Below are 140,487 nucleotides of genomic sequence, written 5' to 3'. Positions count from 1 at the left end.
GGGATAACTGGTGAGTCATTCTAGCTCTCCCTTTTGATGTGTCTCAAAGTGTGTGTGGGGCGGTCAGCCTTGAACCTAACGCCCTGATGGAACGATTCCTTTCCCACCCATCTTGCATAAACTCTCATCCCAAACGCAACGGACCAACAAAAAAAAAAAAAAGGAAAAAGGAAAAAAGGAAAAGAAAAGTCTCAGTGGAAGCCATAATAGGGAAAATAACAGCAAAATGGCCAACGTGCTATTTAAAGGTCTGGAGTTAGGAAAACGTAACGATGAAAGGAAATCCATATTCATGAAACAACAGGGAAGCAATGACGATCTATGAATCAGTATAATCACAACTCTTTTGCCCAGTGTTTGATGAAAGCAAACTAGCTTACAATCTGTGTCCCACATGCCCAGTTCTGTTTGAGTCCTTACCACATGTCAAATGCACTACTGTCCTGCCCGGGTAACGTTATAACTACCAACAAAAAAAAACCCACAAACAACAACAACAATATCTCAACCAGTAAAAAACCGGATATCTTACATCTTGGAAGGTGAGTGGTCTGTGCTCCCAGACCCTTTTCTGTTTCTCTTGCTTTCCGCCATAGTCCAAATGAGTGGTCCAAAAGCCCTGTGTTAACTTGGCATCACTTCCAAAACAACACCAGACCCCTTCTGGATCCCCCTCTTCCAGCCCCGCCCAGAGAGCAACACCCCTTGCACACACACACACAAACAAGAAAAAAGTATGAGCGCGTCCCTGGCGCTTGGCATGGACGAGGAGAATCTTCTGCAGTCGGGAATCCCAGGCAGCTTGTTCCTCCCTGCGTCGCCTATCTCATGTCGGGGAGCGAGAGTCATGCGAGAGGCTCCGTGTCTCCACGGAGGATGGGGAGGCGCGGGTAGGGGGGGGGCAAGGGAAATAGACCTACATCTGGCAGCCAGATGGCTTAAGCTCAGCTCCTTTTTCACAGGGACAGGCCATGCACAAAGACGACACAATTGGCTCTTGTACTGTATAGGAAGCAGCGCGATCTAGCGCCGCGAGCCAAACCCCAACAACCAAAGGTGTCGTCTCCTTCGTGCTGCAGAAATGAAGTTATTTGGGAAACCTCGTCTGGGTGACGGAGCAGCACTGATGGACCAGGGTAAAACTGCTAGCCATCAGGAGATGTTCATTAGGGTAAGGGTTCGGTAGTGTCTCTCCCCTGGGCAATTAATTTGCCTTCAGTCACTCGGATGAGAAATGAAAGGTGTGATGGATGGAAGAGGTCTCCTCCGGAGGATGATTCCATCAGCAGGAGCTCTCTACTTTGGGAGTGGACGACACTTTTGATCATCTCAAAGTCTAAAGCGTTGAGTCGAAAGGGAAAGATTTGTATTCACCATGGAAATCTTATCAGCAGGTTTCCTGCATCCATACCGGCCATATCATGATATAATAGGCCTTCTCTTTGTGGCTCGTTCAAAGGGCAATAAAACCGTGGATTCTTAAATCATCCCAGTCAGTGCACTAAAACAATCTGCATCATGCTTTATCTGCAAAACATCTGCATCTAATGTATTAAACATTTTCTGGGATTGGCATTCGTTTATACCTTTCTGTAAGAAGTTCATATTTATTGTAAATGCTTTTGCAGCTCTTGACCATTAAACGAATTGTTGGGGTGCCTATAAACCCTTTTGATGTCTCCGCGTGCGCTCTCCCCGCCTCCGTTGCAAGACCGAGGTGTATAAACACACTTGAGCAAATCTCTGCCAAACAGTCAGCCAGGCCAGCCGCGCTCCCTGGCTGATTTCAGCACGGGCAGGCGTGGTACGGTGGCGGGTGGGCAGTTGGGGCGGAGGCCTGAAGTAGAAATAGCCCTCAGTCATAAACATCCTCCTGGAAAGCCAATCAAGGCAACTCATCAGACTGCCTGTTTATTCCCCGTGTCAACCAGGGAGCTACTTGCACCACTCAAGTGGCCAATAAAAAACCACGACAGACTGGGATTTCCTCTCGCGACGTGGAGCAAAAATCAGCAAAGTGTGAGCTGTGACAACAACGCAAGAAAAATAACACGCAAAAACTTTCTCGCGGCTTTCCTCTAAGTCATCATCACAATATATATGTCATGAATGTTATACCAGGACATACTCAGAACACCAACCTAGGTGAGAACTGTCCACTAATTACATTTGGCTGAGCCCAGGCGAAGACGTTCTGCTATTTAAAACATTGGCACAGCGAGCATGGACAGCAAAATACACTAGTGGCAACAGTAAGAAGAAGCCCATGGAAACAGGAGCCTCTCACCCACCCATCAGCTTTGCCCCATTCAGGGCCGGCCAATTTAAATTCAGCTGGTGTCCCGACTTTGCTGTAGCAACTTCTTCAGACAAAAGGGTCTAAATGCAGACAGGAAGGAGTGTGCAGCTGCAGGATGCATCTGTTGGTGGCCCGTCTTATAAGAGGAAGGATGCCGATCGCTCTTCATTCATTCACAGGAGATGTGGGGTTTCATGAGAGATGGGTGTCACTTTGTAACGCGAGGATTTCTTGTGACACAATTTCCCATATTGGGACGGAGAAGAGTGTAAGTGTGGCAACAAAAGCCGCAAAAAAATTGCAAAATTAGAACATCTTACTTGGCCACATGGCTTTTTTCTTCTTCTTTTTTTTTCCAGGACCGTGGGTACTGCTGGGTTTGACCTAGGCCATTCATTCAGTTTGACAGTGCCAAGCCTGCGGCAGCCACGCCAAACCAATTCCTTTCTCCGTTGGGCATGGTTAACTGCTGCATTTGTAAAGTTATCCCCATTTCTCACATAGCACCGCATCCATCATTAGTCTATTTCTAAATTTCACTGCTTTGAAGTGGACCATCTCTGGGTAAAGCCCCAACATTATGGGCATCTATCCGTCTGGCACAAAGGAGCAACTGTGGATGCAACTTAACAAATAACCGCCATCTTACACTAAACTGTTTTGCTGCTGTTGATCATTTGTCATAACTCCATGTGGGTCGGGATTACAGATTTTTCCAATATTTTTCTCTTTTTATCATTGCATGGAATAATTAAGACTTAGTTATGTTCATTACGACAATACAATAGCCTACCTTACTGTGCCACAGGATTCTTGGCCACCAAAGCCAGTGAACATACCAGTCACACACCTCCAAGGAGAGGAAGTGCAAGCACACCTTGACAGGAAATACTTAGCAGTACTCTTTGATACTTCCTCCTTGCAGCTGTACACATCTTTCACTAAAGAGGTCAAAGTTTGCAGAGGAGGCCGAGTCCACAGGACATTGCTAGTTCCTGAACCGAATATCTCCCATGTTTCACGGATATGAGCTCAGCACTTCCTCCAGCCAACACATTCTGTTTCTCTCGACAGCTCCAAAGGCCGCATTGTGCGTTTGTGTCAGCTTATATTTTTAATGTTTATTTTTGCAAAAGAAGCCTGCCCGGAGAGACACCGTGGCAACAGGAAGCCATGCTATGCACAGTTCAAGGATGCAATTTCCAAATCTGATCGAAATCAACTCACCCTAAATAGCTTTTTCACTGTAAGAGAGTGTTGTGACATTGGAGAGTCCAAAACAAAGTAGTGAAATGGCCTATGCAATCCTCCTCAGATGCATTTTTCAACTGACTGAAAAGACCTTTACTTAAAAAAAAAAGCTAAGTTAAACATATTTACTCAGCGGTAACAATCAGAAGAGCGGAAAAAAATGCATGTAATGTCCTTCCGGACATTTTAAGCACCTTTTTTTTCTTCCAACTTTCCAACGAAAAGAAGTGGATATCCTTTCGTATTACGCTGGGTTGAATATGACATTCACCACATGAGTAACCCCGAGCCTACTGCATTCTTTCGTTCATCAAGGTCCACATTCAGCTGCTAAAAAAAAAAAAGTGTGCGCAAATCTATTTTTACGCCGAAGCTATTCCTATAATTTATTCCATTTCAAGATGGCAATTTATTCCCCTATGATTTCGAGGCTGAAGTAATGCGGCTTTTATTTTTCTCAAACCCATAATGTGTCTGACCACAATGTGCCGTCAGCACCATGACAGCTTCTTACTTGTCGCAGCCTTCAAAAGAGACAAGATTTCACATGGTTTCTCAACACATAGAACTTAATTTAGTGTCAAAGGGCTAAAAACGGCACACTCATGTAAGCATGTGATGCATTTGATAATTTGGCATGAAATGTCATGAAATGTCTGCCACGGAAGAGATCGTTTCCCGAGCACAAGTCCTCTGGAAGAAGAGCTGTCATGAGAGCAAGATGAGAGCCCGGTTAAGACAAGCCATATAGAATAAGAGCTTTTCAGCTTAGACTGTTTTATGTAACTTATAGCAAAAATATATGCTGAGCGGTGGTGCGTGACCACATTATGGTTGAACAATAACCTTGTATTTCACAAAAAATTGCAATTTGAAGACAATGGTTGGATTTGTATGTATTGACACCTTGACCGTCACCGTACCTGGACTTGAAATCAAACATCATTTAAACAACAAGATAAAATATGATGCATATGCCTAAATAGAAAGACATTGGACAGATATTGGTGACACGTCTAGGTGCCAGGTGCACAGTTATGATTGATTACATGCGGGGGGGGGGGGACAAACAAAAAGAGAGAAAATATCACAGCAGCATTACCTGACACTTGGCTGTTCTGTAAACCATCCAAGACGTGCGTGAGTCTTTCTGGCACACTACAAAAAAACAGTGGTGGGTTAAAAATAAGGAGTACCAAAACAACAGCGCTCCAACAGCAGCCCTGCTCTCAGTCAGACGTCGCTCCAGCCCGCTCCAATCCGTGAGGAAATCTCTACATGCCCGCTGGTTCCATTACTGCAGGCGGCAGTCCTGTATCATTAGCGTGTCCTTATAAAGAGTGGGATGACTCAATGAAAGTGCCCTTCAGTGAGAGCAGAGCGCAGACAGGCAGATAACTCAGTGGGAGAGAGAGAGAGAGAGAGAGAGAGAGAGAGAGAGAGAGAGAGAGAGAGAGAGAGAGAGAGAGAGAGAGAGAGAGAGAGAGAGAGGGAGTTGCAACAAGCCAAGCACAGCTCCCCATCTCGGGAACTGATCAGTGACGGCATGTTCCTCTGTGTGTATGTATGTGTGCATGTGTGTGTGTGTGCGTGTATGTGTGTATATGTGTGTCTCTCTCTCTGTTGTGCCTGTGCGTTTTTTTGTTTTGTTTTACATGCATGAGGTGTGTGGCTGCTTTGGTGTGTCCATCTTTGTGTGGTTAACAGTGCATAAGAGTGTTTGTCAAGAGGATGTGGAGGAGCACCAAGGGAGGCTTACTCATCAACCTCTTCGCCAACCGATCACTAACAGTGGCCCCTGGCAACAGAATGCCTCCCACACATGGCTAACCCTTTTTTACAACTGTCTCCAACACATGGGCTAAACCTAATTTGACGTTATTGCAACAGGACAAGGATAGTAACACACAGCGACACTATATGACGCAGGTGTAAAAGTGTCAGAGCCCTAAGAACGTGGGTAATCATTGTGGCCTGCAAAAAGGAAACAGCGGCATGCAGGTGACACTACGTAAGCCTAATTCCCCACAACGCTCTAATTACTTCATTCATTAGCAGTTAACACGCGCCACGTTAGTGGGTAAATAGACTTACAGCTGGGCAAATACTTTGAATCAATCTTGGGAAATAGCTGCAGAAGGCTGTGTGCTTTGCCTCGAGAGGACGCAGCAGTCATAATGCCGGCATAGAGGCATCTGAAGTCATCCCGTACTGGCTTGAACAGAGCACACAAGCGGGCTGCAGATTTGGAGACACGAACCGACAAAACCCATTTGATTGTCAAGACAACCACACGCAGCGTCTTCCACATAGTCCACCAAACCACCCACATACAAACACATTCACAGCCTTCAATATCGCAGCACAACTAACACTCCGAGTAAGAAAACAACGCATGCCAGAAAAAACCCATAACATCATAAACAGATCTCACCAGTGGCTGCCTTGCACGGGAATCTTTTTAGAGCCTGTTTAATCAGCAACGTCACGAGATAATGGCCTGTGAAACGCATTTTCAGAAGTGGTGACTGTTGATGTGCACATTACATCTATTGCTGCCACACCTGTTCCTTCCTTCCTGCACCAGCGCATGCTAAGACTTTGATGAAGTCAATGCGACGGTGTGGATGTGAAACCACGTCACCCTGGAACGCGCAAGCCTCAGAGCATGAATGGGACACTCCAGCTCCAGCAAGGGAAAGTTTATAAGTTCAAACCAGCTTTGTCTGGACGTGTCGCCTCCTATGGGATCTGAGCACGCAGCTAAGAAATCCAGTTGGATCTAAGATGTTATACGAAGGGCTGCACGTTTGGATTTTGAATTTGTGTCACCGATTTATTACACTACAATAAAAGCTTCAAGTGCCCCCCACCCCCACCCCCACCCTGCCCGAGAGGATCAACTTTCTGCGATAGACGGCTAAAAAAGAGCAGGGGCACAATACAAGATGAGTGTGAGAAGGTGAAGGGGGAATGTTTCTGTGCCAGATTGAAAGCGATAATCTCTGTTATGAGTCACAGAAGTGAAGCTAATTCACGGAATAAGGACAATATCATCTGCCCCGTCGAAATTCCTTCCTGGGCCGCGGACACCGTTTCGGACAAATGCAGCAACAATTTTTACTCCAAGTGAACAATGAGGCCGAATTCATTTTCACCGTCTTCGGTTTGTCTCGCAGCGGGGAGGCCACCGAGGCTGAACGAATGAAGGGGTCGCACTGTATTTTGACACATGTCGCCAATTCTGAGGAGCTGGGGTTGATGTGCACGACGGAGGCTTTAAAGCAGTGGTTCTCAAGCTTTTTGGGGTCCTGGACCCCCTGCGTATTTTTGATCTACCCTGAGGACCCCTCCACCTGATCTTGGGGGAGGGGGTTGCAATTTGATAGAAACAGTAGAAACTGCATTTTAAATTGCATTATAGCATTTATTCACTCTTTGGGGCAAAAATAAGAGCTTTCAGTTGTAACTTAGATATAGTTAACAAAACAGAATTCTTATGCAGTAACTTTCAGATATATGTAACAAAACAGAATATGTATTCAGTAACTTTCCGATATATGTAACAACAGAATTTTTATGGAGTAACTTTTAACAATGCAAACGGGAGCGAGATCTCTTATTAAAATACAATAAATTACACTTGTGAAACAGATGTAATTAGAGAAAAAAGTCCTGTTACCCTTTATAGTTTAGGTAGATGAAGGTCTCAGTCACATTTGAGTTAAATAATTCTATTTCTATAAATGTCATAGGATCTTTTTTTAAAGATATTTTATTTTCACGGACCCCTTGCAATTACACCACGGACCACTAGGGGTCCGCGGACCCCCGATTGAGAAACACTGCTTTAAAGGACCAAAGTCTAGTACAGGATTCGCATGCATAAAAGATGAAAATACTGTCGTGATGTCATATGACACCTTGTGGCAACAATTATACACTGCACTGTAAAGTTTACACAGTGCTGTATCAACAAAAGAGGTAAACAGGTTTCCTCAGGAAACCCAGTTTAAGATCCGTGTTTTAAACGAGTCCATGGATGTGCAGGCAACATTTTAAAGCCAGTATGGCGCATGGAGCTTCTGCAACAACAGGACATTAACATCTTTGCTCTGAACGTTGGACAGGCGAGGTTAGCGTCCTCGGTGAAATCTGAAAAGATTTATCCGGAATAAAACACTCAAGGCTTCGTGTTTGCATGCCATCAAGGTAGATGCTGAACAAACAGCTTTTCACAAGTTTAATCACACGTAAAGGTCCGGCGGTAATTCGTTCAAGTGGTCTCTTCATGCACTGTCTCTTTGATTAAGTGTGATGTTTGTGGTTTGATCACTGCGCTGCACGGACGAAAAGCTGGTTTCTGTCTTCGCCGGGATGTGAAGAGAAGCGATTTGCGTGGAGAGAAGCTCAGAAATAAGTTGGTCAGCCAAAGACGAAAGTGGAGCTGCTACATCAGAGAGCACAGCTCGTCATTACTGCCTTGAAGCGCGGAGTTGTGAATCGTGCACAAATGTTCCCAACTCTTTCATGTGCGAAAGGGTGTTAATGTATTCTGCTTAAGCGTTCAACATGTTAATGGGCGTTTAATCAGGCTAAAGAGCTTTAATTCCCTTCTGTGTTACAACAAAAGAAGAAGAAGAAAATCAACAGGTGTCTTTGCGTAACTACGGCGTTATAACGTATCATTTACTTGTAACTACAACGCACAACCCCCCCCCCGCCGCCACCCCCTGTCGGTATCGACTGGAACTGGGTCCATAACAAAGACTGCTAGTAAATCAGTGGCCCCCAGTGACATCTTTGAACACTTCCACCAGGGAAACCTCGGCGAGGCATGGGGGTGCCAAGCACATGCATGCCCGAGTCGACCACATCAACAACACGCACTAAGAAAACACCTTTTTTTCCACACCACCCCCCCCCCGATCAAGTCTCGTGTTGTTCTGCATATATCGACTAAGTAAACGCCGCTTCCAACCGCACCAAACCTCATTATACGCTCCCGGATCCCACGCGGACGTCCTTTAATCCTACCGTGTGTCGACTTGTGCGCGGACACGAGAGACAAGAGCTACGAAGTTAATACTCACCATTTCAGCGCTCGATATTTAAAAAAAAAAAAAAACAATAATTGAAAAAAAAGTTGGTTAGTCGGTGAAGTTTCTGGTCCGGTGTATCGCGATTTGAGACCGGCCGCTTTCTGTTTACACTGGCGCGAAGAGAGGAATAGCCATTGAATTTTTTTTTCGGGTCCTTTCTTAGAAAAATTACAAGGAGAGGATTCCACTATCTGACCGAGGGTACAGACGGCGCATGCGCAGTGCAACACAGCCCTCCTCAGACGCCTTGTGTCCCCGCGAGCGGCGTAGCCCGTTCCGCTGAATAACCAGATAACCAGATAACCGAAATACCGCTGAATATCTAAACGCCACCCAGACGTCATGACAATAAATATGAAATATCAAGCTTTCTTCCGTTTTTCCTCTTTTTATCGTGACCCCCGTTCTTCCAATCTGTGTGTGTGTGTTTTTTTCAACTTCGTGTAAATATAAATATAAAGTTCGATCGATTCGTTTATTGGTGCTATTTCTTAATCTTACGACACAGGCGAGGGCATGTCTGCAGGCAAACGCACAGCCCTGCTCTCCAATAAATGGCAGTGTGCAAAAATAGCCAAAGCGGGCTGTTATAAGAGCTATGAAGTTTTAACGTTGCTTCAACACTTCGTATTGTTGCTACGTGCTCATTTTACAACAACCAGGGCAGTGCCAAATAAAGGATGGCGACACAGCCATCTAATCTAACGAACGTGGTACACAAAAGTTGCCTTGATTACAAAACAGGCTCGTCGGGCACCTCATTACCAAGTAAATGGAAGATGACCTGTCATGTCACAGGTCTTGAGGACGCATGTCAGTTTCTTTTAATGTTCTCGTCTACTTGTTAAAGACCGAAGAGGTGGGGTGAGGGTATATAAGACACCCTCGTCTCTCGGGGGTGGATTTTTTTTCTCATTAACGTGGCCCGAAACATGCCTTCACTGGGAGTGCTGGGTACAACGCTGCACGCGTCTCTGCTGATACTTCTCGTCCAGGGAATACATAAGACCAGGGATGGCATTTACATCAGGCCGTCCGGTCATTTCACCACGATGGATCGTCCAGCTGGATATCACCTGCCCACCTACATGGTGCACCTCTACAGGAATTTCAAATCTAATTTATCTCTGCCCATGGACGCTACGGAGCAAGCCTTCGCCAAGCAAGCAGACACCGTCAAGAGTGTCATGGCAAAAAGTAAGATAAGATATTTTTTTATATATTGAGTAATTTGAGTTTCACCACTGTTATTGCGTTTTACTCTTGAACTGGAACATGCACATATGTTTTAGCTGGGTATAAATCTATTAAATGGGCCTGTGTGTCTACATGCACAGTGCACCGTGTGTGTAAATTTAAAAAAAAAAGTCTGATGAAATCTTTGCAAGATGATTTTTGAGTATTTGTCACACGGAGATGGATCAATCCGCTTACCATTTTAAGGCCCACTGAGATGTCTGGTGTAATTGCGGTGCTGTCAAAGCTGCGTGCCAGACGACCTCAGAGGGTTTCAATCCACATCCCTGTGGGGTTGAATAACCACACGGGGATCAGCGTGTGAAAGGACTGGTTTTCTGTCTAATTCTCAAAGCAAACCTTTTTTTCTTAAATAGTAGGCGATGTTGATTAGATAGCTTGCCAGACATTCCCTATACAAATCTGTTGTTAACCCAAATCAACAACTTCCCTTAGTTCTTTTCACACTTAGCTTGATTAGATTAGATGCACAAGCAAACCAAGGGGGTCCTCCCTGCTGAATCCCGGTTCACATCATTGCTAGGTGTTAGAGTTCTTACTTATTTGTTTGAATGAGGATATGCAGAAGCCAAGAGAGCCAAAGATGTGTCAGATGATTGATTTCGACTTGGTGGTCCGATTGAGTGGATTAATAGTGTCTCTTTCACCTCCACGCAAGAGATAGAAATGCACTTTCCTCCTTAAGAGAGTCTGCACCGTTAATCAAAAACCTAAGCCAAAAGATCATTAAGTTGGACAAAGCAGTAGTGAAACGTCTTTTTGATTGATTTTTTACACCGTGCCCACCTTTGAATCAATCTGCAGATCTTGTCCCACAACTCAATCACCCCATGGTTGAATCCGTGGCCTGGGCCAACACACGACTTTGTTTGGCTCAAATTCTTCATTTACTGCGGCATCCTCATATTAAAAGTAACATCTCATGATGAGATCATAATGATCTTTATGTCTGTGTCTCACTCCCTGCATCAGATTTGACACATGATCAGAGGCGCTGGATTGCAACCTTTGACCTCCACACCATGTTGGCCGACCAGCAGATCCAAGCAGCCGAGCTCAGGATCAGGATCCCACAAACGGTAAACGTTTCCAGCATCGTAGTGGAGATCTACCACCAGCATGACCGCCCGTGCCACACACAGAGGACATGCCAAGAACATCAGCTGGTGGGACTGCTCACTGCATCTTCGGTGATCACATCCTTGCAACACTGGAGAGTGTTTAACATCACAAGCCCTCTCTTGAGATGGCTCGAAGAGAAACACACATTAAAAAGTCGACGCGAAAGAGTATCAAGACCACGGAAGGGGAAAAAGGTGAAGAGAGGTCCGTTGCTTGCTGACCCTCCTGGCCTTCTGGCCGGTCCGAGAAGAACACCGGTTGTGAGTGATAGGGCCTTGTTGGTCATTTTCTCACACACAGGTTCTGATGAAAACTCAAAGGCTAAAGCAAGCCTTCTCCATACAGCTGAACAATCGAAGTTCTTGTTCCCTACTGAAATGAAGAAGGTCCACCGGCCTAAGAGGCACAGGAGCAAACGGGGCCAGAGAGCACAAACAGCGAGGGTCCAACTTTTGTCTAAGAGAGGCGGTGAAAAATCCCACTGTCGCAGAGTCGACTTACACATAGACTTTAATAAAATTGGCTGGGGCTCATGGATCATCTACCCCAAGAAATACAATGCCTACCGCTGTGAAGGAGCTTGTCCCAGTCCTCTTGGGGAAGACCTGCATCCAACAAATCATGCTTATATGCAGGTGAGTGCTGCAAAGACTGTTCCTTGGCAGCCAAAAGGTATAGCTGCCTGTTAGACTGCCTGTTTTTAAAACATAACAACCACAAATTTGTAGACTCACTAGCTCTTGGCTAACGGGTTGGACCCTTTAGTCGACTGGTTAGCGCAGTCACCTGTGGTGCAGGGAACCCAGGTTCGATCCCACCACTTCCCCGTTACACCGTTACACTACCCCCCCTCCTTCGGGAAGCGCGTCCCCACACTTCAGCATACCAGCTCTCTCACTCCTCTGAGCGCATATGCATCCCACCGCTGCCACCAATGTAGCGAGAATTCAGGGGGCAGCCAGGACTCGAACCTGGGTTCCCCGCACCATGGGCGGCTGCGCTAACCAGTCAACTAAAGGGTCCGGCCTGTTAGCCAAGGGTTAGCGAGTCTACACATCTGTGGTCATTACACTGTTACACTAGTTAAAAAAGCTGGGGGGATCAAACTGTTGGATGCCTTCAAAAAGTCGAGATGAACCACAGGTTTCAGGAGCAGACAGTGTCACAGAATACTCATGATATTCGCATTATTACCCATTGTTTTAATTCGAGGGCCATTTTTGAGTAAAGCCACCACGTTTGTCGTGGCCTCTGCCATATAGATGCATAAAGTAATCTAATACCTAAGTAAAGGAATCCCTACCACAAGCTAGATTGAAACATCTGACGCCGACATATTTTCAAGAGTGAACAAGAGAGCCATCCTGTTGCTGAAATAGTGACTACGGTGTCCCCAAATGAGAAGTGTGGCATGAAAACCCACTTCATCAACAACACTGGAGTTATGTGATTTAGTCATTAGTCTATTTGATGATCTCGAAAAAGTCCTTTGTCTTATATTGTTGATGTATTTTGGGTTTTGGGATGCATTTGAAATAACTCTCTGTTTGTGTCTTTGGCTTGCAGAGCCTACTAAAATACTACCACCCTGACAGAATTATATCACCCTGCTGTGCCCCGACCAAAATGAGCCCATTAAGCATGCTCTACTATGAGAACGGGGAGACGCTCCTTCATCACCATGAAGACATGATAGTGGATGAGTGTGGCTGCCAGTGAGCGCTACACCCACGACCAAGAGGACCAATGAGTGGGTTGTGTTACCAAGTAACATACAGTGTAAAGACTGTACATCAGCAACCGAGTTTTGAACAGGGGAAAAAAAAGAGAACACTTGGCTGTGGCCTAAGGTTTAGCCAGAAAGATAAAGCTCTTTAAGAATTGTCAGTGTGCACTACAGAAAGTTTTTTTTTGTTTTTTGCAAGAGCTATGTGCAGGGCTATCTGAACGATGGTTTGTGAAGTGTCAAAAGAGAAATTTAGAAGTAGTGCCAAACCCATTTTTATATTTCACCTTCGAGGGTAAAAGTTTTTTTCCACCCTGAATAGCTTAATCTGTCATTTATATGAACTATCTAACATGAAATAGATATAATGCGTATTTTACAGCACTGTATTTAATGCTCAGTATACCTCCATTAATGTAACTGTAAATTTATTGTATTTATTGTAAATATTAAATAAGTGTTTGTATTTATGTACATTTCATATGTGGTTTTCACTGGCCGGAGTGGTTTCGCTTAAGCTCTGTTGTCTGCAATGTGCGTTGTGTATTATGGTGCATTTCTTTATTTTCACGAGTAATATGAGTTTACAGGAGTTGCATAGTTATATAATACAAGCATTTTATGCAAATTAATTTGTTCAAGCTTCATAGTCACACGGGTGTTTACTTTACACAAATAACTGGTGCATTTACCCAGAACAACCATTGTGTTTGTCAAAAGGACCAACAAAAGAACAAACGCAGTCACAAAAGAGGTGGACCATTCTGGTCTCAGAATAACGCTCTTTCCCCTTGTCCAGTTGGCAACGGTTGTAGAAAACTCCACCGATGTCCAAGTCCTATTCAAAATAGCATTGTAGAGAAAAGTAATATCTAGTAATTGCTCTGCAATGAGCGTTATTTTCATCCATCAACCATGGCAGACCTGCACCTACAAAGGGAAAGGTCAGAGGTAAACGATGATCACCTGCAGCCAGAGTGCTCATTGTATTCAAGTCCTTTGAAAATACATAAAAGGTTGTATCAGGATGTTTCCAGACTCATGACTATGTCAACGGTCAAGACAGGAGTAGGTTATTATGCCTGACCAGGACTCAGAGGTAAGACTACATTTTTATTGATTCCTCTGCAAAGAGATTGCTAAAGAAAGCTATCACCACGCTGCCATATGCTGCAGGCTTAATAGCGCGATAACAGTTGTTAGAATGATGACGTTAATACTCCTATCATGATATACGATATTCGAGCAGGCTTGTGGATCCACAGCTTTAAAAACAGACATTTATTTGTCTACACATACGCATAACGTCTAAATACACAACTAACGTGGTTACATACACATTAGTGCACATTGCATCGTTTAATAGTGGTCTACTCAAACGTTTTACTTATTTGTAAGTTGCGCAACGGCGTCTGCAACTTTCCAGCGCATCGTTGAGTCTGATGAATAGCTCTCTCGGGTCGGCCGGTATTTCCTGGTTCTATTAAAGTCGCCGGTGCTGAAGCTAACATGGCTAGCTGCCCAACGTTAACCTGAGTATTTCACAAATCCAGTGTGATTATAATGGCTAACCAGTCAAATCGAATACATAACAGAAGATCACGCTATTGTGTCTCTGCAATATTTAAAAAATATAATTTTCCAGGCTAAAAATATACAGTTTCTAAATTCGCCGCTGGCCCAACTCGCTGGAATGGATTTGATTGGGCGCTGAGCTCCAGACGGCATAGCTCCCGCTCCAGTTGCAGCTGTCAGTGTAACGTTACTACCCAGTTTAGATCAAATCTAGGTAAGCGTCTTTTTCCACGTGGTTCTAATGCAACTTGTATAAAATAGTAGCCATCTATTTCTCCTGCAGCACTGAGGCAGTGAGCTTGTTTGTAATAACGGCATGTTGGATGTTCGGGTTGTTATCAAGTTAACTTTTGCTGTTGTGTTGACAATAACGTGGTTCGTTCTAAACTTCTAATAAAGGCGTGCCATTGAAGGTGACTCGTTACTACAGTATTATTTAAAAACAACAGATTTAGGCCAAAAAGACACGACAGTTCGGAGTCTGACAATGTGAACATAGTACGCACAAAGCCAAAGAATAACACATTGAAATACACCACTTTTACCAACGCGACACAGCTCTCTCTCTCTCTCTCTCTCTCTCTCTCTCTCTCTCTCTCTCTCTCTCTCTCTCTCTCTCTCTCTCTCTCTCTCTCTCTCTCTCTCTCTCTCTCTCTCTCTCTCAAAAACAGCCCCCAAATGTCACATCATGGGCACCTCTTAAAAATAATAGAAAAGCTCAGCAGGGCCAGTCTGTCGGGGCCCCAAAGGACAGGGTTATTTCAAAAACACATGTACGTTGCGACAACCTGCATTTGTCCAGTGAAATAAATGGGGCCTTTAGTCGGACTATACATATTATAAACACAGTGCCGCGTGACAAGGTGACAAGGTAAGGTTGAAACAACAATGACACGTACATCTCCTTAAATTGGGAGTATGTTAAAATTTATTTGAGGCTCGCAAATGTAACGAATTAGTGAGGACTGCAATTGCTGATATTTCTTCTGTTTGACTGACAGATGTTGGTTTTTGTTGTTAGATTTACAAAAGTATCTGTGTGTAACATTTCATCACATCCCACAGGAACATTTTCAGAAAAATGGCTGAGGCAGTGGCAAATGTGGCCCGAAGGATCAATGCAACAGTGGAAGAGGGGAGAGATAATTTAGGTAAGACTCCAACACAGCATAACCTTAGCCCCCCTCTATCAATCTGTATGTATGTATCTATTAATTTATCTGTATCTCTAGCAATACCATCCTAACTATGTTCTCCTGGCATTGTCAATGAATGAGAAACCTGTGGTGTTGATGCCATTTTACATTTCACCAATAGAGGGTGACAAAGGCCCAAATTAGTTCCCATTACACATTTCTCTAACTGTTCTCTCAGACAGTATTTTTGTTATTTTTGATCATCTTTAAAATCAAATGTTTCCTCCCCGTTTTAACGCATGATAAAGCTAACATCATTGTTATTTTTCTCTAGACCTATCAAACTGCAAGCTGATTAGCTTCCCCGATGGTGTATTCAAGGTCCTGAGAAGTGTTACAGAAGACATCCAAGTTATCACATTGGCTGACAATGAGATGAAGGTTGTGTCCAGCAAATTCTTTGAGACTTTCACGCAGCTGAGAGGTAGTGTATGTTGTATCTATGGATTTACAAACTGCAGCTATTTGACTCAGTGACTTGAGCCATAAGGAGGTTTTGCATTCCTCGTGTTGTGCTTATTATTCATCTCGCATGCTGATCATCTCGCAAACATTGCCAGAACGTCAGAAATGATGAAGGACTGACAAGCAACCCCTTGATTTACTTGTGTCTCGAAATGCATTGCAGAATTGGACATGCAAGGCAATGTACTCACCAAACTGCCTGACGCTGTGGGAGAAATGAGGCATCTGACCAGCATCAATTTGGCTAATAACAAGTTCTCCATCTTCCCCGAGAAGCTTACTGAAATACCCACACTTGAGAAGATTAACCTGGAGGGAAATAGCATAACTGGTAATTACGGGTGTTAATAACTGGTGATATTGTTTGCATGTGAAAGAACATGTTTATGTGTTCTAATGTGATTTCTGGAAGGAAATTGCAAGAAAACACTAACAATCTGCTTCACTGTATTTATGTTTTCCCTTGCAGAAATTCCCATGATGAAGTTGCAAGCCATGCCAGCGCTAAAGTGGATAAATTTGAAGTCAAATCCATTGGACAGAGACATTCAGACTGCTGCACAATCCCAGCATAAATTTGAGATTTTGTCTACAACTACTGCACAATAAAATCCTGCACTTGACATTTTCCAACTTAAGAGACTTGATAGCATGCTGTGTGCTGTTCACACCATTTCAGAGGGGTAAAGCCTTGTGCCCTCAGATGGAAATATGTATTCGCACTGCTGTACAAGAACAAAGAAACCATAGGTGCTAAAAAACAAAACAAAAGGGCAACCTCTTTGATGGAGTCCTCAAGCAAGCATGACATAGCTAGTGTTTGCTTTATCATGTCCTCTCTGGTAAGAGAGAAAGCTGAATCTAAGTCACTATGCCCTGTTGGACGGTTATGATAATATTTAGTTTCATAATTACTGCAGACTATTATCTGCATGTTGGTCAATTTATCACACTTTTCTATTTCAGTTAAGGTCATTAAGATCACATTTTTGGATTAAGTGATGCTGCTAACATTTCTAAGCCCACTGATATAATGTGGTACTGGCCTCCCCATCCCAGTGCATCTAAGTTTACACAAAAATACCTTATGTCTGTGACGGTATAAGGGACTCTGCTGGTTTGGGGCTCACCGAGGGTAGAAATCCTACCCCCACCCTTACCCCTAACCCCCACCCGTCACCCCACACTCAACCATACTAACCAAAGCCCCCTTTTTGTATTTATGACTTTTGATAGTATTAAAGCAAACTTCTTCATATAAAGATTTTGCACTTGCAAATGCACAGATTTTTGTCCTTTTTCCCTCTTGGTTCTTATTAAGACAGAGGCTGTGATGGTTGAATTTTCCCTGCATCCACCAGAGTGCTTTTTTTCTTACACCAGCACTGCAAATTGTAATGTTTTGTAACATTAAAGATGAAGTCCATCAGCTCGTGTAAATGTTCCTCTTACTTTATGATGAATTTGTTAAAGGCTGTATGCATCCATGCGTATGCCACTAGATGAAACTGAGGCTCACAGGATGCAATAGTCTAACATTTGTTTTTCACAAATCTAATTTGCCTTTGTGTTGGTTCCTGTTTTATTATGTATTCAGCAAGAACCAAGGGTAAATTAAGGAGTCACTGAACCGTTCTCCAGAGTTTTGAAAGTCAGACGTGATGAGTGTATTGACACATACCATAAAGTATCCACTGGCTGGTAAAAGCAGGAGTCTATCAATGATTTTTGACAACATTTTGCGACACTTGGTGTGTCTCGCTAGCAGAGGCCTCATAATTCTGACTTAATCTGCTTCAATTTTTACAGTGAGTTAAAGTAATATTTATGCAATGGATTGCATTTATATAGCGCTTTATCTAGACACCCAAAGCGCTTCGTAGTGATGGGGGAAACTCACCTCAACCACCACCAATGTGTGGCACCCGCCTGGGTGATGCACGGCAGCCATTTTGCACCACCACGCTCACCACACATCAGTTTGAGATGGAGAGGGAGGAATTATTGAGTGAATTACATGGGGTGGGGTGGGGGGGGTGATTAGGTGGCCAGATGGAGAGCCAAATTGTAGTTTTGCTAGGACACTGGGGACCCCCTGCTCTTTGCAATAAGTGCCATGGGATCTTTCATGACCACAGTGAGTCAGGACCTCGGTTTAACGTCTCATCCGAAGGACGGCATCTCCCACAGCAGTGTCCCCATCACTGCTCTGGGATTTTGGAAGACTGCCCCCTACTGGCTTGCCGACACCACTTCCAGCAGCAACTCAAATTTTCCCGGGAGGTCTCCCATCCAAGTACTAGCCAAGCCCACACCTGCTTAGCTTCCATCATTCAGCAGAGCCAGTGTACATGTTGGTATGGCTGACGGCCATATGTGAATATTGCACAGCCTCCACCGTGGAACGGTGTGCCATGTCCTCCAGACATCTTTCTTGTATCTCTAACTGAAAAATATGTTTGGTAAAACCCTCAAAATCTGAAGCTAGCTGTATATTTTTTAAGAATCCCTCAAATGCCACCTTGAGTGTGAGCCAGGCCAGCTGTATGAGCTTTGTGGGAAATTAGCATCGGAAAAAGAAAGGAGAATGTTGGCTTGCCGATTAAAAGAACAAGCCTTTGCATATCATTAACTGATGGTGAAACTCAAATTATTTATGGTCTTTTTTCACATATAATAAAGAAAAACACACAAAACCCTTTTCTAAAAAGCCGAACCTATCCATTTGCAATATTTGCATTAAAGGATATTTACAATAATTAGTATTACAAGGTTAACAAGTATGGAAATTCGATTTATGAATATCATACTCTCTCTGTAAATATGATAAGTTGTTCACAAGCAACAACCTATAATTTACCATTATAAACACTGTTACTGTTTACATATATACTTTGCTGTAGGAATTCTCAACCTTTGAATTAATCATCATTTTAATGCAAATGATGATATCACATCGTGAGCATCCATTGCACATCACTATCTTTACTGCAATATGTTGCTGGGTAAGTATCAATTTAACTAAATTGAGTAATTTGATTTATAAGTCAATAAATGAGATGTAGAGATACAGCAATGACTGGTACACCTGGCCCATTTATAACAGTAAAGCTGTTATAAATACTTTTTCCCCCTCAGAATTCAGACTCCATCACGTTAATAATAACCGATTACAAAGCAAAATGAGCTGGGTAATATATTTTTGCACACGGCGTTGCTAAAAACAGGGTGATAAGAACATTATCAAATGGTTACAGTGAAACTCAATGAGGCAAAAAGTCACGACATGAGCATGCCATCTAATCCTGTGCTTTAATTGGTTTAAGCCTAACACCAGCCTGCTCCATCTGTTTTGTCTGCAGTTCTGACTGAAAGAGCTCTTGATTCAGACATCTTAACGTGAGGGAAATAGAAAACAAAACGCTTCTCATGCCAAGGTAGACGACTCACGTCCAAATGGTTTGTTAGAGCGGCCGTCCTGCAGAGGAGGTAATAAGGAGGGATTAGACGAGGCTCCCGGTCACAACTCTGAGCAATCTCAGCTCTCTTAAAACTTTAATTACTCTGAATCATAGGAGCTGCTGGCTATATTCCATACTTGCTTGTATTTGGTGTGATTATCATTCGGTAGGCATACTTTTAAGGGAAGGAAACACAAGGAAGTTTAAGGCAGCGCTGACCTTTGACCTTTGTTCCCCCTGTTTGCCACCGATTTTGTCACACATAGGTCAGCATCAATGGTTGTAAGCCTGCCCGGGGGTTTAATGGATGCGCATGCGTACTTCTCGCTCTCAGTCGGCCTTAGTGGTGCCCGTCAGGAGGAGCTCACACCCCTCCTCATTCAAGTCACACACTCCAGCGGGGAGGTTGGACATCTTCAACGGACATGAGCTTCACCATCGAGGAGAGGGGGAAGCCAAATACCCACGATTACAGAGTGTTTTTCAGTAAGGCTATCTTCAGATGAACATGGATCTCAGTTCACAAGACATATTCCTTGGCTAAGCTGTGCTCACTGTGACCGTTCTGGTGTCGGAGCAATGCCAATATTGACAACCTGGCTTATGGTAGTGCCATAAATCAAGTTGTCAATATCGCACAGCTCTTAAAAGTTGCCTATTGTGCACAATTATGTAGAGTATAAATTAGATGCAGTTGCTTTCATTCTTAAATCTTTGTTTGCCTGCACTGGACTTTGAAAGTATTTTTCCTTTCACAGAAAACGCTGATGGGAAGTATATCTCTCCTTTCCATGACATACCCATCTACGCTAATGAGGCAGAGGTGAGCATTATGCACCACATTGCTCCTGGAGGATTTATTCAAGTTTGACTTGCTTTAACAAAACAAGACTTTCGGAAAATTTGGTTATACAGGAAAAAAAGAATACATTTTGGGAATAACAAAGGGATCTTTCTGATATTTTCTAGAATATATTTCACGCTGTGGTGGAGATTCCAAGATGGACTAATGCAAAAATGGAGGTATATCCAGAATATATATTTACCCCCAGCACCCAGCCCGGATCTTATTATTTAGTCCATACTGTATATGTAGATAATGTGAGGTTTTAATAACAAGAAATAACACAGATGCCTTCATGATATCGCAGATATATTAGATTCAGTTGTGTGTGTGTGTGTGTGTGTGTGTGTGTGTGTGTGTGTGTGTGTGTGTGTGTGTGTCTGTGTGTGTCTGTGTGTGTCTGTCTGTGATATGATATTACAAACCATATTTGTAGATGTGATTACATCAAATTCACCCATGATGGAGTAACATTTTGGGTAATGTGGCAGAGATCTCCCTTATATCAGATTGAAATAAGGTTATAGAGAACATTACTGTTTGAATTACACATGAAAGTATATAATATTGGCTTGTGAAGTTGTCATGCTCATATGTGACATACCCATCATTGAACTGTTGTGTATTGTCATAATTTCATACACACTGTATGATGATGCTAGTGTTCATTGGCTAAGTGTCATCGTATTGCTTATGTTTTACCATCCTTCTGTCCAGGTTTCACTCCTGCTGTCATAGTCTTTTCTTCTTTATTATCTTTTTTCCCTCCTCTGAATATTGTGTTTGTCAGATTGCTACCAAAGATCCTATGAATCCACTGAAACAAGATGTGAAGCAGGGAAACCTTCGGTATGTCGCTAATGTGTTCCCTCACAAAGGATATATCTGGAATTACGGCGCGATCCCACAGGTACGTTCTTTTCCACCTGCTGCTAAAATGATATGAAACCCTGCATTGCAGTCGATCATCATATACACATGTATTTTACCCTATTGGCAGACATGGGAAGACCCGGGGCACAAGGATAGTGACACAGGATGCTGCGGTGACAATGACCCCATTGACATATGTGACATAGGAAACAAGGTGCCGGTCTAACGTCGTAAAAGTTTTGCATAGAAAGGACTCAGATCAGCCGTTCCTTCTTTTGCTTCAGCAATATTTCCCCAATTTTCAGGTGTGCTCCCGAGGAGAGGTCATCAAGGTGAAAGTTTTAGGAACCTTGGCTCTGATTGATGAAGGTGAAACAGATTGGAAGGTCATTGTGATCAATATGGAGGATCCTGAGGCCGGCGCCTTTAACAGTACGAGGGCGCCTGACTCTGCAAACTGCTTAACTCTCCTCAGCAAGCCATTAATTATAACACAGTTTGTGCCAAGATCCAAGTTTTTTTTTCTCTCTCTCTCGCTCTCTTTTGTTCATTAACTCAGATATTGATGATGTAAGAAAACTTAAGCCGGGCTACCTGGAGGCGACATTCGATTGGTTCAAGAGATATAAAGTCCCGGATGGAAAACCTGAAAACCAGTTTGCATTCAACGGAGAGTTCAAGGACAGGGTAAACGATCCAAGAATAAGAGCATATTCTGCCACTAACGTAACTTTAAGCATGACGTAGTCGGTGCATCTTTAATCGAGATGAAATTTAAACGTGTCAGTGTGTGCAAATTTGATCAGCACCGGCCAAAGTAATACCGGGATGCAGAAATCACAAAATACACTATGTGCAATTTTTTAAAACTTCCTTTGTACTCTACGAAACATGATATTGGTGCATGCTCTCACTGTTTGAGTTACAGCATGCATGCAAACATGAGAAGATTTTTTTTTTTTTACTATATTAATCCCCGTGGGGAAATTCCTCTCTGCATTTAGCTCATCCTAGCTGTGTAGCTAGGAGCAGTGGGCAGTTGCTGTGCAGTGTCCGGGGACCAACTCCAGTTCTTTCCCCACTGCCTCGGTCAGGGGCAGAGGCAGGAGTATTAACCCTGACATGCATGTCTTTTTGACGGTGGGGGAAACCAGAGCACCCGGAGAAAACCCACCACAGACACGGGGAACACATACAAACTCCACACAGAGGACGACCTGGGATGACCCCCAAGGTTGGACAACGCCGGGGTTGGAACCCAGGACCATCTTGCTGTGAGGCAGCAGCGCTAACCATTGGGCCACCGTGCCACCCAAGATGGCTAAACGAAAGATATTGGCTTATCAATAAGCTGTCACTACGTGATGTCACATGGAAGAGTCTATATGACTGACAACACACACTTTCAGCAGAGGCACATGTGACACATCCACAGCCACGTCAACAATGGTTTAAAAAACAGTCATGGTCATTTATTCATATGATGAAAACACTTTTTGTCAGATGAGAAATAAGTAAAAACGTGTATAAAAAGCTTTTTTTTTCTTCTTCTCCAAATTGTCACTTAAAATCTATATGCCAACATTCCTGACACTATTGATAATCCAGATTGTCTTTTCTAGGACTTTGCCATCGCAACAGTCAAGAGTACCCATGAGTTTTGGAAAGCACTGATTTCTAAGAAGACGGATTCTGGTGAGCTAAGCTGGTGAGCAGATTGTTCTTACAAATACATCTCTTATCCAGCCCCAGAAAGTTGAATCAGTTCATCTGGACACAGCGTTCAAGTGGGAGAAACGTTTCATCACTCGTCCAAGTGACCTCTTCCGCCTCAACTGGATGAGCGATGAAACGTTTCTCCCACTAAACGTTGTGTGCGGATGAACCGATTCACCTTTCTGTGATTTCCTTACCTGGACTATTGAGCATGCACCAAGACATCTCTTATCCAACTTTGCAAACAGCAAACAGTGGCAGATGACATTTATCATGTTTTACATTGATCCAGCATCTGCTTTCTCTTGCTCCTGAAGTAAAACTTAGAGAATAGCTGAAGGAGAGTTTGGAGTCTGCTGGGTGACTTTGCTCTGTGTAAAACTTATGGACTGTATATTCCCAAAAAATAAAAAAACCTCGCAAAAGAAGAGATTAGATCATACTTTCCCCAGACACCACTTACATGAGCAATAAAAGGGGAGATGTTGCAGCCAGATGTCTTCTTCTGACTCTCAGAGGGTTTTTTTTGTTTTGCTTTTTGGGTGGGACGGCGGTGGGGTGGGGGTTAAAATTGGCTAAATATTTGTTTTTTGAAATGCTTTTCTTTGTTTTATTCCCTTATCAATCACCGGTATCAGCATGAACACCTCCGTCTCGCAAAGCCCAACCTGCTGCTCCAGTGCCGATGCCAAAGCCGTCGTTGATGCTGTGAGTTCACATCATGTTTGTTTGTTGCACCAGTAGGTAGCTTCAACATCCGTGAGGATGCTTTGCTTCATGACCATGTACAGACTCAACACAACAGCATAGTGACTGATGTGACGAAGCAACAGGCCCTTAGGAAGAATGAAAAGTCTGGTGAAGCGTTGTCAAATTTTTTTTTTAAAAAGTGTGTGTGTGTTTGGGGGGGGGGGTGGGAGGCTGTATCTTTCTCACTTCTCTTCAGCCAAACCAACCCAGCTTTACAAGGTTATCTGGGCTTTGTGCTCAGAGTCAGGGTTTTACAAATGTAAAGAAAAGAAAAAGAAAAAAACCCATAAGATGTAAGAACTGAGTCCACAGCTAAAGCTAAAGGTTCCTATCTACGAGCTATACACATGCATTTATCAATAAATCTGTTTTTTTTATGAGTCAGAAAATATATATGTGAAGTCAATAAAAGAGAGTAAAACCAATTAATGATTTGACCGTCTTTTCCAGGCGTGTGCTTTTGGAGCCGAAGATTCCCTTCCAAGTTCAGGTCCGCCTGTGTGTGAGTGGGTGTGACTGTGTGTGTGACTGTGTGTGTGTGTGTGTGTGTCTGCGTGCGTGCGTGTGTAAACAGTACTTAGTGTGCATTTTTATTTGTTGATTTTTGCAGCTGCTTGCAAATATTTTTTAACAAGTGTTCATTGTACAGAAATAAAATTTCCAGTGTTTCTTATTAAACTCTATTTTTCGGATCTGTTTTTTAGTTGATAAATGGTTCTACTATGAGAAGTAAACCAACCCTGGAGAAAGACATGAAGTCTGGGACTCGGATTTGGATTCAGACTGGGATACATCGTGATTCAATGCACTTCAACTGCAGCTGAAACTGGCTTTTTTTTTTGGGGGGAATATTTTTGTTGTATTCAACTCCACCGGCTTTTTTTTTTTTGGGGGAATATTTTTGTTGTATTCAACTCCACCCCCCCCCCCCATGTAAGCTATTAAAATATTTGATACTACCAATGTTCAAATTGCTCAGATGTGATTATGGCGCCTTCTGAAAGTCAGATAATAATAGAATTTTTTTTTTTTAACAATTTATGCTCTTGAATGATTTAATCTGAAATCTATACGAAAATGACAATAAAGTAATACAAACTCACTTATTGGCTTGTGTCAAATTTGTTGTATTTATTGTATTGTTCCACATCATAGACTTACACTTAAAATAAAATAATAGCCTAGCTATATGTAAGGTACAGAAAAAGAAAGAAAAAGTCTGAAGCAGATAAGCAAGATATGAATATATAATATATATCATGCTAAGAAATTGCACTCATGATTAGAATATCATATGTAAATTATACTGATACAAATAAATTATACTAATATACTAACTTATACACTTGTAATTTTTGATATTGGGGTATGCAAATAAAATTGACTTGACTATACTACTGACATATTAATATTAACATACAAGACTGATTCTATCCCATGCTATAACATGCTATTGCACTACTGCATTATACTAATTTACTAATGATATAAAACACATAAAAAAGCAAAAACAGCTCGTGTCAATACAAATATTTTAAGGGATCTGTTCTTAGTTTTAATAGTGATGATAAATAAGCGTGATAAATATAATGCATATATATAATCCAGTTAGTCAAGTAAATTCTTGACTAACTGGATTATTTTGCTCCTTATTTGTTGACCACTTTCCCTACCGTTGAGTGTTTCTTATACATACATATTTAAATAAACATGATAAATATCCATCCATCCCCTGCTGTCAGCGTCGCAGGGATGCTGGAGTCTATCCCAGCAGTCATTGGGCGGCAGGTGGGGAGACACCCTGGACAGACAGCCAGTCCACCACAGGGCCATAATAATAAGAATAATAAGAATAAGAATAAGAAGAAGAAGAAGAAGAAGTAGTAGTTCAACCCCTCCTTGTCCGTAGAAGTTCAACCCCTCCTCCTATTCTGTATGAATCAAACCTTGATAAAAAATATATAAATAAATATATAATGCAGTGAGTCAAGTAAATGCTTTATGAGACAGTACAAGCCTGTTTCATGCCATGAGCAAGCTGATGATTGCTCATGGCATGAAACAGGCTTGTACTGTCTCATAAAGCATTTACTTGACTCACTGCATTATTTTGCTCCTTATTTGTTAAGCACTTTTCCCTGCTGTTGCGCGTTTCTTTTAACAAAGTTATATATATAAATATATATATATATATATATATATATATATATATATATATATATTTATTTATTTATTTATTTATTCATTTATTTATTCATTTATTCATTTAATAGTGAGCGTGGTTCACAGGGCCGCTGCTGTGCCTGGTGGCGGAGCCTCTGATTGGCCACGGGTCAGCCGAAGACCAATAGGACGGTCCGCTGGTTCCCATCGATACCACCGTTAGCTCGCCGTCGGCTCGGTCTGTGCCGTCCAGGTAAGTTCGCGTTTGACAGCGACGTCGAATCCAATATTGGGGGGGATCTTGCACGCCTGAGGGGTCATAATTTAACATTCATGTTAGTCCACAACAAGTGACCCTGTCCGGAACGAGAGCACAAGTGAGATAACTGTCAGGGGTTAAGCTAGCCTGCTAGCTAATACGGTTATCCGAGTTAGCGTTAATGCTAGCCTGTCTGTCCGCCATGCCCAGTGCTCCTCCTGTGTGTGTGATTTAGGTTACTTTGCTAGGTCAGGTAGCGAGATAACGATGCTACAACGCCAGCCATGCTCATTGCAAGTTGTGTGTGGTTTATTTGTTGTGAGTGGTCATCTTAGCTAAGTCAGGTTAGTAACGTTAACCTTCGTTTACAAGACGAGTTTTATCTAATACCTGCGCAGGGGGGGGGGGGATAATTTATATCCGAGCCCTGGGTAGATTTCACCTTTTCGTCCATCTGTAACCTCTTGTTTGATCCACATCTTTTCTAGGCCAAGACCACCGAAATGTCATTCTTATTTGATTGGATCTACCGGGGATTTAGTGGCGTTTTACAGTTCTTAGGTAAGCGTTATCCAGATGGTTTCAGTAGGAGGAATCAACTGATTTTGGTCACCACTAATATTCGAGATCACCTCTGATTGCTTTGCGAAATATTTCATTCAGGACTTTACAAGAAGAGTGGGAAGCTTGTATTTTTGGGGCTTGACAATGCTGGAAAAACAACCCTCCTACACATGTTGAAAGACGACAGACTTGGACAGCATGTGCCCACGCTGCATCCAAGTAAGGATCCCCAAATACTAGTGTATACGATTGTTGATGTGGGTTTAGGAAAGCTGTTGTGCAAATCATAGCTGTGATGATTCAGTAAGTTCTACTTGTTTCTTATCAGTGAGTTTTAAGCCCTGTTTGGCTGGTGCTCTCAAAGGGGTTGTTCTGTCGGTCGCTGTCCTAAAATGTATCTTTGTTTTCTGAAAAGCTTCTGAAGAGCTGACAATCGCTGGAATGACATTTACCACATTTGACTTGGGAGGACATGTACAAGGTGAGACCATTCTGTCATGTCAAATGTTAGGAATGTCAGTTTGTTTGCCTCCTGAGACATACTGTCTTACATGATCACAAAGTGTACCCATTGGATACACTTTCTCCTGTCACAACAGGCTTTTGTGAGGCATCAAATTCCAATGAACTCCAAATAATTGACGTCATGTGAAAATGCACACTAGATACTGCTTTTCTAAGTATCATCACCTCCAAATAGAGCAGTCTTGGAGAAATGAATGGTTTGTCTGATGTTGACCCAGACGTTTTAGCAAAGCTGAGCTTAACTCATTTCAGAACAGTTACCAGGGCGTGGCATATTGGTTTAAATATTCTGCAGATGTAAGCCAAATAATGTAATAGTCAGTATCGTACTGTATTTTATTACATAATCATTAGTAACTGTTTTATAATTTTCATAGCAAGAAGAGTTTGGAGGAACTACCTGCCAGCTGTCAATGGAGTTGTCTTTCTTGTAGACTGCGCTGATCACGACAGACTCACAGAATCTAAGACCGAACTTGATGTAAGATGAAAATTCCTTCCTCAAAACCAACATTACCTTTGAATACAATTTCTCAGTCTTGCTTAGGCGTGTGCATTGAATGATAACGGGTCAGTTGTCATGTAATAAAGCTGTAATTTAACAAATTTTACTTACGTTAAAAGACTATTTTCTGCCTCCAACACCCTTTCATCCTGTTTTAGGCTCTCCTTGCAGATGAGACCATTGTTAATGTCCCTGTGCTGGTTTTGGGCAATAAAATTGACCGGCCAGAGGCTATTAGTGAAGGAGGACTGAGAGGAGCATTAGCTCTTGATGGCCAGGTCACTGGAAAGGTAAGCGTGTCATTGACATCATCTCACAAATCTCAAGAATGAAATATATTCTGTGTACAAACATGTATAAGATTATGCTTGAATGTTAGTAACAGCTTTTCGATGTTATCCCTGCCAGGTGGTAGCCTGGGAGGGGATTACGCGTTTGGTCACCCGGGTGTGTATCTGTCCGCGGCTAATCTCGCAAACTACTGGGCCTATCAGCCTAATTTTTTATTTTTTGTGCACAGTTATGACTGTATGATGAAGAACCTCTCATACTTGCTATGATTCAACACCTTTGAAAAACATTTGTTCTCGCTATCGCTGCTCCTTCATTTCATTCAGTCTCTAGCTTGCTTGACCATCGCTGCTCTCTATCACTGCTGCCTGATCTAAGCCAACTGTGGGCATGCGTGACTTACATCTATGGTTGATCGGGCAGCAACAAGTTGATGTCTGCAGACTGCAGACTTTGAGAGGGCGGGCAGGGAAACTACTTTGAATGGGCAGGGTAACTGTCAATCATTTTTTAATTTGGCCAATTGGAGGCTTACAATCCTCCCTCAAGTCAAAAACTAATTTCAGCAACATGTCATCTGAACCAGTTGTCAGGGTGGTTAAGGTTAGGGTTAAGGGTTGGGATGGGGGTCGACATGCCCATGTTCCAGCGCCATGTTTTTATGCAGCTAGCTATCACTCAGCAGCAAAAGTGTCAAAACATGTATTCGGGTATGAGTCTTGAAAGTGAATGAGAAGTCGATCATACCATATATCACTGTTGATCTCAGCACAGGACAACTGGAGGAACACTGGATGAACCTTGATGCATGCTCAATAATCCAGGTACGGAAATCCCAGAAAGAATCAGTTCACCAGGACACAAGGTTTAATTTTTCTAAACCACGTGTCCAAATGAACTGATTCAACTTTCAGGGACTGGATGAACCAAAAATAATATAACCTCTATCTTTATTTTCCCAGGGTAAGGGTTAGACCAAAATGGTTGCATAGCAAACCTTTTCTTTTTGGAAAGTGCAAGTTCATATTAGACTTGGTCACACTCATGTGAGGGTCTGTTAAAAAGGCTGAGCACACACAGACTGACAGGCAAAATGTTTTTATTAGGTAGATATTTTTAGCTTGAGCGCTGCATGTTAACAACTTTTTTTCCCCATGTTTCCCGTTCAGTTGACTTAGATGCTGCACAAAAGTCTTGTAATGGCAGGAAAAATGCTGCTTTTGCTGTCCGGGTGTGCATGTATCTGTCTGCTGCTAATCTCGCATACTACTGGGCCTGTCAGCCTAATAGTTTTTGTGCACAGTTATGGCTGTATGATCAAGGACCTCTTGGTTGCGGTGACTCAAAACCTTCAAAAAACCTGTTTTATACCACAATTGAGTCCTAACTCCTTAGCTGGTTTTTCACTTACGTCTGTGCACCGGAGAAGGGGAGATTTGCAGGCAGTGCCTCCGTATTTTCCCATCTCCCTGTAGGTGAAAAATGGGTGGTTTGTCGCGAAGTGCTAGCACCGGAGAAGGGGATACATGGCTGGCAGAGATCTGCACTCTACTGAGTGTATTCTTCTAGTTAATACCTGAATCTAATTTTTTCATTCATTCATTTATTCATTCATGCATTCAATAATTCATATTCTTTATTTAATTTGGTAGTCTCATTTGGGATTGAGATATCTTTTTCAAGAGAGGTCCGAGAACAAAAACATTTAAACCACTTAAAAATGACAAATGAGCAGTGACACAATCTTGACACTTAAGCACCAAGGACAAATGAAAAGAAACATCTGAAATTTAAGCTTTAAAATCCATTTGAGAAGGACCCTCTCCATCCTCATTTTTACCATGCTAATCACTGCTCACTGTCCATGTTGTCCACCCCACAGGGCAACGTCTCCCTGAAGGAACAGAACGTCAGGCCACTGGAAGTCTTCATGTGCAGCGTATTGAAAAAGCAAGGCTATGGGGAAGGATTCCGATGGCTGTCGCAGTACATTGACTAACATGTGGAGGGATTGTTCCCCTATCAAGTGAGCTTTAGCTGTGAGAGAATTCTTCACAAAGAATCAGTGCTGTGTGCAGTCACCCATGGAAAGCCATGAAAGCCACAGTTGGTGTTGTGCAGTCCATATTCGAAATCATGTCCTTCAGGGATCATGTCCTTTCGTCATGTTACATTCTAGTACTTAGTTTGATGTTAAAGGTTTCTATGCAAATTTTAGGAAGCGGTACATGATGCACTGCCTTTAGTATGTTATTACCCTAACATTAGTCAATCCACTGAGTTGTATTTCTTGTGCATATGGTTAATTATAGTATATTTGATATGTTAAATCACACCTGATCGTGATAGACATTGGTGAAAGTATATTTTATGCAGAAACATAGATAAATTCCCAAAAGAGCTGAATGATTTTTTGCAAGTAGAGCAAGTACCCTAAGTTGCAATCTATTAGCAAATGAGTGTTGAAAATTAAGGACCAATGATGATTATAGCGGCAGTCTAATGGCCGTCGTACATCATCTCAGGATGGTTGAGATTCGATTTTAGAACGATCAATTTGACACATTAATCCTCATGAGAAGTAAATTGATACAGTGGATTAATTTTAGGTAGCTAATTTTATCTGATGATGCAGCCATTGACTTCAGAGCACTCAGCCAAAGATGTATGCAATCTTCACTAATGACTTTGAGATTTTTGAGAAGAGCGTGTACTTCAACAAAAGACATCTTCCCTGAGGACAGCGGAGCCGAAAATAATTTCAAATCCCGCAGTCAGCCAAAAAAGAGTAAAAGATAGCACGAACTGCACATAAAAGTAAAGATAAGAGCCTACTTCACACCAACATTTCTTTATCTTTTGGTGATGACCAGAAGAGAAATGCTCTGTAGTGTGGGTTCATTTAAACATTTGGCCCAAAGAGCTTTCATACATTCAGATAAAGAACACTAAGAAGATATATGCTTGTTTGCACCAAATATAATTGGATTATTCTCCAATTTCTTTGTTGTTTTGGACCTTGAGAATGTTAAGTATAGAATTTATGGCTACAATAGTTACACTAATGTTATGTTGGGATTAATTATTGCTCTAGCATATTTATATTAATTTATTTGGCTACATTATTACTGTAATGTAGCCTTTACACACAACCCCCCCCCCCCCCAGTGGAAATAAGCATTTTAAGATACAACTTGTATTTTTAAAGCATTAGCCTGGGCAGTGTAAACTAGGCTGATTTGAAAACGAGTGGAGCAGTAGCTATATAAAAACAGCTGAGGTTTACTACTTAAAATGCTTGTTTGGCTACAAAGAGAAACATTTTGAAGCTGTGGGTCCACAGAATAAAACCGCAAACTACTGCGGCAGGTATTGCACTGCCTTCTATGGGCATCTTCCCACATGGGGACAGAAATACCCTCAAAATATCAGGAAGCAATAAAGTGGAACGACAGTCTCGTGTTGTGCCAGACACGATCTTAATTCCCCACTACATTCAGCAGAAGTGGAGGGAACAGGGTTCTGACCCCGTTTATAGAAATCTGTTTGTCGTTCTAACAACTTCTGTCATACATCCAACATAAAGCAGCGCTGGCAGCACAAAGGCTGTTTTTATTTGCTCATCTATTCATGAATTCCCCATGTTGGCTTCTGAGGGACAACGCACTTTTTTTATCAGCCGTGGTGTTTGTTACCAACTTAATTGAATTAATTATTTAGCCCAGCTTGATGCGACAGTAAACAGCAAGGCTTTAGATAATAATGGTAGCTCGTTTTTTTGAAGGCCAGATAAGCTAGGCATGTGAAGCAATATTTGTTCTAATCTTTGCAGGGTGTACACTGAAGATTGATATTAATGACCAAATCTAGAATCGCCATTATCTATTTATTTGTCATTATTAGCAAGAAGGGAACTGTACTGCATTTCATCGGCATGTTTAGAGTCGATTGTTCATTATATGTTTGCAAATTTGCTGTAACATAATTGATAACAAATATGGGATTGGTGTTTAGGCTGTCCGTGTCCAGCTGTCGTAGGCCTGGAATGCTAAGAGATGTGGACTTTTTGACTATCTGGAAAGATACGAGAGTGCACTTGCAACAATAAGCGCATTGACATGCAGGTTCATTTTCCATTATTGTTATGGATATTCACTTATTCTTCTATTCAGTTTTTTTTCCATTTAAAGTGTGTACCTTGTGTCCAGTAGCCCAGATAAGCAAACATCCTGACTAAGAGAACTATGAATATGGAAGCTGGGATCTGCCAACGTATAGCAGGATGCAGAAGCGTGTAATATCTAATTTACTTGTATTTTCCTGCCTTGTATGTTTTTATGGTACTGTTTTGAAAAGAAATCTGTTCTTATGTTCAGGGATGTTTATGGTTGCGATGTGACGATACATATATAAACAATTTTACCTGAATGAGTGCTTAACCGTAAATATAAGCTATTCACCATTATAATGAATGCAAGTTTACACGAACACCTTTTTCCTTCACCCGTGTTCTGCAGCATTTTCTCTTGAGATGTTGTAAATAATGTAAAATACAAATGTACATGTTCGGACGGTTCATGCCCTTGAACTGGTAACATTGATTGTTAGTTATTTATTACAGACTGTATTCATTTAAGTAAATTACATAAATATTTTCAACAATCCTCCCCGCAAGTGGCTTTGAACTCGAATGGCAATGTAAAAAGAGTGATGAAGCCTGCGTTCATCCACTGGATGGTTTCAATTTTGTCGCTTTTCTGAAACAGTTCATGTAATTTTCCCGAGTCCGCTAGTCTTTTTTTTTTTTAATGCCAGTAAATTAAACCTCAGCCGACATGCTCATTTTCCATGAGCTTTCCACTTTATCGAGTGATTTATTTTGTTTTCAGGAAGTTCAGTTGTAGGAAAACAGCAATTCATTTGACTCTTTTGTTTTTCCAAAGGGTTTGCACTAAGTAAAGCGTATGATGCCGAGGACAGCGAGTGGCCCTTTGAGCCTCTGCATTATTCAGGTCCTTGCGTTGTATTTTTTTTCTCTCTCTCGTCATCAGAAGAGCGACAACATTAGCTCAGCATCTGCTATGAGTTTCAGGCATGCCATAATAGATCAAGTGTAAATGATTGCAGGCGGGAGATTCCTCAATATACCCACTGCCGGATGTTATGGAGTTAAACTCTCCCTTTTTTTTTTTTGGTCATAAGATTGACTAACAGTTTTATCTTATGAGCTGTAACTGTGCAAACATTTCTATATTTTACTGTTCGGCTGGCAGCCAGCCAGTCATGTATGTGATGTAATTTGCTTTTTTGGCATGAGGTGGCAGCTGAGCACCAAATAACAAATACTAACAACTACCATAACCAGCCTTATAGGGGTGTTGGTGGTCGATGTAGTATTAAACCTGTGCTATTTTTAATTCCACTGGAGATTTCATTGCCACAATATAGTATTGATGAAAAAAAAGAAATTACTGCACCATCGCTGACCGATATGAAAACTACTGCAATAATATTGACCGTAGCGAGTTTGTTTGATCAGCGTCTCTCAAACGCTCGGTTACAGAGACTTAAAAGATCATTGGCAGATGCATAGGTCCCCCAAGGATTCTGGGATAATTAATATTTCAAGTCACAGTTTATGCAACGTTTTCAAAGGGTCAGCGTACGTAACGTACATGTAGGTAGAGATCTAAAACATTTTCTTTTTGAAATAGTTTCTTGGCTCAGGAAAAAAAATTTTTTTTGGAAGATGCGAATCCCAAGATTTCAAAGATGCAAACAACTGACCGCAGCAGGTGATTCTATGGCCACCTCCCGCCATGAGCACACAGACCCACTTAGCTGCCATCTTGCAGATTCACACACGTTTAATTCACCCTGAAGGTAGGATTCCTCATCCATCCACATGAATGGATAGAAGACTTGAAAGTATTCAACGTTAAACACCCATGGGAAACGTGTGCAACTGGGTGGTACTCCACCAGCCACCACCTCAGCCTCATTTTCTCGTTGGTGGCTAATTTATTCTGTGTGAAGTAGTTGGAAAAGACTCAAGGATAGTTGACCTTAATGCATAAATCTGGAGAACGTGTGTTCACGCGGGGTGCAAGAGACAAATAGCAGAAGAATCCAAGACATCTTGGCCCCATTGCCTTTAATAGTAAAGTGCTCAGCCTTGAAGTACATTCTTTTTTTTTACTAACATGCAATACTAAAAACAACCAAATATCTGGCCTACCAATAGCATGAATGAAAACATGGCAACAATTCACTCATAGAAAAAAAAATGCGGTGAGAATTCAAGTATACACACAGAACTTCAAGTAACGCACACATTTTTATAAACACAAATATACAGCTTCAAGTAGCATACTAAGAATAAAACATTGTGTGGCAAGATTTCTGGACGTGAGTTCTGGTTAGCGGCTGAAAAAGGAGGGCTACTTGTAGTTTCGGGGTGTCGTTGTGGACAATAAGAATACATTCTACGAGTTTCAACTAAAATAACCCGACCAAAAACTTGAATATTTTATTGTGTCTGTCACTGTACGCTAACTGGTAAAACATCCATTCGTTCCTAAACTTGTGTACATTTATTCACCTTTATCATGAGGGTGGTGTCAAACCTTGCAATCTTCCTAAACTCGCTTCACTGATCAGATATGCAAGATTAACATACACAATCTGTATAGGACACATCGCCACACTGCATTGAACTGTTAGGAATTCAGATCTGCGGTCATTCCAGAGGGACAGTGGCTCTAATACTCAAAGCACTTTTTTTTCACAATGGAAAATAAATCTCTATATGCATAGAAGATGGCTGGACAGATAGGATCTCTGCTGGACTACACCTACGACGCAGTGGTCAGTGGGTCCTGCTTTTCAAGACAGCAAAACATAAAGCTCGGTTGCTCATAAAACAGGAAAAGTAAAGAAGCGATACACATATCTAAGACAAAAAAACTGGTCATCTCAACACCGGACCTGTCCGGCAAAATAGATCCATAGAGGTCAATACACAATTCCATGCCTCCTCTCGTCAAGCCCAAGCCAAAAATCCTTTTCTTATTTTTTTTTTCTGTTAGGAGAGAGCCGTCACGGTAGTTTGGGCCAGCAGCTCTGACTAGGCTCTCCACGGGGGTTCAGTCCTACCAGATATATCCTCCGTCATCTGCCTCGCCCTCTTCCTCTTCTTCTGCCTCCTCCCCGTTCTCCTCCGCCTCCTTCTCCTCTTCATCCTCCCATCCGACTCCGCTCCCGAAATCCCCGGAGTAACCCATCACCTCGTCTGGAGAAGCGAGAGAGACGCAAATTGTTCCTGATAACACGTTTCATAGTTGGAGGATTTAAAACGTTTTATGTGTGTGGACAATAACAGGAGGTCTTGTACAAAAAAGGGCTAACAGCTCTGGCGTTTCTTTTTTTATCTTATGGTTGTGAATAATAGCTGCTGCCTCTCTTACCACAGTCAGGGTTGCCATGGACTCGAGTGCCCATTATCTCCCCGCCGTGCTGGTCAACACACCAGCACTCTCCTCGGCTCTGGTCACACTGCAGCTTCCTGTAGTAGCCATCCTCATCGCAGCTGGGAATGTACATCCCTGCAAGGATCATGCATAGGCACACACACACACACGCACAATCACGTGTACACACACGTAGCTGTTAAATATTCATGCCCCTCAGCACACATAGCTACCTCACGCTGATGCTTGAGATAAGTAAAGCATAACTGAGAGCACCAGTCTGCCTTGTGCGAACCTGTGATAAGACCATCAGTCAGGGAAGAGAGAGGGCTCTTTTCAGCAGAGAATACCACAGAGAGAGTTTTCCTGCTTGGTTCGCTAATCTATACATAGGCTGAGGTCATTTGTACCCATTTTGGCCCGTAATGAACAAATAAATTTGTTTATTTTAGTGTCTTGCGTCATAAAATGCCCGGCCCACGTCGGCTTACGAGACACTACCAGTCAAAACAAAGCAAATGTGAGCCTGATACCGCATGGTATGCAAATACGAGTAACCAAGATCCAAAACATATAAAAATAAAATACACCCTGATGGCAGTATATGCTTGCCTGGCACATTAACACGCAGAAAACCAGAAGGCTTTTGCCAGGTATCGGACCTGGAAATACCTGGCAAAAGAAAAAGAGGAAGATCAAGGAGAAGATGGAGAGACCAGATAGATGAGGAAATGAGGAGAGTTGGACTGCGGGAGAGGGATGTGTCAGACAGAAAGCTATGGAGGGCAACAATCTGCTGTGGTGACCCCTGAGAAACGGAATGAGCTGAAGACAGAAAACTCGGCTAGGTGTACGTTTTCTTATACTCTAATGCAAAGGGATGAAGATGTGGCCACGGCCCAGCAGCAGAGCTCCAGTGTCCCAGCATCCGCCCGGACACTTCGATCAAATCCAACCAGAGTTTAATGTTCACTCCTAGCCTTCCACTCTGCAACCTTGGCCAAGATACATATGGAAAACACAAGAGAGCAAAGTTGGCTTCACGGATGTAAGGGCATATCTCGGTTTTCTGGGCCAAAAACAGAATGAAAACTGTGGTAAATTTAATATGCCGGTTAGATAGCATGGGGCTCTCAGGGAGCCAATAAGCCAAACGGGTGTGTTAGCCCTGCTCTTTCCTAAAGCCAACGCTGCCCCCTAATCCCCCAGCCTGATTAGGGCCTAATACCAGCCGTGTGCTTGTGATCTGTTTAATGAGCCTCCTCCAGTGACTCGCATGCTGCTCTGGGCATCTTGTTACACAAGTAGGCTCATACCACATAGCAGTGCCGGAGGCACTCGTCGACTAGCCAGCAGGCACAGTATGACAGCACGACCTGGGTAAGGGATCTGAAACGATGTAAGCAGAGACACCTTTTATTTTCTGACAGCAGTGTCTCCATGCAAACATTAAGGCCGCCGCGCGCTTGGTTCATGTGTCAACTATGAGTTGCAGTCCTGCTTAAATGACCTTGAACTAAACTGGAATGCATACATAAATAAATTTGGCATGGTAAAACAATAATTCAGCACTTGGAATGCGCTGTCCTTGTTTTTGTCGTTCAGTTAAGTCCCAACACTCTGTTCTATGTGAAGGCCGCCCAGTCTTGTGTTGTCAGTTGCACTGTTGTAATGACAATGTATTCCTATTGTCGTACGTGAAAGACGAAGAAAGCCACTTTATTTTGTCATTGTACAGGTTACAATGAAATTCTCTGCATGTAGCCCAACCTATTGTATAGGAGCAGTGGGCAGCTGCAGCTGCAGCACCCGGGGACCAACTCCAGTTCTTGCCATCGCCTTGCTCAGGGACACAGACAGGAGTATTAACCCTAACATGCATGTCTTTTTGATGGTGGGAGGAAACTGGAGCACCCGGAGGAAACCCACGCAGACAGGTGGCGAACATACAGACTCCACACAGAAAGGACCTGGGACGACCTGGGGTTTGAACCCAGGACCTTCCTGCTGTGAGGCAACAGTGCAAACCCCTGGGCCACCGCGCCGCCCGCTTGTCATGTTAACGTCAACAGTTTCTGTCCATTAGATGTTAATTGTAAGTCTGTGTGCCCTGTAAGAAAAACATTTCGCTTCATTTGTACGCCTGTATGACTAAAATAAGGATAAACACACTGACCTCATGTGCCAGGTAAAAATTAAAGGTAAAGTCCGTAACAACGTGCTGCCATGGCTATGTGGAGGTCCTGCAACAACTACAACGCGAGTGCTCCACTGAAAAGAAACATGACGATGTCTCACCATCGGGTCAACATTGTGTATCTGTGTGAGAAATGCAGACAAGTGAAAGCCACAAAAATCTTGGGTTTTTTTTGTTGTTTTTTGTTGTTTTTGGATTTTTCCCTCAGGGATTTTTCCTCTCCAATTGTACTTGGCCAATTACCCCATTCTTCCGAGCTGTCCCGGTCGCTGCTCCACCCCCTCTACTGATCCGGGGAGGGCTGCAGACTACCACATGCCTCCTCTGATACATGTGGAGTTGGCAGCCGCTTCTTTTCACCTGACAGTGAGGAGTTTTGCCAGGGGGACGTAGCGCGTGGGAGGATCACGCTATTCCCACCAGTTTCCCCCCTGCCCCAAACAGGCGCCCCGACCGACCAGAGGAGGTGTGCTAGTGCAGCGACCAGGACACATACCCACATCCGGCTTCCCACCCGCAGATCACGGCCAATTGTGTCTGTAGGGATGCCCAACCAAGCTGGAGGTAACACGGGGATTCGAACCGACGCTCACCATGTTGGTAGGCAACGGAATAGACCGCCACGCCCCACAAAAATGTTTTAACATGATGCGGCACTGGCTGGTTTTCTCATTCGCAAGTAATAAAGGGATCAATTGCATATTGTATCACTAAGTACTTGATGGAGTGGACATATGTTACTCCAACATTGTGATGCAGTAACAAACATAGTCTGCACAATACAATAGGTACTATTACAGTCTGCTCTCATCTTTAACTATGGCGAGAGGTGCTCACTGTTTACCAGGTTTCTTTTTGGCCACTTCCTGTACTTGGATCTTCTCCAGCTCGGCCAGGCACGGTGGCTCTGGGGAAATAAAGCAAGAGCACAGATGACAGGCAATACTTTGAACTGGTCTGCCAAACTTTATCTCAATCAATGTCCTTCATTATTACACCCCTCCCCCCACTCCCCGTATCGATTTGTTTAAGAATTCTTAAATTTCATTCCTTCGCAGCCGTTATTGATTGTCAAGAGATTAGTGAAAGTGTACGGCTAAAGGCCGAGAAATACAAAGAGTGAGCTGGTTTTCTCTGAAACACAGAGAAAGGAGACCATTTGGCGGCAGTCCCCCAGGTCGTAACCTATCCTTGGTCTTCCCAACTTTTCCAGACAGCTGTTTTTGTCTGGCTGCTTGACTATTTAATGGCAAAAAACAAAAACAAAAAACGATTTCTACTCCAACGTATACACAGGACACAGTGTCCATTAGCTACAGCTCATCATCATGATTTCCTTATGGCTCCTTTGAGATAAACTGCCCAAATATGCAAATTGTTTTAAGTATACCCTTAAGTATAAAAATATCACCAACTTGTGAATAATTAATGAGGGGATCATTATTATCTAGGGCATGCCTTTGGTGAGTCAACTGCCTGATCAATGAGAACATCAGTGTGCAAAATATAGCAGCTCCTATGAACATGACCTAGCACTAAATCTGCCCACAACAAACTCGGAAAAATAGGTGCAACATGCACAAATGTTGAAACTACACCAAAATGAAATGGCACGTGCAAGTTAGTAGTGTGTAAAAAACCTTACATGGAGCACACACACACACACACACACACACACACACACACACACAGTCTCCGGAAATGGATTTCAATGACAGGCGTTTTCTCCCATGTAAATACACCCAGACATCCAGTGTTGAGATGAATATAACTGTCACGTTCTCTCAATATTTTGTCTCGTCTTTTTTTCTCATCCCCCGCCAGCCTCGATACGGAACAGTCAGTTATGTGAATTCTGCGTTTCACAGTAAAACTCGGGAACAGCATCAGCTTTGATATGCCTCACAAATGCAACAGGTTTGCTTCTTGACAAGGCGAGAACTCTGCTCCCAATGGGAAACCCTCGTCGAAAAACAAAGAAATGTCACATCGAACCCAAAACCTGAACTCGCTTTTGAACAGCACTTGAAACTGCATTAGAAAAGAAACGGGGAACGATAACCGTGGTGCTGATTCTACTGTTCTTCTTTTTTTTTACACTTCATATTATCCTTTGAGACTAATCTTACCTTCAACTTCTCTTTTATATTATTATGTGTGCTATACTCATCCTTGTTGATTGCTGTAGAACTAGTCAGTGGGATGTTTTAATGTGACTGATAGGGATGCTGTCTTTATGGACATTGCTGAATATTATCTCCCTGTCTGTCCTCTGATCAGATAAAGGGGACGTTATCATTGAAGGTTGTCTTTTCCAACACTACAGTATGTATGTGTTGTGCAGAAGTTGTGTTACTGGAGCTTTTGTTTCTTGCATTGTTGAAATGGAAACTGCTGCATTGTTTGAACTTGTCAGCATTGCTGTTATTGTTGTGGTTGTAACATAGGTATATAATATAGTATGTAGTTGTGAAGTGGCTGGTAGGTGAGTATATAGTGTCTACTTCTGGTACATAATAGTGTAATATAGGGGGAGTATATAGCATTGTATATGGTCATGATGGGTTGTGGAGTTGTGGTATGGTATATATAGTGTAGTGTATGGGCAATATAGTATATAAACAATATGGTATAATATATGGGCATAGATTGTTGATTACTCAATCATAACCAAACTGTATAGTAGCGACATACCTGTTGTGCATGCATGCTTGCCTCCAATGTCCTGTTGTTCCATTTATTTCTTGTTTTGTTTTTTTCCTTTTTCTTTTTCTGTGTGAGTGATGTCTGCAAGTGCTAGAGGCTGTGGTGTACTAGAGTTAAATTCCTGATGTGCATGCACACTGGGCCAATAAAGTTGATTCTGATTATAATTTGCCGCTGGCCAAAATAATCTCCTTATCTTATCTTATCTTATCTTATCTTATCTTATCTTATCTTATCTTATCTTATCTTATCTTATCTTATCTTATCTTATCTTATCCCACCTCACCTCACCTTATGCATCTCACTTTAAACTGAATTTTACTTTCCTCTCGTGAAAAAGGTAAATTTTACTCACTTTCCCTCCAGAAGCAGAAGCACCACTCGGCTGTGGAGACCTTCCCATCCTTGTAGCTGTCACAGGAGTTGAAGAAAGGTCGGATGCAGACCTCGTACTTATCCAGGTTAATGGCAGCCAGCTCAGCATGGTCCAGATAGAGGTCATTGTTGGTGTCCAGCTTGGAAAACATCCAGCCAATGGAATCCTTGCAGCTGGCTACCAGGCTCTTATCCAGCACTGTGGGACACGATTTGCAGAGACTCTCAGTGAATTTGTACAAGCTTCTCCATAAATCCCACGCGAAGGAAACATTTGCATTTTGCTTGAAACCACTGAGTTTTTATTTCGTGTTTAGCTGCTTCCAGTGTATTCGATTTTGTACGCAATTGAGATAGAAGTGTGGAGGCAGCAGAGCGTACAGCAGCTTGGAGGGAGGAGCTGTCACCCCTGCTTCTCACCTGAGGCAGTGCCAGCTCCGGGCTTGCCAGAGTTGTTCTGCTTTGCGTTTCCGTGAAGGAGTTGGAACCAGTCTCGCAGGCGGTCGCCCAGGTCTGCCAGGTCCTGGCCGGTGCAGCTCTCTGGGGGGAGGGAAAGGGGGAATCCCAATGTTGAAAAAGCCTGGCACTCGCTCAACAGCATTCTGACTCACCTGCCTCAAACAAAAGGCGGGCGTGTGGTATCGCTTTCTCTTGCACCCACCGATGTGCATGCAGTATAACAAAAAGTGCATAGCACAAATGGTTGGGTTTCCTCACCATCAAGCTCACTCGCTTGCTGAGTGAAACCTGTTAGTGCGCAGTATTGGATTTCCATATCGTAATTTCTACGTGCATAATCAGTTAAGTCAAGGAAAACATCGGTTCCCAATTAACTACCATGGCAATTTGCTGCCTTTCAATAGAAATACACTTTCGGTTTCAGGCTAAATACATATTTCAGTTTACAGACGAAAAACAGAACTAGCCTTTCATCCGCTTGATCTATTGGCATTTTCACGTGCCCAAGAGCCATGGGTAATCAATACTGTTTGGTTGCAATGATAGATAGTGTACACTCTGAATAATTAATTACTACTAGACTCAAAGACCATTTTACTAAGAGGGGGAGCTATTTAGCTAACGCTAATCTTTGGAATCCGCAAATATTGATCTCAAACGGCACACATTGTCCACGTGCTTTCTGTAAGGAGATAGGAGTCCTCTCCTACAGAGTGGGATGTCTGTGGCATGTCCACCATTGTTTGCTAACGTTTTACAACATTTATTTACAGCCTTCAGACAGAGTTAAAAATGGACACGTGGACAGGTCGGTGAAAGATCCAGGAATTCAAACAGATCAATTTTGGGAGGATGAAAAAAAGGGCACTTGCCATATTTGTTGTCAGTGTTTGCGATGGGAATAGAGGCTGTGGCGCAAGGGCAAAAACCGGTGCACTTTACACTGAGGTCCTTCCCTGTGAGACAGGCCTGCTGCTCCAGCTTACACTGTCAGGACAGAGAGGGAGCAAGAGGGAGAGAGAGAGAGATGGAGGGAGGAAGAGAGAGAGAGAGAGAGGCTGAACTGAGGCATGGATGCAGTTTTTAGTATAAATGTGGGTGAGAAAGAGAAAGCACACTCAGATGGGCCGATGTGCTCGGTGAGAGGGGGGCGAGAGAGTAAGTTGTCATTTTCCACTGTCTTCTCATGCAAGGTCAAAATTAAGAGCCGTACATAAATCAATAAAAGATCTTGGGCATGGCCAGTGTATGGTGATGTCTCTCAAAGCTGCGGTGGCCTTTAATCATACGGCCGTTCACCAGCCAGTGCAACCCGCCGTCCCCGCTAGCGGTGATGAACCGTGCCGCCCCGCTGCGCTCACATATATAAGTCAGCACAGGAGGAAACAGTATATGACTGGACTCGTCACGTTATATCAGATGATGACATGAGCACTTTCCATTACTTAGCCTGATTTTATGATGACAGAATACAGTAATAAAGCAAAAGAGGATATCTCTCGAGTAAAAAAAAAAAAAATTCTATCCTACAGAGATGGAGCGGAGGGGTGTGTAGAAAGATGCTGGCTTATGATTTTTCACGTTTCCTTATTTTCGTTACCTCAGAGGCGTAGTTGTGTCCATCAGAGCCGCATACAGCTGATGTGGCAGCTACGGGGCAAATCTTGCAGCTGCTTTCTTGGGCCTTGGGCTGCCCCGGCTGCCTGACTCTGAGGAAAAGTAAAAAGGGAGAGGAAATAACCGATATATATATATATATATATATCCCTGCAAGACCAGCGTCACACCTGACATGATGGATGAATAGTGTAACCTCATTTCTTTTTGTCATAAGGAACCTCGCTGGGAGCCTCTGACTGTCTTTTATCCAGTAGAGTTGTGTTGAGGCCATAATCACCACATCACCGCTATCTATCTGGCAATGTACAGAGACGCCTAGCTCCAAACAGCCCTCGGTAACCTCGTTCTCAGTGAGTTCTTTCATACTCGGCAAAACCACAAGCTTTTTAAGGCACTGTGGTGTGACTTCTCAGGCTTTTACTCGCATGCTCATTACCCATCACTGCACACTCATCTCTTGATAAATGCCTGTCGCTATGGATAGACTTTACAGGTAGTAATGATTCACTCCATTAATTCTTTTCATATCAGGGCCCGGCTCCCCCCCCCCCCCCCCCCCATCAGAGTGGAAGAAAATGGGTAAAGGAATGGAGAGATGCCTTCTTAGCGAGGTGTTCCACACAAAACAAAATGGTCCGTGCACATTAAATGGTGTTGAGAACCACAACCTAAATTCCAATAAACACAGTGTAGTAAGTGGTCAAAATATAAAAAGGAATGAATGGCACGGTGTCAAGTGAGCAAAGAAATACCGCGCATTGTATTGCACTGCTTTCATTGCCTGCTATTCAGAGGCCAACCACGCATTGTATTGTGAAGCACAGCGTAAGTGGCATAATGAATGTCACCTCTGTGTTTCACAGTTTGCCGTAGCTTTACTTACAGCCACCTACGTGATTAATCATAGTTTAAAATCGGTGCTGTATTTTAAGCAAAGCATCACCCCGGGCTCATTTGTCTGGCACCGATGCAGAGTTGTATTCAACACCTGCCCAACCAGCCACTCAAACAGTCTTCTTCAGGGGTGTCTATTCTGTTGCCTACCAACACAGGGATCGCCAGTTTGAATCCCCATGTTACATTCGGCTTGGTCGGGCGTCCCTACAGACACAGTTGGCCGTGTCTGCGGGTGGGAAGCTGGATGTGGGTATGTGTCCGGGTCGCTGCACTAGTGCCTCCTTTGGTCGGTCAGGGTGCCTGTTCAGGGGGGAGGGGGAACTAGGGGGAATAGCGTGATCCTCTCATGCGCTACGTCCCCCTGGCGAAACTTCTCACTTCAGGTGAAAAGAAGCGGCTGGCGACTCCACATATCGGAGGAGGCACATGGTAGTCTGCAGCCCTCCCCGGACCGGCAGAGGGGGTGAAGCAGCGACCAGGATTGCTTGGAAAGGTGGGGTAATTGGCCGGATACAAGTGGGGAGGAAAACCCCAAAACTGTCTTCTTCACCAACACACAGATATTGGCTGCTGAGACCTACACCACAGTGTGACCTATCTGTGCAGCAATTTAAAAGAAACAAGAAAAACAAAACAAAATATAAACACCAGGGTACCGGGACCTCACAGATGCAAAACAAGGTTGCTTCTGATGGTGGGACTGAAATAGCGATGTCAGGCGTGCCTGCCAGACAGATTCCCACCTACCTGTGCTCCACTTTCTTGCGATTGACACACATGGCCCTCTGGTATCCCTGTGCAACACACACCTTATGGCGGCTGCACTTCACCTTCTGGCACGGGTCCTTGGTGGTGTCCAGAGCTGCAGGCACAGAACAGATACAACAACACTGAAACCCAGACGTGTCAATCAACGCCACATTGTTTTAATTTCCCCATGAGGCAGAGCAGAATGTTTTGGGTTTTTTTTTTGTGTCTATGCTACGAAAAAAATGAAAATATGGTGCTTCCAGCTGTTTTCCATCGTGTTTTGACACATTGTGACTTCAACAGATGGGATAGTGAGTCGGTTAGTGCCGATCAGATAGCAGCTGAAATAATCTGCTTCTATGTTTATGGTGTTCGGGATGAGCTCCCTTTATTACAAAAACATTTATTTTGACAGATCAATGAAATATATATATATATATATATATATATATATATATATATATATATATATATATATATATACATACACATACACACACACACACATATACACACACACACATCATGAAATTGTGCCCTAAAATGATTTGGCAGCACTCACAAATGACTTCATAGCATTAGCAAGGAAATGGGCAGAAAACACGGAAACCTAGCCGTCATTAGCAAGACATTTCTCGGTCGATAGCCCTGTTTGTTGTTTCCTGCAGCTCCCCCTTTATGATTGCCAGAGAGTCTGACAGAATTGATTGAGCATCTCTTTCTCTGCGCTTGTCACATCCCGCTTCCCCCACATCAACCTATCACCGGCTCGCCTAGGCCTCGCTATCTCTCTCTCTTAACCTCTCTCTCTCTCTCTATCCTTTTTCACTTCCCATTTTCTCTCTCCTCACGCTTAAGAGAGTTGAATGGTTCAATGCCACTTCTCTCCCACTGACATACTGGAGTGACTATAGCATTGTGTGTCCTTGACCTCTCCTCAGCCAATGGTGGTCACTGCCTCATGAAAAGAGAGAGTCCGACTGTCCCAGTCCATTTACTTTCTGCAGTAGTGGCTGTGAAGAACAAAAAAAAACACTGCCTGAAATGGATTTCAGAATGATTGACAAGCCGTGCCCGGTGAAAGAAATTTAAGCTGTGAAATCCTGAGTCAGCTCCCAGCAGCTGCTTTGTAGTCCACACGGTCATCAGACAGTGTGGCCGCCAGCCAGATCCCTGCAAATCCACCGACTAGGTGACACTTTGGCGCTACAAGAGAACGGTATAAGGGTCGAAAAGAGCTTCGCAAGTATTCTGGGGCTGTCATCAACCGTGTATGACAAGACAACTCCGAGGAAATCTTCAATATTGGTGGGGGAACATGTCCCAGGGTGCACAGCGGTACGTCGCACTATGGCGAGATGAAACAAATTGGTGGAAGAAATCCATTTGTCTCGGAGTAGTTTAGCAATTATCAGAGCGGCGTGATTTGTGTGCAGGTTAACAACAGGCTCCTGAGCTCGACAGGATAGAGTGCCACCACGCTCGCCTATGAACAGCCCGAAGCTACAACTGCCGGGGAACCTGTGACATGCAACTCGTGTATTTGGCTGCAGAGTGATTAAGCTTGCATGACAGTCAATCTAAAGCATATTTCACACTAGAGCAAAACCTGGGCCACGATTACGATCCAATCAAAATACAAGACGCCGCATTTATGGCTCAGCGGAGCATCCGAGATGTAGATGTCATGCCGTGAACTGGAAACAGCTGTTCCCTAAAAAATTGATTTTGTGACCATTTCTACTTTACCTGGAGTTTATCCACTTAATCTGCCCCGATAGACTGCCTGCCCTTAACACCCGAGGCCAAAATATACTGTGGCTCCATAGCTGGCAGTTCATTTGCCCTGCGCTGTTTTTTTTTCTTGACTCGAAATATGAGTAGGATGGGTTGCAGAGAAAAAGATCCCTCATCTCGGAGTACATCGACTGTATTTTACCATCAAACAGAAAGGAGCGGCATAACATATTCTCTCTGTACCTGAGCGCACCACATTAATTCTTCTTTACTGAATGCCATCCCTCGCCGTTTCCCTCGGGCTTATCTAAAGGCCGTTACTCGTCACTGTACCCTATATTTGATGTAAGCCGCTGTCACGGTAAATCTTAAAATTCCTTCTCTTTGCACAGGTCCCAAGCATAGACCGTGAACTTTAAAAGGAGGCACCAAACCGGCATCTGGGTAGCGTAGGGGTCTATTCGGTTGCCTACCAACACGGGGATCGGCAGTTTGAATCCCAGTGTTACCTCCGGTTACCTCCAGACACAACTGGCCGTGTCTGCGGGTGGGAAACTGGATGTGGGTATGTGTCCTGGTTGCTGCACTAGCATCTCCTCTGGTCAGTTGGGGCGGCTATTCAGGGGGGAGGGGGAACTGGGGGGAACAGCGTGAGCCTCCCACGCGCTACGTCCCCCCGGCGAAACTCCTGTCAGGTGAAAAGAAGCAGCTGGTGACTCCACATGTATTGGAGGTGGCATGTGGTAGTCTGCAGCCCTCCCCGGATCGGCAGAGTGGGTGGAGCAGTGACCGGGACGGCTCCCAAGAGTGGGGTAATTGGCCGGATACAATTGGGGAGAAAAAAAGGGGGGGAGGGAATCCAAAACAAACAAAAAAAGGAGGCACCAAACCAAACTCCACTGCATGGCTTTTTCTGTGGGTGTATTTTACAGAGTATACCCACTTTCTTCTTGTTTTTCCTCTGTTCAGTGAGCGGCCACAGCATCCACCCTCCACCTACTGCACAATCACATCTCCGTAGCCACATCAACAATATGTCTTTACAGAGCTTATGCCCGGGACCGGATCCAAGTCTGAATAACACGAGGCAGATCAAATTAATCCAATAAATAAGAAATTTGGAGTCACTGGGTCTGCAATCGGGAAAACAACATCAGTTTTCAAAAAAGAAATAAAAAGGTGATCATCTCTCCGTAGGATGCCTATGAGGAGTTATCTTTGCATTTTTTGGAAAGAGGGTGCTGTAATCACAGGCGGATCCGGGGGGGTGTGTGGGTGGGTGGGTGGGGGGGGGTAAGGATGTACTTCCCTTTCAACAGCCTCATGTTCCCATAGAAACAACATCCCAGCGTGTTTTGCTAGCAGTTCTGTACGGGGATTTGCAGCTCCCTGGCCCTCTCGTGTGTTTATGGGCGCCCCTCAAAGCCCCCCTCAAGTTTGCCTCCAAGCGGCGGCTCAAAACTCCACACGTGCCCTCAGCTTTCACATTTACCTCCTACACCCAAGGCCGGAGGGACACCAAATTAAATTCAAACAGGGGATTTAATTTGCACTGACAAGCGAGCTTGGCTCACGGTTTCTCCGCCCCATCACCTCTCCTGGCTGTAGCGTTTGCCTCCGCTTGGTTTCTGCTCCAGATCTATGCCAGCGCCAGACCAGGATGTGTAGGAGCCATTATGATTTGAAATCCTCTCCGAATCACGTCGCAAAAGGGGGCGGGGCGACGCGCTGGTCCTCATCATACTGCAACCAGGACGTCATCAAGAGCCTGCTCTGGAGGCCGCTGGCCCTCCTCAGCACCGCCACCCCGGTTTTCTGTGCCGCTGTTCAGCCGCTCGACTGGAAACTCCACCCTAGGCGGTTCACCAACTCTTTCTTTTCTTTTTCTTTTTCTTGGTATTCTTATGATACAGTGCCAATTACATGAAATGCTTCAGGTGTGTTCAGACTGGAAAGTCTGCTTAAAAAAAAAAATCCTACTAATGAACTCCATGCAAATGAGCATCTGAATCTAAACCAGGGAAGCTTTTGTTTTCGGTCTGACTGAAACGTTAAGCGTCCTGGAGAGACGAAGGGGCCGCTGAGATTCAGCTGCATCTTATAATTATTGTCAGTCAGTGTTAGGATTGTTTATTTTAGATGCAACTCGTGCAACTGGAAAGGAACCCGCTCGTTCACGCACTCACGGAGATGAAACCCCAGAGAAGTGACAGCAGGGCGCCGAAGCTGAAATGTGTTCGGTGAGGCTTACGAGGCTATAAAGTGAAAACAAAGAAGTGATGAAGAACGTTTAACAATTCCAAGTGCAACATAAAAATGAACAACGGCGTCTGCAGCACCCTGCAAGCCCCCCCCTCCCCCTCAGGTGGAACAACCCATTTTTTTTTTTAGAGTGCTCGATTGTGGACCCGGTCTGGAGTCTGCATTTTGAAGGGGGCTCGGTCTCGACTCGGACTTCACGACACAATGACTCGGACTTGACTCGGTCTCGGACGGTGTCCTAGACCGATCGAGTATACGATTTTAATTTTTTTTTTAATGATCGAAATAAATATCAAACTTCCACTGAGGAGACCCGTAAAGTGGAATCCAATCTATTTTGTTTCTTTTTTACTTCATTTGTTTTTTATAGTAGACTTCTAGTTCTTCAGTGACAGTCGTTGTGTTGAACTGGTCCTGAGTTGGACTCGCCATGCTTTTTAAAGTCTTGACTTTGATCACCCCCCACCCCTTAAGACTTGGGTCTGGACTTAGGTGGTCTTGATTGCGAGGCTCCAGATTTTCCTCCGACTATGAGCTGCTTGCAACTCATTAGTGAAATACGCCCTTATAAAGCTCATGACAACTGAGCACAGTTATGGGATAAGGTCATGTGTCCACCGCAGACCTCTTCCCAAGAAACACCGCTAACGCTAGCGCTGCAGGTGAGCACAGCAGACTACTGGGAGGGGGTGTCAGTGGGTGTTTCCATGCAATTAACATGAGATTCACAACAAAACAAATATTCACCCCAGCTTTCTCATATTGTGATAATATACATGTGTAATAAACTTGTTTTCTGTTATCAGCACTATTTTTTGTTGATTCATCTTTGTATTTGTTTCTCCTTTCTGCTTCGACAAAGCTTTGCTTCCTCATTGGCCCCGCCCCTTCTTCACCCTAATTGGCTGGTGGAACTAGAAGTGACAATGACGAGAAGTTGAATTTAGTTTTAAAAAAAAATTCTGGTTCTTTCTTTCTTTTTGGATTTTCCCCCTTATTCAAAGTATTCAAAGAAAACAAGACAAAGAGGAAAGTTTTTTTTCACCGACCTCTAGTGAACAAGCAGCTAAATATGCTCAATGAAAAGTTGCCAAATCCTTACTTGCTTAGACTCCATGAGCAAAAATTAGCGCAAAAAAAAAAAGGCACGCACGGAATATACGTCGTCTGCACGCGGGCACGTTCTCTCCCTCTCTGTCTCTCCCTCCCTGTTAATCCCAATTTAAACAAATGATGGCAAATATAACCTTTTTGATATCGGTGTTTACAGACCTTCTGCGCCTGCTGGGCTTCACCGACACTGGCTCACTGAAATAAATGGGTGATAACGGTCTCCTGAACCGACTAGTAGGTTTAGTACTAGCCCATATATTTGGGACAGAGGTGTGATGATAACTCCTATTCAATAGACTGATAACAGCCAAACTGGGTGAGCGTGGCGGTCTATTCCGTTGCGTACCAACACGGGGATCGACGGTTATAATCTCCGCGTTGCCTCCGGCTTGGTCGGGCGTCCCTACAGACACAATTGGCCTGCGGGTGGGAAGCCGGATGTGGGTATGTGTCCTGGTCGCTGCAATAGCGGCTCCGCTAGTCAGTCGGGGCGCCTATGGGGGGGGGGGACTGGGGGAATAGCGTGATCCTCCCACGCGCTACTTCCCCTGGTGAAACTCATTGTCAGGTGAAAAGAAGCGGCTGGCGACTCCACATGTATCGGAGGAGGCATGTGGTAGTCTGCAGCCCTCCCCGGATCGGCAGAGGGGGTGGAGCAACGACCGGGACGGCTCGGAAAGTGATGTAATTGGCCGGGTACAGTTGGGGAGAAAAGGGGGGGGGGTTAAAAAAAAGTGGAGCGCTTGTCTAAGAAACCCTATACTATGTCAGATGCGCTTTTCATGAGTTAATAGAGCAGAGGTTGTCGTGGGAAAAAAGCATCATCATCTTAAAATTGACATATTTTAAAGTCGCAATCAAAAATGTAACCAAGTAATAACTGACAATGTAACTATAATCTAATTACACGTGTTTCAATTGTAATCTGGGTAGAGTACATTTAATCTGATTACAAAATCCAGATTACATGTAATCTGTTACTACCAAACCCCGTCGGTGACAGCAGTGCTTGGCATCTCTTACCCCGCATCCTTGTTTCTAGTAGATTTAATTGTTGTGCCCGTGTTTAGGTTGTGGGATCCTTTCACTTAGCCCCACTATAGAGTTATCAAACTATTTGACTGTTTTACATTTAGGAAGGGTTAAAACATTTAGACAAACAATTAAAGCAATTTATGTAAATACATGTATTCCACAACACACAATATTTTTATAGTTTTTTTTACAAGTACTACAAAAGGAGGTATCATCACATTTTTCTGAATCCAAACAGCAATACTCTCACTCTAAGGCACAAAGGACCTACGGTTTGTCTGTTCAAAGCTGCCGTTTCAAGGTCTTAAAAATAACAGCCCCGCTTTTTTTTTGAGAGGGGGGGTGCTGGGGGGCACTTTGTTCCTTTGATCGTACACGTTGCAGTGACCATCAGAGATATTGCTCTATGCGGTAGCACCGGCATCTCAATCAGCTCACCTAAGAAGACGGCGGGGGGCCTCATGTGAGGTCCTCTGCAGTTTGCAGGGCTCGTGGTGACACCCTGCCAGACTTTTTTTGCTGTCTTGTCGAATTTTCAATTAAGAGGGACCCGATCAATTAGGTCGGCAGAATCGGTCCCGCTGGAAAATGGGTTGAAGGACAAAATCAATGGTATTCAAATGAACGTCGTCCATACCATGGCAAGAGAAGCAGGGTTTTTTTTTTTTGGGGATTACATCAGATCTCCCCTCTGCTTTAAAAACAGATGACTGGTTATAATATTAGAAGCCACGATTTCTCTCATCTTGCCCCTTTGAGGCAAGTCTTGAATGCCCTTTTGAAGCAATGCTGTGTGTCAGTGTGTGTGTGTGTGTGTGTGTGTGTGTGTGTGTGTGTGTGTGTGTGTGTGTGTGTGTGTGTGTGTGTGTGTGTGTGTGTGTGTGTGTGTGATGGTACAGCAAACCCTCTAATATGTCTCAACAGGTGTACCCTGGTTATCCGGAGGCCGTGTTAAATTGGCCACCACATCAGTGAGGAGTGATGTGTATCCTGGCCTGTGAAATAATGACTCACCCTTCAAATTACAGGGTAGCACATTTTTCTTCATATCTCGCCGCAGCACTAAAAGACCCTAACACTCGGTGCCCTCAAAACCGTTGGAGTATATATCTACAGTCTCTCCATCTCTCTCTCTTCTGCTGCAAACTTCTTAAAAGTAAGAAGATGTGTGGGTCTTCTTCTTCTTCTTCTTCTTCTTCTTCTTCGTTTTTTTTTATGAAAAAGATCCCACAGAGGTAAGCAAAGTCTGGAGGGACTTACGAGCTGAGCCCTGGGCAACAGATGCAATTATACGTCGCGGGGCTCTTCAACCCGGGACGGCGGCTAATGGATCAGGATGAAGGCTCAGTGTGTCCTCCCTGCACCACATCACTATTCCCCAGCACACGGCCTCTGACGATCTGCGCCGCGGACGCTCTCAAGACACTGGGCGACCCCAGCCGCTGGGTTGCAACTGAACGTACACTTCAGTAACGAGCGCCATCTTATTACGAGAGGAATTTCTGAGGCTGCAGCCGGTGCGTGCAGACTGAAGGCCCTTAGCAATGACTGTGATGGTAGCGCCTCCCTGGAAGCACGCTTCTTTCAGACAAGTGTTTGAATCGGTCTTTTTTTTTTAATACAAGGACGGTCTGAATAGCAAAAGCGTATGTGCGTGCAATGTCAATCGAGTGGTGGAAAATTGCCAGGACGACGATAATGAAAACCACATGAAATTATTTCTATAAGACGCCACTTCGCCCCCTTTGCATCCATCCCTCGTGCGCTCTAGACCAGCGGTACTCAATCACGAGCCGTGGAAAACCGTGTATATGTGACGTACGTGCGATTGGTTGTCCTCTGGTGATTGATATCCCCCCCTTCCGTATGGCTGAACGTTTGCCGGTCGGTGGAATCAACTAGCGCAGTGGTGGTACCGGGCGGGGAGGAAAACCTGCATACACGCGGGCCTCCGTACCGCGCGTGAGTGAGTACTGTTGATCTAGCAGGGGTGTCAAACTCCAGGCCTCGAGGGCCGCAGTGTCTGCAGGTATTTGTTGCAACCGTGCACTACACCACCTGATTAAACTAGTTCCTTTCCCTCCTTGATCCAGGAGGTGAGCTAATTAGTTAAATCAGGTGGTGTAGTGCACGGTTGCAACAAATACCTGCAGACACTGCGGCCCTCGAGGCCTGGAGTTTGACACCCCTGATAAAGGAAATACCAAGAGGAGATTAAAAATAAACAAAAAACAAAGATGTGACCAAGAAGGATGACTTTTTTCAAACTTACTTTCGTCGGATCCTGCCGTCTCCTCCAAATTTTTGAGGTAGTCGTCCTAGAGAAAACGTATTTGCGTCAATGACCTTGATCATTCTCGGTTATTGTTGACAAAGACAGAGCACATTCAGATCCTATAAACACATGTCCAAGGTTTCTGAGCTTTTTGGGGGGGGGGGTTTCCTCTCCTTTTTCTCCCCAATTGTACCTGGCCAATCACCCAACTCCACCGAGCCGTCCCGGTCGCTGCTCCACCCCGTCTGCCGATCCGGGGAGGGCTGCAGACTACCACATGCCTCCTACAACACACGTGGAGTCGCCAGCCGCCTCTTTTCACCTGACAGTGAGGAGTTTCGCCAGGGGGGACGTAGCGCGTGGGAGGATCACGCTATTCCCCCCTCCAGTTCCCCCTCCCATCCGAACAGGTGCCCCGACCGACCAGAGGAGGCGCTGGTGCAGCGACCAGGACACACACCCACACCGGCCTCCCACCCTCTGTAGGGACGCCCGACCGAGCCGGAGGTAACGGGCCGCTTTACAGGCAACACAATACACTAATAAGCTTGCTAGGAATTCATAATGGGCATAAATTATGAAGCAGCATGACAGAAATTCCAAATCATTTACGCACTCTGCTACATGAATAACCATTACAACTAGGAGTGAGACTTTGCAAATTTAAAAATGTATTCAGATAACATTTTGAATAGAGAAGCCAAATTTAAGAAGATTAAAAGAAGCAAGTGTGCTAGAGGCAAATTAACTGGAGAAAAAAAAACGCTGAGAAAATAGTGGCGTTTTTCCCATACCGAACCGCTCAACCCAAATGAGGTAGTTTTGTTTCTAATATTCAAAGTAAATGGCTGAGACAAGAGGATGAGGGCTTAAACGTGTCTCTCTCAAGAAGATTTGTCATAGTATCTCAGCTCCCGCACCGTCGCAGGGGGAATATTTGCAAACTAACTTGGGCTTTTAAATTGTGTCCCCGGTGGGATGTGAACTAGAATTAGGATAAAAAAAAAAATTTCAGCATCCACTTGTTGCCTCCATTCTGACCCAGTTCTCTCTGTGTCAGGACAGACAGTATCAAGTATCTGCTATAAAGCAGTTGGTGCTGGGCTAGAGGCCCAGCGAGGTCTCTGAAGCATCATGTTTGTTAAGTGTAGATGGGTCTCTTTCCTCTCAGGAGGCCGCCTTCTCCAGTCAAGTCGTACAACTACAGCCCAGGGCACTTTAATTATTGGGTACCGGGTCAGGCATCAGAGGGGTTGTTCTGCGGTCATATTTGCTCAGATTGGAGTGAATTTTTAACTAGAAATCTTAAAAAAAAAAAAAAACAAAGAATAAAGAAAAGAGCGGATTTCCATTAATGAACCCAAACGAAACCCTTATTTGCAGACTTGTTCTGATCTCGCCAAGATGCACCCGTACTGGGTAAGGGCGGGTGGGGGGGGGGGGTAGGCGTTATCTGCAGATTAACTGAGTTACGGGGGGGGCTTCTGGTTGCTTAGGTAAGAGACAAACGTGGACGAAAGACAGAAAGCGCACAAGACAGATGTAGAAAACAAGTCACTGACCTCAACTTCCTGTGGCAATGGGACGCAGCGGTGGGAGAGAAAGAGACGGCAGTTGTTAGAGAGACAAGAAAAAGAAAAGAAAAAACACACAAAGCAGTTTCCATGTTGCTGCCATTCACGGCACAAAACAACGGGTTGATTTATTACAATTATGGCGGCAGTTAAACTGTCAGCTCTTAATGCACACCGATGGCAGATACGGGGGAATTATTTCAGCCCCACTCGGTGAGCAAGACAAGACAGTCAACAAGGATTAGGGGGGGGGGGTATTAACCAGGGATGATCAGCAGCCACTTGTATGGGCCTGCGGGGGTCCTGCTCGCCGGGGCCCCTCCTCTGGATGTGTTAAAAGCGAACGCCCAACATGTGCGAATGAGCCGCAGCAGAAGACGGCGGCCTCGGAAGAGAGGGTCTTCAAATTCAGCGGGCGGATGTGATTTAGGTGCCCCCTAAAGCTGCAGGCGGACACACAAAGCGCACATCTACTAAGCGCAGCATTAACAACACAGACGGATATTGCTCCCGTAAAATACAACCTTGAGTTAACAGTGGGGGTTGACTGCTCTCCTTTCATTCCTTTTAGGCTTCGGTCCAAGGGCATTATACGTCAATACCCCAGCAACCCCCCCCCCCATGTGTTTCATCATTCAAAGCCCGGCTGTTTGGGAGACGTACAGCATTGAGGGGTTTACTATATCAGAAGCTCAAATCAGTAAATAAACCTGATTTTCATACACACATAGGTCTACCTGTCCAGTTAACAGTCGCCGGTGACAGCATGTTGAATGTATAAAGAGTTTACAGCCCACACAAGGACAGCCAAAAAAGAAAAGCCAAAGCCAAAGCAAGGCCATAAAGGCGGAAGCACGCATTCATCTTGGAGCCATAGCAGAACTTTATATTTTAGCTTGGACGACGTGTCTTTAAGATTCATATTTAGTGCCTCGCAGGGAAATTGCCCCGGTTCAACATCAATGAGAGGCAATATCAGTTTGTTATCAAACAAATAGGCCCCCCGAATTGCCCACATTTCCCTGATATGTAGACTGCCTTGCCTCATGCTAGAGGGTGAGATTTATAACTTTCCCGGAGAAAATCCTAAACAACCGCAGAGCGGAGCTTCGCAACACAAATCGCTCGCCGCAGTTTCGGTCTCGGCACCCCTGCGGCGTTTCAGAAAGGCTTCTGCAGCGTTACCAGACGTTTTCAGTGAAGGTGGTGCAGAGGGATGTAGCGAGAGCACTGAAGTAATGGCGGAGACATTTAAATGCATCGCTGAATTACATTTTGTATGCACGGGGAAAATATTAAAAAAGTACGAAACACCCCATCAGGAGAGGACGGTCCACCAGAAACACCATCGACTGATCCATCATGCATGTGACAGTGCGATATTAAGTTAATTACTGCTGCTGTGGTTGACTGAGAGAGGGAGAGAACGATAGCGAGCATGAGAGAGAGACGTGGAAGAGAGAGAGAAGGTGAGGATGGGATGACATTGGGAAGCGTTGGGTTGGAGGCAGGGGTGGCTATGATATTCATGGCCGGGGTCCCCTGAGTTATGTGATTCATATCACAGACTCTTCTGCCATTTGTCAACAAAGCTGTAATGCAGCTGCTGTAAAACAGAGCTGGGAGGCTAATGGTGCTTGACGATCCAGATGCTGTGGCTGCTCCTCCCGCCGGACCGCTTGGCGGTATTAGCCTGACAATGGTTGGCCGCAAGCCTGGCTGGGCTCCTCCTGAATTACCGTCTGTCTCACTTCAAAACCAGGTCCTGTCTGCCGCTCCGCCCTCTCCTTTCCACATCCCCGGTCCCCACTTACTACACGTACGAGCTGTGACACTAACGTATTCCACTCCCTCCATCCCAGCACTCAAGGGGTCTGTCAGGGTCTGTGCAACGCTGTCCTGACAGTGGTGAGGGACAAGGAGATTTTCTCTCTCCCCTCCCCACGAGAGACTTAATTCACGACCAAGGAAGTTGGTGCACTCTGTGCCTTGTTGGTGTGAGCGCGGGTGCAAGCTTGTGCACGTGTATCTGTGTTTTCAACTTGTTTGTGGTCGTGAGCAATTCCTATAATAGATACTGCACTCTTGATGCCCATAACACAGAGCAAATGAACTCAAAACCCATATTTTTAGTGCATCCCTCCCACCCACCCACCCCTACCCCCTGCTCACCACCACAAAGAAAGACGGGTTCAAAAATAAACACAGAGCATAAATTAGAAAAGAAGCTTCTGGGCTCGGGGTGTTTGTGCTGAGAGCCAGCAGAGCTTGGCCTCTTCTTAAGCCGGCCAGAGAAACTCTCCCAGAGTTAAACAAGTACCACAGCCAGAATCTTGCATCTCTTCACAGCATGGTCGCACTGTCACAGTGCTTCATCCGTCCCGGTAATGTGACAGGGCCGGTATAGCCCGGCTACTAAAGAAGACTCGCACAACCCACCCTGCCCCCAACCAATCCATCTCCCGCTCCCTATCTCTCTCTAACACACCTATAACGAGACGTTCAGACACACTTCCCACCCCTGCTTTCTCTATGGAGCAATGTGCTGAAACAGCGCGGACGCATCAACCAAACCAGGATGTATGTCACAAAATTCTGGAAGAAACCGGAGTTAGCTTGCAGACAACATGCACACCCAAACACCTAAATATCAGTTCTTCCTCCCAGAATTTATAATCCCCCCCTTTTTCTCCCCAGCTGTATCCGGCCAATTTCTCCACTCTTCTGAGCCGTCTCGGTCGCTGCTCCACCCCCTCTGCCGATCCAGGGAGGGCTGCAGACTACCACATCCCTCCTTCGATACAGGTGGAGTCCCAGCTGCTTCTTTTCACCTGACAGTGAGGAGTTTCACCAGGGGGATGTAGCGCATGGGAGGATCACGCTTTTCTCCCCCCCCTGAACAGGTGCCCCAACCGACTAGACGAGGCGCTAGTGAAGCGACCAGGACACACCCACATCCGGCTTCCCACCCGCAGACACGGCCAATTGCGTCTGCAGGGACACCCGATCAAGCCGGAGGTAACACGAGGATTTGAACCGGGATCCCCGTGTTGGTAGGCAATGGCATAGACTGCTGCACTACCCGGACACCCATATCAGAAACTATGCCTTTTAGCCTAAATCATCACCGCTGTGCCTGCTTGGTTGCTCAGCCGTGTTCCGTGCTATAGACAACATTTGCAGCTGAGGTGGCACCATTGATCGTTTAAGCAGCAACATTTGAGTTGGAGGCCCAATAATAATGTGGGCTCCTTTTTTCAATTTCCTCCATTTGTCACTTATATATAGTTTCATTAGGGCCATGCAAACTGGTGGTGATTGGATTACCCCTGGCTGATGGATGGACTGGACTGAAACGAGAGGGAGGAAGTACTTGGGAGATTTCGCTGGGCTCTGGGTGGAAAGCTGTGTCATCCTCTCAGATCGCTGAGGTGAATCTCCCCCGTTGGACTGACAGGGCAACGAGAGCTCACCATCACCCAGAAGTAATTTGCACACTAATGGACTTTTGCTTTAGGAGCGCCTAATTAATGTAAGGAGAATGAGGTATCTCTTCCTGCCTATTTGAAATCACCGTGGCTGCTTGAAGGGCATAGACACACAGCGGCTGCTCAGGAATCGACACGGCATCCTTCTCCATTCTCTGCCTTTCTGTGGTTATCGAGGATGGCGGGAGGTTCATCTCACCTTTGCTGTGTCATTGCGGTGTCCCCTGACCGAGCCCGCAGGGGGTTCCGACTTGCTGAGGAAATGTCTCGCTCGGTGTATCCCACCATTTTTTTGGGGACCAAACAGACAAAAAAAAAAAGAAAAAAGATGGTGGCTGTGGCAGAAAGGGAAGCAACACAGGCGTAGACCCATCAAAGTTTCGACCACTTAGAAATGCATTACACCGTTCCGAGGCTGACCTCTGTATTGGCCTTTACCCGTCCACCTCAGACCAGCGAGGCATCACGTTTTCACTTAGAAACCAAACATATTGTGTAAAGTAACAACATAGGACTTCTTTGTCCACCCAGTTTTAACCCCTGTGGCCCAGTGGTGAGGTTGTCATGGGTATCTGGTAGTGATCCATAAACGGTCCATTAATTCCAACAAACTCACCATGACACAAGCGGACATGTTTGAAACGATCAGTGCTGTATGGTACACACACAATAAACATATATATATATATATATATATATATATATATATATATATATATATATATATATATATATAGATAGATAGATAGATAGATAGATAGATAGATAGATAGATAGATAGATAGATAGATAGATAGATAGATAGATAGATAGATAGATAGATAGATAGATAGATAGACAGACAGACAAGACAGACAGACTATATTGACGTATATCAGTTGCAAAGACAATTCAAGAGTATTGTGGGCTTAAGATGGAGCCAAACAGCACAGGGATGGATCAAATTGATCATCTGAGCTGGAAGTGTGCAGGGGGTCTACAGGCGGTCAGGGACGCATGTTGTTTCACAAGGTATGCCCCCTCCCTGCAATGCAGTACAGCATGTAGCGCAATCTGCAGCCCTCTTTTCACAGCGAGGTGACCTTCTTTTTAAACACAACCTAGCAAATTGTGAAGTGTGCATCCATCTGAACAAAAGTTCCCCATCGTTCCCAGTGCTTAACTCGTCTGTTTGATTGGAGAGTTTTGCTCCCTTATGGGTAGTAAGATGAAACAGAGCTGGGCTTTTAATGATCGTGAACAAAAAGCTGCAGGCAATAGACATGAGATGCTTAATCTTCATATAGTAAGCTGTCTCAAATAGAAACAAAAAAAAACATTGAGACCATTCGACAACAGCCATTTCTCCGGAGTAGCCATCAGCCAATTAAAACTGCATTTCACAACGTTGCATCATAGATTTGAATTTCCTCCATACTATCCTAAGTTGTGAGCCCGCCAGCTGGTGTCTCCAAAATCAGTGGAGAAGTGGCACGCCACACAATGGATGGGACGGCCTATTTTGCCTTCTTGCCCCTCTCCAAGAGCGCTGCATGCTCTGCGAGATGCAGTAATTGGCGGCGAGGATGCAGAGATGCAGAGAAATGAATTTGCTGGACCCCCACTGCTGAGCCAAGCAGAACCCTTAAAATGGCACTGTCTCTGCAGCATCTTATCGCTCCCTCCCCCATTTGCAAAACAAAGATGTGGAGGCTTCAGGTTCAGTTGCCCCGGGGAGCTCGGAGCTTATGTAGGACCGTCTCCGCTGTGGTAAGTCACGCTGCATCTGCACACAAAATTAGCACAGAGATGAGGCCCAATAAGACAAACTCAACCACGAGGCTCTAAAGAAAAACAAAAAAACAACAACAACCCCTGGTGCCAATACAGTATTTGCGCTTGATGATTAATGGGGTGGGGGGGGGGGTACCAAATAGCTCCCTTGTTGTTAATCTCCTATGCTATTGACGTGCACACAATCAAAACACATACATGAATGAGCATGCATCTTTGGGTTTGTGTGTGGTCGGCGCTCGCTTGTGAACCGTTGGCAAGCCTAATATCTAACAGGGGAAACCTAAATCAATATGAAATTTGGCTGAAGCCGAGAAATCCATTTTCAGTCAATGCGCTCTCACAAAATTGACTCCGCTTCCCCCCGAGGAATAAACGTTTTGCAGGCTTTGCTACAGGAAACACGCAGGCTGTCTGTGTTGATCCCCCTGAATGCGTTATTCCAGGGTTGAGAAGGGTTTTGAAATATTCAGCGACCCACCAAGACGTTCTCAGGGCACAACTCACATCTGATCCTCTTATAAACTGAATTCGATCTATAGGAAAACTGGGTGGCGAACGGTGGAGCGGGAAATCTGTAACCCTTGCTTGTGCATTACAAAAAGGGAGTTTTGCACACACACACACAAAAAAAAGCCTCGTTTTTTTAATCCCTTTCATTTTCACTTTGTTTGCTTACCCAGGATTTAATTAAGATCGGGTATCTAAAGTTACCGGTGTTCATAATTCCTCTAATTTATTGGTTTTAGATTGTAAATTACACACCAGTTTGAAATGGTGGGCTATTGTCATCACCATTAACAGCAGAATTAGTCGTGGTAATGGTGATTTCTAAGAAAATGGGCAAATTAGGCTGCCACTTTTTCCGACACAGTAATTGGTTAAAAGTTGAAAGTGAACTTTCTCAATGAGTGTTGGTGTGTCTCCCAGCTTGACTAAAACAGCTCCTGTAGTGCCACAACACAGTCGTGGTGTTTTGATCATGCGTGCTCTGCTCTTGTAATCCTATCTGATCACGTCTGATACACGGTTAAGGAAGCAGCCTTCGGGTGTCCAAGTAGTGTGGTCGTCTATTCTGTTGCCTCCCAACACGGGGATCGCTGGTTCGAATCCCCGTGTTACCTCTGGCTTGGTCGGGCGTCCCTACAGACACAGTTGGCCGTGTCTGCGGGTGGGAAGCCGGATGTGGGTGTGTGTCCTGGTCGCTGCACTAGCGCCTCCTCTGGTCAGTCAGGGTGCCTATTCAGGGGGTAGGGGGAACTGGGGGGAACAGCGTGATCCTCCCACGTGCTATGTCCCCCTGGTGAAACTCCTCACTGTCAGGTGAAAAGAAGCGGCTGGCGACTCCACATGTGTTGGAGGAGGCATGTGGTAGTCTGCAGCCCTCCACGGCTCAGCAGAGGGGGTGGAGCAGCGCCCGGGATGGCTCGGAAGAGTGGGGTAATTGGGGAGAAAAATGGGGGGGTGAATAGGAAGCAGCTTTCCAACTCTAAAGCTGACCTCAGCTGGACAATTAAGCCAGGGAACTCGCTTTCCCCCAGAACCTGTCACAGTGCCCTTGAGCAAGCCAATTAACACCCATTCGCTCCAGTCGACCTGAGGTGGGGCGAATAGACTGTGTAATACATGCGGTTGCAGATGAGTAGCTTAGGCTGCCAGTCTGAAGTTGGGGATGTGTGGCAGTGCATGACTCGGTAAGATGCACACTCAACAAACCTTCCAAGGTTAAAAAGGTTCGGCGGTGATTATAAAACCATTCAAGCGCAATTTATCGGCACATTTAAATAATCTGCCATTTCCCCCCTAATAAAAAAATGAAAAGCCGTCTGAATTAATACATTGCTCCCACGACAAGCCCACTTGATGCTGTGGAGTCCTTTCACATTTGAAAGGCATTTGTGTCTGGATACTGGTGACATGGTTAGGGGACGATAATGACGATAACCATCCCAGTTGAGCGCCGCAGGGATCCTCTTGAAAGAGCACACAGGGATAGCTAAGTTAAATATGCTAGCTGGCTGATTACATTTAATCCCTCCTGTCTGGCATGGCAATGAGAACAAATTGCATTGTTGTGGCCCCTGATAGCACTAATCTCCCGCAGAGGCGCGTTGCTATTACAGAGAAAAGGGGAAGCCACACTGGGCCGTCGCGTTATGGTTTTAGGAAGGACTATATTCGACATAAATTAGATTTTGCCGAGGTTCTTTCAACTGAGGAAAAGCTATTAGCGTGTTAGCTCGCTGCCCTATTCCTGCTGTACGATTTGCTTGATTAAGGTCATTTCAATATGACTTTGTAGTGTGTATCCATTACCCAGCCATGGCGTCAAATTAAGCCCCAACACCACCACCAGCAGCGCCAGCAGCGCCACCTCTGTCTGTTACACACACAAACATTCCAGCAAGTCTAATGGCTACATGCCACCAATACTAAATACAGCTTGTACAGAGGCAGGGTCATGGTCTTTTCTAAGCATGCCCTTCACACCTCCTCTTGCCCTGACGGAGAAGAAGGGGAGGGGGGGTGATATTGTATGGTAGCATTTAGCACTGGGACTGTGATGTTGTAGAAGAATTACCACAGCAGCATCCAACATCAAACTAAAACTAACAGCGGAGGGTGAAAAAGGACAGTTCTCTCCAGGCAAGAGCATGTCCTAAAAAGTGTTGCTGGTCGCTGGCCTCATTCCAGCGTTACAGCAGCTGTTTCAGCGCTGAATGATTTGCAGCCTATGGCACAGAATTTATCAACGCCAATTTAAAGCCGGACATCTTGCATTACTAAGCCGATTGCTGCTGAACATCAGAGCGGCGAGGAAAGACGACTGTATTGGCCTGTATTCATCCCGCCAAACGCGAGTGATACAGAATTCACATGTGGCCTAAGAACACAGATGTATCGTTAGCATAAAATCAGCAGAGGTGATATCTGTGTAAGCTGTATGATAGAGGGGTAGAAACAACCCCTTTGTGCAGAATTCCCAAATTTTCACCCGGCTAATATATGCAGAGCTATGTTTGCAAAAAAAAAAAAATTATCTACAACTTTGCTTATCTCAGTGGAATAACAGGTCTCCTAATTAAACCATGTTTGGAGCCGCCGTGGAGAACTACTTCACAAGGTGTAGCATAACATTAAGTATTTACCTATTGATGGGTGAAATGAGATTGTACAGCGGCGAACCACATTGCAGATAAACGTGGCAGCTTTGCAGCGTAGCGTCACGCATTTTCAGGCGTCAAAAACCATTGCTGGATTTCTAATCAATGGAATTTCTTTCCCGTGTCTGTTTGCAACATTTTCTGCAAAAACAGGAAAAAAAGAAGATTTATTTGTTTTGTCTTTCCCTTGTGTCTGCTCGAAATCCTTTCAAGTGTTTTGTCTCAGGGAGGAGCCTCGGCTAGTTCTAGTAAACCTACAGCCCAGGTCTGTATATTTGCATCAAGTAGTCATAACGAGTGCTGATCTGGGTCAGACTGTTCATTTGGAGAGGTGGATTATTGATTTGAGTCTAGGGGGTGCCACAATGCCAGCCATGGAATGAAGACAGAGCCAGGAGCAGACAAAGACTGGCAGCGTTTATCGAGCTGCCTGCAAGAAGACATGGAGAAGCTTCAACAGTACAGAGACAACTTTCAGGCAGATGTCACTATAAATAATGCATGAACAACGGGCCCAGAAGAAGAACCTTGGAACAGCTAATTATTCAGCCTGACATTTCAGCAACCCGCAGAGAAGTAAAGGGCCAGAGAGATGGAATCCATGTTATCACTGTTGTCAGTTTGACATGGTTCTCCTGATGGAGCAGGTGTAGACAACCTCCATAATGGAAGAAAAAAAAAAGTTGATCTTTATGTACCGATCTGGAAAAATTACCCACCTCAAACTCAGCCATGGAGGGGGGAAAATGAAACGAGCATCTGAATATTTGGAAAATGATAAACTTTTGCTCCGCAGAACACGCCTGGGGTTACAAACAGCTTTCCTTGTGTTCACAGATTATGCAAGGCAAGCTCTGGGCTTCTCCCAACGGGTTCTTTTGCGTCACGCAAAGCATAAATTGCCGTCTAGCAGGCAAAGCTTTTCCATGGGAGCGGTGGCATACAACCGCCACTCCACTCAATTAGAAATCACCCACGCCTGCGTTGGGAAGCCAGCAGGATCTCCGTTTCTGTTCTGCGTCTGTGTGAATCATATCGGAGCAGTCCAAACATGCACAACAAATCCCTTTGACATTCACTTCGGGAAAAAGTATTCTGAGCTTGATTAAAAAAAAAAAGAGAGAGAAAAAAAAAAGGGCCATGCATGGGAATGACCGGAAAGCCAGAAAACATCAGTGTGCAAGGACTCTGCTCATCCTGGTGTTTTGATCTCATTAGTGCACAACGTGCACAATTCCACAGATGGTTGCTTTGATGGGCTGATTTGCAGCTTTGCAAAGTTGAGAAAACAGACTGATATTGGCTCATTTATTTCCTCTGGTCTCTCAGCTTCAGCCTCCACACTGCTGCATGCTTCTAATTGGAGATGGGCTTTATTATCATATCATCTACCATTGCAAAAAGTCCTCTTTGTCTAATTTTTCATATCCCTAATTACACTGGTTGTTAGCGACGAGGCATAAATCCTGTGGGAAGCTAATAATTGGTCGAGGCCAGTGACAAGAGAAGACCACCCCCCCCCCCACCCACAGATGGCAGGCTGGCTCTGAGCTGTATCAGCGAGGGAGTTGTGTGTGTCGCTGACAGCACCGCGGTCACCGTTCAGCCACAGGAAGACAAAATGAGGCCTTAAAAGTGAACAGAAAGCTCTCACAGGGCAACGGTGTTGATCCAGGATCAGAGGCCGAGCCTCCTTCCGCCTCTCATTCACAGGAGGCCAAAAAAGAAAGAAAAGAAAACCTACTGCCACTGATCCCTCTTTGGGTAAAGTATCATGATGCTTCCATAAAACCAACACATGAACACTCTGTTCTAGACTTAGGCTCCTTCCTTTTCTTCCCCTTTTTCTGCTTTTACATCCTTTTCTCATGTGTACTTAAACTACGGGGACCAGACGTCCCTGTTTTCTGGGGACAGTCACTGGATTGGGTGCACTGCCCTCGGAAATGTCTCTGAGATTGCCAACTAGGATTTTTTTTTCTATTTACATAGATGCAAATTAACAGTTCAATTTATTTGTTTTAGTTTATTTTTTAAATTATGTGAATGCTACTCTAAGCATGACTCAAATTCTTATCTCAAATTTCATGTGCACTCACGTTACTGTAGGGTCACTGCAGCCCAGATTAGTGGACGCTTATGGACAGCTCAAGAGTCTTAAACAGGGGACTATGGCATTGATTTGTGCAGTCTGGAGTTATTGGTTACACACTGGATGGTGAAATTTTGAGTTGTATTTAAGATTTAAGTTGTGTTTTACTTTATTTATTTATTTTTTGGGGGAGGGATCTTTTTCCCCCTTTTTCTCCCCAATTGTTCCTGGCCAATTACCCCACTCCTTCGAGCCACTGCTGCATCCCCTCTGCCGATCCGTGTCTGTAGAGACGCCCGACCAAGCCGGAGGTAACACGGGGGTTCGAATCGAAGATCCCTGTGTTGGTAGGCAACAGAACAGACTGCTATGCTACCCGGGCACTCCTACTTTATTTATTAGTAGTTTTGAGGTATATGGTAATACAGGTGAGTGTGTTACTGTGAAATATTTATGTTTTCTGGTTAAGGGAAGCAAACAAAAGGCTGAACCCAAGAGAACTAACTAGGATTAAAGGTTAACATATCCTAGAGGGATAAACTAAAATAGAACGAGAATCTAAACAGACTTAACTCAAAGAAAAAAATAAGAGAAGCAAAAACCTAAAATAGGTTTAAGTCAAACTAAACTGGGAAACTAAAGGGTATAACACCTATTTCCCCAAGAAATTGGGTGAATTTTGTGAGTTTGAGTGGTTTGAATGTCAAATTTTCTGTGTAAGTCTATGTTGTGGTACCAAATACGCTAATGTTTGTGTCTATTACTAACCGCTGGTTAATATAAACAAGCCGGCATTTAAACTTACTTCCGGGTCTGTGGTCTACTATTGTCATTGTTTTAATCCCTCTACTGCCCCTCTGAACCTCGTCTCTGGTCCTAGATGTCTGTTTACCCTCACAGGTGCTACAGTAGAAACTGATTGATTGGCAAGATTAGATGGTTTATCAAAAAAGAAAAAATTAAAATTACGTTTTCTTGACAAACTGCTGGCAGAACCCCCAATTCATCCAACCTGTAACCAAAGACGAAACTTCTGAGGAGTTCCGCACACACACACACACACACACACACACTCAAATTCGACCATCCTCATGTGTGCACACAGGTATGGACAATTGCGTATCCACCCAAACAAGGCATTAGAATGGGAAAAAAACCATAGTTTTACCTGACTGTAATGCACAACCTAGTTTATTATTACTGTTATTACTAATATTGTCTTCATTAAACTTGTTGTTATTTGATCAGATTGTTTTTTCCGTCAGTGTTTATTATCAATATCTATATTGACTTTGCTTTGGCAGGACTAATGTATTGTTTTTGTCACGCCAATGAAGCAAAATGAGTTGAAACTGATGATGGGTGTATATGCGGGGGTTTGCTGGTTGTCCTTGGGTTGGGGATGGGGGTTGTCACAATGTCCCCGGGTTATCACCAAAATCTGGCCACCTTAACTTAACTTAAACAGTGCAAAAAAAGAAAAGAAAAAAAGGCTCACGTAAATATGCGGAGAGCTATTCATTCTTATCTCATTACTCTGTTAATCACTGTCCTAAATCAAATTAATTCCCAGTTGCCACGGCCACTCATCACTCCCACCTTTGCTTCACATAATTGTAACAACCAAGGGAACCGGGGAGCCATTTGCCTGGAAAGGATGTAGCAATTTTCCCTCATTAAAAATGTAGCTGGCAGTATAGCAGGTGCAAACCTAAGCAGCCTTCTGTGGTTGGCTGAAAAGGCCGCGCTGCTCTTTAATGAGCTTCTTCTTTGCACTGCACAGAGAGATGAGAGGATCTGGCCATGAATGAACAGCACAAGTATTGTCCATCTCTGCGCTGGCCTGAGCCCTCGCTGAGCAGACCGAGAGCGTCACAAAGCACCTCGGAGCGGGGCTCGGGACCAGAGCTGAGCGACATAAAAGCGTGTCCTCAAGCAAGACGCGTCAAGCTGCTCCCTTTCTTAACTAATGAGTGCATTATCCCCTGAAGAGGAAGCAACCCGAGCAAACCCCAGGCGAGGCGCGCTGTGTCGGATTTTTTTGCAGTTGTAACCTGTTGACCCTCTTTGTTTCTGGCACCATTGGAAGTGTGCACGCACGCCCGTCCCCACTTTTCACGCGGTCGCGGATGTGGGAAATCGTTCGACGTGGGATCTGATGTCTTGACATTTCCGCCAATGATGGCTATAACAGCAATGCCAGTCATAATGAGGCTTGTATAACACACTCCAACCTGCTGCGGATTACACTGCCCCCCCCCCGGCCTCAGCGGTTTATTGTTCTTTCTTTTTGTGTGGCCTCATTATTTTCCATGTCGGATAATCGTACACGCACTAGTCCAATTTAGCTACCGCTCAGATCAATCAAACCGACGTCGCTGTGTTTATGGAGCCCACGCAGGGATTTTGCAGCACCACTTTATATTTAGTTGCTGCATATTTTTTGAAAATCTCATCTGCCTGCAGATCTCACATTACCTCTTAAACACAATAGGAAAAGGATATTAACCCCGGAACAGGCCGGAGGCCGAATTCCCCTGCCCTGTGTATTGGAGAGCCGTGCCACGAGTTCATCAATAGATGCTGACTGGCCCTCTGTGTTACCACATCACACTGGTCCTGCAGACCTGCTCCACATCATCTGGATGTGCACATGGAGCACAGAGAGACAGGTCTGTAAGCAGGAAGTAAACAGACCGGCGAGGTGTGCGTGTATGCCAGACTTCAACCCTGACATCAAATTCCCACCAAAGCCGCTTAATTTTTCACTGGTGGCAGTGGAAATCGAAGCAACTAATCTGTAGTCTTGTTAGTCAGTCACGACCCTAGCGATGCACGGATAGGACCGCACAGTCTGTTGACAGGCTGGGCAACAGTAGGATAAAAGCCAGGATCGCACACAGACGGGCACTAATAACAACACTAATAAGGCATACACCACAAGGCACACGCGTGAACCACCTCTATGAAGGGACCTTTGGGGGACCTCAAAGCCAGTCGTCTCAGGCCAGGGTCTCTGAAGGGAAATATGAATCTATAACAGTCAGGGCTCAGTGCGTTATCATCATCATCATCATCATCATCATCATCATCAAGGTTACTCATCATTACCAAGAGCAATACTGATTAGAGCATCTGTCTGAGTGGTATTTCTCGGCAATGACATCAAAAAATGACTGTCCGGTTGTCAAGGTGGAGGCTGGGACTGGAAGCGGTTGCTAGCCAACTCCCCCTCAGAGAACTCGGGCGCTGCGTTTCTTGCCATGTGTTTTGTCCTTGGGCACAGAGGGAGTTTTCGTCTCTCCTGTACCGGAGAGCCACACCCTACGTCATAGTCTCCTGCCCACCAAATCATGCCCGCTGTCTGTCCCCCCCCCCCCACCTGCTCTGTGGCCGGCTGTGTCGTGGACCGTGACAGGAGAGGGTACGGCGCTCTCTTTGCATGGCTGAAAAGAATAAACAAAGCAGTCCTTTTACAGGCCGTGCGGGCTCTGCCTGTCTGGAAACACAAATCCACACGGGAGCAGGGTGAGTTTGTTTCCATATTGAATATTTGTGACTTTTGAGACGGAATTGTTGTGCCGGTGTGTGGTTTTTGGCATTTCAGACGCCAGACGTCCTCTAAATGATCCAGCACTCCGAGAGCACACTCTATATGCAAGGGCAGTGGTTAGAGATCAATTGGTATTGATCAGCGGGCACAGACACTGGTATAATTCCCGTTCACAATATCACAGTCACCCATATGGAGCTTAGAGGTGGCCTTGTAGACCCGAACTCATCCTGGCAAATGTCAAAAGATTTCCTTGAGGGTTTGTTTGGTTTTTCTTCCATCTATTAGACCAAACAGCTACAGAGACACCTAGATGAAAAATACCCAAGGACCAACTTATACCTCTGGGGTGTATGGCGTTTGCCAATTTAATGAGCACTTTATGCAAAAAGGAAAATGATTATTTTTCCCCCTTTTAAAATAGCGTTAATTTATACTTCTGTTCCATCCTTCCGTCACGAAAACAAAAACGCAGATATGTACGCGCGCGCGCGCACGCACGCGCACACACACAATTATTTAGACGTAAATCCGCTATGCAACACCTTTTATGCGGTGTTATGACTGAAGTTTAAGGGTTGTTGCGGTAAACCTGCGTCAATTCCCCCCTTATAAAACCTTGTAGACCGCGTGTGTGAGCGTGCGCGTGCGTGCGTGCCGTCCGCGCGCGCGCGTGTGTGTGTGTGTGCACTTTAGAGCGACAGTTAACTGTGCATTAATGACTAGAGGGGGTGGGGGACGATATCCGTAATCATTATGTGTAATTAAGCCATTAGACATTTCTACACTTGCTCAAATGAAAGACTCACGTCTCGGAAGCGGTTCCAGTGTTTGATCTTACGGCTGTACTGAGAGATGGTTGACAGCCATTGCTCATCTTCCATGAAATTCCCAGCTTTTTCTCCTTCTTTCCCACTTTTCACGTCTACCTGCGCCGATAAGCCGAGCAGCAGGAAGACGGGCAGCAGCGTGCAGACGAGATTTCTCATATCAGCCATGACGCCCGGTGGTGCTTTTTTATCTTCCTATGTCCTCCGTCCGGGGCTCCGCATACACGCTCAGATCCGCTCCTCTACGACGTGCGAGCGGTCCGGTGAATGAGAATGAGCGAGCGAGCGAGAGCGAGAGAGAGAGAGGGGGGGGGAAGAGTTATTGAGTGACTGAGTGAGAGAGAAAGAGAGAGAGCGAGAGACAGAGAGAGAGAGAGAGAGAGAGAGAGAGAGAGAGAGAGAGAGAGAGAGAGAGAGAGAGAGAGAGAGAGAGAGAGAGAGAGAGAGAGAGAGAGAGAGAGAGCGCGCGATGGGGAGTGGTTAAGGAGGGACGTGGATGGGTGGCGAAGTCAAAAGTGTGAAGCTATTTATCAATAATTAGAAACGACAAATAAGTAAATAAATAGATTACGACGATTCCCAATTTCCCTCCGTGCTATATTTGGACACCGTGATGCGTTTAACTCTCATCAAAACGGCCAGAGCCGCTATCGTGACGCTGTTCATCGTGCCAGAAAGAAGTGTGACCCATACAGATTTGTCATATCTCGACATCTTCTTTCCTATTCCTCCCTTCAACTCTGATTCTTTCTCTCTCACGCGCACGCACGCACGCGCGCACACACACACACGCAGCTCTCCATTCCCAACGAGATAAACGTAATCCAATGCTCCACTCAGGTTCATTTGGGTTTAACGTTACCGATATTGGCCACTGCTCAGTAGCCAGAGGCAGGATCACATTTCCTGGATGCTGCTCAGCTTGCCAAACTATAACTCAGACCCTGCGACCAAAAAAAAAAAACAGTTGATGTGGCAGATGCAGACTTTCCTGGACCTGCAGAACAGCATCATCGGGAAGGGGGCAGACACGCATGGGCATCCTGCAGAGATGGCCGGCTGTGCGTGTCGGCGCTGTGTGGCGGTGGACAATGATGTGTTGGGTGTGGGGCTTATATAAGAAATGCCATGACTGAAAGTGTCAAGATGAATGTCCTGTAGACTAATTGTCAAATACGGCTGGCCGGGGCCTCCAGAGAAAATTCATTATACTGACGCTTCCCGTGAGCTGGCCAGTAGATTGCCCTCTGTGGTCTCCACTGACAAGCTAGTTCTGTGGGTCAGGGCATAGATTAATACATTGGCTTGTTGTCCGAATTTGTCTTCTGTGCCAATCTGTAATCCGTCATTGCTTGTCTACTCCCTGTCCACTTGGCACCTATTGCAGATCTATCTGTCCTGAAAGAGGATGGATAGACGTGCATCCATCTACTGATGCTCTTCCTCAGGTTTCTCGGTTGTTGTTGTTTTCCTGTGGCGTTCCTCCTCCTCTGAATTGAGGGTCCGAGGTTAGGGGTTGTTGAACACTGTACAGAGTGTAATGTTATTGTAGAGCCCTCTGGGGCTAAATTGGGATTTTTGGGCTATACAAATACATTTGACTTGACTTTGTGAATGCTCACTCTGGGGTACGGCACACAGATCGTAACATCATATCCATGTGCATTGAAAAATACCACATTGTCAGTCTCAGCTTTCGTACCTTTTCAGGACCGAGATGCTGCTTGGAAACCCAGACCTGGACAGGAGCAGAGAGAGACTGCAGAAAACAGCTACGAGACGCAATAGAAAGTGGAAAACCGAGCAGATAAGAACTGGTAAGGGGCTCCGATGTGTTCGTCTTGCGGTCATAAAGTGGGTTTGACAGGGGTTTTGCGGGATAGCCAGGACACCTCCAGATCCAGCAGACTCTCAGGCGATAACCTCTCTAATTGCAGGAGGCTCTCAGGAGCCTCACGCTGCCTATTATAATCCATCAGCATCTGTAGTGGTAACACGGTGGCGCAGACAAAAGGATCCATGGGACTTAAAGCGATAAATCGGAGTAAGCCAACTTTTAATGTCTTGCGTGATATTTATTCTGTCACGCTTTCAGCCCACTTATCTCCTTGAGGTTTTGCAGAGGTCAATGACAAACAGCGTGAAGATTTCAATAGTCGTCTGGGCGCTCCATCTTTCTAATAATGTGGGGGGGGGGCAGCCCGGGACACCATTTCATCATCCTCCATAAATGGTTGAGAGTGACTATATTTGGTTGTTTTAAAGGCCTCCGGAGATGCTGGTGTCTTCAGCTTGTGCCTTTTACATAGGAGTGTTCTCTGTCGCTGTGCTGTGTCCGATTCCAATCAAACCAGGTTAGGTTGCTCACGCCACGAAGATGGTCTCTGTACAAAATCACACCAGGCCCCCAAGGCGGTTATTAGAGCGAATAAAAAAATAACCTGGCAATAAAACGGCTATTTGGTTGTGGGTTTATCAGTTAGGATTCAAAATATGGGAATCTATCTCATGCCCATGCTCACAGCAAGAAGGTCCTGGGTTTGAGCCCCGGGGAAGTCCAACCTTGGGGGTCGTCCCGGGTCGTCCTGTGTGTGGAGTTTGCATGTTCTCCCCGTGTCTGTGTGGGTTTCCTCTGGGTGCTCCAGTTTCTTCTCACAGTCCAAAGACATGTAGGTCAGGCGAGTCGGCCAGCTAAATTGTCCCTAGGTGTGAATGTGTGTTGTGTGTGTGTGTGTGTGTGTGTGAGCCCTGTGCTGGACTGGTGGCCTGTCCAGGGTGCCTCCTGTCCAGGGTGCTGCCCAATGACTGCTGGGATAGGCTCCAGCATCCCCGCGACCCTGAGAGCAGGATAAGCAGTTTGGATAATGGATGGATGGATGGATGGATGGATGGATGGATGGATGGATGGATGGATGGATGGATTTGGTTATTTTTTCGAGTGTGTTGTTTAATTTAAGAAGGGATAGCCATCTAATTGGTCAAAGAAAGTTGAATTAGTTCATCCGGACTGATTCAACTTTCTTTGATTTTCTTACCTGGATTATTGAGCATGCATACAAACCATCTAATGGTTCTGTCATCAATGGAAATGTAATGGAAAATGCCCCAAATTGCATTGCTTATGCAACCCGCTGCCCCACTTTCCGTTGACAGTCAAGCAAGTTTCTAAATAAACAGCACAGAAGATAGCCTACATCAGGACAGACATGCCAGTAAATTCAGTCCACATCTCATCCATACACATCTAGCAAAACCTTCCAGCGTCGTGATACTTGCTGGTGCAGTCGCCGTCATTGTGACCATACTGCATGCACTTGCAAATATTTAGGGGCTGAAAGTGATTTGTAGGAAGCACAAGCATCTCGTACAGAGGGAGCAACAACCGGGATAACTGCTCAGGTCTTTATCTTGTTTGACCCATGTGCGCACATCTCAGTGGAACAAGATATGTGTGCGACGATGCAACTAAAAAAAAATAAAAACAACCCTAAAAGAACAAGCCAAACAACACTGACTGAACATCAGACACGCCGCTAGACAGGAAGACTTTTGCATGCACGCACCATCAAATGATGTTAGAGAAACGTCGCTTCCATCAATCAGATGGTGTTTTCGAGTGAGGGTGGGGAATAAAAAAACAGAGAAAATGAGTCATCCAGCCAGGCTCGTCTAAAGTCATCCTATATACATATCAGTCGTGTGAGTTGAGATGTGGAAGGGAGATTTTAATGGTGAGGGGGATTAACCAGTCATTCAGCTCCCCTTGTTGCTCCATAGGCGGAGGAGGTCGATAAAACTTATCTCTCCTGTTCACCAGGCATAATCACCTTACACACAAGGAGCCGACGGGAGGAGTGCCTCATTTGAATATCGCAACACTGTTGGAACACAGCAGAATTGCTTCTTTTTTTTTTTACATGGTTGCTTATCTAGAAATATTTGCTATGTTTAAAATTTAAATAAAGCAACTCCCAAATATGACTTGCATCTTGCAATACCAGGCACAAGCTTTGGTGTTTATCGAAGCTATGAGCATCGTCAAGTGACGGTGGCACAGTGGTTAGCGCGATCGCCTCACAGCAAGAAAGTTCTGGGTTCGAGCCCCGGGGTAGTCCAACCTTGGGAATCGTCCCGGGTCGTCTTCTGTGTGGAGTTTGCATGTTCTCCCCGTGTCTGCGTGGGTTTCCTCTGGGGTCTCCGGTTTCCTCCCACAGTCCAAACACATGTAGGTCAGGTGAATCGGCCGTATTAAATTGTCCCTAGGTGTGAATGTGTGTGTCGGCCCTGTGATGGCCCAGCGGCCTGTCCAGGGTGTCTCCCCGCCTGCCACCCAATGACTGCTGGGATAGGCTCCAGCATGACCCTGCGTAGGATAAACAGTTTGAATAATGGATGGATGCCTTTAAAAATCTTGAGGAAAAACAACTGCAAAAGGCCAAGAGTGGCAGATTTTCATGAGTAATTGTTTATTCTTGCAAGATTTACATAGACTGTTAAAGTATGACACCTTCTGTCATCAAAATAAAATACATGCATTTTTTTTTGGTCAAAAGATGTGGCAACCGCGTAGGCTGACAACGTGTTGTCGCCAGCCTTTTGAAATCACGGTTGTGTGAAAACATCAGATAATGACTTCCCACGGAAACTTTGCTGCGGCTCTCGTACACAAAGTTAAACTGAAGGCACGCCCTCCGCGGTGTTGACGATGCACAGGTGTGGACAGCATTGTGTTTCGTTTGATGGGTAAAGGTTGAACGTGGCTCCCTCGGCAGTAGGCCACACTGAACACCGTCCACCCCGCTGCCACATCCATCTGTGACCTGCAACACACGGTCATTCATTTTATTCAGTCATTTCAATTATTTATCCTAGCGGAAAAAACTAAAGCGCAGAGCACCCACAAGTGACGCACAAGTGGTTTGCAGGTTCATGCTCAAATAAGCACTGCAGAGACTGCACAACAGTGTCTATTCATTTCAGTTTCAATTATTCAGGCAGATAAGTTAGAAGCGATAATTATGTGAATATAAATGCCCACTTCCCCCCAAAAGCAAAGTTGATTTCACTACTCTCTAATCATTAATTAACATATCAGGATTGTTTTGTTTGTTAGCTCTTTGCTCCAATGTGATGGCCACAGGGCCACAAATCCACCAGCTCTTTCTCTCACACAGCGATACTGGCACCAGCTGCCACAGCAAAAAGAGGCAAATGGAAAAATATGTGACCTGAAAGTATGTTCACTGACAGTTTATCAATCAAAAGAAGTTGTTTTGATAGCGGAGCACAGAGTAAGCCTTGGCAGGAGCAATTAAATAATTAATCTCAAACGACTTACAGCTGTAAATGGAGCTGCTATTAATGTGTAGAGATTTAATTCAATTGAATTCAAACTGGGTCACACAGCTATGAAAACAGCAAAGTTAGGTGGGAGCGGTCTGACAGCAGTTTGCTCTTGCCGTGCATGTAGCTGCTATTTTGCAGTGCAGGAAGCCACAGCAGAGATGGGAGAGGGCAGAGCTCCTCTCTCACACAACAGACAGTACACAATAGACGGGAGTCAGACTCACTTTTCAATCTGACATGGTTGATTTAAATGGACGATTTAATTGAGGGGTCTCCATTATCCGGCTGATATCTACTATCGGAGAACAATTCCCGTCAGTTTCATCCCGTAGGTTGCAGAAAGATTCACTACAGTCAAGCATGAAGAGATTTCAAACTGTTCTCGTTCATAGCGGGCAACGACGAGAGATGAAAAATTAAATGGCTGATGCAGCGCTCAACATGCATGAAAAAAAGAAGAAAAAAAAAGAAATTGATTCGCTCTTTATTGGTTTCAATGTTAGCACCTCAAGGAAGCAATGCAATGCCTAACAAATCAACACGTTTCAACAGATGTGTTTACAAGGGCAATTTCGCACCGCTGCATCCCCACAGCTAAGCCAGCTGAGTATAATGTGGAAGTGTCCTCCACCTTTTCATCCCCCCTTTCCACAGAGGGCAGCACACAAAGCCAGCAGTATTCCTGGCAAGCTGCTGTTCAAACACACACGCACACGCGTATGAATGGACCCCACGGTAAACACACACTGACGGCTACAGATAGGCAACTGAATGATAAAAAGCTGCTGCGTGAAACACCTGCCGTCTGCACTGCAGACTTTGATTAGACGTTTCAAATACTCTACTGCCTTGACAGCCCGTCAGACACTTTTCATGCCCATTAGTGACGCAGTGATTAGTGTGAAATGCAAACGCCCATGCATTTCACTGTCAACTGATGAGACGCATCATACATAATCCATATATGCTGATAAAAAAAAATATTGTAAAAAAAAAAGGTAAGGTGTTACATCATACACTGATGAGCCAAAATATTATGACCACTCACAGGTGAACTGAATAACATTGATCCTCTCCAAACAAGGGCACATGTCAAAGTCTGGGTAGATTAGATGGTAAGCGAGCAATCAGTTCTCGTAGTCAAGCGTGTTGGATGCAGGAGAAATGGGCGGGAGTAAAGACCTGAGCAACTCTGACAAGGGCCAAATTGTTATGGCCAGATGACTGGGCCAGACCACCTCTGAAACAACAAGGTTTATGGGGTGCTCCCGGTCAGCAGTGGTGAGTACCTACCGACAGTGGTCTGAGGAGGGACAAACTACAAACCAGCGACAGGGTGTTGGGTGTCCAAGGCTCATGCGCGAGGGCAATGAAGGCTATCCCGTCTGGTCCAAACCGACAGGTCTACTGTAGCACAAGTCACAGAAAATGTTAATGATGGTTATGGGAGGAATGTGTCACAACACAGTGCATCACACTCTGCTGGGTATGGGGCTGCATAGCCACAGACCAGTCAGAGTGTCCATGATGACTCCTGTCCACCATCGAAAGCGCTTACAATGGGCACGCCAGCGTCAGACCTGGACCTTGGAGCAGTGTGGGAAGATGACAAGCAGGTGGAGAGAGTGTGATGCTCTGGGCAATGTTCTGCTGGGGAAACCCGGGGTCTAGCCATTCATGTGGATGTCAATTTGACACGTGCCACCTACACCCCTTGATGGCAATGGTATTCCCTGATGGCAGTGGCCTCTTTCAGTGAGATAATGCACCCTGCCACACTACAAAGATTTTTGTTCGGGAATCGTTTGAGGAACATAATGAAGTATTCAAGGTATTTCCCCTGCCTCCAAATTCTCTAGATTTCAATTCGATTGAGCATCTGTGGGATGTGCTGGACTGACAAGTCTGATCAATGGTGGCTCCACCTCGCAACTTACAGGACTTGAAGGATCTGCAGCTAATGTTTTGGTGTCAGATACCAGAGGACACCTTCAGGGGTCTTGTAGAGTCCATGCCTCTGTGGGTCGGCACTGTTTTGGCGGCACATGGATGACCAACAGCCAATTACGCAATTGGTCATAATGTTTTGGCTTATCAAAATATTTCATCACCAATCTCACTAAAATGGAAGGAATCTCTGTCTATCTGTCTGTCTGTCTGTGACGATCGGACAGACGGCGCCACACTGCCATTGCAACCCACACTGTGGTCGGAGTGGGGATTACATCTGAACGGGCACTGCACTACTGACATCCAAATTTGAAAGATTGGTCGGATCTGTGAAACTGCCGCGTTTTGCAAAAGCACCTTTCCAGCTCCTGACGGATAGATCGTTTTATGCCATCTGATGACCCTCTGAGAAAGAAAACAGTCAAATTATCCAGGTTTGTTAAGGGTACCACCTGGCACTGGCAATATCAAACAGACCTAAATAGAATTAGAGTCCTCTCTCAAGTTGTTCCCCCCCCTTAACATCCCTTCGGTGTATTTCTTAATTGGGCTCGGTTTTAAATATTCCGTGCACGTTTAAATGAACACCGCCAATGTAAGCGGCTTAAAAGGAAGGACACATGATGGGGAAAAGTTCCCTTGACCTTACAGAAGTAATTGAAAGCTTGATTTACATCATGTGTGCCCTAGTCAGTCAAAGCATGTAAATCAAACACATCCCCCCCATCTTAAAGGCCATGTCTGCTAAACATCATCTGATCCCTTATAGATCTTATAAGACATAGGCGATCCTCGAGGGCTTGATTCTAATGAGGCTACACTATTAGAAAAAAAATGCATGGTGTGGTGTTGAACATCATATTAAAAATGTATTGCAAAGCTTGACATTGATGGACTGAGACTTATTTCAAATTCACTTTAGATAAAAGGCTCGTTTTACAACGGCCATGAAATTAAATATGCAAATTGGATTTAGGCCTAAACAATACTGGGAGCTCGATACTGCAGTTGTGAGTTTCAAGACTAACCAATATGAGAAATACCACAGCTACAAAACACGACAGGCATTCTTACCTGTTGGGGGTTTTGGTGGAGGAAATCTTTTCCATTCCCCGCATTTTGGAGTAGTGGCATAAGTTTGACTTTGAAATGAAATCAAATCAAATCAAATCAATTTTATTTGTATAGCCCAATATCACAAATTACAAATTTGCCTTGCTTTCAGTCTCCACAAAATCACAGCTTCTCCCCAGACCAACCAACGCAGAAAAAAAGGTCAAAAGATTTAAAATAATTTCTTCCAAATTGGGGAATACAAATTGAATGGGCCTGTTTTCTCTTTCAACAAATCCCCCCGGCAAACATGCTCTGTGGGTAGTAAACTGGTCATCACTGGATAGAAATAGCAGACTTCATAGGACGAAAGCTAGATTAACATTACACATCTAGCCTATGGCTCATATGGTAATGCTCACACACACAAATTCGAAAAACCTGCAATAATAACTTGAACTACTTCACTTGTTAGTTGATATTCAGCTACTGCCTAATGTTTGAATCTTCAGTAGCAGGGACGGTTTCACAGGGAAAACCCATACAGGAAACGGGTCCATGGAACCACAAACGGTTAGCGTGAACTCATTTATCAGGCTTATTGAAAGGAACACATGAACATCTCGAAACCTCGAGGGTCAGCGTGGAAGTCTTCACCGCTGGAAGCAGAGCTGACTAATTAGGCTGAGAGAGATGCAGCGGGGACCCAGAAGATGTAAGTCAAGCTGTGTGTACAAGCCATCCCATGCAAACACACATGCAAAGTACACATGCAAACACAGGAGCACCATTTCGTCTATGGTCTACCCCAAACCTAATTACTATACACGAAGTTGTGGAAATGCAGAACATTAATCGGCTGTTAAAAAAAAAAAATTCTGCCGTTTTCTTAGTGAGGTCCTCTCTATGAAAAGTAGAGCAGTGTCCTTTGAATAAAAGGTGTACCATAATGTTCGGGGGCGCTACTTATTTTAGCTGCGCAGCTAAACAAACACACGGCTATCTAAAGACAACACTCCTCATCTGAAATCTAATACTGAGTAAATTCTGGCTTCACAATTCCATTATAGCTGCGCCTGACTTATGGCGCTCACATGTGTTTTGAACACATTTGTTAAACGGGACATCTGTGTCCTTAATCATGTCTCTGCCAAAAGAAACAAGACTGCAAAGTCGCATTGAATTTCATCAGCTTGCAAATGATCCTCTAGCTTGCTCTCTCTCTCTCTCTCTCTCTCTCTCTGTGATAATGAGTAGAAGAACTGGCATTTCTCCATTTCTTAGACTGCTCATTGTATCTTATGTTACTTGAGTGTAGATTATAAATGTAGCCATGGCCCTTACATACCAGCATGCACGCTCATAGGAGCCAGGCTATGGACGATTAGGTGTGCGCTCATCGCAGGTCTGCAAGATAAATTACACACTCAAGAGACAGTGCCACAATCAACGGTGTGTGTGTGTGTGGCTGGTCGGCCGAAATTTGCATACTCGCATCTAATGGCTTCTGTTCTGGGAACACGGGAAAAATCACGGCGCATAAGTATGAGATGGACAGACTGGGACGGCAGGGAGTGACAGACGAAATGTGCCCTCGGCTCCCATTGGTGTTAATTCATAGCCACTGAGTGATTGCCCTCCTGCATACCAAGCACGGGGGCAGCACCCATTGAGGGAAGGTACGACGAGGTGCTCGAGGGGAGCTGAGCAGCGTCAAGCTATGACAGCGAGACAAAAGGGTCAGTCAGTGCATCCAGTGACCGTATTCACTGTTACGGTCGACAGACATAGGCGTGAGCAAGGTTGTAGACCGTATGGGAAGGACAATGAAAATAAAGCTGCAGAGAAAAAAAAAAAAAACAACCAAGAAAACCACTGGTGCAATAAATCATGTCACCAAAGCATTAACACATTCATGAGGCTATGAGACGAAGTGAAATTGGTGATCCTTGGATATTAGTTTGCAGTGCGTGGCTGAGACTACATTTATCGAACATCTCAGTCGCCATGTTTAAAGGGCTGTAAAGCTTATTTTGTCCTGTAAAATGTGTCCCATGTGTCCTGTGCCCCTTTTTCTATATTGTTTCCTACATCCTCACGCTTTTGTCATCTGCTTTGGATTGAGCCTTATTCAAAAAAGGGAGAGCCAGACTTATGCCTCTAGCACTTTTTTTCCCCTTACAATTAATGACTAATAATTTGTTTTTGGGCGGCACGGCGGCACAGTGGTTAGCGTGGTCGCCTCACAGCAAGAAGGTCCTGGGTTCGAGCCCCGGGGTAGTCCAAGCTTGGGGGTCATTGTGGGTTGCCCTCTGTGTGGAGTTTGCATGTTCTCCCCGTGTCCAAAGACATGTAGGTCAGGTGAATTAGCTGTACTAAATTGTCCCTAGGTGTGAATGTGTGTGTGTGTCAGCCCCGTGATGGACTAGCGGCCTGTCCAGGGTGTCTTCCCGCCTGCCTCCCAATGACTGCTAGAATAGGCTCCAGCATCCTGTGACCCTACATTGGATAAGCGGTTTGGATCATGGAATGGAATTTGTTTTCCCATCAAAGGAATTCTTGCCCGTCAAGGTTAACTGTGGAGATGGTGCTTTCAGGTGGTTTCCGAGAAGTATTCAAAAAAACCTTGGTACTACTGATCTAAAAGCAGACCTGATATACAAGAAACCTCCTAAACAATGACCTCACAAGAATGGCCAGTGGATAGAAGCTAAAGCTGCATTGCCTGTGGTCCAGTTTCTTAAAGAAAATGCCATTTATCGAGCTCATACAAGACTCGTTTCGAAAATTCCCTTCCAAATGAGAAGTAGGAACATACCTTGAGCTGAACACATTGAGAGGATTGTTATCATGACAGCAACGTGAGGTTTGGACAGTTTTCAGGCTACATCTTCACAGTTCTATATGAATATTCATATATTACCTCTGCCAAGTCTAGGAGGAGCTTTGCTCTTGTTTTAACCACTGTTTTTTTTTTTGTTTTTTTTTTTGTATTTCAGTTTGTAGCCCTACAAGTATTAGCTTGTCACAGTGGAAGCAACTACTGTGAAAATCCATAAGGAGCTATTAAATTTCAGGGCTTCAAACCAGCCAGCCTGCTTAATAAACAGTACAAACAAAATATGTAACAAAAATGCATGCTTTTCAATGTACATAAATGTTGAAATATTCCCATTGTCATGAGACACCACACTGTGTGGCAATCTGCATGCAGTTGCATTTGTCTCTGCTTCATCATAGGGCACAGAATTGAATGCAACTTGATTGATTGATTGGTCTATTTTGTTGCCAATCTGCTATAAGACAGACTGATCATCTTTTGGAGAGGACAGCTATAACATCTATTTATAGCTGCTCCACAGAAGGAGATGGCCATCCAATACGTCTCTCTGTCCTAGACAACAAATGACCAAACTATGTGACCAAGTTTGTTCAGCTAAGAAAAATTCTGCTCGTCACAAAATGACACCAGCATGCATTTGGCATGATGAATTGTGAGCATTGACTCACTGATTTTGTTCACAAAATTAAGATCAGAGGTGATATAAGGGTAGTGATTTTGACAATTTTGCTTGTTTTTGTGTTTATTTTAAATTGCCTTTTCTGATACAATGTGTCTTTCTGTCTGTTGTCCGCTTTAATGATGTTTAGCTTTGCTGTCTGATATAAAAACCGAACCAATTCACTGGAGACTAACTTCTAAAAATTTCCACAAAAAAAACAAAACCAAAAACTGCACAGAGCATTTTAGAATATTTGTGAATCCATGGGCCATCTTTTTAATGAGCTTTGGTTAAAATTTTCAATTATTCAGTGCTCTGATCATTTTATTTCCAAAGATTTCATCCCCAGTGGGTTTTAAAGGATGGGGGGGAAAGTTACCAAATTATCATCTCCCTTTCAGAGAATTCTCATACTGCCATCTACTGGACATCCGCATTATTCAAACAGCTTCCAGACTGGTCTCCTAATGGAAAATTTTAAGAACATTTTCTGACGTCCTACCTGAGTTATTGCACAGCCCTGTAGCTCATCATGAAAAGCTGATGCTGCCAGCAGAGGTATAGTAACCAGTACAATCCGTTGAAAACCTCTGAGATAGTTGGACAGCATTCAGGGGGCACTCTCCAAAGTGGTAGTCACCAAAGTTCTGCAATGCAAAGCACAAACATCAACTTTAAATAACAGTTTGATGGACTATCAACCAAATATGACTACAGAAGCTTTACAGGTTTTGTTCTGTGTTAGAAGCTGATGACAGGCATCACAGTTTTCTTCGGTTCTGTTAGTCAAAGATGTGTTTCTGAAAAGTTCGCATTCTGATAAAAAAGTAGGCAAGGGCGCTCAAAAACATAGTGTTTCGATGGTTTCAAGAACTCGGTGGAACATTTGGCAGGTGACCTCGTGTTATTTTCAGTAGAAATAATTGTTTATTTTTCCACTGTGACCATAATCAGTATCATTCTCTGCATGAAGGAGAAAGTGCATTCAGGTCACCACCTCATCTCTAGTGCGTTCCTGGTGTCACATTCCTTTTCTTGTTTATTGAGAGACTAGGGAATGCAAGATTGTATTTGCATGCCAATTCCGAGGCTGTTGACAGGCACATATGCAAAAGCTAGGCCAGGAAAAAGCACATTCTGAGCTAAATTAAAAACCTCATGTGTTGACAGCTGCCGTCTTATCCCTGTCTTAGGTTTTAGGTGGAGGGCCACCAGAAGGCAGACTGATCAAAAATAACCAAGTTAATTGTTTTGCTGTTACATGCTGCAGTCTAAATTGTTGCTCCTTTTTCATTTAGCAGTGCTCTAGGTGGTTAACACGGGTGAATTTCTTCTAACCTTTAATAGGTTCCTGGCATCAAAGGCCTCTCGGTCTTTCAGAGTTTGTCTTCCTGCACCACCCCCGTCTTCAGCTAGATAAAGAAAAAACACACAAAAAAAAACCCCAATAAAAACTCAAACAGAAAACACCAGAGTAAAAGACATGCCCAAGAACATGATGGAACACAAAACAATAAACAAAATGGCCACTAGCAGATATCTGCGAAAAAAAGTCCAGCCAAGATTAGTGGCATATCTCCTCACCAAATAAACATGTTTACTTGCCACTGTTTAGAGAGCTGTGGGCAAAGCCAGAGTCAGGATAATTTCATTGGTGAAACAAAGACCACAATATATTTTCATGAAGTCAACAGGAACTGAGTTAACAACAAAAAGAAGAAGCAACTACATTTGAAGCCCTTGTTCACACTGGTAAACACCATTGACCCTTCCTCTGTTTTGTGGTGTGCTGTTGGGCACCATACTGTCAACTCATGTTTGAGAACGAGGACTGGACTTGATCCATGGCTAAAATGAATGAAGCCATTGTCCGAGTGGCTGGAAAACACACGCTGTCCTGTACACGTAAACATAGCTGTGGCCAAATACAGGAAGACTGCTGCCAGGTGGCTCTCTTCTAGAGTGTGTTTTTGTATTGTTCAGAATTCAGCTTTTTCATCATTGCTGTTTCAAGCCAGGCCATAAGATAATAACAGGACACTGGAAAATAGATTTAGTGGCTCAACTTCTTCGGAGTGATCAAAGATGATCACATTTTGCTTTTCTTTTTTTTTTTCTTCCAAAATATGCAGCACAAGAGCTACTGCATAGTCAAGGCTCAGTGTTTTCGGTTTTTATTTTTCAGCGAAAAAGTCTGGGAATTTATCGGTGTTTAAACCGATCTTCTCCTTTTAAAAAATCCAGGTATTTTTCGGTGAAAATGCTGAGCCTTGTGCATAGTTTAGTATTAGCTGAACAGCTTTAAATGTCTGTGGTACCTGTGGAATCCTTTCTGAACACAGTGTTCATCACGGTGCCATGCAGCTTCACTTTGTCCCATTCCCTGACCATCAAACCTGCAGAAACAAAGTGCTCTACCAGTCGGTCCGCAATCATCTGCAGCCTATTGAACAGATAAGATCACAGGTGGCATCTCAATTTAAACAGTACAGCTTATTAATGAGATTAAAAAAAAAAAAAAACGGCACGCAGTAAGGTTGATGAAACTTCAGTAAGCCTGAGAAAGTGAAGTACTGCTGTGTAAAGTAATTCCATAATTCAAAATAAGGGCTATTGTCAAGCAGAGCACACTTACTTGTCAGAGCCATCTTTCACATTGACCTTGGCGTACAAGACATCCACCATGGCAGGGTCATCATTCATGTACTCAATACCTGAAACCTCCAAGGGTAGTGGTTTTCCTTCTGTGATGTCCCTAATTGCAGAGAGTGCAGAGGAGACAGGTCGACAACACAATATACCAAACTTGAAACAAAGCCTATTCATTAGAGACCTACCTGAGGAAGTTTTGACACTCAAGGAGTTGTTCACACGCTTTGGTCACTTCCATGTCATTTAGTAGGGCTAAGGTGCCCACTGTCAGATGAAGCTTAGCAGGGTTTTGAAAGATGCTTTCATCTATCCCATGGTCCTGTGTAACAAGTAAGACCCAATGTGGGGTTTTTTTTCCGTTTTAGATTATGTAAAACAAAAACAATACAGTTGCAGCCCTCATTCTTACCACACATTGTTCTCTTTTCTCTTACCTGTGAACACTGTTCAAGGACCTCATTTTTAAATCTCACGAATCCCTCTTGAATTTTCGGATCATTCAGAGCAAATGACAGAAAGTGGGTGAAAGGCTGTTTCCTCCTGAAACTCTCAATCAAGAGTTCAACACGCGTGACCGCAGAAGACACTGCAGCCATTCGAGGACCTGTAATAACTGTCAGATGAAAGAAGAAAGTTGAGGGCAAATTCTCGGTATTGCAATGTGTGTGAGATATCTGACCCAGGCCCTTCCTTTTGCGTACAAATAACACAGGTTTAAATCTATTTATTACGTGGGATGCATACGCCAAAAAGTGTGAACTTGTATTGATTGTATGCTCAGGAAAGAGCCTGGGTTGGAGACATCCCTGATTAGAAGACCTCCACTTTGTTCAGATTTGCTCCAAATCTTAAGAGAAATTTTGAACATTAACAGTTTTAGAGTCTAAACCCTCACCAATCTGACCCTCCACGCCTTGTTTTGGAACGCTGATCGATGTCTTTGTGTCTGCCTCTACACGTTTGCGAGTCTCTCCTTTCTTCCCAATGATGTATCTGTAACAAAGACACAAAACAACACACTTTTCTTGCTGTTAAGACAAAATCTCTGTCACATATTAACCTAAGCAAGACAAGTATCAGATGTGTACATTTTATCTATAACTCACTTGTAAAGGACACTTGGGACATCAATGGCACAGCGGAATCCTTTGTCATTTTGTTCAATGCAGTGGCTATCACAGACCTCTTCGGCTGTAAATTCTTGACTTTCTGTATAGTTTTGTCAAGCACAAACATACTGTCAGTGTGATATTTATCGCTGTCGTATATAGACTACACCTCATATACATGATTGTGTGCTGGCTGAAGCTGAAATGGGATGGACATATATGAAGGTGAGATGGTTATAGCTTTCCTTCGTAGTTTGTTACTTGTTGTAATACACACATATTCAACATCGCTTAAATTTTACATCATACAGGCCTATTGTTTGTATGGTATTTTTATATATATATTTTTTTTTTTGCCCTACACCCGCTGTCTTTGTCTTTTGTATTGGTTGTGGCTGTTATCTAAAATCTACTACTACTATTACTACTTTTAGCCGCTCCCGTTAGGGGTCACCACAGCAGATCATCCGTTTTCATCTCTTCCTGTCCTCTGCATCCTCCTCTGTCACGCCAGCCACCTGCATGTCCTCCCTCACCACATCCATAAACCTCCTCTTTGGCCTTCCTCTTTTCCTCTTGCCTAGCAGCTCCATATTCAGCATCCTTCTCCCAATATATTCAGCATCTCTCCTCCGCACATATCCAAACCATCTCAATCTTGCCTCTCTTGCTTTGTCTCCAACCTGAGCTGTCCCTCCAATATGCTTGATCCTAATCCTGTCCTTCTTCGTCACTCCCAACGAAAATCTTAGCATTTTCAACTCTGCAACCTCCAGCTCCGCCTCCTGTCTTTTGGTCAGTGCCACTGTCTCCAAACCATACAACATAGCTGGTCTCACTACAATCTTGTAAACCTTCCCTGTAACTCTTGCTGGTACCCTTCTGTCGCAAATCACTCCTGACACTCTTCTCCACCCACTCCACCCTGCCTGCACGCTCTTCTTCACCTCTCTTCAGCACTCCCCATTACTTTGAACAGTTGACCCCAAGTATTTAAACTCATCCACCTTCATCACCTCTACTCCTTGCATCCTCACTATTCCGGTGCCCTCCCTCTCATTCATGCATATGCATTGTTTTACTCCTACTGACTTTCATTCCTCTTCTATCCAGTGCATACCTCCACCTCTTCAGGCTCTCCTCAACCTGCTTGAGTCCCTACTCTCGCTACAGATCACAATGTGATCTGCGAACATCATAGTCCACAGAGACTCCTGCCTGATCTTGCCCATCAACCTGTCCATCATCACTATTGCAAACAAGAAAGGGCTCAGAGCCGATCCTTGATGTAATCCCACCTCCACCTTGAACCCATTGGTCATTCCTACCACACACCTCACCACTGTCACCCTGCCCTCATACATATCCTGCACCACTCTTACATACTTCTCTACCACTCAACCCTGTCATATGTTTTCTCTAAATCTACAAAGACACAATGTAACTCCTCCTGGCCTTCTCTATACTTCTCCATTAAAATTCTCAAAGCACACATCACATCTGTGGTGCTCTTTCGTGGGATGAAACCATACTGCTGCTCGCTAATCGTCACCTCTCCTCTTAACCTAGCTTCCACTTCTCTTTCCCATATCTTCATGCTGTGGCTGATCAACTTTATGCTACTGTAATTACTACTTCCCTCCTCAAAAGCTGACATCGACTCCGAGGTCACCATCGTCTGAGTTGTGCCAGTGGTGCTTACACCAGACTCAGGACAAGAGTCTTTGAAGACAGGCCCAAACAAAACCCCTGGTCTGCAGAGCTGTTGTTCTCCCAGCCCCTGCTGTATGGAGCAGAGTCATGGACCACCTATACAGCAGGCACCTGAGAGCCCTGGAAAAATACCACCAATGATCCTTATGAAAAATACTAAAGATCAGCTGGAAGGACAGACGTACTAACATCAGCATTCTAGAAGAAACCAACATGACTAGCATCACCACCACAATAATTCAGCACCAACTCCGATGGACAGGCCATGTCATCTGCATGCCCAACGCACGTCTCCCCAAACAGATCCTGTACTCCCACCTGAAGGAAGGTCAGTGAACTCCCAGCAGGCAAAAGAAATGTTTCAAGGACAATATGAAGACCAGTCTGAAGAAATTCAACATCACATTGAGCAACTGGAAATATATTCCACTGGCTAGGCGCTCCTGGAAGAAATCCATTCAGGGAGGAGCTGCACATCATGAAATGGAACTCCACTGTGCCACGGAGAAAAAGCAACAGCACCGCAAGGAGAGCGAAAAAGGCTCAACCATCACCACTTTGCCCTGCCCACACTGCACCAAAGTGTGTGGATCAGCCTCTACAGCCATCTGAAGACCCACAAGTAGACAACCCAGCCATACTCACTTCAAGTGACCCCGATAATGATAACAGCTCTGCATATCACCCTTATTTTTGAAAATCGGTACCAGTATACTTCCACGCCACTCCTCAGGCATCCTCTCACTTTCCAAGATTGTGTTAAACAGTCTAGTTAAAGACTCCACTGCCATCTCTCCTAAACATCTCCACATATCCACAAGTATGTCATCTGGACCAATCACCTTTCCACTCTTCATCCTCTTCACAGCTGCCCCTCACTTCCTCCTTGCTCATCCACCGCACTTTCTGATTCACCCTTCACCATTCATTCAACCTTCTCTCTCATTTTCTTCATTCATCAGGCCCTCAAAGTACTCCTTCCACCTTCTCAACACCCTCTCGTCGCTTGTCAGCACATTTCCATCGCTGTCATTGATCACCCTAATCTACCGCACATCCCTCCCAGCTCGGTCCCTCTGTCTAGCCAACGGGTAGAAGTCCTTTTCTCCTTAGTGTCAAACCTCTTATACAACTCACCACCATACGCCCTTTCCTTTGCCGTCGCCACCTCTCTTTTCGCCAATTTACTGTTACCTAAAATAATAGATCTGAAGGCAATTTGTTATCACACAAGCTTGCGGGTCAGCGTTAACCAATCTACCTGGTGCCCCAAAGTACGAAAAGTCTTCTTCGTCTTCATCTTCATAGTGTTTTTCTTTAATGGCATTTCGCCTATATATTCTCCCATTTATATTTAGGAGAGCTGGACGTAACACTTCCATAATGTTATCGATACAAATCTAAATAAGGTGAGATGGATAGGAAGAAAGGCGTAAGGCAGCCCAAATTCTAAATTCGCTCAAATGCAGCCGACTTTCGGTGTTTTGTTTTGCGATACACGTCCTGACGTTGGGAGCCGGACATGTTAATTTACGGCAACAGATTCCTTTGAACGTAAACTGTTTAAAATGTCGTAAATCTGCACCGACAAAGCGAGATAAACAACAGCGCCCGCTTGGCAGAACTGAAAACATTGGCGAAAATTCGGTGCTGTAAGTTGTGGTTCGAGAAAATAGATCGACATACACTGATGCAATCGATTTGATGGTCACTTTAATGTTTGAAAGTTTTACCTTAACACTTCTGTCAGATACATTTCCTGTTAGCAATAACTGTTAGCTTGCTGTTATCTGGCTAAGCTAGCGTTAGCCTCTTTAGCCAAGAACTTGCTCAAAACCTTATGCACGCACATTGTAAAGTCGGTGGTGACCGGCTGTGATTTAACTTTAGCAGACGGCATGGCCGCGTCCTCGTCATCCTCCTCTGCGGGAGGTGTCAGCGGGAGCTCGGTGACCGGGTCTGGGTTCAGTGCCTCGGAGCTCATCCCCCCTCGAAAAGTCCTTTATACATATCCAAAAGGTGCAGGGGAGATGATGGAGGGTAAGTGTTAATGACTCTCCCTCTCTTCCTCTCGTCTCTCAGTGCCAAATCGTCATTTACGTTCACTCATTTGGCAAACGCTTTTACCCAAAGCAATTTACAGTAGTCAGCAATCAGCTGAGAAATGTGAACGTTACAAACCAGTATCGGGCAGCGGTAGATATTAATCATACCATAGTCTTAACAACGAGTATGCATTTGCTGTATAGTAGTCATAGCCAAGAATGCATCTCATGTCATGTCAGGTCTTTTTGTGTAAATGTGCTGTGTAGATCCTCAATAAGCGGTGAATTGGAGAATTAAAATACAAATATTTACACTACTATATATTAGTTATAATGGGGAAAATCATCACCATCTACTACTACTACTACTTTCGGCTGCTCCCGTTAGGGGTCGCCACAGCGGATCATCCGTTTCCATTTCTTCCTGTCTCCTGCGTCTTCCTCTGTCACACCAGCCACCTGCATGTCTTCCCTCACCACATCCATAAACCTCCTCTTTGGCCTTCCTCTTCTCCTCTTCCCTGGCAGCTCCATATTTAGCATCCTTCTCCCAATATACTCAGCATAAAATGTCAAATACAGGTGGCGGTGGGCACAAATGCTGACACTGATCATCATGGTGTCGAAGTAACTAAGGACAATGGTAATGGCCGACGCCGACAGTAGTTTTTGATGCTTGATATTCTAACTGCAAAGTTTCCATTCATGCTTGGACACCATTTTACGACTTAAGGTAGGCCTGGAAGAGGAACATTTTAGGTCTTTCTTGAAAGAAGAAAGCAGTCAGTCGCCGATGGAAACTGGGAGATCGTTTCATCACCATCTTTGGGCCAAGTAATAGAAAAGTCTGCACCCAGAGCTTATTGCTTTTGCAGCTGGCACAGATAGTAACTTACCAGAGGTAGTGCAAAGACATTTGTTGAGATCTTTTTTCTTTTTTTACTTGATTGGATAACGGATAGTGAAGTGGTAAATAGGAAACAAGGGGAGAGAGATGGGTATGACATGCAACAAAGGTCACTGGCAGGAATCGAACCAGGGTCAGTATTGTTATGTGGCATGCGCTGTAACCATTCGGCCACCAGGGCGCCCCATGTGTAGTCTTTATTCTTATGGGACTCAACTAGGGCTGGAAAATAATTCGGTGTAATTGTTTTATCTTTGAATGATGTTGTATCTGGATGAAATTCGGATATTTACATATTGTGTTACATACTTTTGTTGTCTAAAATAATAAGAATTGATTGAACAAAATTGATCACAAAATGAGGTCAAAAATATTTGAGGGAGTATTATTTGAAAATTAGTTTTGGTTTGATATTTTACCTTACATTGCCAGACATTTAAATGTGTTGAATCTCAGTTGGATTCATAAACATATTATTTTTGTATATGTAAGCAGATATTTTGATAAGTGATATGTCGATATTGTGTAAAATTCACTTTATCATATTTTCCATATCACTCAGTAATAGCCTAGACATTTTTACAATATTCTGCCCATGCAAACATATCTCTCCCCCCACCTTTTCTCCCCAAGTGTATCCGGCCAATTGCCTCACTCTTCTGAGCCGTCCTGGTCGCTGCTCCACTCCCTCTGCTGATCCGGGGAGGGCTGCAGACTACCACATGCCTCCTCCGATACATGTGGAGTCCCAGCTGCTTCTTTTCACTTGACAGTGAGGAGTTTCGCCAGGGGGACGTAGCGCGTGGGAGGATCACGCTATTCCCCCAGCCCCCCCCCCCGAGTAGACTCCCCGACCGATCAGAGGAGGCACTAGTGCAGCGACCAGGACACATACCCACATCCAGCTTCTCACTCGCAGACATGGCCAATTGTGTCTGTAGGAACACCTGACCAAGCCGGAGGTAACATGGAGATGCAAACTAGTGATCCCCATGTTGGTAGGCAACAGAATAGACCGTTACGCTACCCAGACGCTCATGTACACATCTTAATTGGAAAGCAGTGGGTCATGTATTGAAAGGGGTTCTATTGGATTACAACTAGGCCCTAATTATTTCATCAATGCGGCAGCATCAAGCTTGTGTCCCAATTGCATTAACTAATCTCCTATATTCTATCCCAAGACTGGTTGTGTGGGTTTGTATCTATGTTGAACTTTTTAATGGTCACAGTGACATTGACAAAATTTGCTTGACCCAATTCCAATTGTGTGCTGCAGCACTTAGGCACTAGTCCACTTTTTTGCCCATTGAGTCATAACTCCTACCAAGGGTTCCAGGGTGTGACCAAAAATATGTCAAATGCGACTAAACATTTTCATTGGTCGCAGCAGTGCGCCTGAAATTTAGCAGGTCTGTGTGTGTGTGTGCATGTGTGTAGCATTATTTTTTTCCCCATTAGCATTCTGCGAAGACATCATAATGCATCCTACTCTGCCTCTGTTTGGTTCTGACCCTGATATTCTTACCCTGAAGGGTAAGAATATACTCTTGAGCGGATATGTACACGGACAGCTGCGGACACCACAGACGCATAATAGTTCTGTTTATACTACTTTTTGGAGTCCGCTTGGAGGACGCGTTCCACACATGCGCAGTAGATTGGCGTTGACGTATTCTGTGGCGTCTGATGCGTTTCCACGAATGCGCACAAAACATTCCCACCTGCTGCACCACTGCTTTACAGTGTTACAATTTCAGGATGCTTTTATCCAAAGCGACGTACATCTGAGAGTTAATACAACACAAGCAAGGATCTTGTCAGGAGACAATGCAAGTGCCAAAAAACCAGGTTCAAGACCGATAGGACATGGGTGTCAAAAGGCAGTGCATAGAAGTTATTTTTTTTGTGCATTTTTATTACAACCATCAGGTATTTCCTTGCCTTCACAAATTGGTCTCCACTTCTGCTGACCCACACTTTCTTATTTTCCCAAACTCTGGGCAATTTCCCTCCACAAATTGGTACACATTTGATTTGTCTTTGTTGTATTGTTTTAAAGATGAAATGTAGAGATGCAGGTAGCGACGGACCTATCCACACAGCCTCTCTTCAAATTCATTAAACATTTTCAGAAAATCTGGCCTGCACACGGACAGCTGGGTGCGGACATCCTTTTTTTTTTTTGACCCCCCCCCTTTTTTTTTTTCCTCACCAATTGTATTTGGCCAATTACCCCACTCTTCCAAGCCATCCTGGTCGCTGCCACACCCCTTCTGCCGATCCGGGGAGGGCTGCAGACTACCACATGCCTCCTCCGATACATGTGGAGTCACCAGCCGCTTCTTTTCACCTGACAGTGAGGAGTTTCACCAGGGGGGCGTAGTGCGTGGCAGGATCACGCTATTCCCCCCCAGTCCCCCCCCCCCGAACAGGCACCCTGACTGACCAGAGGAGGTGCTTGTGTAGCGACAAGGACACAAAGACACGTCCAATTGTGTCTGTAGGGACACCCGACCGAGCCGGAGGTAACACAGGGATTCTGATTTTTTTTAGATTTTTAACAAAACTTTATTTAAATCCAATTCAGGAGAACATTACAAAGAGAACAAAGGTGTGTGTATATATATATAAATTACAATACAGCTGGGGACAGTGGGGAAAAAACAAAAAAGAATTCAATACATATATTCAAGTCATCATTTATTTTCAAAGTCTTAATGGCTTTTTTGTTTTTTTCATTTTGCAAAGGTTCGCTGGGTGCGGACATCCGCGAGCTTTACGTCATATTGACCCTAGCGGACCCTCGGGGAAGCAGAAAGTATAATACCGATTTAACCATCTCACTTCTCAAGCCGTTTATCCGAATTCGGGTCGAAAGATGCTAGATCCTATCCCAGCAGTCATTGGGCGGCAGACGGGGAGACACCCTGGACAGGCCGCCAGGCCATCACAGGGCCGACACATTCACACCTAGGGACAATTTAGTAAGGCCGATTCATCTGACCTACATGTCTTTATATGTCTCGCTTCTCAAGCCTAAACTTAACCAGCCTAACCAACGAAGGCGACAAGTACTAGCCGATCAGAGGTTGAGTAGGGCGGGTCTTTGTAGAATGTGGGTGGGGGGGGGGGAAACGGCATGTGTGTATGTGTGAGACCGCGCCCTGTACTCCTCCTCGAGTGACATCACAACCTTAAGAAAACATATTTTATAAGGACCCAGGAGCTGCGCGCACTTTTGTTTGAGTTATCTGAGTTCAAAGTTTGTTAAGCACTTTAAACATCAGCACTTTTTTACACAATTGAGTTTATCGTGATTTCTTGTTGTGTGCTGTGATTTAGATGAGGAAAAACATGTATCTGCACCTTTATTCCTGTTTATAATCATTTACATAATGTGTTAAGAAATTAGCAATGTGTAGGGAAACTGACAAAATAGGTAAGACTTAAAATGTATTATTGCAGTGCCAAAAGGTACGGTGAAAATTTTTGGTTGCACCTAAATTATGTGCTGGTGCGCCTAAATGAAAAAGTTAGGCACACCAGTGCAACAAATGCAAAAAGTTAATCTGGAGCCCTGCCTACACCAAAGGCTTAGTTTGAGAGAGCCAAGACCCACTTCAGAATCAGAATCATGTTTATTGGCCATGTAGGTTTGCACACACATGGAATTTGACTCCGGTTTCGTGGCTCTCTCAGTGTACTTAACATGGAATAACAACACTACAACACAACAATCTTCAGATATATACACAAGGATTGACTTGTGCAGGCGAAATAAGAGGTGATAAAGTGCAGGGGCCCAGAGAATATATCAGAGATGCTGAAATAGATGTTAGCAGGTTATTTACATACATGCCTGAGGTAGATGGACATGACAGAGCGTACCAGTAGTACAGTATATACAAAATGGTTGGATTTACTGACAGTGTTAAGCATTCATTTGAATGACAGCCCGTGGAAAGACACTGACCCATATGACTTTCTCTCTGCGTCGTTGCCTGTGTAGCTGCACTAATTAATGTGCTCGGTAAAAAATGGGGTGTATTTCAAGGTTAAAGACAACATAATGTTCAAAAGGATAGCAATGAGGCCAAGGGTTTGTTCCTCTATTTTATTTTTGTCTTACGTCTACTATTTCAGGCCTCTGGCTGGCTGGTTTAAATCACTTTAAAAATGACATTTTAAAATTTGCATAATATTTAACCCTTAGGTCTACTTCTGCAGTAGGTGGACACCCCATGTTGATATTTGAACATTAAAGGCCTGGTTTATATGTCGGTTTTTTTTTGGACTGTCATGTGTTTCAGTGAAATCTTCAGATACTAATGTTCAGTGTTGTAACATGTAACTCTGTCTTTCAGATGGCTCTGACAGATTTTTATGTGAATCTGTATTCAGCTACCAAGTTGCATCAACACTGAAACAGGTGAAGCATGGTAAGTATTTCGCAGGAAATGTGCCTTTTGAAAATGTTTCAAAATAAACAGCACCCTGACTCGCTAACTTGTTTTGCATTCTCCTAGATCAACAGGTATCGCGAATGGAGAAACTGGCAAGTTTGGTTGAAGAGCTGGAAGCAGATGAGTGGCGGTATAAACCAATTGAGCAACTACTGGGATTTACACCATCATGAATAAAGACCTTATTGTTATCTTTGGCTGACATTTCAGCCACATAAACTGCTTAGCATGGGAAAATGATGCAAATATTTTCCACTCAAAAGTTCTATTCTGCTTTAATTTCATCTCCAGACGTGGGAAATAAATATATCAGCAGATATTGAATGCAAGTTTTTGTATTTTATCTCTGATTTTATATTGTATGTGCATAGTTCTTTTTTTTGTATCAAATTATTTTGACCTTATGCCTTCATACCTGAATAAACCATGTACCTGTCAACAAAGCCGGTATATTACACTTTTTATTAACTGATTCAAGTATTGTGACAGGTTATTGCCAGTAGGCTATACGCGGGTAGATTTGAGGGTATGCATGCCTCACTGACAGTATTTTTTTTCCAATTAACTTTGTTCGCTTGTCAGGTGTAATACTAGGTCAGATATCGAGGGCAACTGCATATGTCCCATACATTGAAGCATTTTTTTTCTCCATACAGCTGCACTGTCACTCAAAAACCACAAGCATGGCATAGACACTAACACTAACAACACTTGGGAGCACGACAGAGAGCCAGTAAATGAAATCCAACTTGACCGTAGCCCACTTTATTCATGTAACATGAGGTTGGGTGTTGGAGAAATTGCTAATCCTTTTTACATTGTCCCATGTCTGATATGTCTGTGGGGAACAAGTCTCGCAGTTGCTTGAACAGGCTGATTCTTAGTGAAGCTTAGCTCTTACAGCAAATCTGTCTAAAGGGGTCTTTGTTGGGTGTCAGCGTATGCAGTAGTGAGGGAAGGTGCTGCGCATATTGTGTTGGTCGGTGAATGAATGTGCTCATGCAAAAGAGGAGCGGGGGATATGCACAGAGTGTACTTGTCCTGGGCTTGATTGTTTTGAATTTCATACAGGGAGGTCACAGATCCTTCAGGGCACGCCTTGAGCTTGGACCCTACGTTCTTTTTTCCTTCTTCTTCTGCTGTTCCAAAGTTCTTTTCACACCACACCTAAAAAGACCACACACACACACAAACACAAAAAAAACCTTTTTCTGCACCAGCATTGTTTACTTCACATCTCTGCAAAGTTCAGTCGTTGACTTCACATCTCTGAAAAGGTTTGAAAGTGAGTTTTATTCTTTGCAAAAAAAGCGAAAAAGGACGCAATAGTTAACTTATAGATTTGTCGGTGACCCGCGTTCATCACGATAGAGCCACACAGAACATTTTGTGCCGTCACGTGTTTATTGTCTTTCAGTTCCTTCATGTGATGGAGTACAGTTCATCCCACTCCCCCTCACGTGTTGTTGCACCGCATATATTTGGCCGCTTCCCAACACGTTCTCTACGAACAAACTCAGAGAGAGTACAGCACAGCTCAGGCCTGCACGTCGACGAGGAAATGCATCGGCAGTATTAAGATTTCTCCACGACTATGTCCTGAATTTCATCGTAAAATATATGAAACAACCCACCGTAACTTATCGAATCGGCTACTAGCGGTTATCTTTTTTTAAATCACTCTCAGATCAGTTGGTTTTCTGTGCTTTGCAATTATTCTGCAGACAGTGTCTGCACAATGGGGTGAATCTTCCAATATTAATGATGCACGCTAGGGGTTTAAACGTCTTGTACTTAATGCACCACATATGAAGCAACTTAGCTTCGTTGAGGTTTGCAAAAAAATTTGCTTTTTTTTTCGTTTTGAAAAGTTTTATTTGCACTCGTCGTTGTATGGTGCAATAGCCGACTGGGTGTTTGGATCGCTGTACCACACTGACAGATCAGAAATCTGATGTAATGCAAGAGAAAAACAGATGACGTAATGTGTACTGCAACGCCGAACCAGCTCTGCTTTGCGCACATGGGCTTTCTGCCCCGATGGTGTTATTCTCCGGTTGGCCGTATGCATTTTTTTTTTCTTTCTCTCAAAATAAAATAAAACAACGAGTACCTGACATGTCTGGACAGGTTCCTGTAGATTTCCATAACGCTCGAGTCCATTATTTACCCCAACCCCCTTTTCGTTTTTTTTCTTTCTTTTCTTCTTCTGGCATGTTACCAGGCAAGATATAGCTCCGTTGACGTGCCTCTCATTTCGATTGGCTGACCGATGAGAAATAGGCGTGTCCTAACCGAGGCCGTATATAAACATTGTTGCACGTAATGCTGCAGAGCCGATGGGTGAAAGACAGCAACAGGGGAAGACCGGTCCTCACCAATGGTCTTTTTCAACAAACAACAAAACTACCAACTCAGATTCATCCTCGACGACAGATCCCGGCCTTAAAAACTGCTGTAAGTACTGCGCAAATACCAACTTTCCAAGTTGTAAAAAAAATACAAATCATTAGGTAGCTGCCAAACGACAATCTTTTGTTCAAGTTTTTACCTTGTCAGTTTCCAGAAAATATGCCATTTGATACATGCAACCCTGCATTTTTGTGTATTTAGTTGATATTCTTCATGCTTTCTATGCAGTTATTTGTCTAGAGTTGCAGTCTTCATCTTTTGTTGTTTTCCAAAACAGAGCCGACCACGAAGCAGCTGATAAAGAAAGCAAGAGGACAAGCATGCCCACTCTCCCTGAAGCTGGTGATATGGGCAGTTTACCCCCCTCTCCAGTGGACGGCTCTCTGAGGAGGCTGTCCTGGGGCAAACTGGTGCAGAGATTGACTGATTTCAGTGCAGGAGTAAACAGCAGCAGCATCGAGTCCAGCTCTAACAATGGCAGTAGGAGTGATCTCTCCGAGTCAGGTAAACCATATTAAGGACAATGAAATCTCCAGTGCAACTGGAGTGAATCAGCAGAGGTGACTTCATTTGTTTTTGAACTGAATGCATGATGCATAGTATTTATTGTACTGTTCGTTCTTGCCAGGGTCAGATGTCTCAAGCGATGTCTCCCCGTCGGAGTACCTCTTCTACGATCCAATGGAGGAGACCATATTAAAAGAGGTGGTGGATCTCATTGCCCGGAGCCTGAGGGAAGCGAAGGAGTCAGGTTGCGCTTTGAAATGTACGAAACTTCTCATCCCGGAGAAACTTCTGGAGCACATAGGACGTGAACTCCTTCATCTGGCAGCCAGTGAGCCCTGTGGCTTAAGAGGGGCCCTTATTGACCTCTGCGTGGAGCAAGGGGCCCTTTGCGAGAGTTTGGAGCAGATCTCTGTGGACCCTTACCTCGTCCCTACCTTTCAGCTCACGCTGGTGTTAAGGATAGAGTCCAGCGGACTGTGGCCCAAAATCCAAGAACTGTTTAGCTCCAAGTCCCCATCCACTCCAGTCGTGAGAACGGCCGTTCGACTCAGCACTGGCTTTAGAGTAATCAAGAAAAAACTGTACAGTTCAGAAGAATCTGTCATTGAAGAATGCTGAGAGTTTTAAGAGACATGCTTCAAGGGACTGGTCTTTCAGCATTATATTGTAAACCATCTAAAATGCCCATTTAAGCTTACTAAAGGACCTTATTGTAATAAAGTGTACGTTGCCTTCTTACCTGTAAGAATGGATTTGTAACAATTATGTACCCTCTTTGCTACTGTAAGGGAGCCACAAATCACAGTATTTGGATCAAACAGTGCTGAAAACATTCTGCTTCTCATCATCATGCAGTTAAAACAAATATAAACCACTGTATCTGATAAATAGGCATTTTTCAAGTATTAATTTGAATGTGTACCTCAGTTTCTATTGAAACCATACAATGGCAGCTAGTTATATGGTAATGTAATCATTTGATTGTCATCGAGACCATTGCTATCCTTCTCTTGTTCTTTCCGTTTCACACAGCAAGTATTTGTACACGAAGGAGGACCATTAGGGGCCTTAGCGACTGCTTGGAGTTAAGTGCAAAGGTTACAGTACTTGCTTTAATGCAAGCAGAAATCTAATGTAACCCGATTCTTTTTCCAGTGTAGACACGTCCATGTCCAGCTCTCAGTTATTTATTTGATATTCAAATATTCACAGCATTGCACCGTTTTTGTACTTTCCATGTTTTCAAAATAAATTATTTTTTACAAATGACCCTTTGTTTATTCATTTCTTAAGGCCTGTCAGAGCCGGCTTTTGCACTTTTCCTGTCTTTACAAGTGAGTGTCCCAAGTCAAACGATCCTATGCAGTTTCAGAAAAGCAGTAATAATACATTTTAAACTTTCCTCATCTTAGGGTTTAGAAATTGTTCCGAGAATCTTGATATATTTGGACTACTGTTCACCCCTGAAACATGACTCGGCATTGTGACACAGTTTTGTAGAGGCATGATCTGCAGCTATATCCGTGTCAAAAGCCAGTGTCAGGTCAACATCAGCATATGCTATATTCAGTGTTGGCCAAAACTTTCAATATCTAGTAAAAAAACAAAAACAAAATGGGGTCTTTGGGGTAATCTCTGGGATTCTTTGCTGTAACATGAGTACAATTCCCACAAGTCTAGACACCTGAATGTGTCAGAGATTCATCATCTCCTGTCTAACGTAGCCATATAGACAAGATTCCTGAAGAAATTCGATGCTGCAGTTGCAGCTGGGCTCCATGCCGTCCAATAGAAAACGCTTAAACATGAGCTACAAGTCAAGCCGTGAACGTGCACAGAGGCATGTTTTGCAGTGACGGCTCCCAATCACAGTCAGCTGCCCGGCCAACTCCACATGAGTAATGTGCTGACTGGACCATTCACCTTCATCACGCCATTCTCCACTTCCCATACCCAGAACAATGAGTCAGATCCAATGCGTTTATCCATCCACATTTATTTTCTTTCACTTGGGAGTAAAAACAAGTGGAAAAACACGAGCAAGCCTATATCAGTTTTTTCTAGTTTCATAACCGATTTCGAAAATAAATACAAATAATTTAACGATAATTACATACTGTAAACTTAACAGTGTGACAAAAATTGCTTTATTCGACCCATGATAGGTGTTTAGGAGAGACCTTTTATACGCCAAACCAGAACTTGTCAGACACCGTTGATTTGACATCGTGTGTACAGGGACCTTTCTTTTCCTCTTGCATTCACAGCAAAACAGATAAATGTCATGTTTTCCAGTGTCTGACAAACCCTAGACATGGAACATATTTATTAGAGGTTACACGTTATTCCTGCATAGTTTCAAATATTCAGAATGTGCATGTGAAGTCAAATCACAAAAATTACTCTCAACCTATTCACCTTCACCGTTTTGACGGCACAGAGCTGAAGAGGGCTGTGATATATCTAATAAACTGCTACATGGAGGACAGTGGTAGGACTACATCTTACCTCACTACTTTCAGGGTTCGTACTGCATTCTTGCTAAAACCTCGAGGTGAAGTGGAGGGCAGTCAGCTTCATGGCACATCAAAACGGGGGCTTGGGGTTCATCCAAACCCCGGGAAGGAGAAGTTATTTTTACCACGTTTTTTCCACAATCAAACCTCAATGTTCAGATCAACTCCAGATCCCAATTCTTCAAGGAGGTGGTCATCTTGGGTATTCCTACTGAGAGAGAGGTGCTGGTTTGGTTGCGGTGTTTTGTTATCGTGTCGTCTTCAGTCTTCTGATTATTAAAGCTCATCTATTTACAGCCGATAAAGTTACCTTATGTGTGTTGACTCTGGAAAAACAGGAGGAAGGGAAAAGGGCACGTTGAGGCTCTTACTTGTGACCACATATGCAGGATGTTACTAGAAAAGGCAATCGGAAATGACTGCTTACCTATTAATTGGATGTAAGCTCAACCTTGTAGAGAGGCGGTGATTTCTGATAGCTTGGCACAACTTGGGGTGCGAGCCTTCTGTGCTCTTTGGTACAGATCACTGTCTCCAAAATAGCGAGCTCTGTACAGCATACCTTCCTCTGCAAGAGACCAATGTATTACAACCTCTCTTGGCACCCCATGTTGCAGCATGAAAACACCATGTTGCTGACTAATAAAGGCATTTGCCTTTGTGCTGTTGTCTCAAGTGATTCTCATATTGCTTTCTCACACCCCACTTAGTGTGTTGCATAACAGCACTTAAAAATAACAGACAACAGCACGACAAGGCATTAATAATGTGTCAGTTTACAAGGCAATGCTCTATTCTGTCGACCATCGGCTATCTCCAACCACTTGGCCACTCTGCTTGTCTTTATCTCCTCATACATTTTCCTTAAGGTGAACACCCTCATCCCTCCCCCCCTTTTTCTCCCCATTTGTACTTGGCCAATTACCCCACTCTTTCAATCCGTCCTGGTCACTGCTCCACCCCCTCTGCCAATCCGGGGAGGGCTGCAGACTACCACATGCCTCCTCCAACACATGTGGAGTCGCCAGCTGCTTCTTTTCACCTGACAGTGAGGAGTTTCACCAGGGGGATGTAGCACGTGGGAGGATCACGCTTTCCCCCCCCCCCAAACAAGCACCCTGAACGACCAGAGGAGGCGCTAGTGCAGTGACCAGGACACATACTCACATCCGGCTTCCCACCCGCAGACACGGCCAGTTGTGTTTGTAGGGATGCCCGACCAAGCTGGAGGCAACACGGGGATTCGAACCAGGATCCCCATGATGGTAGGCAACGGAATAGACCGCCATGCTACCTGGATGCCCCTGAACACCCTCATTTTAATTCAATTTTAAACCACAACACTTGGAAATCAGGACACGTTTTTCATCCCAAGTTGATCACAGAACTCACCAAAGGAACAAACGACAACACTTTGTGGAATTCCTAAGGAACTACTGATAAAGTAACACTTTTTGAAAAAAATTTTTTTAGGGCAAACATACTTTGCTGCTTCTCCTTCCAGCAGTTGTTGCGCAGGTTGGATATGTAATCCTCCTCCACTGACCGCTCCAGACTCTTCAGATTCATTCCACTGAACTCCTTGGAGAACTGGTCCCCAACGTAGTATGGCACTTTTAGGTTCTCTGTCAGCCTCTTTTGTGTGTGACCTGCTGACCTGGGTAAAGATAGCACACAGCACGACTGAGCGGAGGGCCACGGATGGCTTTCCAAGATAAAAATAGGAATGGAGAGAGAGCAAACATCTGGAAACCAGGATATCAAAAAGAATGAAACCAGATACTTAGTAATGGAGCTAGGAATCCTCCTTGTACACAGATTAGAAATAAGGGATCATTCAACACAAACAGGAAGAATAGCATGTAAATAAGGGGGGGCATCATACTTCTCTGAGAAGTATTAATCTGCAGATACAGGATGAGCCCATCTATTTCTACCAATTTTTATGCCTTCACTAATGACCGTTAAATAATCCAAACGGTTTAAAAATAACATAAATTTACAACATCAATGTTGAAATCTGTTGAAAATTACCCTCCAGTAACCATTCTTTGCTTTCTGACTCAAACTTATTGCATATACTATGTGTTGAATCTAAAGGCTTGAACAAATTTTTTTTAAATGACATCAATGTAACAGTTACACCACCAAAATGTGAAAACTGTCTTTTGCTGGGGGTCCTTCTGCAGATTTGCATAACAAATAATGTCATCAATGTCAGTTGCACCACTGCTGCACTTGTTATCTTTCTTATGCAAATGTTGTGAACAGGGATCACACTCACTGTCTGAAGCTGAGGCTGTATGGGGGGTTGGTGACCATTATTTGACTGAGGGCTGAGACAATGACCAGGATGAGGATGGGCATGATCTGGACAAAGAGGGCCAGTCCTCCCTGAAAAAAAAAAGATTGCACAAAAACAACAATAAAACAACAAAGCTCATACAGAGATCTGCCAGTCTACACTTATTATTATGGTATTATTCACCTCAAAATTCTGTTTCAGAAACATTGAAAGGAAACGTGAATATTGTTGAGTGTAACTTTAAGTGTGTGTGGTGAGTGGGTAGATGGGGGGGGGTATGAGTATGAGGGGGTTCGCCAGTGAAGGTTAGCTAAAAATGACTCTGTGTTTCCCCCTGCTGCTGAGTTTAATGATGTACAGAGCTTGAAATTGCAAAGCTGCAGGACCCCAAACTATATCCAAACATCTTATAAAGCTTACATCTCGGTGTCGTTCCCGTCTCTCTGGCCTCTGATATCTCATTCGCCCATTGGTGTACACGTGAGCATTACCTAAATGGCCAAAACACATGGAGATCATCAGCAAGCAGCACTCGATAAGCAGATGGATCATGAGCAAGAGAACTCAGTGTGCAAGGTAGACATGAACATAAAGCGAGCCAGAAAAACTAACTTGATGGGAAGCCTCCACCGAAGAACATATTAAAGAGGTCCTCCGGTGAGATATCTGCCTCGAAGTTCCCGTTTTCGGGGTTTTCTGTTGAGGGATGTTTCTTTTCCTCTCCATACTGATCGTACTGTCTTCTTTTGTCAGCATTACTCAGAACTGCATATGCATTCCCAATTGCTGTTGGAAACCACAAAAATATTTTTACTAAGTGGTCTTAAAGCAGTGGCTTTCAAACTATAGGGGGCCAGGTGGGTCATGGGATGTCCACAATCGACACATTTTGTTTGTAGAGAGAAAAAAAATCATGCAACCGAGTAAAAAATGCATTTGAGTCAATTTAAACAATGCAATGACCTAAATCTACAACAATATATGACTAATAATGTTTAATGTTGCATTTCATTTCATCATTAGTAGGCCATGATTGAAGACTGAAGAGGATGATAATGCACTGATGAACAATAGAGGACTGTTAATTATCGTGCTTTTTAACAGCTAATGACAATTTGTTTATTTTATTGTGAAAAAAAAATTTGGTGGATCCCGGGCTAAAAAGCATCCCCACAGATGAAACATGGCATGAAAAAGTTTGGGAACCCCTGCTTCTTTAAAGCATTATGTCAACAGGAGAAATGTTACATATATAGATAAATATAAACCCACTTAGCTTCAGATCCTTTAAACCCACAAATATGGCCCCTGCAATGGAGTTGTTTTTCGCCGCATGCTACCACCAAAGATTAATATAGGATTAGTGTTGAGACGCGTTACCTTTAAATGCCTCTGTTGCACCTGGAGCGCGATTTTTGTCAGGATGGAATTTCAAAGCGAGTCTTCTATATGACCTCTTAAGTTCCTCCTCAGAGGCATCTTTCTGGACTCCAAGAATTTCATAGAAGTCTTTACATTGTTTAATCCTGTTTGGGGGGGGGAATGATTCATGAGTTCAAGTGCACTGTAAAACCTGCAAAATGTACCCATGCTGTATCCACGAGACCTCTGTACACATGCTTATCTCGTCTCACTAGTATCAGATCTACATTATTGTCAGACTTGAGCACCTTTTCACAGCATCCAGCTGATCTGAAGTGTATGGCTTGGCAGTGCTTGAGATGTCTCCCTCAGGGCTGGCATCTTCGCTGGGGGTCTGGCGGTGCCGAGGCCCTGTTTCCCCACTGACCTCCGAGTGGCTTCTCTGTCTCGGAGTAAATCCATTCTTTGCTATTAACTCCAGCAGTGCTAAAATGCATACACAAACTGTGTCACGACCATTGCAAATAGCACGCAGATTAATAACATTTTGACTGGAGATCAACATCAGGTGGCCTTGTGGAGAGACATGGGTCGTGAGGGTGGTGTCCTGCTCAACATGTTTCTTTAAAAGACATTTAAATAAGCTGCAACACATGCTGACACCTCTGAACCAGCCGCCTCTTGTCATATTGAACATAACCTCCTTCTACTTGGTGTGAAGGTTACAGCTCATCATTGCACACAATGACAAAACCAAAAACGATTTAATCTAATGAAAGCATCAATACAATAAACGAAACCTCTGGCTCGGAATAACTGAGCTAGCCGGTTTGCTACCGAGGCCCTGTAGCGTAGTGCAATGGTCATCTGGATGCAGATGTTGCTGCGGATGATGCTGTATGCCTTCACAGCTGAAAGCGGCCCTGCTTGACGCATCTTACCCTTGGCTTTATGCGTCGGGAAAAGCCTCTGTGCCTTTTCGAGGAATCGACGGGCCTTCTCCGCTTCATCATTTGATAGTGCCGCAGTCGCAATGTCAATGCAGCGCTCCGCTTCGTCCCGGTTTACTTCCATTGCGGCTCACCGGACCAGAAGTAAATAAAGACGCGTGGTGATGACGTCACAGAGAAGGAGCTTTTGCGTTACAAAGCCGAAATGACGCATTCACGTCTGGCCCCGCCGGGCTGCAAATTTTTCTTGAAGTCTCAACGCGTGAATAATAAAAAAAAGGCAGCAAGGTCCTCCACACAACCAAATAAATGAGCGTGGACTCTCATTGTAATTCACAGCCTCTCCGCTAGATGGCGACAGATTCTTTTCGCTGCAATTTAAGGCGGCGAGGGGAGGGGCAGAGGGAGACGCCACATCTGCCCCGTGCGTTTCCCAAATAATGGCAGCGCCTTTGGTTCGTCCGTGCAGATGGCTTCCCCTTCTCAGTCAGGACCCTATGACGTAGACGTTCAGAATAACGACCAATATTGGCGGTCACACATCTTAACCATTCTCGCCTCGTTATTACACTTACTCGGCAAATTCTGCCAATTCTCTCTAGAAAGTGTATGCGATGCACCTCAGAGGAAATGCCTGTACGCAAAGTAAAATGGTTTACTCAAAGCCTATTGGACACCAAATGGTACATTTGACGAGATGGGTCAGAATGCGTCACCTAGGTGTATGTGGGTACGGTGCCCGTGTGGTCGGGTTAGTGGTGGCTGACTTCTTTTTTTGCTCACGACTTCCTTTCGCTCACTCAGACACGTAGGTCAACAAAATCGATAAAAGATATCATTTTCACGTATTCGAGTTTAACCGGCGCTGAATGAAAGTGAAGGCTGTGCGCATGATTAATTCAACACATGTCTCGACAGCCACCGTTCACTAGGGTAAATATACATCTGGCACGGAATGAATAAAACGTGAACAGCAGATAGAAAGACAGCCAATGGGAGTTCGCGCAAAAGGTGGTATCAAGGCCCGATCGTCCAATTGCTGCCAAAGCCAGCGAGCTGCATCCTCCCCCCCCCCCCCCCCAACATACACACAGGACAGATGCTCACTGAGCTGCGCAGCCGCTTAGCCTCCGTGTCTTCTCCTCTGGTCAATTTCAAACTATTACCAGACCCCCAGACGACCCACTCGACTCGTCGGCCTTCATCTTCGGTAAGTGTTCGTTTGCTTCCTATTTCGTTGCTATATACTCTACTCCATATTACAGACCTTATGCAACGCAACGCGTGCAGCCCCCCCCACCCCCACCCCCCAATTTAAGAGCCAGCGTCACCGTGATCATCTTTTCGCATGGCAGCAAAGAAAAAGGGAAAAAAAAGACCGGACTAACACAGAAAATAACATTATGTACAAACGATGTGCGAGTTTTTTTCCCTTCCTGTCTCTCTGTGTTATTCGTGCGACCACTGGAAACAGATGACAAATGTATCTCGTCTCTGCCCAGTCAGTACATCAACAGCCATATCACTCAGCGCGATGACGGAGACGGTGGAGGAGCGCACGTCCAGGAACCGGAACGCTCTCCCAGAGCCGACGGCAGCCACCACGGAGGACGCTTTCGATCACACGTACAGAGAGAAGGAAGGCCCCAAACCACCCACGAAAGTCGTGTGGAGAAATGCCCTGCTGATGACTTTATTGCATATAGGGGCCCTGTACGGCGTGATCCTCATTCCCTCAGCATCTCCTTTGACCTTGCTTTGGTGTAAGTTTAAGACCATATGTTTTGATCGATCTGCCCGTTTCAGTCTTGATTCCAGATGTGTTTATCGACTGACTGTGAAGTCTGTGCTATCTGCGCGAGTGATCTTAGTGGCGTGACGCGAAACTGTCTTGAACTTGGTGAATTAAGCTTCGGTCCCTTATCTCAGCTGCTGTATTGTCCCCCTCGCTACTCAACTTGAGGCTGCAGAGGCACTGCTGTGTAGTTACAGTCAACCTGACCACTTTCTCACCAGACCCAGAGGACGGTTGCCTTCACCTTTGCATGTTTTAGGCCTTTTCAGAGATTATGAATTTGCCAAGGAAATATGGGGTCACATAAAATTCATGCATCAGGAAACTCTATGTAAAATGTCGGTTGTGAGCTTGTTAGGAAAAGAGGTTTTACGATGATACAAGCCACTTTTGACCATGATACATGATACCATGAAATATGCCCTTCCTTGGCAGAGAAGGACAATCATTACATAAACTGCAAAGATAACCAGGTCTTTTACTACTTTGCACATTTATTTTCTATTACATGGTATGCATTGAGCTGTATAGCCTACTCTTCATATATTGATGCAACAGGCACAGTTGGCAATGCTATAAGTAGGTTCTGTGGTTGACAATCTTGTGGCACCGGTATGTATGCATGTTAGTACAGTATTACTTTGACTTCATGCGTGTGTAAAGTATTCACAAGTTGGCATAACAATTTTACAGAAACACCTTTAACTCTGCAGTCATTTATCTGTATGATAATGAGACAAGTAGCCTAGTAGCTCAAACTTGGTCAGTTACTTGCATATTAGACTTTGCCCAGCCTCTTAATACCTTCACAATACCATACAGTAAGGCCTGCATGGTATAAAATTGCCGTTGATTTTGAATAACATCCAAAGTGGAGCGTGTTGTACGCTTCTGTCATTTGGATTTAAAACCATACAGATGTTGCTGAAGTTATCATTTTCAGATTGCTCTGCAGTCATGAAACTTTAAATGACAGATGAGGTACTCTTCAGTAGTCCTCATTCAAAAGGTTGAAAATATAAACAGGGGCAAGAAAAACGTCACTCAAGCACTACACTTATTATGCAGTTATATATGCTAATAATATACTTATATTCTTATATTTACATAGGAAGGTACTTACTGACTGAGTATTACAGGGAAATGAACAAATGTTTATATTCTTGATTGCCGCTAACTGTTAAGTTGTGCAAACAACAGTTGAAGCACACTATCACAGTTGCTCCTGGGTATAGGGCCTGGAATTCACTTATTCACAGATGCAAAATATTTATGGTAGGCAGTACGGCTGTGTTCAGACTAATTTGTTGATGTGCTTTCTCTATTCCCCTGCAGCCTGTTTTTGCTTTCTGATAAGTGCTTTAGGAGTGACAGCAGGGGCACATCGTCTATGGAGTCACAGGTCCTACAAGGCCTCATTACCGCTAAGAATCTTTCTGGGCGTTGCTAACTCCATGGCCTTTCAGGTGTTCACTCACTCACTCACTCACTCATTCACACACACACACACACACAGCAACCATGGGATAATTGCAGTTTTCATCAGAGAGTAAACACCATTTTGAGTTCTACATTACATGCAATCTTTGTCTTACTTTCAGAATGATATCTTTGAATGGGCTCGAGACCACAGGGTTCACCACAAATACTCAGAGACAGACGCTGACCCCCACAATGCCGTCCGCGGCTTCTTCTTTGCCCACATTGGCTGGCTCCTGGTGCGTAAGCACCCTGATGTCATTGAAAAGGGAAGGAAGCTGGAGCTCACTGACCTGAGGGCTGACAAAGTTGTCATGTTTCAGAGGAAGTAAGTAGTTACAGTCAGTTACGGATTTGATTCGGCAGGCGGTAATTGCTGAATATAATTTATTTCCAAATGCTCTGCTTTACTCCTAGCCTGGGAACCAGACTTATTCGCAAATGCTAATTAGTCTGGCTCCTCTCAGTTCATTTCTGATTTCTAAGGGGCGTTATCAACGGGGGCAGACCAAAATGCCTCTAGACACAACTGGACAGACCTACACCCAATCAGAGCAATGAAATGTGTGATGTAGCACTTAAACTTCCTTCCAGTTTGTTTGATACTGTCCCCATAGTGGATTCATCAGACTGCTTCTCCTCTGTAGATCAGCGTTGTTTTTTACCCGCCCTCATTCTGCGAAGACCTGCGCTTACTCTGCCTGTGATTGGCTAACCCTATCCCTAACCTTAACCAACTTAATCAATGGAGGCAACAAGTACTAGCCAATCAGAGGCAGAGTTCCCGGAATGCAGGTGGGGGGAAAAAAGAAGGGTGTACCTCATCGTATCAAACCCGCCCCATATTAGATAAACGGTTGTGATTGGCCCAACCCGGGCCAGGTCAGCTGGAAATCTGTCAGGATGGGAGGGTGGCCAGGCGTACATGTCAGAGCAAATGTAAAAGCTCGCAGATTCGTCTGGTTCCCAGGCTACTTTACTGTTCCTCCATTAGGTATTGACTTGTATTAAAAAGGACTGTGCATGATGTAATTTGTATTTCTGCTAATGCCTTTATTGCATTGCAAGTTCAGTAATATGCTACTTCAGTAACATTCATTTGATTACACAGTCCTACGCAGATAGTGCATAACATTATATTAGGTAAAAAGGGGTAAGTGAAGTAATATAAAGCTCCTATTCTTAGTCTATTTTACCATCCACCTTAAAAGATTTGGGACTCACATAGATTGCAATGTGTCTCTGTAGCTTCACCTGCTAACACTGATAAAATGTTGATCACCGTGTCATCTGCTGTAACAGTGGATTTTAGGTTGGCTTAACTGATTTTAATTTCTACTTTGTAGAAATTGGCCTTATTGTGGAGGATCCCATATATAGTTGTTTGAATTTCCAGTACACTTGTGTTGGTTTTCATTGCTGCTATGAGAAGAGCAAACACGTATCACATGTACCCCTCCATCCATCCATGAATGATGAGTATTATGACAAGTCCAGGGAGCTAACAGGTGGCGTTCCTCTGCTCTCTCTGTGCTTTGCCCCACAGGTATTACAAGCCCTCTGTGTTGCTCATGTGCTTCTTCATCCCCATGTCTGTGCCTTGGTACCTGTGGGGGGAGTCTCTGTGGGTGGCCTACTTCATCCCAGCGCTGCTGAGATACACCTTGGTCCTGAACGCCACCTGGCTGGTCAACAGCGCCGCTCACATGTGGGGAAACAGGCCCTATGACCAGAACATCAACCCCAGGGAGAACAAATTTGTTACACTCAGTGCCATTGGTATGGAAAAAACAAACAAACCCTTATTTCAAAGTGCTGCCAGACAGACCCAAGGAAAAGATAAAAGTTATGAAGCTGAAATTGAGGCTTTAACTGTGCCATACCAAATTGGATGATGTAACAACACCAGAAACCATGAGAGACACACATTAAGAGTATCAAATCAGATGTATTTGTTGTGATGTGCAGATCTTGGTTCATCTAAAATCAGAATGGCTGCTGGATATTATCCAGCTTTTGAATCTGACAAGTCTCTTCTTGTTTACACAGTTGGTTGTTTTTGAACATTGCCTGCCCAAGAAAACATAAGAAGTCACATTTTCTACTGCAAACTGTTTAGTACTCTCTCTTGTCCATTTCAGGTGAGGGATTTCACAATTATCACCACACCTTCCCCTATGACTATGCAACCAGCGAGTTTGGCTGCAGGTTGAACCTCACTACTTGTTTCATCGACTTCATGTGCTTCTTGGGGCTGGCAACGGACCGCAAAAGAGCATCCCGGGATGTGGTCCAGGCCCGACTACAGCGCACGGGAGACGGAAGTCACAGAAGTGGCTAAAGCGGTTAAATGCTTTCGAAAATGTGTTTAGCGTCGAGACAAGCAGCCTCGGAGAGGAAGCCAACAAGTAAATAGTGTAATTTTTCATTTGTTTGCTTTTGGGTGGAGCTCTTTTCTTTTGTGTAGCTGCAACCATGTTCTCGAAATTTGGCCGGCGGCGTCGATACCTTTTCATTATCCATAAAAATTTTAGTCAGTTTCATGAAACTATAACTCCTTTTAGAGTGTCTCAGTGGTTTGTAGCTACGACAAAAGAAATTGTTCAGCCGGGGTTGAGAGAACCCCATGTTTTTTTGTTGTTTTGTTTTGCAAACCTCCCAGCTTAGCCATTCGCTCCCGCATCTCAGAAGGCCTGTTAAATTGGTTCAATTCATCACCTAGGCATCCAACCAAAGTTTTAAAGGATGTTTAGTTTAGGACTGAAGTAGCATCGTTTTAACAGTCATCTACATTTCCAGCCATTTTGGGCACCTTGGTGTGCACAACATTTCATGCTGCGTTGGTCATGTAGCCAGACACGGTTTTTCTAATTCCGTGATTACTCGAAATTTACAATTTAACGAAGAGCTGACTCGGAGTGAAAAAAAAAACAAAAAACAAAACATGTTTACCTAATAGTGTATGATACGGTTTTGGATATTTTTTTTTTTGCCTTTGGCATTTACCGCGGTTTACAGCAAAGTTTTTATAAAGACTTTTCTTTTGAGTCAAAATAACTGTAAAGGCAGGATGAGTGAATGATTTTCATGTCCAGCTGCGAGACCCCGACGATTCACTTGATGAAATGAAGGGTCGAGGGAACCCAGAGCCCAATGAATGGATGGCTTCCCCAGTATGTGGCTGCATTTGACAACCAATATAGTTTAACGTGCATGGATAAGTAGACACGTTGGTCCTTGACTAACGGGATCGGACCCTTTAGTCGACTGGTTAACGTTGTCGCTTGCGGAGCGGGAGATACGGGTTCGCATCCCGGCTGTGGTGGTTCGCGGACTGCCCCCCCCCCCCCCCGAATTCGCTACAATACCAAAACTGTAATGATGGGGGAAAGGGAAACAGCCTATTTCCAATCTGAAGCATTTAAATGCACAGACAATACATTTCGCTTTAATCAAGTCACAAAGAGGAAAATCAAATCAAATCAGCAGAACAATCAAACTAAGCAGAAGATGAATATGAACCGACGAACAAATACCGCGATTTTGCGAGACGAACAAACATGTAGTCTATGCCGGGACGGGATAATGTTTCTCAGGACAAGGTACGGGATACATTATCACAAACTAAAGCAAAACTGCCATTCATTAATAACTATCGATATTCCACGCTACTTCCATATCTCACCACGCTACTTTTTTTGAATTAGCTCGTTATTTTTCCTAGATGTTTCATAGTACCCAGAATGTACCAATAATGGACTTCTTTTATTTTTTAACAGCCATGCATAAATGGCCCATCTATAGCACACTGTAGCTTGGTAACGCTTCTGCACTCAACATATGATTGTGGAAGGCTTTTTTTTAACATGTGGTAGTGTCCGTCAGTGGCTTCGCTTTTCTCCAGACTTCTTCCAGATCCCTCTCCCTCTCTTCTCTCTCTCTCTCTCTCTCTCTCTCACCCCGAAAGATGAGTAAGTACGTAGCATGGAGATGAAAACGACCAGCGCGAGGTGCTCGTTGGGTGACGTAGCAGGCTTGGTGTCTAGATGGTCGCACTGGATTTGGGAAACTCTCGCACACTTGACTCAACGCAGTAGGATTAGGCTGAGGTTAGGTTAAAGGAAATCTCGCGAGGGAGGCGTGTGGTAGTCTGCAGACCTCCCCGGGATCAGCAGAGGGGGGTGGAGCAGCGACCGGGACGGCTCGGAAGAACGGGGTAATTGGCTGGGTACAATTGGGGAGAAAAGAAGGGGGGGTGTTTAAAAATAAATAAATAAAATAAAATCTCGCGAGTGTTTCACAAACTGAGGGTTGCCGTCTAGACGCGACCATGTAGCAGCTGACCACAAATGAATAACATGAAAATAAATAAGTGCCATGCATGGTTATAGGTGTTGTGGTGAGCTACCCTTCGGTGACGTAAACTGGCATAACTGCTGCACCGCATCCTGTTTTGTGTCGTGAAAGTAGTAGCATCGCTTTTGGATCATCAGAGCCGTCGTCGTGTAGTTTTTGTGAGAAATGATCCGGTTCTCCTTTGATAGCTATGTCCGACAAGGGCGATCGTCTGTGAATTGATCCCAGGAGCATCGCCTTCTGGACGTGCGTACTTATTATTTATTTATTTATTACTTTTTTCTTTTTTTTTATTCCGAGAAGGAAATGTCTCCAGTTTCGTTTAGCTTTTTTTTCTTTTCTTCTCATACTTTTTCTGCAATCTGAAATTTGTAAAGAGGTGGTGGTGGGGGGGGGGGGATAGTCTCCCAAAATGTTAACAAATTGAAGCACCTGTTAATTGTCCAAAAAAAAAGAAAAGAAAAAAAAAAGTCAGAATACTGCCTAATGCCTTATGACTATCATGCTATTTCTAATCTTCCTTCACATCCTGTCACTTAATACAAACAGTAGAAATACAACGAAAGCAGATCCGTCAGAGGTCCACATTTACTTTACAACATGCAGTACTGCCACGCACGGGGTAGAGCACTTCCCCCTTTTCACTTTTGACCTTGTTTTTCTTGATGTAGGCCACACGAGTATTGAAGATAGGCCAAACAGGATGGTGGTAAGAGTAGTATACGTTAAGGTAAACAGAAAGGAAGATTGTGTATTGTTTTGGGTTTTTTTTGTGTTCATTTCAGAATAAAACTGCTGCAAACTGCTGCAAAGGTTTGATGGAGTGTTTGGCAAGAGATATTATGCTTTTTGTGAAGAAAAAAGTGGCCCTGTTAGACATGCCACCCGTTGCATTTCAGTAGGGAACTTTAAAATGCAAATGTGCTTGTAATGCAACAGATATGGGGAATGTTAAGAATATCGTACAACTTAACCAAACCTGACAGCTTGACACTTGATACTGCTGTGGTTTCGGAGCTCCAGAAATTTCAAAAGAGTTTATTCTTCACGATTAGAGGCATCAAAAAACAATGTCAGTCTCCTGAATGATATATGTAAAATATGAAATATATTCTGAAGTAAAAGTCACAGGTATTTTCAATACACTTGCAATTGAATTAAAAAAAAAGTTGTCGTTGCTCATTATTCCCACACACCTTTATCTCTTTAGCCCTGAGGTGCTTAACTACTCTCTCTCTCTCTCTCTCTCTCTCTGTCTCACACACGCACAATTCAAAACGCTTCATTTGAATGATTCATCATCGGTATTTGCTAAAACATCTAAGTACCTGGAGTTCAGTTCAGCTCATTATGACAGTCCCAAAGGGTGATTTGGCTGCAGCATAAAACTGACATACATGGTAGTTGAGAGCTTGTCATTACAACTGAATAAACATGCAATGACAAACATACTACAAAGTATCACCAAAAAAAACATCAAAAAAGGAAAAGGGTCAATAACAGCATAGCATTCATTCACGACTATTGGATTAATAACCCCCATAGACAACATAAAATAAAAACATCACACATAAAAACATTTATATAAGGTTAAGGCAGGTCGTAAGGCTGAGATTGTAATAAGATAGAGAATAGAAAAAAGCAGTAGAAAAGTGCATAGCAATTTAGTGTTATTGCATTCCAAGTATTTGATTTGAATAGTCCAACCATTATCTTAACCGCTTATCTTGCTCTCAGGGTCGCTGGAGCCTATCCCAGCAGTCATTGGGCGGCAGGCAGGCAGACACCCTGGACAGGCCACAAGCCAATCACACACACACCCATTCATTCATTCCTAGGGGCAATTGTTTTTTAATATGGCCAATTCACCTGACCTACATGTCTTTGGACTGTGGGAGGAAACCGGAGCCCCCAGGGGAAACCCACACAGACACGGGGAGAACATGCACTGTACACAGAGGATGACCCACCAAGGTTGACTACCCCGGGGCTTGAACCTAGGACCTTCTGGCTGTGAGGCGACCATGCTAACCACTGTGCCACTGTGCCGCCCTTGACTTGAATAGGAACAATTTAAATAATGAAACTATCCAAGTGAACCACAGATTGGTGCTGGCTGGCTACAGCGATAACAGGAACAGTTGAGTCAAACACCATTTCTCTTTGCAGACAGATAGGCCTGCTGCAAGAGAGGCTTCTCTCGCAAAACTAAAATCCATGTGTTCACTGTGTGGTGGAGGGAAGATTGATGTGTTTATGTGGGGGATGAGGCATGAACGTTAGGCCACATCGCTCAAGGCATTGCCTCCCATAAAACATGTGAGACCTTTAATGAGGTGTGGCCATGTTCTAAAAGTCTGCTCCACCCACTGTATATATGTGTGTGTGTGTATAGCTATGGTTGCTAGTGTATTAGTGTATGTGTACGTGTGTGTTTCTTGGTCACTCACTGTCCTTCGTTTTGAGACATTGTAAAGCGTAAGTGTAAAGGCTTATGTGTAAAAGGCAGTTCATAAGGCTGACTGGTTGAAAGGGGATAAGTGAATGTTTACATTATGAAACTAACGAAGAGGTAAATATGTGCATATATACACTCACCGGCCACTTTATTAGGCACACCTGTCCAACTGCTCGTTAACGCAAATTTCTAATCAGCCAATCACATGGCAGCAACTCAATGCATTTAGGCATGTAGACATGGTCAAGACGATCTGCTGCAGTTCAAACCGAGCATCAGAATGGGGAAGAAAGGTGATTTAAGTGACTTTGAACGTGGCATGGTTGTTGGTGCCAGACGGGCTGGTCTGAGTATTTCAGAAACTGCTGATCTACTGGGATTTTCACGCACAACCATCTCTAGGGTTTACAGAGAATGGCCCGAAAAAGAGAAAATATCCAGTGAGCGGCAGTTCTGTGGGCGAAAATGCCTTGTTGATGCCAGAGGTCAGAGGAGAATGGCCAGACTGGTTCGAGCTGATAGAAAGGCAACAGTAACTCAAATAACCACTCATTACAACTGAGGTATGCAGAAGAGCATCTCTGAATGCACAACACGTCGAACCTTGAGGCAGATGGGCTACAGCAGCAGAAGACCACACCGGGTGCCACTCCTGTCAGCTAAGAACAGGAAACTGAGGCTACAATTTGCACAGGCTCACCAAAATTGGACAATAGAAGATTGGAAAAACGTTGCCTGGTCTGATGAGTCTCGATTTCTGCTGCGACATTCGGATGGTAGGGTCAGAATTTGGCGTCAACAACATGAAAGCACGGATCCATCCTGCCTTGTATCAACGGTTCAGGCTGGTGGTGGTGGTGTAATGGTGTGGGGGATATTTTCTTGGCACACTTTGGGCCCCTTAGTACCAATTGAGCATTGTGTCAACGCCACAGCCTACCTGAGTATTGTTGCTGACCATGTCCATCCCTTTATGACCACAGTGTTCCCATCTTCTGATGGCTACTTCCAGCAGGATAATGTGCCATGTCATAAAGCTCGAATCATCTCAGACTGGTTTCTTGAACATGACAATGAGTTCACTGTACTCAAATGGCCTCCACAGTCACCAGATCTCAATCCAATAGAGCACCTTTGGGATGTGGTGGACCGGGAGATTCGCATCATGGATGTGCAGCCGACAAATCTGCAGCAACTGCGTGATGCTATCATGTCAATATGGACCAAACTCTCTGAGGAATGTTTCCAGTACCTTGTTGAATCTATGCCACGAAGGATTAAGGCAGTTCTGAAGGCAAAAGGGGGTCCAACCCGGTACTAGCAAGGTGTACCTAATAAAGTGGCCAGTGAGTGTATATGCAAAGCACGCACATGCACGCACCAATTTCTGCAATCTGTGAACTCACTAATTTAAACTTTAGAGGGTCTTGACCTCTGATGTTTTTGACTTCTGCCCCAATCCCCCCCAGTCATACCAGTGACCACATGTTCAGCTTCATCTTGATTTCCCACATCTGCCCCCTTTTTTTCAGTACGTATATGTGGCCATTGCTGACATACTGTTTATAAAACCTCGTTATAACTGCTCAAACCTTTTACATCGTATGGGTTGGCATGACGACGAAGAAAGATGCGTGAAAAAGGACAAAATCAGACAAAATGAGGAAGTGGGGAAACTGCGGAAACGAACACGATCTGGCAGACTGACTCCGCGCGCGGGCTTCCGAGTGGTCCGACGCCTCTTTCCCCTAAAGCTGAGACAACAGAGAGACCCGTGGGACGAAGGCGGGCACTCCTCTCGTATGGCGTGAGGTAAGGTTACATCATACGCCACTCTCGCTTGAGACTCGGGGTTACTGCAGTGCAAACCCAAAAACCAGAAAAAGAAAGAGTCCCTCTCTCTCTCTCTCTCTCTCCCTCGACAGGCCCGGGTTACTGCAGTTCACCTCGGAGAGACTTCACGCTACGCATCAGCCTCGCTCCGGCCCGCAGCGTCTGATTGAATCAAGCCAATCAGCGGCGGGGAGGGGGACTTGTGATTTTCGCGCACCAATCCTGAAAGTGAGTCAGGTGCTCCGCCAGGAAACGACGATGACAAGTCTGAACAGCTTCCTGTGTGTGTGTGTGTGTGTGTGTGTGTGTGTGTGTGTGTGTGTGTGTGTGTGTGTGTGTGTGTGTGTGTGTGTGTCTGTGTCTGTGTCTGTCTGTCTGTCGCTCTCCGTTTTCTCTTTCTGTTTATCTCTTGTTTTATCGCGTTCACAATATTTTTGTCCCGACTTGTGGATTTTATCGGTGTATTGGCGCCATCTGCTGTTCACAAACGGAAACGAACTCCCAAATGAGTACTACGACACTAGACGCTTCACTTTATCCATCCATCCATCCTTTATCCAAACCGCTTATCCTGCTCTCAGGGTCGCGGGGATGCTGGAGCCTATCCCAGCAGTCACCGGGCGGCAGGCGGGGAGATAACATGGACGGGCCGGCAGGCCATCACAGGGCTGACCTATGTATTGCTGATACATATAATATATTGTAACGACCACAAATAAGTAGACTCGCCAGCCCCCGGCCAAACGGGTCGGACCCCCCAGTCGACTGGCCAACGCCGCCGTCCACGGCGCAGGAGACCTGGGCCCACGCCCCGGCTGAGGCGGCTCCCGGCTGCCCTCAGAACTCACCACACTTCATGAAACAAATATGATGAGGTGTGTGTGTGTGGGTGTGTGTATATCTCCAATCCATTATTCATTGTCCAAACCGCTTATCCTGCTCTCAGGGTCGCGGGGATGCTGGAGCCTATCCCAGCAGTCACTGGGCGGCAGGTGGGGAGACACCCTGGGCAGGCTTCCAGGCCATCACAGGGCCGACTACACACACACACACACACACACACACACACACACACACACACACACACACACACACACACACACACGCACACACACACACACACACACATATATATATATACTATATATATATATATATATATACATACACACATAACTATATCTATCTATATATATCTATGTAGGAAAAAAACTTTAATACATAGCAGAACAAGCCTGTTTCGTGCATCACACACTCATCAGCTGCCAATGTGGTTAAACAACAAACAACAAACAACAATATTCCACTCCTCATTTGTTGAGCACTTTTATCAACACCATTGACAACTACCGAAAAACCGCTATATATAGATATATATCTATATCTATATATATATAGATAGATAGATAGATAGATAGATAGATAGATAGATAGATAGATAGATAGATAGATAGATATAGATATACATAGATATATATATAAATCCAGTGATTCAGTACAAGCCTGTTTCATGCCATAAGCAATCATCAGCTGTCAAGGACTCACTGGATTATTTTGCTCCTTATTTGTTGAGCACTTTCCCTACCGCTGAGTGTTTCTTTTAACATAACTTGGATGGATAACAAAACTACTGGATGATGGCCCACTAGTGTGGACAAGGTCTGAAGGTGGGCTACAAGATCGACTTCTCCTCTGGTGCAGCTAAGAAGAAAGCACTCGATAAGCGCATCAGTGGGGAGAGAAGAATGTCAGGGATATGGACTCTTGTTGGATGCAGCGTGACCCCAAACCCCACTTTTTTTGTACCTGTCATCCCTACTTCAGATTTTGTGCACTCACAGCAGAGCTGTTTGTCTTTCTGGGATGGAGGACTACTGCCATCATTATGCAGACCCTGTTAAGCCATGTGTAGTGCCAAAGTCCCTATCGCACCTTCGTGACCCAGGAAAGGATGGATGTGAAATGTCTGTCCTGCACCAGCACTGACCTCACACACGGTAGCGGTAACAGGGACACAGGCGGCTGCGGTGGAAACTCAGACGAGACAACAACATCGATCCCCTGTCTGGCAGAGCAGGAAGAATAGCTGCTTTCAATATCCATGCTATTGTGGCCAGCAGTGTTGCCAGACCAGCTAGTATGTCAACTGTGAGGAGGGTGTGCTAGCCCCCCCCCCCAAAAAAGAAAAACAGCAACCACAGCTGCCATCAGATGGGGGATAGACCATGAGGAAGAAGCAAGGCAAACCTAAGTCACACTGACAGCATCCAAGCACAGGAACCCAAAAGTGGAGCAATGTGGGTTTACAATAAATCTATCATTTTCAGAAGTTGGGGCATCACATGATGGCATGTATGTACACACCTCAGGCATGTATGTAAGTAACCTGCTAACATCTATTTCGGCATCTCTGATATAGTCTCTGCACCACTGCACCTTATCACCTCTTATTTCGCCTGTATATAGTCAACCCTTGTGTATATATCTGCAGGTTGTTGTGTTATAGTGTTGTTATTCTATGTTAAGTACACTGAGAGAGCCACAGAACCGGAGTCAAATTCCATGTATGTTCAAACCTACATGGCCAATAAACATGATTCTGATGGGCTCATTCACTGGACATGTTGCGAGAAAGGCTGTCTGGAAGTCAAACGCACATTTAAGTACTGCAACAACTCCATCCTGCAGGCCTGTGCAGATGACAGCAACTTTTGTCTCCAGCTAACTGTTGGGAATTTAAACCTTAAGCAGACACACAAATACTACAGCCAAGCACAAGCACAGATCTTTGTGACTGGGTCAGAGTTTTGTGACTTTGTAGTGTGGACGCAAAAAGACTGTGTTGTGGTTCAGATCATACCAGATATGGAATTCTGGATGACACTTCTGACAAAGGCACAGGAGGTTTTCCTTAAGGTTTCTCTACCCAAGCTTGTGGCTTGTTACTACACCTGAGCAGCATCCACAATGCCGCATGCTAAGCCTTTAACTACAGCCATCTCGCACAGGAAGACCAAGCGAATAGGCACTGGAAAACAAACTGTGGTGCCTTCGCAGAGGGCCTGAAGACCAGGACGACATGGTGGCTTGTTGCAACAGAAACTGCCCAATCCAGTTGTTCCACCTCAGGTAAGTGGGCCTCTGTCAGGCACCTTCAGCAAGTGAGCCTTGGCTCTGTGCCACATGCACAGACTACCTGAAACAGCAGTGTGCGTGTTTTTGTATTTGTCTCCCTTATTTATTGCTGAACACACTTTTTTGTTCAATAGTTTGTATCTTTAGTTTTTTTTTTTTTTGCCTTTTTTATTTTAATTGACATGTTGCACACTTACGCAGAAGACAGTCGCTATCTGGACTTTTCACAGCAATAGTTTGTATCTTTGCCCTATTTATCTCAATTGTACTTGAAATATCAGTACTTGTAAGATTACACAACCACTTTTACCTGTTGTATTTGCACTACACTGGTACTGTGAACACACCTTTACTTCAGCACTGCACTAATCAATATTATGTTACACAAATGAAGAGATCCTGAACTGAGGTTCCATCATTTATTATGGTAACACATGGTATGCAACAAATGAATAGCACTGTTAATGCAGTCTACATCAGTCAGTCTACATCACAAGTGTGTTTATATCAAAAGTATATAGTTTAACTAGATGGTTTCACAACAGCACTGGGGCACATATTAGTCAAGGCACAGCACACAGACACAATCTTATCAAGGAAAATAATGTCATCACCTTCACATGGGAGCACCGTGCTCACTGGTATGGTCTCACTTAGTATGGTGTACCTGGTGCGAACACATCTAATCACCCTCTCCACATGGACCCTGAGGTGAGCCATCCGCCGTGTCTCCTCCACATTTTTTGCATCCAGCCGGCAGCGTCCTCTTGTGAATGCAGGGATTTTCACTTCTGCACACATTAGACCAACACTGCCCCTGATGTCAAATCCATGATCTGCCAACACCAAGTCTCCTGGCAATAGTTTATCAAGAAGGCCACTGTTCTCAGTCACATGCTTGTCACTGGCACGACCTCCCCACCCTTTGGAAATGAAAGAGATAGCTCCCTGTAGTGTAATGCCAATGAGATACTTTATGGTGTACTTGTAGTGGGAAAATACCTGTACCCTAGCTTTCAGACTTGATGCCCTCTCAATTTTAATTTCAAAGCAGTCCACAATAACCGCAACATGATTGCCAAAAGCCTCCACAAACTGATGTGGCATGCTGCCTTCCAAGCAATGTCTCTCTGGCCAGTGCACCAAAGGGCTGAGGTGTGTAAACAGTGCACCTATGGTGTCTCTGAACACGGTGGACACAGTCTTTTGGTCTATGCTGAAGAAGTATACAATGTGCTGGATTGATATATTCAGCCTCAGGCGCATCAGAGTTAAGAGGAGCATCTGAAAAGGAGAAAGTTTTTGGCCTGTCTGTGGTAGGCAGGGGAGAAGCTGCATCAGCAATCCCATCATCACAGCAAAAGACGGAAGCCCAGTGTAATACCTGACCTTTGCGTCATCACCTTTGAAGAAATGCTCATCCATCTTCATTTGTAAGAGTTCTTCATTCAGTACCCTGTTCTCCTCCAACAACTGGTTAATTTCATCCATCTCGGACCTCTCTCCAGGTACATCCTGTGGTGCTGCAGGTGCAGTGTTGTTCCCTGTGAGAGCTTGCTGTCTAGTTGTCCCCCGGTTATACCGCTCAGTATGTGCTGCTGTGACTTCTGTGTGCCCGAGAGGGAATGAAGGTACCCAGTCAGGATGACGCTGTAGAATTTCATAGGCTGGTTTGCCTAAAGAAAAACACACACACACACACACACACACACACACACACACACACACACACACACACACACACACACACACACACACACACACACACACACACACACACACACAGAATTTATTTGATTAGTTATGTAGCTATGCACAGGGATTAACGGAAAAAAAATCTGATTTTTTTCCAGGCCAAGTCAAATTCTATTTTTTGGAATTCAAATTTACTGATTTTGAAAAGGTTGGTGCATGACAAGTTAACATATCAAATGAGACATTTCACCGGTGACACCACTAATAGAAATAAAACGACTATAATAGAAGGGATCTTTACAAGAGAAGATGCAGCACTTGTCATGAGCCAAAGAAAAGGAAGCCACCCAGGCAAACAAAGACAGGAATCATATTTCAGTATCATCAAACAATGTAATAGAAATTAAAAAATGATCCCAGAATAGTCCCTTATTATGGTTTCTATTAGTTATCCTGATCAGCATGGATTCAGGCCAAGTCATAGTCATATTCAGTGTATGTTTTTAATTTCTCTTATAACAACAAACAATGGTTTTGTTTTAAGTGAGCCTCTTATCACTTAACAGAAAAAAACAACAAGCTTCTGGAGGACTTTGGGGGGGTGTTTGGTTGGGGCGTTTGGGCATTGTGAAAATATTCATTTTCACATCATTTTGGACCATTATCATTACAATATTTATAAAAACAAAACACAAGTTGCTGTTTTTCCACCGTACACTCAGACATTAGCAAGAAGCAAAACAAATGTGCTCAATGATGAGGTAAACGCTATGTGCTGAGGTAATCCTTCACATTTTGTGAATGATCGCGACGTGCTCCATACAAAATAACGTTGGTAAAACAAAACTTCTTTGAATGGATTTGAATTATAATTTTCTCATCCTCCCACAGCCATTTGACAATGTAACAGCATTTGGCTGCTTACCAATGTTTCTGTTCGGTTGGATGTCTGTAGACAGCTCACTTTCCCAGTAGCCAGTAGTCAGCTGACAAGAGTTACTTCAGCGAGTCGATTCTTCTCTCACTCTCAACCCTCTTGCATAATTATTTTCTCTGACAGTTAGCATTTTTCACTGTCTTTCTGAGTTCATCATCTGTGACAGAAGTCATTCTTGGCCGTTTCACACATTTTCTCTCCGATTCATTTCTGCAGTAAAGGCGTTGCGAGACGCTAAGAACTCGTTTTCACTAGTTATGAATGGGGGAGCATCCGAGTGATGTCACAGCATCGCTGTCGCTATGGACGCGTCACAGGAAGTCAGACATGTGAAGCACGTTAGACAGTACAGCATGGCTGTGTTTACAACACCAACTCACGTATATGCTGCCATAAATCCGATAATATTAACCCCGAATCATGTTCCCGGTGCAAAGTTTACATCGGAGATTAATGTGCACAGTAACCTGCAACTAAAAAGATGGTTGCAGTGTCGTGGACTGTCAAGGACAGGGAAAAATACAGGAGTTGATTGACCGGTTAGTTGAGGGTTGTGTCAGCTGTCACACAGTGTAAGGTTTCCCATTTTTTCTTCATTTGGCTATGTAGGCTACTACATATATTCAGATTTGAAATCAAACAATTTCATATGAGATTAAAGTACAGCTTTTCAGGGTTTAGATGAAACCTATTGACCTTGTCAGTAGCAGACTGGCCAGGGAGCACCCCGCTCATGGTTTTTTGAACACTTGATTAACTTTTTAATATTTTATTTTATAATGTTAACGTGTCCCAATAATTTAAGTGGTCTGAAATACTGGGACTATATTTTTTATTGGTGAAGCCGATTATCTATTTATTTTTGAAAATTCTGTTTATTCATTTTCCATGTTTACAGTATAACAAGAGAGACAAAAACATAACTCACACCCAGTGGCACAATAAGATATACATCTTACCCTTGTCAACAAAACGAGGCTGATGGGAATAGGAGTGTTCAGCCCAAACTGTCTCCCCTCGTACACTGATGTTTTCATTAACAGTCTCTCCATCGTCACCATCATAGTGAACTCCATCATCCATGTCTCCAGGGTCTCCAGCTTTGACCGAGGAGTTGTCGCCTAGATCTGCATTCATCGACGAAACAGCATCATTGTCTGCAGATCTTTTGGACTGCGAGGCAGGATTGTCACACCATGCTTGGGATTTTCTCTTCCTTGAAAATTTGTGCACCTGGAAAAAAGTACATAAGTTGGGAGAGTATTACACTAAACAGACATGGCCACAAGCACGATAACAATATTACCCCAGTAATGCAAAAGGCAGTAACACAGTGTGTGTGATCGGTGTTCAAAAATGTTTCGATTTATTTTAATGTCATTATTATTTTACCATGTGTGAATCATACTTTTGGGCACATTCCATTACATTAATACATGATAGGTAATTAGATTAACATTGATTAATATAAAACTGAATTTTGTAGCATTTGGTATTTATCTGCTTTTTTCTCTTGTATTGTGCCTACAAGACACACCAAGTATTATGCCATATTAAGTTACACAACTGGCCAGTCACATATATAATGGATCATATTCAGGTAGGAAGGTCATGAAAGTAATGCAAGTTAGTACGGTCAAAATTAAGTTTCACTATGTGCAACGTGTGCCTGGGCGTGTTGCTTTTTCAACAACCTTCGTTTGTTGAAAAAGCATCACAGAGAACAGTGCGTGCGATCAACGTCAAACTCACCTGCTCTTGACAGTAACGTGCTGGAATTGGATCAGGGTGATTATCCGTCGGTCCTTCCCCTCCAACAAAATGCTTGGTACAGATGAACGTCATTTTATGGACTTTGTTAACGTTGAATTGCTCGTGTGGACGGCCGCAAGCTCTGATCCAACGTAAACACTTCTCCAGCCGCTGCTTGGGTTTCGGAAAATTAAGGAACCGTACACCCACCATATGCGGACTATCCGCGTATCTGGAGTCACTATTGCATTTCCCATAGCAGCAATGTTTTATGTACACCATGGCACACTAGAAAAAATAGGTGAAAACGGCAAAAAATTACGCAAAAAAAACCCAACTGCTTACTTCTAATGTCGTCTAGTGCATCCGATGTCTGACTTCCGTTTGCTGCGAAGCTTCCACTTCCGCTCGGGAAGGGCTAAAAATAGCTCACGGACGCTGCCCCATTTCCATCGGTACCCTGTGAGGCAAAGCAGCGCCGATGACGCTCTTGTCAATTCGCATAATGATTTGCCAAAGTTTTACGTCGGATGCCCTTCCTGACAACCACTAACCCTAACGTTTCTGATTATAACCTTAACCTTTTGATTATACCTTACCGGTGTGAAAATGCCGTGAACACACCAACATGTGTGTGTGTGTGTGTGTGTGTGTGGGGGGGGGGGGGTTGCTGAAGGCCATGTTTGTTCGTCTACAGCTGCTACCCATGCCATGCGACTCTTCTTTGTCAACTCGGCGACCTGAGTGCCTCTGTTTTGCTTCCAAGCTGGAAAGCTGAGAAATCGCACGCCATTATCAATCCGTTTCCCACGCCCGTCGTGAGAACGGTTATAGCGGTTGACCACACGGCAAAGCCTTCACCATGCTGCCCCTTATTGCGTGACGTAAAAGCTGCGCTGTAAGCAAGATGCGCGCGTGGCAAAACATGGCCCGAGAAACAACGTGCATCTATGAAACTCACAGACGAAAGCGTAAAATAAAAAAATTAAACGGATAAAAGTTTAAAGAAGTTGAGAAAATATGAATCTCAGAATATGTTGAAGGTCAAAGCAAGGAAGACAGGAAGCATTATAAGTGAAAACTTACGCTAAGTACTGGAGAAAAAATTCCCGATCCGTCTATGCTTGCTGAAGCTCAGCGGACAAGTGATATCATGAGGTTGCCAAACATCGGCCGGAGGAATGTGACTGAATACCTCATAGACACACCGATTATATTTATGAAAGAATCAACGAAGGCATACAAGTCTTTAGAAGTACACGCTTGTTTTGTTGGCGGACATGTCCAAGTCATGGGAGGTTTCTATAAGCAGTGCTTCACCAAAAAACAAAACATACTATAGCGAATTCGGCGAGCAGCCAAGCCGGACCGTCACAGGCGGGACGCGAACCCGCGGCTGCTGCGCCACGGTTGACGACGTTAACCCGTCGACTAAAGGGTCTGACCCGTTAGTCAAGGGCTAACGTGTCTACTTATTCGAGTACGTTACAATACATTTCACATAAAATATCTTTTTTTAGATGCTAACATTTCTAATCACTCTGAATCAAGCAAAAAAAAAAAAAAGTTAAAAAAAGTGTTACTGTTAAAAAAAACGTCGTGGGTATTGTGCAACACAGCGCCCTCTTCAGGTGACACCGGGGAGTGTTCTGCCTCACTAACCCAATGTAAGTGAATGTAAGTTGACGGAGTACCTTACACGTTGTTGATTGGACACTTGTGGTTTATGACGCGTTTTAATGCCCACCCAGTGAAATAGTGCTTCATCCAGTCTTTCCTCGACCTGAAAATGATTGACACCCGTCTAACCAATCAGAGAACAACAGTTCAGCCTTTCCGATCCTTGACTTGTTCTCCAATCTTCATCATACCTTTTGGTATTCCAAGCGCGGTGAAAGATAAGATAACAAAGCTAAGAAAAAAGAGATTATCCTAAGATAAATTAGTCATTACTATAGGAGTTTTTGGTGGTTCTTGTATATATATTGTAAATATTATAATAATTATTCTGTTCAGATCTTTATTATTCAACTTTATTGTTCATCTTTATATTTGCATTTTTGATCTTGACATCGTGTAGTAGCCCTGTACTGTAGGCTAACGCTAGTTGTTCTAACTAGCTTAGATAGTGTAATGGCAAAGTTTAGACTTGCACTTTTCCAAAGGAGTTGAATCAAGTGCAACTGGACTTGGTATATATATCCGTGAAGACGTTTCGCTATACCAAGTCCAGTTGCACTTGATTCAACTCCTTTGGATAACCATGACCTGGATGAATGAGAACATTCACAGACACTTGCACTTTTGTTGAACTTCTGCTATTAGGGACCATCTGTTTGTCCTGTACTTGCACTTTTGTTGAACTTCCGTTATTAGAACAGAAGTTCAGAGTTGTAAAAACCAGGTCCAGAAAGTAAATGTCCAAACCGTGTATATGCTCCAACCATGTCACTAAACCAGATGATTTCATTAGCTAGTTTTCCCTACCTAGTTGAGGAGTGGTGTTGACTAGAGTCTGCTGCCGTAGTGCATGAGTGGAGCAAATACATGGTTTGGACTTTTACTTTCTGGGCCTGGTTTTTACACCTTTGCAGAAGTTTAACAATTCGGAGGGGGGGGCAGTCCGGGAACCGCCGCAGCGGGGACGCGAACCCGCGGCTCTCACACCACGGGCGACAACGTTAACCTGTCGACTAAAGGGTCTGACCCGTTAACCAAGGGCTAACGTGTCTACTTATTCGTGAACGTTACAATACAGTTCACATAAAACATATTTTTTAGGTGCCCACATTTCTGATGATTCTGAATCGAGCAACAAAAAAATAAAAATAAAAGAGAGAAAAAAGTGTCACTGTTAAGAAAAGTGTCGTGGGTATTGTGCAACACAGCGCTCTCTTCAGGTGACACCGGGGAGTGTTCTGCCTCACTAACCCAATGTAAGTGAATGTAAGTTGACGGAGTACCTTACACGTTGTTGATTGGACAGTTATGGTTTATGACGCGTTTTAATGCCCACCCAGTGAAACAGTGCTTCATCCAGTCTTTCCTCGACCTGAAAATGATTGACACCCGTCTAACCAATCAGAGAACACCAGTTCAGCCTTTCCGATCCTTGACTTGTTCTCCAATCTTCATCGTACCTTTTGGTATTCCAAGCACGGTGAAAGATAAGATAACAAAGCTAAGAAAAAAGAGATTATCTTAAGATAAATTGGTGATTACTATAGTAGTTTTTGGTGGCTCTTGTATATATATTGTAAATATTATAATAATTATTCTGTTCAGATCTTTATTATTCAACTTTAATGTTCATCTTTATATTTGCATTTTTGATCTTGACCTCGTGTAGTAGCCCTGTACTGTAGGCTAACGTTAGTTGTTCTAACTAGCTTAGATAGTGTAATGGCAAAGTTTAGACTTGCACTTTTGTTGAACTTCTGCTATTAGGGACCATCTTTTGTCCTGTACTTGCACTTTTGTTGAACTTCTGTTATTAGAACAGAAGTTCAGAGTTGTAAAAATCAGGTCCAGAAAGTAAATGTCCAAACCGTGTATATGCTCCAACCATGTTACTAAACCAGATGATTTCATTAGCTAGTACTTGCACTTTTGTTGAATTCTGTTATTAGAAACTACTTTGGGCCACGACCTACGTATATCCAAACGCAAACGAAGAACTGGTCTGGACTGGCTTTCTACCTAAGGTGTAACCACGAAACATTCCGTTTCCCTTTTTCCCTTTTCTGTTTTCTGTGTATACACATGGCTGCGGGACTATCCCTCTCTGAGCTTCTCTGACAGACTGCATGGCACTCTGTTATGACGTTGCTCCTTCTTGCAAGAATTAGATTCAGAAAGACAACTCTGCCTCATTTGTCTGTTATTTCAATTCTCACCAGAGACCTTGCAAAGACAAAATATTTTTCCCCCCACAACAACAGCTAGATACTAGCTTAGCTAGATCCTGTCCTGTATTTCACAATTTTTGCAAAGAAGAATTATGATGGATGCAAACATCGTGGATTGGATCCTATGGGAATCTTTTCTTTTCTTTTTTTGATTTCCCCCACTTTTTCCTCCCCAACTGTACCCGGCCAATCACCCCACTCTTGTGAGCCGTCCCGGTCTCTGCTCCATGATGTTTAAGTGTGCTGCTGCTGGAGATGGGTGTTCTTCAAAGTTTGCAAGAGATGGATTTGAGGATCTATGAAATTTCGACAGATCTGTTAAGCTTCATGAAAAATCAAAGGAGCATGTCAGTGCAGCTGTGCAATTAAGTCTGTTGGGAGGTGAGGACTGATTCTCTGATTGATGAAGGCAAGCATCTCCAGTTAGCAAAGCATGAGAACACGGTCCGGAAAAATCGTGACATCCTGTAAAGGTTGATTGATTCGGTGTCATCATGAGCAGCATTTAGGGGGCATGATGAGAGTGAAAAGTCCGATAATAAAGGAAACTAGAGAGACGGTAGAATTGTTTTCCCGCGATAATGATGTTCTGGCTGCTCATTTGAAATCGTCCACTGTGTTTTCTGGGACGTCTAAGATCATACAAAATGATCTGACTGAAGCCATTACTGCTACCGTTCAGGAGGAGGTAAAAAATGAGATAGCTGCTGCGCCTTTTTTTTCCATGGCAGATAGACGAGACGACCGATATATCATGCAAAGCCCAATTGTCCATAATTGTCCACTATGTCGATCCTCTGTCATGCCCAGCTCTCTCATGTCCAGCCAGCTCTACCCTCCTCTGTCAAACCAGGCTCTCTCAAGTCCAGGAAAGCAAGCCCAATGGTAAGTATTATTGTTTCAAATTCATTTTATTATGCTTCAAATTTTCAAACTTGGATATTTGTTCACTTGAACTAATCTATGTGTTTTATGTCTGTTTCCAGCACAGAATCACCAGAAAACCAGCACGCCCATTCCTCTGCCCTGCTCCCTGTCAGATAATTCACTGCTGTCATAAGTCCAAGTAAGTTCTTGTCTATTAACCTGAAATGTCTGTATTTGTTTGTGTTTTTAATTATTGCATCAAATAGAAATGTCTATTTGGACAGATTGTTATATTAGTCACATGTCTTGAATATAAGGTCATGAACATATGCTGGGTTTATGTTTTTCAGGCTACACTTCTGTTTGCAGTCCAGTCCAGTCCAGTCCAGCTCAGCCCTCCACTCTCATGTGACACACAGTCCAGACCAGCTCAGTCCCCTCCCATTGCTGTCAGCATTATCCTAGCAGAGAACCAACAGCTCTTACCATTGGTAAATATCGTTTCAAATTAATTTTATTATGCAAAAAAAGAAGTGACCGAGGCACTCTTGAGGGGGAAATTTTTTAAAAGCCTTTATTAATGTGCTAATACATGACTCAAGTGAAAATATGTTGCAGCAGCACTGGCCTTTATCAGGGTGACTTCATTTTATTATGATTCTAATCTATCTAAGGTGAAGAGTTGTTTACTTGAACTAATCTATATGTTTTATGTCTCTATTTTCAGCACAGAAGCACCAGAAGACCAGCAGACCCTTCCTTGTGCCCTGCTCCCTGTTAGATAATCCACTACTGTCAGAAGTCCAAGTAACTCCTAACCTGAAATGTCTGTTTGATTGTTTTTTAAATTATTGCATCAAATGGAAATACCTACATCAAAGGACAGAGATTATTATGTCAGTCATGTCTTTTGAATAAAGGGTCATTGACATAATATGCTTGGATTTATCTGCTTAATGATTTGTTGTTTTTACACATACAGTGAGGGATGTTTTAAAAATACTAAGGGGGGGGTTGGTTGGGTGGTTGCTTCACCAAAAATTTTTGGTCGGCAGCTGCCACTGATGGGTGTGTGATCTGGGTCATCGGGGCACGCCCGTCCCCATCCCCTGATTGGTGTTTCGGTTCACCTGCAACCATTTTGCCTGAGTGACCCTGATTGCCCGGCCTCACTCATCTGTTCCCTTTTCTCCGAGTGGCTGTGTGGTTCCTGTGCCCAAACTCCCTCACCTTTCTCCGACTGGCTGTGCAGTTCCTGCCCTGGGCACCTGTGCCCAATCCCCCTCCCCTTTCTCCAATTGGCTTGTCTGGTCTTGCCCTGTCCTGCGCACCTGTACCCAATCTCCCTGATTGGATCCCCTATGTATATATTCCCCCTGGTTGCCCAGGCTTCCCGTTGGATGTCTCACAGAGACTTATGGATCTTGGGCAGCTGAGACTGACAGATCAGCTGAGGTGGCCAGCGGCAAAAGAACTGGTGGAAGGCGTTGGCCAGTAGATGGACAGCACATCGGCCAGGGGACATGGGACTGGTGGAAACTACGGGGACCTTCCCCAGCCAGGCGGGTTCCCCAGGGTGGGTTTTGGGCTGGAGCTGGCTTGACACCATCCATAGTCTGGTGGTTTACTAACAGATAGGCAGGGTGGCGGCTAGCAGGGCCAGAGCCAGCAGACTGGAAGATGGGCTGCTGGCTAGCAAGCCGGACAACCCCCAGCCAGAGGTTGGTCACACCAGACACAAGGCTTACATTGTCCCCGAAACATCAAACCATCCGCTGGGTCCATATTTGTTCGGATCGTACTGTCACGCCGGGAGCAGGAAGAGGACCCAAGTGCAGACTGCGGAGACAAACTGGGCTAGAACAAGGTTTTATTAAAGAAGAACTTGGACAGCAGGGAAGGCTCCCAACAGGACGTGGTGCATCTGGCGACCAAGAGTGCACGCGCGCGCGCGCGCGCGCGTGTGTGTGAGAGAGAGAGAATGACACGACCTGACTGGGAGCCTGAGCAACCACGGGGAATATATACGTAGGAGAACCAATAAGGGAGATTGTACACAGGAACCACACAGCCAATCGGAGAAAGGGGAGGGAGATTAGGCACAGGTGCGCAGGAACCGCACAGCCAATTGGAGAAAGGGGAACAGGTGAGTGAAGCCAGGCAATCGGGGTCACTCAAGCAAACGGGTGCAGGTGAACCAAAACACCAATCAAGGGATTAGAAGGGGCGAGCTCAGATCATACACCCATGAGTCCAAGATTGCTTTTACCATCTGTTATGGAAGGAAAAGTTTTGCTTCATCAAATCAAAGGTAAGCCCTCATGGTTTAACTGGTCTGTTTAGGCCACATGTATAAGTTTATACAAAGGATAGAAAAATATCACCAATGGTCCTTAGAATAATTTGGGCCAAACAAAATTTATATTGGGATACTCATGGTCTTTAATAAGAAACTCTGTAAGGAACCAAACTCAAACCCCCAAAAAGGGAAATTGAATGCTGAGAAGAAACTTGAGTTCGGGAAAAAATGTTTAAGAAATCCGGAGCATATTCTCACCTGTTGTCTGCCTTTTTATCTTCTCAACTATAGCTTTGTTCTGTGCAGTTGTGTGTTTAAACACACTTGGAATCCAGTCTGGGTGCTCTGGATCATCTGATCTCTCCCCTGAAAAATGAAGAAAACTTTTAAATCAAGTTGTACAAAGATGTTGTTTATTTCTACCTTTATGTGCTCCGCGGTGGCTACATCACTAAATTTTAATGCAGCTTGGGATCAAAAAACGGCCAAACAACCATGCGCAACACGCCTTGCTCTCATACGTTTCAACACAATTGAGCGAACTAGAAGAATTTTGTCGTTTTAATCCCGAGTGGTTCATTTCAGTAATTTGGATGTCTTCTGGCAAGCATATTTCACTTGCTCAAGAGTGATCAGAGCTAGCACTGCTGCAAGCGGAAGGTAAGGCCTAAGATTTCCCAATCGTGATAGATTTTATTGGCTCCAAGGCCGGTGGAATTTGTTTTTGGTACAGTTCACACTATGCAGCACAATACATACACTACCGTTCAAAAGTTTGGGATCACCCAAACAATTTTGTGTTTTCCATGAAAAGTCACACTTATTCACCACCATATGTTGTGAAATGAATAGAAAATAGAGTCAAGACATTGACAAGGTTAGAAATAATGATTTGTATTTGAAATAAGATTTTTTTTACATCAAACTTTGCTTTCGTCAAAGAATCCTCCATTTGCAGCAATTACAGCATTGCAGACCTTTGGCATTCTAGCTGTTAATTTGTTGAGGTAATCTGGAGAAATTGCACCCCACGCTTCCAGAAGCAGCTCCCACAAGTTGGATTGGTTGGATGGGCACTTCTTTGAGCAGATTGAGTTTCTGGAGCATCACATTTGTGGGGTCAATTAAACGCTCAAAATGGCCAGAAAAAGAGAACTTTCATCTGAAACTCGACAGTCTATTCTTGTTCTTAGAAATGAAGGCTATTCCATGCGAGAAATTGCTAAGAAATTGAAGATTTCCTACACCGGTGTGTACTACTCCCTTCAGAGGACAGCACAAACAGGCTCTAACCAGAGTAGAAAAAGAAGTGGGAGGCCGCGTTGCACAACTGAGCAAGAAGATAAGTACATTAGAGTCTCTAGTTTGAGAAACAGACGCCTCACAGGTCCCCAACTGGCATCTTCATTAAATAGTACCTGTTAGAGCCTGTTTGTGCTGTCCTCTGAAGGGAGTAGTACACACCGGTGTAGGAAATCTTCAATTTCTTAGCAATTTCTCGCATGGAATAGCCTTCATTTCTAAGAACAAGAATAGACTGTCGAGTTTCAGATGAAAGTTCTCTTTTTCTGGCCATTTTGAGCGTTTAATTGACCCCACAAATGTGATGCTCCAGAAACTCAATCTGCTCAAAGAAGTGCCCATCCAACCAATCCAACTTGTGGGAGCTGCTTCTGGAAGCGTGGGGTGCAATTTCTCCAGATTACCTCAACAAATTAACAGCTAGAATGCCAAAGGTCTGCAATGCTGTAATTGCTGCAAATGGAGGATTCTTTGACGAAAGCAAAGTTTGATGTAAAAAAAATCTTATTTCAAATACAAATCATTATTTCTAACCTTGTCAATGTCTTGACTCTATTTTCTATTCATTTCACAACATATGGTGGTGAATAAGTGTGACTTTTCATGGAAAACACGAAATTGTTTGGGTGATCCCAAACTTTTGAACGGTAGTGTACATGGACAACAACAGACACTCCACATATCATGAACAATAGTTACACAATAACAAACACATCAGGCATAACAGGTGAATGGTGGTATTTATGCCAATGGTGTGTGAGGAGACTATAGTTAGGAATTCAGAGTCCTTATGGCTGGGGGGGGGGGGCGTTTGCGAAGCGTCTAGTTTAGTGATGATGAATGCAACCGGTGTTCTTGAAGGAACGATAACATTGGACGATGATGTTCCCGGTGCTAAGCTTACGAAGCCACCAAAGGACTGTAACCTGATTGAGCTTAGGCGCTGGCTAGAATGCCACGGAGGCAAGAAGACTGGCAAAAGGGCTGGGCTAATTGCAAGGGTGGAGGGCTATCAAGCAATCGGAAAGAAGGTGGACCCAAAAGTGGATTGGGGGGGGGGTGGTATAAAATGGCATCGTCCTCACCATCGCCAGCCCCGACTAACATGGAATTAGATTCTTCAGTTTGCAATCCTTCTGTTGAAACACGGCTAGTAGTAATTACTTCAGGCGCAAGTCGTTCCTTTTTTACTTTAGAAGGACCCACAATACGTCTTTCTCGGGCTTGCTTCGTTCTTAATCGTTTTGTTGCATGAAGAGCACAACCCTCCATTTCTTCGTCTGTAAGAGTGGCAAGAATAGGGTCAGGATGGTCCTCCGTAGGACCCTTCCCCCCGAAGAAATGTAAACTGCATATGTAAGTGTCCTTCTTAATGTCCGAAAGACGACAGAAGTCTTTCCTTCCGCATGCATGAAGCCACCTCTTTGCTTTTTCTGTCTTGTCCTGTTCGCGTTTCTTTTCCCACTCTGTTCGGCCATCTTTCACGGTTCCTGGCTTTGGGAATCTCAAAAATTCGGTTCCTTCCGGCAGCCTTTCTTTATATCGTGAATCCGATCTGCAAGTTCCCCAGCAGCAATGCTTTGTGGCGCCTTTTCTAGATTGTTTGGCTCCCTCTATGACGAGGTTACCGGCCATCGTAAACGCAAATCTTCGCACACTACGAAACAAAGAGCAGTTTGTCCGCAAATCAATCCCATGACTCAATGCGCGCTCAAGCCTGTTCTATTTTTAGATTCGCAGCGGAGCCCTTATGAGGGTGGAGTCAAACTATGACCTCAAACGTCATGAGACAAGCTGATGGACTCGGTGTCAAACTTGTTCATGGCTCTACTAAGACTATCCCATTTGGAGCTTATTTGTGTTCAGTCACAATACTTGTTTGTGTAAGAAAGGGTTACATACCTGATATGAAATGTTCTCCGCAAATCTTCGCGTTTGATATTTGGTCTTCTGACCACATCTTCCAGTCCTCCCGGCGGATGGCATGAATCCACGCCTGTCTTCTTCGTTTTTCGAACGGAGTTTTCCCTTTCGGCACGCGATAGAAATGCAGATGCTTGTTTTTACCGTCTTTACGATTTGTACAACCGACAGCGCAACAACTGTGAGGCATTGCGTTTCGTTTCAAATCAATTCTTCCGTGACGACCTCTTCGAAATGAACGTAGTGGTAATGTTTACAAACAGACCGTACCTTCCGTATCCTGAAGTACCATAATGCATTGCGCTGCTGACGTCCGCCTACGCAACATGCGTTGCAAATACACGAAAATCTCATCTTCAACTTGAGCTATTCCTACTCCACCAGAATTATACATGGGGGGGGGGGGATTCAGGGTAGAAAACTACTAAATGTATAAGGGAAATAATTCAGAGGGGCACAATTGGTAAACCTGTTTTTGTTTGGAATGATTTATATATATATTTTTTTTTTGGGGGGGGTGCATGGTTATTGCCCAAGAACTATTCTGTTTAAATAAGGTGCGAGAGGCATCTTGGGAACATATTGCACAGGTGTTACCCAGGGAATTATGTAAAAATATAGGCTAAATGTTGATCCTCGTTCATTCTGTCACCACACATGAAACGATGACGCGTGTTTTTTTTTTTTTTGGGGGGGGGATTGTACCTTTAGTCAAACTTTTTGGTATGACCTTAATCTGTTGAACAGAATTAGATGTTCAACTCAAAATTGAGTTCATTTTACTTGGTCTCTGATGAAATGCCTGTCAAGAAAATGTGTCAGTCTTGTTTCTCTATTAGCGAAATTCCACATACATGGCCAGCAAATCTGCAAAACGGAAACCTGTTTTGATGTCTTGCTTAAAATCCTACCTGGACGCGCTAAAATGCTGCACAAAACTCTAAAGCTATAAAAATAGAGCCGTATGTGATGAATCTTACTTTTATATATATATATATATAACGCTGTAAAATTGACCGTCTTGAGATGGCCAAAATTTAATGTCGTCAAAACGGTGCTTTTACAGTCTGCTCCTCTGGGTGGCAGCAGAGTCGTAACCATAACACTTTCAGGTAGTCCATGTTGTTGAAGAATTAAAGCCTCCTACAGAATATCTTTGTATTTTAGTTGGCAATGATGACATATTGTATTGAATTAAGCCAGCTAACCAATTTTGGTTGATCAACTTTTAATTACAAATGAGCCCACTTCTGTAACCCAGACTTCCTGAATTTCCAGTGATGCCCAAGCATTGTAAACCAATGTTAAGGTTATTTCTTATTGTTTGATTGGGATATAGTAGCCTAGGCTATGGACATTTCTTTTTTCCCAATATGACGTAGCATTACCATTGCTGTTCATAGCCTACTGTAGTCCTGTCAACTCAAACAGCATAATGATAAATTTGGCTTTAAAGAGTCTATCTTAGTCTTATTTTCCTGTCTTATTGAAATTGTGTCAACTGGAATGCTTACTGAAACCTGTAATAACCGTTGATGTATCCATGCCTCCGGTCCTATTGAGGTTGGCAATGCAGGAGTATTGGCCAACTGAGAATATAATTGCAGGGAAAGCGTTACAGCACAGACACATGGACCTGCACACGTGTTCACACTTGAAGCTCTTATTCTGTAGACCAACCTGGTCCTTCAACTGCCATGTATAAATGAAGTTAGGGTACATTGAAGTCCAATATGTAACATGTTCTAACTAATGCACATCTAAAAGCTGATTTCTAAGTGAGAAGCTGTCAATGGAACATCTGATAGCTTTAACTGAAAGTGTGTAATCTGTATTCTTCTGGTGAAAGACAATGCAAGGTCAAAGTTTCCACTATAGAGCTTTGTAAATGCAAGAGAGACAGAAAATACAAATCATAGCACATATAGATAGGTACTTTATTGATCTTGGGGAAAATCTGTGCATGCATGTAGGCTATAATAAAAATTAAGGTGAAACGACTACCACCATAATAACAAATGCCACTATACGTGAACTTCCATTATACAAAACAACTATCATAGGCCTATAACTTGCTCCATAATATAAAACAATTACCTCCATTGTAGGCCTATAACGCAACTACCAACATAAGAGTAGGTCTATCATGTTTAGATGACCTGTGGTCATTCACAATGTTTGGGCCCACTTCAACCTTTGTTCCCCCAATTTTGTGCAGGCTAGTGTCAATTTATTGTACTGATGTGTTACATTAGATCTTCTTCAAATGTTCACATTATTGCATAACCAATTTAAGCCCATTTAAGAGTTTTGTTCCTAAATACTGTAACCACCATTTTCAAACATCTATTTCCTTTCCAATTGAATAATTGCTGTAACGATGGTAGCCATTGCATGCTATTTGTTTACATAATGAATGGAACATGGCCAAAAATGTTGCAAATGGATAGTGTTTTGGGATGGAACTTCTCATTTTGTCTCTGAACCAAGGGGTTACTTGAAGCAGCTTGTCATTAAGATCTCATTGAGTTATTGACACCAAGCTGTTGTCCTTGCTTGCAGTTTTCCTCACGCACGATGTAGTGGTGTTGTGTAAAATTAGATTCTGAAAGTTTGTTGTAGTTGTTTTACTCTGTTCAGATTACAATCCATTAGGCTTTAAATCACCTAAGTGGCATAGTGGAACCAGACAAATAGACTCGCGATACAATTTAAGTACCCTGGTGGTTTAAGAAAAAGGAGGGTTTTTGGTGTCACAAATGGTACAAGTACTTGATACATATCCCCTCCCCAAATTAATAAAGGGGTGATACAATTTTCTGGTTAATTTTCTTTCTTTTCTTTTTTTTTAAGAACTGTTTGCCTTTGGTTCCGGGGACATGGCCTCTGACATGTACTCTGTACAGCTGCCCATGTCTTCGACTACTCTTCACAGCACACCTGAAGGTTACCTTTGTGATCATGGAATAAGCAGTTCCTCAACCCTCTGTCCTGTAGATGTCCAGAGCATTTTGTTTAAGCCATTTTGTATTTGGATTATTTATTTTTTGTCGAAATATAACATTCTCTCTTTTAATTTTAGGGAAATTTTTTGCTATTCCAATGAACCATAGACACCATTACCCACTTCCTCTTTCCATTTGCTACCAAACGTCATCACCCAGCATCTTGCCACAGTGCCACCACTCAACACCAGCCAAAACTCCACGGCTATGTCTTCTCCAGGGACCATACAGAACTCGTCTGCTCCACCTGTCCCAAAGCCACCACCACATAGAGGCTCCTCTCCCTCACCTCCCCAAAGCCCAATGCCATACAGAGGCTCCTCTCCCATACTACATACAAATCCCCATTTATAGCGGGTAAGAATAAATATTATTTTGACCACTTACAGATAATGCCATACAGTTGCCCCGGGATCAGTTCACACTCTTGATAAAGATGAAGAAAAGGCCTTGTTATAAAATTAATACAGGAAAATCAAAGGGCCTCAATAATTAGGCACATTAAGGACAAATTCATTTTTTTAACTGTTCTGTAAAGTGTCCTTGAGTGCTCTGAAAGGCACCCACAAATAAAATGTATTATTATTATTACTTCATACAGATAACTGTTGACTGAGTAATCAATTTATAATGTGTTTTTACATCTTTTTATACTACATTGAAGCAGGAAACCTGTGAGGTTCACTAAGTATAAGAATCTGCCAATGAACTTTAACAAAGTAGAACATTATGCAGATATGTTTTCTGTTAACTTCTTTCAAAAGAAATACTCAGGGGTTCACTCTTTTTTTCGTACCGAATAAAGTTATTGTATTGCTCATTTTACATTTTTTTTCATATTATTTTACTATTATATAAAAAAAAATCAAATTTATAAATAAAATGTCATTTATTTTTATCACTTGGCTCCCAAGTAACTGTAGTCCATAATGCAGTTCAGAGAAAAGACACTGGGTGTCCCTATATTGCATAGGGTTAGTTAGTTCTTCAATTTATGGTAGTTGCATTGACTGATGAATAGTTGCAGGTCCTTGTAAATGCACATAATGGAGTGCCCACAAGCACATTTCGTTATGGTTAAGTTTGCCGTCACTCTGTAGGAGAGCAAACAAGGAATGGTAAGTGTTTGAGATGCCCCTCCAGACAACTCTCCACAGTCTCTCTATTCTTTGGTTGTGAGTGGTTCTTCCTCTCAGAGCACTACCTCATTCTGGCCCCCTGAAAACATCCATGAATAAGCAGATTGTATTAATCTCTCCCCCATGATAACAGCAGACTCTTGAGGGCACTCCATATTGGTCGATTGCCTCCACAAAACTCAAAAACTGTGCTGCTCCGATTATTGTTAGCAGCCTTGAGGAAGATCAACAGCCTGCTGTATCCATCTATCCCACCATGTATGACTATTCTCCATCTACAGCAAAGAAGGAGGGAAAACGATTGCTACCATCCTGGTAGGCTATATGAATCAGGGTAACAAAATCATTAAGATAAGAAAATACCTAATTTCGCATAGGCTGCAGCATCCCCGCGACCCTGAGAGCAGGATAAGCAGTTTGGATAATGGATGGATGGATTATTATGTTATTTCACATCATTTCTCAGACACTCTTTACCCGACTGATATGCAAGGAGACAGTTATCTGTTATGAGCATGGTTCTCATCCATTTCTCCATTTCAACCTCAGAAAGTGAAAAATACAATTCATTACACTAGTAAACTTGATACTTTGATTGCTCTGTAAGTAAAATCATTTGACAGTAAACTGATATTTAAAGATAATAGCCTGATAAGTGTGACACCGGTGTTTCCCCCTACAATTTTTCTGATCGTGTGAAATCTTAGCAGCGGCGCTCATAGGGGAAACACTGGACGCTGTGTGACACTCTTCTTTCCAATAGCCTTAATCACAGGGATATAAAGTAGGATGAATTCAAGTAAAACATGCTTAGCCATCTTTCTGAAAAACACAGGGCTTACCTACCTTTCCTAGCCTGTCTGTAGCCATCCTGTTAGGATGTTGCTTGTAGCGTCCCTTTAAGCAAGTCTATGCCAAATAACGGTTAAGTCAGCAGTTACACAATTTGCAACCAGTTTGGACACCTTTTTACCACTTCACCGCTGCGTATTAGCTAAAATAAAAATATTGGTGTACACAACCCCCAGCGTCGCTATAATATCCAACACATTACATTACATTACATTACATTACAGTCATTTAGCCGACGCTTTTATCCAAAGCGACTTACAATAAGTGCGTTTAACATAGGAAATCAGGAGAACTACTAGTCATCAGAGGTCACAAGTGCATCTTCTCTCTAAACAAGCATCTAAGAGCAAAACCAGTGCTAAAATAAAAGCACGAGAAAGAGTTTTTTTTAATGAGTGAATACAATAAGTGCTATGAGCAAATAACAGGGTAGTAGTTCTTGAAAAGGTGAGTTTTCAGCCTTGATGGGCAGCCACTCCGCTGTCCTGACATCAGTGGGGAGTTCATTCCACCACTGTGGGGCCAGGACAGAAAAGAGCCGTGACCGGGTCAATCGGCAGCAGGGGTCTCTGAGCGACGGGGCAACCAGGCGTCCCGAGGCAGCAGAGCGAAGTGGTCGGGCGGGGGGGGGTAGGGCTTGACCATGGCCTGGACATAAGAAGGAGCTGTTCCTTTCACTGCCCTGTAGGCTAGCACCAGAGTCTTAAACTGGATGTGAGCAGCTACTGGGAGCCAGTGTAGGGACATGAGAAGGGGAGTTGTGTGGGAGAACTTAGGGCGGTTGTGTGGGAGAACTTAGGGCGGTTCAGAGTTATAAAAACAGCTGGGAGGAATCTCGTTACCTTAGCCATTGCTTCACAATTCATTTTGATACGCCCAAGAGATCCACAACCTGTGTGGTAGTGAAGTTGAATTCTTGTGGAAAGTGCAGTTGTTCCCCTTATTGTGAATTGTGGATGACCAGTTTAACCCCTGATCAGTGGAGCCTGATAAACCCTGGCCACCTATAAAAAGAAGAGGAAAGAAAGAAGACTGCTGGAACTATTCACAACGGACCTCAGCTAAATGATCCAAACATGAAATTATCGAAATGAATAAGCCTAACAGTTGGCTCAGTTAAATACCTATCTTAATTTAAACTAGGACACGTGATGAGATGGAAGATGGCACCGTACTATGGTGACTTGCTACGAGCTGCTCTCACCTTGTGGGTTGTTTTCATATTGTATGTACCTTTTGTTGCATAATTACCTATGATTGTCGCACCTTACATAGTTGTTATTGTGTATATAATGTATGAATTCATTGTGTATATAGTATATCTAGGTCTGTAGTGTTGTCTTTTTTTATTGGGATGGTGTGTCCTTGTGTCCGTTGTGTTGAGGCAGGGAGAGCCAGAGCACAAGAATTTCATTGTATTCAATACACATGACAATAAAATGAAACTTATTTATTAATTTGCCTAGCTAACGCTAACCTTGCTGCTGAGTCGATGTTTGCATCTCCTGGAGAAACTCAGAAATGGGTTCCAGCATATCATCAGCAGTTTAAGGCTCCAGCAATCGACCCCGGGCCCAAACAATACTTGTGGCCGTCGTTTCCATCCTATGACGTTAACATAAAATGAGTGTAAACAAAACAAT

The 140,487-nt window shown here is 43.9% G+C and overlaps 12 protein-coding genes and 1 long non-coding RNA gene across 25 annotated transcripts in view; 8 read left to right on the top strand and 5 right to left on the bottom strand.

The window, feature by feature from the left end:
• pald1a (phosphatase domain containing paladin 1a) overlaps positions 1-8,912 on the bottom strand; it is a 71,484-nt gene extending 62,572 nt beyond the window's left edge. The window contains exons 1-2 of one of the 6 annotated variants that reach the window (XM_056297337.1): positions 8,644-8,759; positions 4,653-4,708 (exon numbers count right to left, since the gene is read on the bottom strand). In XM_056297337.1, coding sequence (XP_056153312.1) covers positions 4,653-4,708; positions 8,644-8,646 — 59 coding nt within the window. In that variant the 5' untranslated portion in view covers positions 8,647-8,759. Of the gene's footprint in view, positions 1-532; positions 600-4,652; positions 4,709-5,984; positions 6,048-8,643 lie in introns of those variants that run through there. The other 5 variants (XM_056297338.1, XM_056297339.1, XM_056297341.1 and 2 more) reach the window with 5 other exon arrangements.
• Positions 8,913-9,584: 672 nt separating this feature from the next.
• On the top strand, positions 9,585-12,750 carry ndr2 (nodal-related 2). The gene is made up of 3 exons (XM_056297690.1): positions 9,585-9,849; positions 10,882-11,666; positions 12,598-12,750. Exons 1-3 carry the CDS (start codon positions 9,585-9,587, stop codon positions 12,748-12,750), a joined length of 1,203 nt encoding a protein of 400 aa, XP_056153665.1.
• A 2,651-nt stretch (positions 12,751-15,401) lies between these two features.
• Positions 15,402-17,414, top strand: lrrc20 (leucine rich repeat containing 20). The gene is made up of 4 exons (XM_056297626.1): positions 15,402-15,483; positions 15,803-15,952; positions 16,157-16,324; positions 16,463-17,414. The coding sequence occupies exons 1-4, from the start codon at positions 15,414-15,416 to the stop codon at positions 16,600-16,602; spliced, it is 528 nt and encodes a 175-aa protein (XP_056153601.1). The 5' UTR covers positions 15,402-15,413; the 3' UTR covers positions 16,603-17,414.
• A 2,465-nt stretch (positions 17,415-19,879) lies between these two features.
• ppa1a (inorganic pyrophosphatase 1a) lies at positions 19,880-24,370 on the top strand. The gene is made up of 11 exons (XM_056297470.1): positions 19,880-19,940; positions 20,213-20,277; positions 20,424-20,477; positions 21,089-21,208; positions 21,299-21,385; positions 21,477-21,603; positions 21,731-21,858; positions 22,794-22,879; positions 23,526-23,595; positions 24,088-24,127; positions 24,342-24,370. Exons 1-11 carry the CDS (start codon positions 19,880-19,882, stop codon positions 24,368-24,370), a joined length of 867 nt encoding a protein of 288 aa, XP_056153445.1.
• A 1,780-nt stretch (positions 24,371-26,150) lies between these two features.
• Positions 26,151-32,698, top strand: sar1aa (secretion associated, Ras related GTPase 1Aa). Its single transcript, XM_056297374.1, has 7 exons — positions 26,151-26,177; positions 26,548-26,620; positions 26,723-26,842; positions 27,039-27,104; positions 27,526-27,629; positions 27,812-27,943; positions 29,827-32,698. Exons 2-7 carry the CDS (start codon positions 26,563-26,565, stop codon positions 29,941-29,943), a joined length of 597 nt encoding a protein of 198 aa, XP_056153349.1. The 5' UTR covers positions 26,151-26,177; positions 26,548-26,562; the 3' UTR covers positions 29,944-32,698.
• Positions 32,699-34,110: 1,412 nt separating this feature from the next.
• On the bottom strand, positions 34,111-69,503 carry LOC130127738 (testican-2-like). Its single transcript, XM_056297460.1, has 11 exons — positions 69,293-69,503; positions 54,402-54,410; positions 52,837-52,882; positions 44,415-44,529; positions 42,751-42,859; positions 42,023-42,137; positions 41,112-41,231; positions 40,672-40,890; positions 38,455-38,517; positions 35,411-35,548; positions 34,111-35,235 (listed from the first exon to the last, which is right to left on the bottom strand). The coding sequence occupies exons 1-11, from the start codon at positions 69,479-69,481 to the stop codon at positions 35,096-35,098; spliced, it is 1,263 nt and encodes a 420-aa protein (XP_056153435.1). The 5' UTR covers positions 69,482-69,503; the 3' UTR covers positions 34,111-35,095.
• A 4,259-nt stretch (positions 69,504-73,762) lies between these two features.
• ascc1 (activating signal cointegrator 1 complex subunit 1) lies at positions 73,763-88,162 on the bottom strand. 2 transcript variants are annotated; one of them, XM_056297320.1, is made up of 10 exons: positions 87,901-88,162; positions 84,924-85,026; positions 84,713-84,810; positions 84,252-84,430; positions 84,003-84,136; positions 83,801-83,920; positions 83,484-83,608; positions 82,504-82,577; positions 81,668-81,812; positions 73,763-74,133 (listed from the first exon to the last, which is right to left on the bottom strand). In XM_056297320.1, the coding sequence occupies exons 1-9, from the start codon at positions 88,019-88,021 to the stop codon at positions 81,696-81,698; spliced, it is 1,071 nt and encodes a 356-aa protein (XP_056153295.1). In that variant the 5' UTR covers positions 88,022-88,162; the 3' UTR covers positions 73,763-74,133; positions 81,668-81,695. The 2 variants fall into 2 exon arrangements, with proteins under 2 accessions (XP_056153295.1, XP_056153296.1); XM_056297321.1 differs by lacking the exon at positions 87,901-88,162 and adding an exon at positions 87,482-87,661.
• Positions 88,163-88,197: 35 nt separating this feature from the next.
• Positions 88,198-94,521, top strand: anapc16 (anaphase promoting complex subunit 16). 2 transcript variants are annotated; one of them, XM_056297500.1, is made up of 4 exons: positions 88,198-88,291; positions 88,530-88,679; positions 93,959-94,033; positions 94,121-94,520. In XM_056297500.1, exons 2-4 carry the CDS (start codon positions 88,538-88,540, stop codon positions 94,228-94,230), a joined length of 327 nt encoding a protein of 108 aa, XP_056153475.1. In that variant the 5' UTR covers positions 88,198-88,291; positions 88,530-88,537; the 3' UTR covers positions 94,231-94,520. The 2 variants fall into 2 exon arrangements, with proteins under 2 accessions (XP_056153475.1, XP_056153476.1); XM_056297501.1 differs by having other exon boundaries at positions 88,218-88,291; positions 88,533-88,679; positions 94,121-94,521.
• Positions 94,522-96,375: 1,854 nt separating this feature from the next.
• ddit4 (DNA-damage-inducible transcript 4) lies at positions 96,376-98,245 on the top strand. The gene is made up of 3 exons (XM_056297255.1): positions 96,376-96,514; positions 96,747-96,973; positions 97,098-98,245. The coding sequence occupies exons 2-3, from the start codon at positions 96,790-96,792 to the stop codon at positions 97,592-97,594; spliced, it is 681 nt and encodes a 226-aa protein (XP_056153230.1). The 5' UTR covers positions 96,376-96,514; positions 96,747-96,789; the 3' UTR covers positions 97,595-98,245.
• Positions 98,246-98,960: 715 nt separating this feature from the next.
• dnajb12b (DnaJ heat shock protein family (Hsp40) member B12b) lies at positions 98,961-104,736 on the bottom strand. 3 transcript variants are annotated; one of them, XR_008811794.1, is made up of 10 exons: positions 104,101-104,736; positions 103,468-103,645; positions 103,178-103,323; positions 102,410-102,583; positions 102,218-102,288; positions 101,777-101,886; positions 100,977-101,149; positions 99,920-100,060; positions 99,485-99,818; positions 98,961-99,284 (listed from the first exon to the last, which is right to left on the bottom strand). XR_008811794.1 is itself a non-coding variant. In XM_056296640.1 (10 exons), exons 1-8 carry the CDS (start codon positions 104,231-104,233, stop codon positions 99,939-99,941), a joined length of 1,107 nt encoding a protein of 368 aa, XP_056152615.1. In that variant the 5' UTR covers positions 104,234-104,736; the 3' UTR covers positions 98,961-99,703; positions 99,803-99,818; positions 99,920-99,938. The 3 variants fall into 3 exon arrangements, 2 of the variants coding, with proteins under 2 accessions (XP_056152615.1, XP_056152614.1); XM_056296640.1 differs by having other exon boundaries at positions 98,961-99,703; positions 99,803-99,818; XM_056296639.1 differs by having other exon boundaries at positions 98,961-99,818.
• A 469-nt stretch (positions 104,737-105,205) lies between these two features.
• Positions 105,206-111,723, top strand: scd (stearoyl-CoA desaturase (delta-9-desaturase)). The gene is made up of 6 exons (XM_056296641.1): positions 105,206-105,319; positions 105,612-105,872; positions 107,240-107,370; positions 107,506-107,711; positions 108,930-109,162; positions 109,525-111,723. The coding sequence occupies exons 2-6, from the start codon at positions 105,644-105,646 to the stop codon at positions 109,722-109,724; spliced, it is 999 nt and encodes a 332-aa protein (XP_056152616.1). The 5' UTR covers positions 105,206-105,319; positions 105,612-105,643; the 3' UTR covers positions 109,725-111,723.
• Positions 111,724-116,143: 4,420 nt separating this feature from the next.
• On the top strand, positions 116,144-129,076 carry LOC130127081 (uncharacterized). Its single transcript, XR_008811795.1, has 5 exons — positions 116,144-116,258; positions 128,268-128,342; positions 128,444-128,523; positions 128,675-128,815; positions 129,052-129,076. It is a non-coding gene; the product is annotated as an uncharacterized LOC130127081 (long non-coding RNA).
• Positions 119,614-134,125, bottom strand: LOC130127078 (uncharacterized). Of its 4 annotated transcripts, none has more exons than XM_056296635.1 (4): positions 130,882-130,979; positions 123,550-123,837; positions 122,757-123,030; positions 119,614-120,841 (listed from the first exon to the last, which is right to left on the bottom strand). In XM_056296635.1, exons 2-4 carry the CDS (start codon positions 123,829-123,831, stop codon positions 119,688-119,690), a joined length of 1,710 nt encoding a protein of 569 aa, XP_056152610.1. In that variant the 5' UTR covers positions 123,832-123,837; positions 130,882-130,979; the 3' UTR covers positions 119,614-119,687. The 4 variants fall into 4 exon arrangements, with proteins under 4 accessions (XP_056152610.1, XP_056152611.1, XP_056152612.1 ...); XM_056296636.1 differs by having other exon boundaries at positions 119,614-120,832; XM_056296637.1 differs by lacking the exons at positions 122,757-123,030; positions 123,550-123,837 and adding an exon at positions 133,828-134,125 and having other exon boundaries at positions 130,882-130,989.
• Positions 134,126-140,487: the final 6,362 nt, after the last annotated feature.

Source organism: Lampris incognitus, chromosome 17 (genome assembly GCF_029633865.1).
Source record: "Lampris incognitus isolate fLamInc1 chromosome 17, fLamInc1.hap2, whole genome shotgun sequence".
NCBI classification, from domain to species: domain Eukaryota; kingdom Metazoa; phylum Chordata; class Actinopteri; order Lampriformes; family Lampridae; genus Lampris; species Lampris incognitus.
Note: the sequence above shows the minus strand (reverse complement) of the source record. Positions and strands in the feature narration are given on the sequence as shown.

Excerpts from the sequence above, each read along its gene's own strand:
- ndr2 (XM_056297690.1), top strand. The coding sequence starts at position 9,585 with ATGCCTTCACTGGGAGTGCTGGGTACAACGCTGCACGCGTCTCTGCTG. Across the intron at positions 9,850-10,881 it reads CAAGAGTGTCATGGCAAAAA|ATTTGACACATGATCAGAGG; the intron begins GTAAGATAAGAT and ends TCCCTGCATCAG. Across the intron at positions 11,667-12,597 it reads CAAATCATGCTTATATGCAG|AGCCTACTAAAATACTACCA; the intron begins GTGAGTGCTGCA and ends TTTGGCTTGCAG.
- scd (XM_056296641.1), top strand. The coding sequence starts at position 105,644 with ATGACGGAGACGGTGGAGGAGCGCACGTCCAGGAACCGGAACGCTCTC. Across the intron at positions 107,371-107,505 it reads CTAACTCCATGGCCTTTCAG|AATGATATCTTTGAATGGGC; the intron begins GTGTTCACTCAC and ends TCTTACTTTCAG. Across the intron at positions 107,712-108,929 it reads GTTGTCATGTTTCAGAGGAA|GTATTACAAGCCCTCTGTGT; the intron begins GTAAGTAGTTAC and ends TTTGCCCCACAG.
- anapc16 (XM_056297501.1), top strand. The coding sequence starts at position 88,538 with ATGGCCGCGTCCTCGTCATCCTCCTCTGCGGGAGGTGTCAGCGGGAGC. Across the intron at positions 88,680-93,958 it reads TGCAGGGGAGATGATGGAGG|ATGGCTCTGACAGATTTTTA; the intron begins GTAAGTGTTAAT and ends TCTGTCTTTCAG. Across the intron at positions 94,034-94,120 it reads ACTGAAACAGGTGAAGCATG|ATCAACAGGTATCGCGAATG; the intron begins GTAAGTATTTCG and ends GCATTCTCCTAG.
- ppa1a (XM_056297470.1), top strand. The coding sequence starts at position 19,880 with ATGAGCTTCACCATCGAGGAGAGGGGGAAGCCAAATACCCACGATTAC. Across the intron at positions 19,941-20,212 it reads CGATTACAGAGTGTTTTTCA|AAAACGCTGATGGGAAGTAT; the intron begins GTAAGGCTATCT and ends TTCCTTTCACAG. Across the intron at positions 21,209-21,298 it reads ATTACGGCGCGATCCCACAG|ACATGGGAAGACCCGGGGCA; the intron begins GTACGTTCTTTT and ends CCCTATTGGCAG.
- lrrc20 (XM_056297626.1), top strand. The coding sequence starts at position 15,414 with ATGGCTGAGGCAGTGGCAAATGTGGCCCGAAGGATCAATGCAACAGTG. Across the intron at positions 15,484-15,802 it reads AGAGGGGAGAGATAATTTAG|ACCTATCAAACTGCAAGCTG; the intron begins GTAAGACTCCAA and ends ATTTTTCTCTAG. Across the intron at positions 16,325-16,462 it reads GGAGGGAAATAGCATAACTG|AAATTCCCATGATGAAGTTG; the intron begins GTAATTACGGGT and ends TTTCCCTTGCAG.
- LOC130127078 (XM_056296635.1), bottom strand. The coding sequence starts at position 123,831 with ATGGTGTACATAAAACATTGCTGCTATGGGAAATGCAATAGTGACTCC. Across the intron at positions 123,031-123,549 it reads CACGTTACTGTCAAGAGCAG|GTGCACAAATTTTCAAGGAA; the intron begins GTGAGTTTGACG and ends ACTTTTTTCCAG. Across the intron at positions 120,842-122,756 it reads GCCTCGTTTTGTTGACAAGG|GCAAACCAGCCTATGAAATT; the intron begins GTAAGATGTATA and ends GTTTTTCTTTAG.
- ddit4 (XM_056297255.1), top strand. The coding sequence starts at position 96,790 with ATGCCCACTCTCCCTGAAGCTGGTGATATGGGCAGTTTACCCCCCTCT. Across the intron at positions 96,974-97,097 it reads GAGTGATCTCTCCGAGTCAG|GGTCAGATGTCTCAAGCGAT; the intron begins GTAAACCATATT and ends CGTTCTTGCCAG.
- ascc1 (XM_056297320.1), bottom strand. The coding sequence starts at position 88,021 with ATGGAAGTGTTACGTCCAGCTCTCCTAAATATAAATGGGAGAATATAT. Across the intron at positions 84,811-84,923 it reads GTCCCAAGTGTCCTTTACAA|ATACATCATTGGGAAGAAAG; the intron begins GTGAGTTATAGA and ends TCTTTGTTACAG. Across the intron at positions 84,431-84,712 it reads AGGCGTGGAGGGTCAGATTG|TTATTACAGGTCCTCGAATG; the intron begins GTGAGGGTTTAG and ends TTCATCTGACAG.
- dnajb12b (XM_056296639.1), bottom strand. The coding sequence starts at position 104,233 with ATGGAAGTAAACCGGGACGAAGCGGAGCGCTGCATTGACATTGCGACT. Across the intron at positions 103,646-104,100 it reads CCCGACGCATAAAGCCAAGG|CACTGCTGGAGTTAATAGCA; the intron begins GTAAGATGCGTC and ends TATGCATTTTAG. Across the intron at positions 102,289-102,409 it reads CGGTGGAGGCTTCCCATCAA|GTAATGCTCACGTGTACACC; the intron begins GTTAGTTTTTCT and ends TTGGCCATTTAG.
- LOC130127738 (XM_056297460.1), bottom strand. The coding sequence starts at position 69,481 with ATGGCTGATATGAGAAATCTCGTCTGCACGCTGCTGCCCGTCTTCCTG. Across the intron at positions 42,138-42,750 it reads GACACAACTACGCCTCTGAG|TGTAAGCTGGAGCAGCAGGC; the intron begins GTAACGAAAATA and ends CTGTCCTGACAG. Across the intron at positions 41,232-42,022 it reads AAACACTGACAACAAATATG|AGAGCTGCACCGGCCAGGAC; the intron begins GCAAGTGCCCTT and ends CCCTCCCCCCAG.
- sar1aa (XM_056297374.1), top strand. The coding sequence starts at position 26,563 with ATGTCATTCTTATTTGATTGGATCTACCGGGGATTTAGTGGCGTTTTA. Across the intron at positions 27,105-27,525 it reads CTTGGGAGGACATGTACAAG|CAAGAAGAGTTTGGAGGAAC; the intron begins GTGAGACCATTC and ends TAATTTTCATAG. Across the intron at positions 27,630-27,811 it reads AATCTAAGACCGAACTTGAT|GCTCTCCTTGCAGATGAGAC; the intron begins GTAAGATGAAAA and ends ATCCTGTTTTAG.